We start from the raw sequence: 144179 nt of genomic DNA, 5'->3' as shown, positions 1-144179 counted from the left end.
TGTTCCATGAATCTCTTCAGAGGTCTCGTGGCCCGTCCAACGTATTTTAATCCACACCCACAAGAAATTAAGTAGATAATATACGGTGATTAACAATTAATGAAATGTTCAATAACATGTTGAAATTTGTTTGAAGTTGATTCCACCATAGTAGTTTTTCTGGGAATAAAAGTGCACCTGTCCTTTCCACATTTGTAAAATCCTGGTGGTCTAATTGGTAACCATAGATCTCCTAAAGAATTATGGGGAATATCTCGATCTTTTTGAGAGGTTTTAAATGGCTAGGGGAAAGAATATTCCTAAGGGATTTGTTTTTCTTAAATACAATCAATGGTTTGGCAGGAATTAAATCCCTTAAAATATTATCCTGTCTTAGAATATTGTAGTTCCTTGAAATAATTTCCTTAACAGTTCCATGGTGTGTGTTATATTTACAGATAAAGGCTAGATTTCTATCCTCATCCATTTTCCTATTGTCATTGTCACAATTCTGGGTCTTATATTGAAGGAGACTAGATCGATCTATGGTTAGAACTTCTGTTAAGGTTTTCAGTAGTAAGGTCTCAGGATAACTTCTGCGTCTAAAGGCTTCAATCATATCATTAGCTTGATGTTTGAATATTTCCTCCTCAGAGCAATTCCTACGTAGGCGCATCAGCTGGCCCTTTGGAATATTAAGTTTTCAAGGCTTATAATGTGCACTATGAAAATGTAAATAAGATTGAGTGCTGACTGGTTTAATGAAGTTAGAGGTGGCAATTCTGGAATCAGAGGCCTCTAGGGTCATATCCAGGAAATCAATGCATCTCTTATATGAAAAAGTGAAGGCTAAATTAAATTGATTATCATTAAGTGAAGAAACAAAGTGTTGTGCAGAAGAAAGATCCCCATCCCAAATTATAAAAAGATAGTCTATGTAGCGGCCATAGAAAACCAGAGACGCACTGAAGCCGCCCCCCCACACATGGAGGTTCTCAAACTCCCCCATGTATAGGTTGGCGTAGCTCGGCGCAAATCTGGTCCCCATGGCCGTACCCATGACTTGAAGATAGTGTCAAGGAAAATAAAATAATTGTGAGATAAAATGAACAAAATACAAGAGAAGAAAATCTTTCTGTTCCTGCGCCGTCTATCTCTCGATAAACATTTTGATATACTAGTTAAACCCAGTGAGAGTGAGGAAGGCATAAGTGTCCTTCCACACAATGGTTTCTATTTTCTGTAAGATTTGAGTGGTATCTCCGAGATGAGACACGCGAGCGCAGGAACACGAGATTGCAAAAAAGAATCAACGTAAAAGGACAGATTGGAAGTTAAAGAATACCAGAAATGATAGGTCGCCCGTGAGGTGAAGTAAGGGATTTGTGAATCTTAGGGAAAAGGGGTGAAAAGAAACCGCCAAGTATCTTTGTTTCTTTAATAAGCATTTTACATGTTACAGTTCACAAAAACAAAAGCATTTTATTAGAAATTTTACCTTTGAGTAAAGAACAGATTTAAAATAGATTGCAGTCAAAAAGCTTGTTTTTATATACAAGTAGATGCGATTTACAAATAAAAACAAAAATATAATATTAGCACGAAACATCACAATTAAAATTTCTTGGTGCCAGCCCAAGTTTAAAGTACAAAACTTAAATTTCTTTTGGAGCTTTGCCGTTTAAGATTACAAACAAAATAGGAAGATGCCAATTAAGTATACAATTAGCTAAATGTATAGATTGCATGACAATTGCTTAAATATGTAAGAATTCATAGAAACATTCATTTTATCCCAATTCTAACCAAGTCTTAAAAAGAAAGTAATATATAGGTTGTAAAAGCCATAGAGAACATTTCTGTGCAATCTGCAGTTTTGTTTACAGGTGATAGAATATTTAGTGTTGACATACACAATCTAGTAGTTATAAACACTCAGCCTGCTCTCTGCTGCCTTCCCTCCAACCAATACTTACCCTCCTCTATCCCGGGGGTCTTCACTCCCGGTGCTATATTATAGACATTTGGCTCAATGTGATTATCTCTGTAGTGTTACCAAATCACTCTGGAATAAACCTGTCCACTTGTACAGTGCTGCACAATTAATTGTGCAAGAAGTGATTGACGCAACATGCAACAGACATTTAATTGCACCAATGAACTAATTTAAAACATGTATATACATACATACATACATACACACACACACACACTCATATATACAAACCTAGATATCAAACATTTTAGGCAATGTAAGAATGTCAGTATGTTGGTTGCCATTCAGACATTTTAACCATTCAGCTGAAGATAAATTCTACCAGTCTGCCCATATGCAAAGACTGATTTACTCTATGTAAATCAGATATATTTTAGTACTGCACATAAGGAAAGGTTTCCCATGAATTTGTAATTCTTGTAGCTACCTTTTTTTCGTTTCTAAGTATCTGCATTAGTTGAATGGCTTAAAAAAATATATATATGTTTGATCTAGTTAAAAGTGCACATTGAAGTCATGGAACGCTCACATCATGGCTGCATGTCAAGTTTTATGTATTCTAAAAGTCTAGTTTTATGTACAATGTAATAGAGATAGACAGAGAAAAGTGTACACAAATAGGGAAAGTTGGTTCTTGAGGGGGAAACAATTAAAAAAATAAACAAAAAACAACATCACATCCCGCTAGCATCCTTCTGGTCCTTAACATTCTCAAACCTATATTTACAGATCATGCATTTTAATGTTCTAGACCGTTGGTTCCCAAGCTTTTTTGAATCACAGCGCCCTAGTGTATCAGCATTGTTTCACAGCACCACTAAGCCAAAAGTTTGTTATTGAGAAATTCAGAAAAATTAAATGTAGTAAATTGTGCTTACTTGTCATCCGTAGGTTTGGTTATATAGTGGTGGACAGGTTTGTGCACATATTTACATTGACCATAAATAATTTGATTTGGAGCTGGACCACCAACCTGAGGCACCTCTGCAAGTGTCCCGAGGCACCCCAGGGTGCTGCAGCACACAGTTTGGGATCCACTGTTCTAGACTAAAATGTTCCATATTTTGCTGAAGAAACCAGTGAATTTTCTGTAAAATAAAAAGCTTATGCAAAAACTATGTGCAAGCTGCAACAAAGAATCATTCAGCATTCAACTGAATGCACTCAATGCCAGTCTTATATTGGCAATACTTTGTACCAGAGACAAAAAGGAGAGAGAATACCATTACTGCCACTCCAGTGGTCACCTGATCTACAGCTGCTAACACCACTAAGTATCTTATGCAAACAAAGTTCCAATGAGCATTAGTGAGGTTATACTACATACTATACTTCCCCAAACCATTTTTAATTTCACAATTAAGGTCAAAGACTGTAAAACTAGGGGGATATCTGAAAAAATAATGAAATCTTGATTATTTTTTAAATGATCTAAGAACACAAATTAACTAGCATCCACATGGCAAGAACAGGCCAGCTGTTCTATAGAAGAATCTTGCTAACTGTGAGCAAGATCAATGGGCAATGCAAAAGAAAACTAAACAGATGGATTAAAAGAAATGTGCACAATTCTGAAGAATTGGCCTTACTATTAATTCCACCTTAAAACTCCACTAAATTCAACAAAGAACATTTTGCGGCGCTTGTTTGTACTAATGGACATTCAATTGAGTTAAATGATAATAATTTTTTTTTTAATAAAAAGTGCTACAAGCACTAAACCATATATCTAATGTATGCAACAGATGCACATTAAAAGTGGTTAAATAGATCACTTAAAGTACATGCACAAGAAGAATTAATATTTTCCTTTAGGAGGTAAATGAATATAAAGAACAAAGAAATAATATTATTTCTAAGATCTCTACTGAATGACCATTTAGGGCTCAAATTAAAGTGTTTCTATGCTCAGTGAAGGCAGCTATCTCAATTATCTAAGAACTAACATAATCACTGGTTCATGGGCCACTCTCACAATTAATAATGAATTCAAAGGCTAAAGTGTGCCTGCCTCTATAGTGTGTAGGGTTTGGGAACATATAACTGATCAGTAGCACAGTGCACTATATTAAAAAGGGCAAGGCTCGGCTGGAAAAATGGCACACAAAGCATGAAATGAGTTAGCCACTGGATTACCACGATGAGCCAGGGAATGGAATCTAACAAATCCCTAATTATACAACAATTTTCAAAAATAGAAGTTTGAAGGTGAAGGACAGGAACTGCATAATGTGTAAAAAAAAATAATGTAAATTGACAAGTCCTTTCAACAGTGACCAAATAAGACACTTAATATGCCACTGCAGTTGCCCAAATGAAAGTCACACTAGGAAATAAAAAGACTTTCCACATCTGGACTTTACCAATTTGTTCAGAACACATGCAGTCTGCAGCCCTGAAATACACATTCCTGTAAAGATACATTGTACCGAATATTTTGTGAAAGTTTTTTTTTTTAGGACAATGTGAAACTGTACATTAGGCCAGTGTTTCCCAAACTGGGTACCCCAGGATACTTGCAGAGGTGCCTCGGTTGGTGGTCCAGTACCAAATAAAATTAGTTTTAGTCAGTGTGATTGGCAGTCATTAGCACTGGTTTTGCCTATCAAAAAATGTGTGGACAAAAAAAAAAAAAAAGTGCAGCCCTGTCAACCACCACATAACTGTACCGAAGGGTGACATAAGCACAATATACTTAGTTTCTTATTGAGAAATTCAGAAATAATAATTTGCCTATGGGTGCCGTGGAAAAAATGCTGATACTCTAGAGCAGGGGTTCCCAACCACAGTCCAGGTTTTAGGGATAGCCATACTTGAGCATAGGTGACTTAATTAGTGCCTCAGTTATTTTGATTAAACCATCTGTGCACAATCATGGATATCACTAAAACCAAGACTGTTAGTGTGCCTTGAGGACCGAGGTTGGGAATCACTGCTCTAGAGCGCAGTGATTTGAAAAAGTTTGGGAACCACTGCATTAGGCAATAAATTAGCAAATCTAAAAACTATCATACCACATTAGCAGATCTATAGTTTTGCAGCTGCATTGTCAAGTGGGTGGCAGGGTATAATGGAACCTGCAGTGCCACAGCAGCTAAATAGCCAATTTGGCTAAGCTAGGTATAAATAGATTTTTCTTCTTTAGAACACAAACATGCAGATTGCACTTGTTCTACCATAGGCCTGACCTATTCCAGGAAATTATGAAATAAGCATAGAGCAGAGGTGCCCAAACTCTGTCCTCAAGGCACCCCTTACAGTGCAGGTTTCAAGGCTAGCCATGCTTAACTTCAAGTGACTTTAGTACCTCAGTCAATTTGATTTAACCACCTGTGCTCAACCATGGCTATCGAAAACTTCACATGTTTGGGTGCCTTGAGGACAGCCTTTGGGAACCTCTGGCATAGACTGTAGTTAGGAAAAATAAATTTAAAAAAAGTTTGTAAAAAGTACATCCTGATCATGCCAATACCTTTCTAGATGGCAAGACTCATCCCCGCAGCGCACTCCAACAACAGGGAGAGTAATTAAATGTCATGCCAGGCCATGGGTCGTGAGAAAGACTCCTACAATTCCAGAGTATACTATTAACAGCAATGAAATAATGAGCATCTCTTATATAATGTTAATTAACTCTAATCTAATGTTTATGGTATGAATAAGTCTGAGGATCAGATTGGCCACTGGAAAGTCAGAGCTTCCCGTGCTGCCTGGCCTCAACGTCCTCCTAGAGGACAGACACAGAAATAATGGGTTGTACTGTGTTAACAGAAGACAAAATTATTTTACAAGTGGTTGAAAACTTAGATTTTGCCTACACCTATGAGTTATCTAGAATTTAAAAAAAAAAGTGGTAAAAATTAGATGGACGGTCTATATATACAACTTTTTCCCTTTAGAGGACATATAGTATGTGCAAAGTTTGTGGCTTGGGAAGTGTACACACTGGGGCTGAGGCAGAGTTGAACATAAGCCAGTTTGGGTGGTTTATCTTTCATGAATTTGAACTGAGCATGCTCTGAATATGAGCAAACTCAACTATGAGACTGCAGAGTCAAATGCATTCTGATCACATCTACACTCACGTCAAGGGAGGCAAAATGGGTATGTGAAGGGGTGTGCTCACAAAGAGAACGTTCAGTAAAGATGTGATCATGCAAATGTGGCCCATGCAGACCAACACATAAGCGTATATACACCGGTTAGAAGACATGTGTTTTGAACCTAGTATAGCGCAGGTGTAAACAAACATGATTGATGATGACTTGTAGTGTAGCAGACACATATGCTGCCGATGTGCACACATATCATAATGCTTATAGCTTTGCATATGACCAACAATATGCTATATTTACAATCCTGTTTCTCGTTAGTAATGTACGCCCACTTCCAACTCTGCATTGGCCCCACTGTGTGCATAGCGGAGTAAGACTGTTTGGAGGCTTGATTGCCATATAGTTCTGCTAAAAGTTTATATCCATCTGGTCAACAGCATCTGTGCTCAGCCTCTGATGACTGTCTTCGAAGCTTGAATCCCTTTCCAGAAGTGGCGCTGGCATTGGCCGAAGGTATTCTTCTACCTAAAGAGACAGAACATAGTATTCATTGTTGTTGCACCAAACAGGTAAAAAAGAAAAAAAAAAAGTCCCAGTGCGCTGGTGGCAGATTAGTGAAATAATGTAATTATTCTCTTAGAAATTAGACATTATATACCTCGGTTTCTTTTGTAAGAATGATATTATATTTAATCTATATTAAATGTCACTAAACTGACACCAGCAGAGGGACTCTGTCCCCAGTTTTTTACCATATTAGCAAACACTAGCAGGTGTTTGCTCCATTTGCTGCAGGTGCTATTTAAAGATAATCAGGGCCGGGAAGTAAATTCCTTACCCAAGTGCAGAAATTATTTCTGTTTATTATCCCACACATTGAAATACTTAAATCTTAAGGCCCCCATACATCTGCGTTGTATTGGGGCAATTCACCAATCCCCAGACGCTGGAGCATAGTGAAATCCAACATGTTGGATTTCGCCGATTTGTCAATCCTGACCAAATATGATCAGGATCAGCAGATCTGGGATTTTTAGCATGAAGAATTTCACATATTTTCCGACGATGTGGCGATCATCGATTGCCGCCGATTGACATTTCCGACCGGCAGATGTATGGGGGCCTTTAGTCTATCAAATGTTTAAAAAACAGCTTCATCTCCCAGCATTCTACAAAAGCATAAGTAACTTATAAATAATTATTACAGAACTAGCGGCTGCAGTAAATGATTTTAAAAATACACATTGTATTTTTCTAAGCACATCTGATCTGTTACTTTCAATATATTTCACATTTCATAGAGATTCCCATAAAATTGTGTTTTAATATACAGTATATATACCAATAAAGCTTTATCAATTTAACATACAGTGAAAAACAATATAATATATGAACGGTCTCAATAGTGCACTACAATATAGAACTCTTCTTTCCTCTATATGTTGTACATATGTTTGACTACTTACTAATTTCTAAGAATAGCTCATTAATGTTGACGGCATTCTTGGCACTTGTCTCCACAAACACAGCGTTGATGGAGTCAGCATAGTCCTTGGCATCTGATTCCAGCACCTCTCTAAAGTATTTAGAAATCTGGTTATTTATTACAGATCACAAACTAAGGAACATCACTGCCTATTATACAAATAGATTATATGCTTCTACAATTGCTGAAAACTGGTTCAAGTATGGCTATGCAACATCAACTTTAAATTGTGTGCACTACATGGACTACAGATTTATTCACCATTAAAATGGACTTCATTTGTCAATTTAACTGGTACATTTATATCCTGTAGTCACCCTTGTAATGCAATAAGACTGAACACCTCAGGTACCTTACTAGCTGCTTGAGGGAAACTTATGAAAACTGGTGCAAGAGGGGAAAAAGTAGGCGTAGCACCTAGAAACCAATCCGCATCGGTCATTATTGTTTTGCAACTTAAAAAACATCTCCAAGCATTTGGTTGGTTGAAAAAGGCAAACACCAGCTATTTCCGTAGTACCAGTTTTCATAAAGGCTTCCTTGGGAAATTATTAGGAAATGTATAAATAGAGTTCACTCAGCTACACTTACAAAGAAGATTTGAATAGTTCCTCCCTATACCAATTAATTACATCACACAAACTGCCCTTAGTACAGATGGTCTCAGATTATTAGCTTGAAGGAGAAATATATATGGTTAGGGCAGGCTCTCATTGCCACACAAGGTAATAAGTGGTTTGGGAAATTGTCCCATCATTCCCAGTGGGTCATTTTACATGCAACTAATAACAGAAATTGGACTACTTTTAGAAACACATGTTGCAAGTTGAGCACATGATTTACACTCAGCACTACTAAAATAACCCGAAGGCATAAAGTCTCAGATAATTAATGGTTTATTTTGTTACTATTAATCCAAGTGTGAATTAGAGGTACCTGACATCATTAAGGTCACATTTGTTCCCAGCTATGGCCACCACTATGTTGGGAGGTCCATGCTGACTCAGCTCTTTCACCCAGTTTTTTAGCGTTGCAAAAGTTTCCTGCAAAAAAGAACAAGTGACAAATAAATTTTTTCACATCAATGTACGATCACTGAGGTCAGGTTTGCACAAGCTTTTATCTTTTATTTCCAAACAATGTTACTTCTATATAATTGCATCAAAATAAAATTGAGTCACACATTATAATGCCATTGTGTGCAGCAAGAGGTATATAACAATTTTACAAAGACTTACATAACAAACATTTCAATCAGCTTATATGTTTTCACTCTGGTGTGAAAAGGAGCATATTATCAATTCATGTAGCGATATCTACAGTATATGCTCGTATTGCATTTATTGTCACTCACACGAGTGGATGTTCAAATTGTAAAAGGTTTGGCAAGCATTAGACCAAAAACTTGTGCAACTAGGGAGAGGTGTGGATGAACCAGCCTGGCATGTTGAACACAAAATACAAAATCTCACCTCTTTCGTGATGTCATAAACTATGATAGCTGCCGTAGATCCTCTGTAGTACATTGGAGCTAGGGCACGGAACTATAATAAGAGAAAAAAACACTATTAATACCATAACATTTAAAATAATCTTGGTTTTCTCAAGCATCAATAACACCTAACACACAACATGGCCTCTATCAATGAAAGCAATGATTCTCATTTTAAAAACAGGTAAGTAGCACTGCTAATTGATTGAGGCAGGGCTATCCTATTAGTCGCGAAGTGCCACCCGATGCTGGCACTAATCGTGGATATTTTTTGGGACCTAATGTGTCCCGGAAAATAATCCACGATATGTGCCGATTTGTCACTACCTAAATGGCGAAAACACAATGGACACACGATAGGTCCGCGAGCTTATGTTTTTTTCCGGGAGAATTATCCTATTATTTCGACCAAAATAATAAGATAAGGTGGAAAAAAAAAAAAAGTCGAAAAACGGGGATAATCCCCATTATTCGCTGATCGCGGCTATCCATTATCGCCCAAACTATGTTCAGGGCTAATTGGATACAGCCCTAGGTTAGAGGCCTTTTCAGTGTCAAAGCTTCAAATGACTAAACCAAAAGAAGAAAATATTATTTCTACACTAGCTGAGTTGGTTTTAAATTGAAATACACATGAAGGAGATTAAATCTCGAGGTGTTTCTCGGTGTATTGCCTCTTTAATGTGTTGGAGTTGTTTACCCTTTAAGATTGAGAATGTTAGCTGTGGTTTTCTCTTGTCCCATAGGATTGTTAGGGGAGAAGTTTGTGGAGCCTTAGCTTATGCTAGGCAGATTTAGTACCTCTCTCTCTGATCCACCCTCCCTATTTCTCTGTTGTGTGTGAATGTACTGTACTGGTTCAGCCCACTCAAAAAAGGTCATTCAATATCAGATCACCCCAAAAAAATAAAAATGTAATGTCCACCACCCATCTCAGATTAAGATTTATTTATTTTTATTTTTTTTGGGATAAGAGGATGTCAAAAAAATTATTTCTGACAAATATCTCGACTGCCTGTTGGTTTACAAAATATTGTTTTTTCAATTTATTAAACAATTTACTAAAATTGTAGCTTATTGCTCAGTTTATTTGAAGTATCACGTGTGTTTATTAAGGAATCACCATGACATTTTCCTCCCGCATCCAAAAATCCATCCCAATTTTTGAACAGAATTAAAAAAAAAGCTAGGTTAAAATTAACATTAGATATCCCAATTTTTTTTTATTTTTTTTTAGGTGCTTAACAAAAAGGTATACATGACTACCACATCACTCGAATTTACCCCAGAAAGTAAACAAATGTTCAGGTTGTGTTGATTTACAAATATAGAACAAATAGGTGCACTAATATACAGTTGCAAGTATATACACAGGACAGCTTCTGACAACTGAGAGATTCTGCCTATACCCTCAAACATGAAATTAATATTTGTTTAACAAATGGTTATTTTAAAAACAGCTTTTAGGAATTTTTAATTGTTTATACTAGCGCAGACACCTTTTTTTCCATATGTCACGATTTACAGTCTGATATATGACATAAAGCAAAAGTTGAAGAGGTGCCACGTAAAAAAAGTTACTAAAAGTAGTAATAAAAATATTAACAAGCACCAAACCAAATCAACAAATTTGTTATTCTGGCATTCAAGAGATAAGTGTTTTGTTCCTTTTAATCATGTCCTCTGTGTAACTGAAGTGCATACTATCCAATGAAGTACTTGAAGACAATACACTGCTTGCTGACACTTTAAGGAAAATTACAGACCGTTACAACAGGTTCCAAACAAGGGGAACATAATGTTATTGTTGACTCAACTTCAGTTATCTTCAAGTTTTTGCATTTCTTGTTTGGTTTCTTGTGTAAATTATGTATGCGGTACAACAGTAAACTACCGTCAACTTCATTATTTTTTTTCTCCACTACGAAGAGTACCATGCCGATTTGTTTTGTGGTAGTAATGTATACCTTTGTTAAACACCTAAAAAAATTTGGGATATCTAATGTTGACTAATGGTGCATACACACGTTCAGATTTTCTTCAGATATGAACGATTTTTAAAATTGTTATCGTTCAGATCTGAAGGAAAATCTGACATGTTTGTCAGACGAACGATGCGCGTTCCCGCTTGTCAGATAACGATATCTGACATCTAATGTGTTTGCAGTCAGATTTGGACGATTCCATTCATTTTAATGCAGTCAAAAATCATTCGTAGTTCAAATAGTTCATATCGTTGGTCAAATAGTTCATGAAATCGTTCATCTGACAAATCTGACCGTGTGTATGCACCTTTAACCTTGTGTTTAATTCGGTTCCAAAATCTTGCTGTAGCTCAAAACATAAGGCAGATAAAGTCATTTGGTTTGGATTTGGTAGGAAAAGTTACCTTAGGGGTCCAAACTTCATGTTGATTCCTTAATAAACACCAGAGATACTTTAAATAAACTGAATAAATAAGCCGGGATTAGAAAATAGCTTACTAAATAGAAAAAACAATATTTGGAAACTAAAAGGTCAGACAGTCGAGATATTTGGCAGAAAGTGCTTTTTGACATCCTTAAGTGAAAAAAAAATAAAAAATTTGTAAAAATCTGAGATGGGTGGTGGACACACCTGGTTGAAATTACATGGAATGACCCTCAAATGAAGAACACAAGCAACAAAAATGTGGAATACCAGGAGGATTCCCTTATAATATGCTTATGATAGTGCCTGTAGTAGCAACAGCATAATAAAAAAAAAATAATAACAATTTTTTTAAACTAATATAATTTTTAAAATAATTTTTGCTTATAGACTTGGTTTTTTTTATACTTTTTTTTTTTTTTTTTTTACTGTTTCTTATATAGCCTCATGCAAGATGAGCCACATTCACTTGAAAAGTTTTATATTATATAAGCTCCTTTTATCTCAATTTTCAGATTATACTAATAGCAATAGCATTTTATTTTTACTTTTAGAAAATGTTCTTGCTTGAGCTAATTGATTATTTCAAGCACTGTATTTAAAGAAGGTGTATACAGAATATAGAAGGAATGAAACTTGTAACCTTTTACACTAGTGCTAGGAATGTCCTAGTTTTAAGGGGCCCATACAGCAACAATTAATTGCCACAATAACTTATTTGGCCGATGATTTTGTGTATACAAAAAAAAATGCAATGTATGGGGTTCACCAATCGCTAATTCAGACCAAAGACTAATCGGAATCAACAAACAATAATTTCTAACATGCTGGATTTTGTCAATTTGTTTTTTTACAAAATAAATCAGCAAAAACGTAGAATTGTAGCCCATACATCAATCGGCTCAATACTCAAGGACAAAATAAGTGTGCATGTGTAGTATTTGCTACTTTCAGCTGGTAGGTTATTTTGTAATGTTTGCTGGTATCAATTAGCTAAAAAGAGTAAAAGGCTACAGCAGCATCAATTATCACACAAAAAAAAAAAAAAAAAAAGTATTTGCTTACAAGAATTAGCAAATTTACAGCAGACTACTTACGTCTCAACATATAATTTAAATCAAACAATACCTCCTTAATAGAAAAATAGGCAAATACATAAAAATATAATAAATGGATAAAAAGGTAATTTTAAGCAGAATCATTAAAATAAGATAAAATGCACTTTTCTCCAGAGCAGCAATTCCATGTGTTTGAACCAGGTTAGTGGTAGGAGCGTGGAACGTTGGAGCCGTAAATGCAACTGTCAGATTTGCGTAACCCTTTACCTAAAGAAAGTAACTTTTCGTTTTATCCTACCTTATTGAACTTGGCCAAAAGTTATATTACGAATGTTGACTGGAATTTTTATTTAAAGAATAGTTCTCATTCAAGCTTGAATATACAATTTTGAGAAGATTTCCTCAAGTAAAAGCCAGTCGACAAAGCGGACTTTGCCTGGATCCAGTGTTTAGGTTATCCATCATTTTCCCCTGACCTAAGAGCAAGCACACCACTTCTGGCTTCTGCTAAAAGTCTGAAAAAAGACCAAGCTGACAGATGCAAATAAAGTTGTCTATTTACGAAGCCTTGGATGGAGATAAAGTACAAACAAATCAGCTCCTAATGGTGGGTACACACTATAGCGATATATCTGCAGATCGAGTGATCTGCAGATGGTCGTTCATATACACTGAACGACCATCATCTGCATGCTGCAACGGGTCAGGCCAGCCTGGGGGCATGTCCCGTCCCACTCCCTGCGGCTGCCGCTGTGTGTGTACGGGTGATCGTCTGCAGACATATCTCTTCATCGGCTGTGCAGCACAGCCAATCCGATATGTCTGAACAGATCATCTGTACACACTGGCCGACGGGGGCACGATATATTAGCCAATCAATTGATCGGCCAATATATCGGACGATAAATTCCTCGGCCAATATATCGGCCAGTGTGTACCCAGCATAACTCACTTTACAGGCAGTGTTTGAAAGATGACAGGAGCTGACTGGTTAGTACTTTATCTCCATCCAAGGCTTAGTAAATAGACCCCAAAGTTTGATAGATGTCAAACCAATAATGACCATTGCTCTTGTTTAATAAAATGATTTAATCACACCAGACAGACAAGTAGGGGTCCCCTGCCAGATATAACCTATTTCTGTATTTTAAGAGCTATATACCAGTTGGCAAATTCAATTTATTGTGACCATCAGTAAAGCACAATGGACCTCATTCAGAGTCGGTCGTTGCGGCCGCACGGTCGTACGGGAAAAGTGGCCGGATATGCAAATGAAGCACTCGCATGTTGCGTCCCTAAGGTCAGATCGGTAGCTGGCCAACCAAGGGGAGGAAGCGGTCGGATGACAAAAAATACGCCCCCTTCTCGTACGCATCACACATCATCTCCGGCCATATAAGGATTAATCACGACCATCGGGAACCATCGGAACTGGTCGTAGAGCTTAAGGTTGACCATACCCTCTCTTAAGCTCTACGATCATGTCAGTGTAAAAACCTCCCATATCACGTGTGCCATGACACTACTTTGTTAATTATGCACTCCCATAAAACGCAGTTCGCATAATTAGGCACGCCTGCATTCGGATCTCCACTCCCCCGTTTTCAAGCACCTTCCCCTGTTACCACCCACAAACGCCTCAATCTGTCATTCAAACTACCGACCTGGCTGTGTTCAAGGAGAGAGAAATTTCTGATCGTAGCGGCTAGTTTGCGCACGCGCATTGCGAACTTTACGCATGCGCAGTTTAGCAAACATCGGTGGCGTACGACCGTGCGGCCGCAACGACAGACTCTAAATGAGGTCCAAAGTCCCAGAACATATAATGTTAGCAGTCGGTGACTGTCCGGTTGGGAAGGAAGATGGGTATGCAAGATTTCCTAGGGACTACATTTTCTGAGTGGCAACAGCTCTTTCAATGCATAAATACACAATAGCCAAAACATACATTTCCTCTTCAGGGTCCATAGGGCTCCACAGGTAGACAATGGGGTGTAGGTGGTACTTGGAGGACCGACACCAACAGCAAAGCTTTTTTCAATCCCAGGATGCTCCGGCCCTTCCCCCTATAGCCCGCCCACAGCCTGAAGGCAACGCAATTTCGTTGGTGTCCAGCAGGAGCTGGATCACAGTTAAAACAGTGGGGCATTTATAAGCAGACCAAGCTTTATCTTTACGATTTATTTTTATAATACTTTTTTTCATAATAGAGCAAGCAGCACTGTGACTCCAGTCCTCGGCTAGGTACTCTCGGCGGGGTTCCTGGGGGGACCTAGCTAGCAGGGTTCCTCAGACTGCAGCCGGAACTCAAGAGGAAAGGTAAGGCAGGTCCCCGCAAACGGGGACCCGCGTCTATGCGTAGTCTTACCTCCGGTCTCAGGAGACAGACAGGAGGCGCTGATGTGGACACCAGTTCGTCCGGGACTCAACTAGACCAACAGGGTAGAATATACGGACACAGCGGACAGAATATTAAGGTCAGGGACTCGGTCGTTGATGTCCATATAGGAGAGAAGGCCCTCTCCCTGCGGCCCCTCCCCCAGCTCAGGGCTGCTCCTCCCTCACTCCCCGCGACTCACGGCAGCCATTTTCTACATCAGGATCCGATCTCCTTGTACAACTCTCCCAGGAGCCAGATTATACAGCGCTATTTCCTACCAGCCACTGCGGTCTGTAGTTGAATTTAGTGCCCACTGCAGTTATATTGTATGCTCTGCATTGTATGTGACTTGTGCTAGCACTGCTGTCTGTTCATTTTTTCTACAACTGTCAGCTTACACCTTTCCCTTTCTTTCATTATAACCCTGGCATACTGAGGTATAGGGGGTTCATTGTACCTCACATCTACCTATATTTGTGAGGGCCATCACATACTGTAAATCTGTATTGTGCACTACACTGTGCCATATTGTACATATATCTGGGTTGCTCACTGCACTGTGCCAGATTGTGTGCTACAATTATCCTTGCAGCTACATCTAGTAAGGGCAAGAACAACAAGCAGCCTGCTCCTCCCACTCTGGTGTCCTGCAAGTCCTGTTCAGCAGGCTTAACTTCAGAGAATCTCATTCAAAAATGGTCTATGTGCAGCTTGTTATACGGCACCTGGCCCTTCAGCCCCTGCATCCTCTCATCAGGACCCTCCCTGGGCTTCTTTTCCACAGGTGTTGGCAAAAATTGTGGACCACTTAGCGGTCCCTGTGGTAGCTCCCCCTATGGGATGGCCACAGCAGGTAATCCCTGCGAATCCTTTGCCTCCCCCATGAATAGACACTTTCCTCAGTGCAGAGTTTGGCAGCTACCTCTACAGCCTTTCAACAAACGCTACAAAATGAGAGACCCTTACCTTGTAAACCTAAGCATGCTGTGTTTTCTTCCCAGTCCATCCAGCTGTCAGATTCTGAGTTATCATCTGGGGAGGCAGAAGACGCAGACCTCTCTCTCTGACTGCCCCTCGGAAAAGGAGGAGCCCAGCCTAAATTGAACATACCTGCACTTGAGAGCTGTAAAATCTATTCTTCAAATAGAAGAGGCAGAGCCCACTCCTAGGGCAATAGAGCCACTATTTAAGTGACAGAAGGTAGTTTTGCCAGAGTTTTCCTCACTCGGATCAGCTGTCTTACCATGCCTATTCATCTGTGAAGCATTGAATAGGCATGGTAAGAAGTTTCAACTGCCTAAACACTTGATTTCCTTTTACCCTCTTCCAGCTAATGATTGCCCTAAATGGGAAGTTCCCCCTGCAGTGGATTCCCACATGACACGTCTAGTTAAGAACGCTACTTTACCTATCCACACTGCAACATCCTTAACCACTTAACTAGCAAATTATGTATAATAGCTATATAAACTTGATTCAATATAAATTTAACAAATATTTTTCACATTTAAATAGCTATTAAATAATGTGATAACAACAGTCACCATATTTTAGGGAAGTTTTGAATAAAAAAAACAAAAAAAACTTTATACTGTATTTTTTATATAATCTGCTGGCTGGCTGAAAGAGAATATATATATATATATATATATATATATATATATATATATATATATATATATATATATATATATTCCACTGGAAAAAAAACACACTACCGGGCCTCAAACTTCAGCATATATATCACACACATTGTTCGCGTATTTTACCCCATAATGAGCAATGGGGACTTTTAAAAAGTAGCCGGGTCCCCGTGGACGCGCTGTGCTGTGGCCAATCTCTGACAGCTGGCTGCAGCACAGTGTGTCCCCCTGAGAAATACACAACGCTGTCGGTTATAGCAGCCAGTGAGAGACAGATACTCATTGGCTGCTGCTGTGGAAAGCCGTGCTGGGATCAAGTGTCTGATCCCAGCATCGGCACAGCATCCATGCCCGGCGCTGGGACAGTGTGTTTGTTCACAGTGCCGGGTAAGCCACTGCGGCGGGTACCTGGTGAAGGGACCGCCTGGTCCCATCCACCAGTGTCGGCGGTATGGTCGCGGCAGGAGAAGCTTGGCTCCGGGCGCAAGCTAAGCGGAGCTCGCTGCCCAGAAGTGAAGAAGCGGCGGTTTGGCACTGGCCGCGAGCCAAACACGGCTCGCGGTCCAGCAGCCAATAGAAGGCAGACGCGACGAGCCAATCTCGGCATCATAGCCCCGCCCACTCAGAGTCTTGAATTACACGCCGCTGAGCGGGAAACTTCAGTCCGGCGGTAGTGGGGAGTGAAGACCTCCCGAAGATGAGAGCAGCACGGCAACAGTTCCGGTGGCCGTGCAAGAGGCCAAAAGACGCCGTGATCAAGGAGGAAGAAAGGAAGAGGCGGCGCCACTGGCCAGGACGGGCCAGCGGCAGAAGAATGAAGCTAAGGACCGAAGAGGACTGCGGGGGTGGAAAGAAAAAGAGCTAATTAAGCTCCCCCCCGCAGCCTCTTCCACCATACGGGTAGGCGGCCTTGGGCCACCGTTATTTAACCCTCCAATAGACCACCAGACTTGTCGGGCACTAGGCCCGTGGGATAAATTCAGGCAATAGGCCTGTGGGTATATAGGTGGGCACAAGGCACGGGCTACATAGGGGGCATTATGCCCAATTGAAGGTGAGTGACCTGGGCATTAGGCCCAGGTCACTAAAGGGCACATAGGTGGGCCAATACTACTGGGGGCAATGCATAGGGGGACTAAAGGGCATTAATGTGCGGCATAATGTGTAAAGGGAATTAATGTGCAGCATAACATGTAAAGGCCGGGCATGGCTGTGGCATCATTTGTAAGGGGTATTACTGCATGGCATAATGTGTAAAGACCGGGCATTAATGTGCGGCATAATGTTTAAAAACCGGGCATGGCTGTGTGGCAAAATGTGTAAAGACCGGGCACTGCTGTGCGGCAAAATGTGTAAAGGGCATTAATGTGCGGCATAATGTGTAAAGGCCGGGCATGGCTGTGTGGCATCATTTGTAAGGGGTTAGGGGAGGTCTGAGAGGTATATGGGGAGCTCTAAAGCATAAATTATGAAGGGACTCAGAAATGGTCAGGTAGGAACCCATTATTTTTATTTATTTATTTATTTTTAAAGTGGAGGGTCCCTGGGACCCACATATTTTGTCACTCACGGCGATCACTGTTTATTTATATTGTCTGCACCCATGGCATGTGCCCTATCACTGCTGGCAACAGTGATCGGGCAGTGTCTACTGAGTACAGAGTCTGTGTGTATATATTACATACATACACACATACATACATACATACATACACACTGTACTCAGTAGACACTGCCCGATCACCGTTGCCAGCAGTGATTGAGCACATGCCATGGGTGTACACGGCAGAGGCGACGCTAATGTACCTGGCGTGCTGGTGAACCCGGCAGCACTGTGAACCCAGCGGAAGGGGAGGGAGGTCCCGGGGGCAGGAAACAGAGCAGCAGCTGCGGCGGATGTTAAAAGCTGGGCGCCGAGCAGGTGCCATCATTGAAAGCAGCCTCGCTGGAAGGAGGGTGCCGCCGGCTGGACATAATGCAGTAGCCGCGGCGCCTACAAGACGCCGCGGCTGCTGCCTCCTTTTAACAGGTAAGGAGGGGTGAAAGCAGCCGCGGTTATCGGGACACAGAAGCTTGCCTGAAGTCTATATACTCTCTTAGAGGAGCTATTACTCGTCCTGCCAGGGCTACGGCCTGGGTGGCAAAAGCAATTGAGAGTTGGGCAGAGGCCCAAGAAAATACATTTCCCTCTGATGCTTCGAGGGAACAGCTGTCCTACATATCTCACATTAGAGATGCGGCCTCCTACTTAGTAGAGGCGGTTTTGGGATACTGGTCTCCAAGCTTCCAAGGCATCTGCTACTTCCGTGGTAGCTCGCCGTTTTGTTTGGCTTCGCTCATGGAAAGCAGATTCAGACACTAAAAATGCTGTGGAGTCTCTGCCTTATTCTGAGGAGATCCTGTTTGGCCCAGAATTGGACAAGATTGTGACTACCTTGGCAGCTTCCAAGATGCCATTCTTACCCTCTGCATCTGCTACGAAGCCTAGGATGTCATCCTTTTGGTCCTTTCATTCCCAGGGAAAAGCTAAAAGTCAGTCCTTTCCATGGCAGTTGGCATCCACTAAAGGCCTCCAAGCCTAGGACCAAACATACCTGAGCTACAAGACGGCCACCTACCAAATATGAGGAAAAGCCTTCATCCTGACGGGACAGGCCTCTCCCTGTGGGCTCCCAGGGTGGGAGGCAGACTTCTTCAGTTAACCCAGTTCTGGCGTTAGACCACCTCAGACGCCTGGGTAAAAAAGAAGTGGTAACCCACGGATATGCCCTCTCATTCCTGAGGCGGCCCCCCAGCAGTTCTTTTGCACAGAACCTCCATCGGACCCAAGCAAAGCCCTGCTCCTCCAACAGGCCATTCAGTCCTTACTGCTCTCAGGGGGTAATAATTCTGGGCCCCTCATCGCAAAGAGGGAAGGGCTATTATTCTACCCTTCTCTTGGTTCAAAAGCCCAAAGGCTCTCATCGGCCTATCCTCAACCTCAAGTCTCTGAACAAGTTTATCAGGGTGCCCAGGTTTCGTATGGAAACCCTACGCTCTAATGTCCTGGCCATGGAGATTGGGTACTTTGTGTCTCTGGACATTCTGGACGCTTACCTACATGTACCTATAGCGCCATCTCAGCAGTATCTCTGATTTGCTGTCCTACAGCAACATTTCAAGAAATGCCTTTTGGGCTTTCTACAGCTCCTCAGGTCTTTACCAAGATCATGGCAGCCTCTCTTAGTCGTCAGGAGATCAGACTGCTCCCATACATGGATGATCTCTTGCTCTTAGCAAGCTCCCCAAAAATTCTTCACCAAAATCTACAAGTAACCATTGCCCTTCTACAAATGCACAGTTGACTGATCAACTGGATAAATTCTTCCCTGACCCCCTTTCAAAGGATGGTACATCTGGGAGCCTTCCGGAACTCTCAGGCTCAGAGAATCTTCCTGGCAGCAAACAAAATCTCTGTATTACAGCACAGAGTGCATAGATTACTCCACATTCGCGGTGTGTCAATTCACTCTGCAATGCAGACCTTGGGATCCATGGTGTCCACCTTCAACATAGGTGGAGTTCGCCCAGTTTCACTCCAGGTCCCTACAACACCTGATCCTCTCCAGGTTGAACAGGCTGCCTCATCTGCTCAGATCCCAGATGGGCATCTCTCCGGACGTTCATCTGTCCCTATCCTGTCCCTATACAGAGATCCCACTTAAAACAAGGGTCACCTCTTTTGGATCCTGGACTGGACACTCCTCACCACGGTCGCAAGCCTTCTCGGGTAGGGTGCAGTGACTGGCCAGCACTCCTTCCAAGGACGCTGGACTCCAGCCGAGGCAATCTTACCAATCAACATCCTGGAACCCCGAGCCATTTATAAAGCCCTCACTCTGGCTCAGGATATTCTTCAGGGCAAGCCAGTACAAGGACAGTCCGACAACGCCACAGCAGTGGCCTACCTCAATCACCAAGGAGGCACTCGAAGTCAGTCAGCAATGGCAGAAGTGTTCCGCATTCGCACATGGGCAGAACGCCATTTCCCAGCAATCTTCGCAGTGATCATCCCAGGAATTCTCAATTGGGAAGCGGATTTCCTCAGCAGTCACGACGTGCATGCAGGGGAGTGGTCTCTCAATCTCTCAATCCAGAAGTCTTTCAGCTCCTGGTTGACAAATGGGCCTATCGGATGTGGACCTCATGGCCTCAGGACACAACCACAAGCTTCCAGTGTACGGGGCCAGAACGAGCCTTTGTAGATGTATTATGTGTTAAGTGGACCTTCCATTTGGCGTACCTCTTTCCTCCAGTCTCCCTTCTGCATCGAGTTCTTCGGAAGTTCCATCAAGAAGGGGGTACAGTCCTATTGGTAGCTCCGGCTTAGCCCAGAACCATTGGTACTTCCTCTCCAACCAGACCTCTCGTCTCAGGGTCCCAAGTCTACATCCGGACCTGGCCAGTCTGTCTTTAACAGCTTGGCTCTTAAGAGATCCCTCCTAAGATCTAAAGGGTTTAGCTCTGTGGTCCAGACCATGCTCAGAGCGAGTAACCCGGCCTCTGCCAGGATTTATCACCAGGTGTGGCATATATATTTCCAGTGGTGTGCTATTAGAAACTATGACCCTCAGGTTTTTAGGGTTTCTAGAATCCTTGCCTTTCTTCAAGCTGGATCGGATCTCGGACTCCGCCTAGCCTCTCTGAAAGTGCACGTCTCTGCTCTTTCCATCTGGCTCCAGCACAGAATTGCTACTCTACCGGATGTTCACACCTTCCTGCAAAGTGTTCTACGAATACAACCTCCCTTTGTCCCTCCTGTGGCTCCGGGGGATTTGTCAGTAGTTCTCCACACACTTCAGGAACCTCCATTCAAACCCCTGGATTCAGTAGATGTCAAATGGCTCACTGTAAAGACTGTTTCTTCTGGCTATAGCATCTGCCCATAGGGTATCGGATTTAGTGGCGCTTTCCTGTCGCTCCCCACTTGTAACCTTTCATCCGGACAGGGCTGTTCTTCGAACAGGACCGGGCTTCCTCGCTAAAGTTGTTTCTCGCTTCCACCTCAAATCAGGAAATTGTGGTTCCGGCCATTCAAATCACCAGACCTCTCGGCAGGCGAGGCCTCTTTGGATGTGGTCCGCGCCTTGAGGATCTACTTGGACCGTACAAGTGTCATCAGGAAATCGGACTCTCTCTTTGTCCTATATGGATTCCACAAGAAGGGATTGCCAGCTAACAAAAACTCTGGCCAGATGGTTTCGCATGACTAGCTCACAGGCTTACACGCAGACTGGCCTTCCTGTGCCGGCTACAGTATCTGCTCATTCTACTGGCTCTGTGGGTCCCTTGTGGGCAGCTCGCCGTGGCACGTCTGCCGAACAACTATGCAAGGCGACCACGTGGTCTTCTGTCCACACCTTTCTTAGGTTATGCCTTTGATACATGGGTCTCCCAGGATGCTTCCTTCGGGCACCGGGTTCTCCTCTCAGCTCAGGAGCATCACTGCCTTTGAACAACTGCTTTGGGACATCTCCATTGTCTCCCCGTGGAGCCCTGTGAACCCTGAAGAAAAAAGAGAGTTATGGTAACACTTACCCTTGTTAACTCTTTCTTTGAAGTCCATAGGTTCCACAGGGAACCCGCCCTGACGCAATTGGCTTCTATGGGTTTCTTTTCTTGGTCACTTGTTTCCTTCTCTGTGTGAGTGCGACTCTTCAGTGTACCAGTCTTCAGTCTCTCCTCTCCTACTTTGGGCTTGTCAACAAAACTGAGTTGCCTTCAGGCTGTGGGCGGGGTATAGGGGGAAGGACCGGAGCATCCTGGAATTGAAAAAAAGCTTTGCTGTTCGTGTCCGGTCCTCCAAGTACCACCTACACCCCATTGTCTCCCTGCGGAGCCCTATGGACTTCAAAGAAAGTTAACAAGGGTAAGTTTTACCATAACTCCTTTTTAACAGACACATACAGTACCACATGGTCATAATTAAAAATTGTTGATTTTCAGGAGATCTTAAAATTTGTTAATTATGTCTGGTACACCACTTTCCTCACATCCATTAAGTTTTCTGCATATGATTTTTTTTAATGGTTTGACATTTAATCAAAGACTACTCGCTTCTCTCAATCTAGTCTCTCTTAAAGATGGGGACACAACAGATATTCTAATTCTAAAGTAAGCTTTGGAGACATACACTCCTCAAAATTTTTACATTTCTATTTTAAGTGGGCATTATTATTTAAATAAGAATTACATCCAACGCTCACAATGCAATCGTAGATGTAGTTCATTAAAGAGACAGAACAAAATAATAGTTGCCTTCAGTTAAGTGTGTGATCATGATAACACAATCTACTAAAATATGATAATAAAAATATCAAAATAGCCAGATGGTCTTCACACATTGTAACCATACACAGTTTAGTCACTCTCACATGAGGTATAGCACTAAAAGACCACAACTAGGCATGTACGGACTCAAAAACGCAACTAATCCTAGAGGAACATCTGATGTTGGCCAGGGCAGATGTTAAATTCAGTTGGATGCTGACTGTGCATTTGGTCACTGTCCAATTGTGACAAAGAGGTATTTTCAGATCTTCTATTCCAATACAGCAATCATAGGACAGGCTAAGGGCTAACACACACACACACACACACACAGTTTTGTCTGGACAGAAAAAAATGCATCAGGTTTTTTCCCCATAGAGTGTTTGAAAGCATGCATATATTTCCTTGTTTGACTACAGACAACATGAATACAGCCGTTAATAACCACTGACAAGGGCTGCTGCCGTCCACGGTCTTCAGTTTTACAGATGGAAAACACACAGCAATAACATTACACACAGCACAAAACAGTTGCCTGTGAAAGGGATTGATCCATAGGAAAAAAATCTGGCAGTTTTTTTTATGTTCGGACAAAAAAACCACTGTGTGTGCACTAGTCCTAACAGCAATACTGAAGACTAGTGTAAATACCCATAAGGATAAACTGTATAATACAGGCAGAGAGAGTGATAGCAAACTCAATAGGGTTGGAAGTGGTTACAATAAGAAGTCCCTAATTATTATCAATTACTGCCTGAGCCCAGCTGAGGTAATAGAACAAGAGATAAGATGAAACGGACTATTCTGCATTGCTCTTCTAGAGACATATTAATCCCAAATCAATAGCAAGAGAAACATTACCTTGCAATTTCTTCTGCTTTAACATTGACCACAAAGCATTAATCTATTAAATAAAATTGCAGTGGGCAAAATATAAAACAAAACACAAATAGACTTAAAATTACATACTTTTTTTTTTCTAAAGGGGATCTAGATAGTCTGCATACTAAAGCTGTCTAGGAGGGTTGGTATATATGTCCAAAGACACCATTACACAACAGGGGAAGATTAGGCAGACAGGGGCGTGACACAGACAGCGGCTGCGTCTAAAGACGCACAACAGCTCACACGGAAGACATGTTCAGATGGAGAGACAGCACTTGCCATAGGGCTGGTGCAAGTTTTGATGGTGCTTCTAAAGACGCAACGAGACGGATATCCACTGGAGCAGGTTCTGACGACATCGGCCGCAGCTTTAGCGTAAAGATGCAGCTGCGGCAAAAGACGTAGCCAAGTCTGCATGCGACTAAGAATCAGGCCCTAAGTCTCCAGGGCAACTGAAGGACAATGGACCCGATTCAGAGATGTACACAGCAGCACATGACATCTTCCACATGTGCAGTCCCCCAGCCGTAAGAGATGTACGCAAACCAATTTTATGAGACTCGCAATTTATGCAAAGGCTATTCATACCTAACATTCTATTGATCACGTTTTTGCATAGTATGAGCTCTCAAGGATGGATAAAAAAGTCTCATGTATGCATTTTTTGTGAAGTGTTTCATGTGCAAGATAAATACTTTACAGTTTATACATAATCAATACTTACCCGCTCTTGACCTGCAGTGTCCCAGATAAGAAACTTATGTAATTCATTCTGATATTGTACTGTCTTTGTCATAAAGGAGGCCCTGGAACATGAACCCGCAAATACAAATCATCAATATATTTATTGATTCGAAAAGTTTCTGAAAAATGCCACTAGGCATCATCATGGCTAATTCTTACCCTATAGTTGGATTGATATTGGGATCAAAGCTGTCTTCTACAAACCGCCAGACAATGCTTGATTTTCCAACACCTGTATCCTGCAGAAGAATATGTCAAGAGCATTAGATGGCGATTACAAGTAACTACATGGTTGTAATGTCTTTCATTGCCTCAAAGAGGATAAAAAAAAATTATATATCTAGCAGCAGTTGGTAGTTTATTTCTTTATTAATTTTACACCATTGCCTTTGCTGGAGAAACTGTAAACAAAATGTGAGAAAAAGCAATAGGTCTAACAGGGTAAGATTAAAGGTCATAATATAAAAGTATAAGTCTTGAGACCAGCAAGCCTCTAGAATGGGAAAAAAACAAAACACGACACTACTTTAATGGTCAACCCGAGAAGGCTGGTTGACCACTGTATTCATACAAGACTGACCAGATCAATTTTTCTTGATTCTTTATTATTTTAACCTACCCCAGTGCAATTTTATATTTTTCTGGAACACATAGGAAGATTAAGGTAGCAAGAAAAATTAGTTTTTATTCCATTACAATTAGCTAGGAAAAAAAAACCAACAAGTTTCCATCTTTTTTTTTTCTTGGATACATTTACAATTACAGAAAAATTACCATAAAATTTCCGTCTTTTTCTCCTGAGTCAATGGAAACTAAACGAATGCTATTTTAAATCAAAGAATTTGTGGGTTATAGGATAAAAACACTTTATTTTAGCTTTTCAATTTTTAACCAATCTTTTGACTTTTAGATATCAGAGACTTAAATAGATGTTCTTTATTTTTATTAGTAACTACAATAGCAATTACTGTCACTGAAAGCCGAGAGATGTCGATAGTCACATAGGAGATCAAAGCCCATTCTCTTCAGATATGCCTAGAAACATCAACCCGCAGTGACATTTCCGAAAGGCATTTCACATGATGGTGTTAAATATTACATCTTTTTAAACAGTATGAAATAAGATCTATCAGTATTTGCAATAGAGACTTTCAAATCCTAAAAGAAAAAAAAAAGAAGAGGATTATTCCCACCTGTAATTCAGATTCTTTAAAGTATTCCTTTGCAGCCTTTAGTATCGGATGTACTCCAGCAATTACATTGAGGTTTGAGTATTTTATTCTTTAACTTGTCTGAGTTATATGCAGCTTAAAGAAAAACTTCATTTTATCCCCCCTTCTATATCGGACTATACATAACCTAAGAGGCCTTAAAACGAAGACCATTGCCACGAGCGCATTTCTGTCGTTTAAAATAAATAGTCTCCACGGGATCCCTAAATGAGCTTCAATCTTCAAAAGGAATGGTATTTCTGGAAACTAAGCCAGCCACATCTGCATATAATTTAGGAACGGAGCACACGTTTAAATACATTTAAAAAAAAATAATAATAATCATAATTTCCTTATAAAGGTACATCAGTCCTAGACTGGCCAGTCCTTAATGACTAAATAATTCTTAAGCTTATAAATTGGAAACACTAAAGCTGGCCACACACTAGACCAATTTATATCCAACCAGCCAACTAGTTGATTGGTTGGAATGAAAATCTGGTAAGGTATGAAAGCAAATGACAATCAGCAATTCGCTCACAAACGTCGGAAAATGGACAAAAACTGTTGGCTGAACAAATTGTTTAGATCAAACATTTAACAAACTTGTCTGACGACCATTTTCATCTGTTTTCTGGCATTTAGGAGCAAATTGCTGATAATTTTACTCCCATACGTTACCAGATTTTCATTCCAACCAATCAACTAGTTGGCTGGTTGGACAGATAATCTTTAGATGTGTAACCAGCTTTAGAGGTATATTTACTACAGTGCAGGTTTTTAGAAGTGGGGGTGTTGCTCATAGCAACCAGATCTAGCTATTATTTTCTAGAAGGTGCCAAATAAGTGATATAGAATCTGATTTGCCTAGAAACCAGCCAGGCCATACACGGAGGAGAAGATAGTGTCACAGTGCAATGGGAGTAAACAAAACATGTCGTGAAGTGGAGTAACCGTATGGCAGTGTTCAAGGTCGAAAAGGAAAGGAGGGGAAACAGTGCCTACAAATATAGCCACTGAGCCGATATATGATTACATGTATCCATCCAAAGTATATACCGGATAGAACAATTAAGAGAGGAAGTGCTAGGGGGTACAGGCTGCTTCCAAGTTTTACCAATCAAGCACTTGGCTGCTGCCAAACTATGGGAGGCAAGTGTGTGGGTCAGCATCTGGGATTGGGTGGCAGTAGAAACATCCAGGGGACCTTCTGAACAGGGAATAGAAAGTGATGAAATAACCTAACTTTGTCCTAGAAGGGGGAGACCTGCATGCATGACCACCATAAAAGTTGAAAGGAACTCATTTGGCCAAAACCCCTCTAACACAAGGGGGAGACTAAGAAACATCCCGACAAGCCTGTCAGGTACCATTGATAAAATAATAAACTCTGTATACTTTCTCTTTAATAAGAGTGGAATTGCCACAGCAGTCCTGATGACATCCCTGGAATCTTTGCCTTGTTAAATCCCATTCCCTCTCATGCCTGCTTCGTGAGTCAAGAGTGCTATCAAGTAGAATAGAGTTCAGAGATCATACCCCTATATGCAAGGAAGCAGAGAGGTATAATTGCTCAAATTAGGATGTCACAAGTACTCCTGTAGGGAACCCATATGTATATCTGGCAATTAATGGGTTTTTTTATAGATTTTTTTAGCAGACTCTCCATCGGACCTAAATGAAACAATCTAAAGTTATCTTACTTCCTCTGTATCTTCATTAGACAAGTTGTCAAAATAAAATGACACAAATTTTTAAGTTACTGCCTTCTCTAAATCTAGGCTTGTTTGGTACCTGGAACTTTTAGTCCCCTGCAGCCAAAAACCCTTCTATCCATTCCATAAGTTCTAAAAATGTAATGCATGAGCAGCTTCTGGCTGGGCACAATCAACAGGAAAAACTTCCCTGGATAGCAAGGATAGTTTTGTCACAGGCTACAGAGACTTGTTCTCTTTGTAATGTACTTCCTTCCCAGTGGTTTTGGAGCAGCACAAATAAAAAAAATAAATAAATAAAAGAGCTAAAGAACAGAACCCATCTTGACTGCTAGTCACAGAAAAAAAAAAAAAAAAAAGAATGCCGCCAGTAGGTTGCTTACCTTGTAAGGGCAGCAGTCAGATGTTGGGGAGAAGGCACGGACTCTATTCTAACATTTTCACCAACAAAAATCACAGGAAAAGTTTGTAAGAAAGAGAGGTCAAGGGGCGTGGCCTGACCGCTAATGGAGGAAGCTGTGTCTCACCGGAGCTCCGGGCCAGCTTAGCATGAAACCTGCCTCTATAGCCCCATCCCGGCCAGCAGAGACCTCCAGACACCTACTTACCCCCCCCTCGCTTGCCTCCGGTCCAGCGGGTGAGAGCTGCGTAAGCGGGAAGCGCAATAGGCGCTTCCGCGGGTTGCAGTTGGCCTGCTGCCCTTTGAGCCGGGGACTGGAGTGCTCGGACTGGCGGCCGCGGACTTCCGGCGGCGACATCTCCATGGTGGGCGCCCGACGGAGTCCTCCCTGGTGCACTCCGCGTGACCTCTCTCCGGCCCTCTAGCTTCGGCTACCCCGCTGCTGTGTCAGGGCTGGTGTTCCTGCTCCTGGGGACTCCCAGGAGACAACTCTGGGCGGAAGCCCCAGCGTCCTGAAGCCTCCAGCTGCAATCTTTAAATCTGCCCACACGCTGCTGCTGCTGGTCATCTCAGCCGGGCTGTTAGCTGTGAGCCCTGCTTGCTGACAGGAACATCGGCTGCATGTGACTCCCTGGAGTAAGGGGGGGGGGTGAGTCCCTGAGGGGAGATTATACTGCATCTCCATATACCACTGCTTTCCCTGCTCCACTGTCACGTGACCTGTTGGCCCTTTTCTCTGTGTCTGGAATTCCTGTATAACGATCTGCACATACCCAGTTTTTCTTTCACTAGCCTAACAGGATTAACTTTTCCCAGCTACTTTGCTTACTCTTGCCCTGACATTTTTTACTTTTGTGCTGGTGGATATTTGCCATTTACTCAGCACTGGCACCCTCTTGTGGTCTTTTGTGATAATTGCATCAAGCATATAAGTATCTCCTAGATGGTGAATCTCTGGAGTTAAAGATGTTCACTTAATATTATCACCCAGCTTGCCTGGATTATTATTGTAGAGCCCTGTGTCTCACTTTTTATACTGTGGTTTTTTGTTTTTTTTCTCTCTATTTTTATCATTTCACTATGTCGCAGAGAGGTAAGAAACCTCCACCATCTTCTGCAAATTTCTTCGGATCTAAATCCAAGGGCTCTCAGAGTTCGTCATTACTCCCAGAATCCCCCCCCTCCCCTTGCTTATCTGAAGCTGGCATTGATCCCCAAATTCAAGCAGTTATGACTGGTTTGTTGGAGGGAGTTCAATCCGCATTCAAGCAAGAACTGTCAAAAGCTATAACAGAATTTAAATCAGAATTGACATCTCCCGGCAACAGAACGGACGCGCTGGAATCTAAATCGGACGACTTATGCCGTTCCCAAAATAGTCTCGATAAAGAACTCTCTAGACTTCATGACGAGGTGGAGGCACTCAAAGAAAGACAAGAGGACCAAGAGAATCGCTCTCGTCGCAACAACTTACGCATCCGTAATATAGCAGAATCAGTCCTTAGCGCCTCCTTACCGTCATTTCTAAAATACTTTTTTCAACACTTTGTTCCAGCTTTTACCAATGAAGATTGTTTATGTGATAGAGCCCATAGAGCACTCCGATCGAAGCCTTCTCCTACTCAACCTCCTAGGGACGTTATAGTTCGCCTGCACGATTTTCGTTCAAATCTTCCAGGACTTGGCCCCTTCTACTATTCAGAAACGGCGGGATCTTCAGCCAGTCACTAAGATTCTACGGCAGCATCAAATCCGATATCGCTGGGGATTCCCCTTTATGCTTCATGTTTCAGCAAACAACACTGTGCATAGTGTCAAGACTCTCACTCAAGGTCAAGATTTATTAGCCAAGCTTAATCTTCTTCCAACGCCGACTTCTGATCCGGTGACTGCTGCAGCCTCTCCCAAACCTCAACGCTCCCAACCTCCTTCACCGGACTGGACCAGGGTGTCCCGTCACCATGTTAAGGACGGTGACCCCACTTGAACTGTTCGGTCACTCCCTGATGTTTATTCTCTTTATAATAGGGTTTAAAGCTCCCTATAATGTTCTTTTTGAAGTTTGCTAGGAGGAACAGTCCCTCCCCTCTTGGTTCTTTGCGACATATATAGTTATTATTTTCATGAATATTATGATGTTTAGATAGTATTTCTCCCCCCTCCCTCCCCCCCCTTTTTGTTTCTTTTGTTTCTATATATTGACACAGGTTTAGCATCCCTGTACTACAGGGATTTTTGTTTGATTTGGTTATAGCCGATCTTGTATTTAAGGGTCCAGGCAGTCCTGATTCTATTGGACGGTCATTCCACTACCCCCCATGCTCCCTTTAATATATTTGAATAATGTTATGTTGATTGAGATTATTGCGGTCCTTGTTTGAGACCCAACTTACCAGGGTTGTTACCCAAATGGGTTCTCAGTTTCTTTCGTGTGCTTTTCTTTCTCTGTGGCTCTATTATGCTTTTCTTCCCCATTTCTTTCCTTTCTGTCCCCAAGGGTGGCTCTACTTGGGCCAAATTTTTGAATTATTATATTTGTGTGTTATGTCTGTAGTACTTCTCTATATATTTTTCCATGTCTCTTAAATTGTTATCCATTAATGTAAACGGTCTTAACTCTCCTAAGAAATGAAAGAAACTCATCTTACGGGCCCGCATTCCCAGCTTCGAGGTAGGTGGTTTGCCCAGACCTTCTTTGCTTCAGCGAATTGTAAAAAGCGTGGGGCAGCCATTTTAATTAGGCGTAATATCCCTTTTGTCCACATTAAAACTGTGACAGACCCAGAGGGTCGATTTCTTATAGTGATCGGTACCTTCCGTACTGAGATTTTCACTCTGGTGTCAGTGTACGCTCCTAATCAAGACCAGCCCCAATTTTTTGATTTTTTGTTCAGGCGTATCAGCAGAGTTGCGCAGGGCCATATTATTTTGTGTGGGGATTTCAACACCATTATTGACCCCCTGTTAGATAGATCTAATACACCTTCACACTCCTCCGGGATGTCTCTTCCTAGAGCTTCTCGTACTCTCCTGGCTTCCCTTAAACACTATGGCCTTTGTGATTCCTGGCGTCTTAAACATCCTCACATTAAGGACTTTACTCAATTTTCAGCTCCACACCAACATTATTCCAGGATAGATATGATCCACATTTCCTCCGCTATCACCTCTCTGGTTACGGAAGCAGGTATTTCCCCCTTTACATGGACAGATCATACAGGTGTCTATATTCTTTTAGATGTACAGCGTTCTCCTCGTGGGAAGCGTAACTGGCGTCTTGACTCCCTTTTACAACATCCCTCCGCTCTGCTAGAAATAAAATTGGCGGTGACCCGCTACTTTGAGGAGAATACCTCTCCTGATATCACCTCACCTCTGGTATCCTCTGGGAAGCCCATAAGGCTACAATACGGGGTTTTCTCATTTCCAAAACCTCAGCGGTTAGGAAAGCGGCTGCACAGCAAATCCATTCCCTTGAGTCACAAATTTCAGTGCTATTGATTCAACATAAGGCATCCCCTAGCGTCTCTGTGCTAACCCAAATTGAGAAACTACGAGGTCAGCTTAATGCCCTTCTGTCTTGCCGCGCTGCACTTATCTTGCAAAAACTTCGTCAACGCTTTTATGATAAATCTGATAAAATCAATTCTTTATCAGCCAATAAACTGCGTCGCTGACAAGCATCAGGTGCGATAGACAAATTACACTCTCCGTCCTCTGGTTCTCTTACCTATGACCCTGCAGTTATGGCTGAGGAATTTCAGACCTTTTATAGTTCCCTTTATAATTGATCAGACTCTTCCTACCCCACTTCTGCTGGAGCCGAGGGAGTGCGCTCATATTTGTCCTCTACTTCCCTACCCAGTCTCTCAATGACCGTATTTGATATGAATCCCAATTATCTACTCTCAATGACCGTATTTCAGATGAAGAGACAATAGCTGCTATTAGATCAATGGGTTCCTCTGCCGCCCCGGGCCCCGATGGGTTTACAGCCCAATATTATAAACTGTTTACAAAAGAACTTGCCCCACATCTTACATCTTTATTTAATGATATCTTGGAAGGCGCTTCTTTTGTTCCTGATACAACTCGGGCCGACATTGTGGTGATCCCTAAACCTAATCGTGATCCTACTCATTGTATTAACTATAGACCGATTTCATTATTAAATGTCGACCTGAAAATTTATGCTAAAATCCTAGCGACTCGGTTAGCTCCTTTGCTTTCTTATTTGATACATCCGGATCAGGTCGGGTTTATACCTGGACGTCAGGCATCGGACAACACCAGACGCACCATTGATCTGATACATTTTATTCATAAAAGGAAACTTCTTTCCCTGATTTTAGCTCTAGACGCGGAGAAAGCCTTCGACCGTATTTCCTGGCCCTTCATATTTGCTGTCCTAGACAAAATGGGATTTTCAGGCAAATTTTTAGATGGCGTTGTGGCACTTTACCGTTCCCCCACAGCACGGGTTTCGGTTAATGGTGTTTACTCCTCCAGTTTTGGGATCACTAACGGTACTCGGCAGGGTTGTCCCCTCTCCCCCTTAATATTTGCTCTTATTATGGAGCCCCTGGCGGCAAGGATCCGTTGTAATAGAGCTATCTCGGGAGTATCCACTGGCCCCTCTAAATATAAAATCGCATTATATGCCGACGATATTTTAGTTTCCCTCACTGATCCAGCCCAATCCCTAAATTCACTTTTAGAGGAAATAAATTCATATTCCCAACACTCGGGTTATAAAATTAATGTTACCAAGACTGAAGTTCTCGATTTCTATATCCCTGCTACCCTAAAGCAAACCCTAGAGACCATGCTCCCTTGTGCTTGGCATAAAAAAAAGATCAAATATCTTGGTGTTTTTTTAACTCGTCATCATCATCATCATCAGCTGTTTCAGGCAAATTTTCCCCGCCTTCTAGATTGTATTAGGTCTGATTTGCATGAATGGTCCAATTATTTTATTTCTTGGATAGGTAGAATACATTCAGTTAAGATGAGCGTTCTCCCTCGGCTCTTGTATCTATTTCAGACCGTTCCGATTTACATCCCTCCATACGTGTTCAAATTTCTTCAGTACCAAACCTCATTTCATATGGAACCGGAAACACCCGCGGATCAGACTAAAGTTGCTTCAGCGGCCCTCCAGGGGTGGGGGTTTGGATATTCCTGATTTTAAAAAATATTACTATGCTGCGCAGCTCTCTCATTGTGCTCAGTGGTGTAACTTCAATGCGGGGAAGGTCTGGGTTGCTATCGAGGCCGAGGAGCTGGGACTGGCTACTGTATCCCTCTTATGGTTACCTAAGATTCATCGCCCCCGGACAGTTTCTTCCCACCCTGTAATTTTCCGTTCATTAGCAATTTGGGATTTAACCAATAGATGTTTTAAATTAGCTCCAGCCCCGTCCCCTTTGATACCATTACTTCACAATCCATCTTTTCCTCCTGGTTTATGCAAATCATCTTTTACTGCCTGGGCATCGGGTAATATCTATTATGTAAATGATATAACTACAGATACTAATTTCCCACAATTTTCTGAAATCCGGGATAGAGTAGCAATTCCACCCAAAGATTTTTTCCGGTTCTTACAAATTAGACACTTCCACTACAAAATTAGCTAGATTCTGATTAGCAGACCTTTGACTTCTTTTGAGTCTATATGTTGGAGACGACCCTCCACTAAGGGTCTTATTTCTACTATTTATTCCTTACTAGGGGATGAAGTAAGCTCCAATCGGGATTCTCATGAGTTGGCGTGGGAACGAGATTTGGGGCACTCTATAGATGCTGAGGATTGGACGGAGATCTGGGACAACGCTGCCGCCAGTTCTATTTGCGTCAAAATCAAGGAAAATATCTATAAATTGCTATATAGATGGTACTATGTACCATCGCGGCTACAAGTAATGTTTCCCGATGCTTCAGATAGATGGTGGAGGGGTTGTGGTGGCGAGGGCAATTTTTTGCACATTTGGTGGACTTGTCCCAAACTGGCTAGTATATGGCAGGAGGTTTTCGACCTCCTCTCGCGCCTCTTTGAGATCACGATCCCCTCTGATCCTCAGCATTTTCTACTTCCCTTAAATTTACCCTCTCTATCCCGATTTCAGAATAAGCTATTCCGACATATAGGATCTGCTATGACCTGCCAAATTGCAGCGGACTGGAAAAACCCTCATCCCTCTCCAATGCAGGCAATATTATCACGTATTTGGTATATATACACAAGATGGAATACATGACCGCTTTAATACATAATACATCCAAAACTTTTGATAAAACATGGTCCCCTTGGCTGACATACCAAAATATATCCTCTCCATTCAACAATTAAATTTTCCATTTATGGTTTTTTTTTTTTTTCTACTATATCTAGATTAAAAGAGTGATCCTATATAGAGTCCACCCATTTTTCTCTCCTCTTATTCTCCTTTGTCTTTCTTAAAGTTTTTTCTTTTCCTTTTATCTCTTTATTCTTTTTTGTTTCTCTTCTATTTTTAAACGGATTGCCACACCGTTGCAGCAAGATACTTTTCTTGCTTCTATATTCTTTCTTTTACTATACTGAGAAAATCTACTATTATATTATATTATTGTTCTGAAATAGTACAGTTCCTATTATAAAAGTATGTTATGTGCTGTATTTTATTTTTGTTTTTTGGAATGTACTGTTATGTGATTTGCTCAATAAAAAGAGTTTATAAAAAAAAAAAAAAAAAAAGAAAGAGCTCAATTCCCGTTGCACAGCACCATTTTAAAGGACTTTGAATCGACATCGGCAGCAACCCAAACGCCGTCACTTAAGGAATTCCATAGACCGCATTTGACACTAGAATCGGTGTATGTAGAGGTTCCCACATATAGCAACCCCACCTGAAGCCTGCGGCTTGACACTTCAAAAGAGGTGCATCAGTGGTACAAGGCAAGTCCTGCACACAAAAATAACAAACATACAGCGGGTAAAATAAGTATTGAACGCATCCACATTTTTCTCAGTAAATATATTTGCAATGGGGCCATTGTAATGAAATTATCACCAAATGTCAGCAAGAACCTATGCAATCCACACATGAAAAGAAATCACATCATAGATGTCCATAAATTAAGTTATGTGTAATAATGTGAAACAACACAGGGAAAAAGTATTGAATACGCTTACGGAAATGTATTTAATACTTCGTACAAAGCCTTCATTGGCAATGACAGCTTCAAGACGCCTCCTGTATGGAGAAACTAGTCGCATGCGTTGCTCAGGTGTGATTTTGGCCCATTCTTCCACACAGTCTTTAAATCTTGAAGGTTCCGTGGGCCTCTTCTATGAAATCTGGGTCTCATTCAGACACGCTCGTGAGCGCAGGACGCTCGCAAGTGGGTCGATGGTACCCAAATGCACATGCGCACGACGGAGGCGCCTCCGTCGTGCGCATGCGCGAGACACGGCGAGCGATGGGGAAGCCGTCGCTCGGGGTCTCGCACCAAAGGGGGCGTGCTGTCGATGGTGATTGACAGCATGCCCCCTTTGGTGGCCGTGCCGGGGGCGTGGCTGCCCAGACAGAGGCGTTCCCATGGGAATGCCTACCGTCTGGGGCCGTCAGTGGGAGTGCTTTTGGCTCTGATAGAGCCAAAAGCACTCCAGGGCTTGCGGCAGTGAGACCCTACCGCAGGGTCTCGTCGCAAGCCCGATGGTCGCGATGGTCTTGACCATCGCGACCATCATCATGGACGCTCGCATAAGCTGTGGGTGGTAACCCACAGCTATGCGAGCGGCCAGGAGGCCGCACCAATTTTAGGTAGGCCGGCCCTGATTCAGAGCGAGCGCTCTGGTCAGAGCGTCTGGCTCTGAATCAGGCCCTCTGATCTTTAGTTCTTTCCATAGATTTTCAATTGAATTCAAGTCAGGTGATTGGCTGGGCCATTCTAGCAGCTTTATTTTCTCTTTGTCTGAAAGCAATTGAGAGTGTTCTTGGCTGTGTGTTTGGGATCATTGTCTTGCTGAAATGTCCAGCCTCATTTCATCTTCAGCATCCTGGTAGATTGCAGCAGATTTTTATCAAAAATTTCTCTGTACATTTTTCCATTCATCGTTCCTTCAATCGTATGAAGTGTGCCAGTACCGTATGCTGAAACAGCACCACACCATGATGTTCCCACTTCCAAACGTCACTGTTGGTATGGTGTTTTGGGGTGATGTGCAGTGCCATTTCTCCTACAAACATGGTATGTATTATGGCATCCAAAGAGTTACATTTTGGTCTCATCTGACCAGACTATATTCTCCCAATATTTCACAGGCTTGTCCAAATGTTGCGCAGCAGAAATATATATATATATATATATATATATATATATATATCACACACATATACATATACCACACACAGTCAGGTGCATAAATATTGGGACATTGACATAATTTTCATATTTCGGCCTCTATTCACCACCACTATGGCTTTGAAATGATACAAACAAGATGTGATTTAACTGCAGACTTTCAGATTTAATTTGAGGGTAATTACATCCAAATCAGGTGAACGGTGTAGGAATTACAACGGTTTCTATATGTGCCTCCCACTTTTTAAGGGGCCGAAAGTAATGGGACAAACTAAACAACAATCCTAAATCTAACTTTCACTTTTTAATACTTTGTTGCAAATCCTTTGCAGGCAATTACAGCCTGAAGTCTGGAACGCATAGACATCACCAGACGCTGGGTTTCATCCCTGGTGATGCTCTGCCAGGCCACTACTGCAAATGTCTTCAGTTCCTCCTTGTTCTTGGGGCATTTCCCTTCAGTTTTGTCTTCATCAAGTGAAATGCATGCTCAAATCGGATTCAGGTCAGGGGATTGACTTGGCCATTGCATAACATTCCACTTTTTAGCATAAAACTCTTTGGTTGTTTTTGCAGTATGCTTCGGGTCATTGTCCATCTGCACTGTGAAGCACCGTCCAATGAGTTCTGAAGCATTTGACTGAATATGAGCATATAATAATGCCCGAAACACTTCAGAATTCATTCTGCTGCTTTTGTCAGCAGTCACATCATCAATAAATACAAGGGAACCAGTTCCATTGGCAGCCATACATGCCCACGCCATGACACTACCACCTCCATGCTTCACTGGTGAGGTGGTAGGTTTTGGATCATGAGCAGTTCCTTTCCTTCTCCATACTCTTCTCTTCCCATCACTCTGGTACAAGTTGATCTTTGTCTCATCTGTCCATAGGATGTTGTTCCAGAATGGCTTTTTTAGATGTTGTTTGGCAAACTCTAATCTGGTCTTCCTGTTTTTGTGGCTCACCAATGGTTTACATCTTGTGGTGAACCCTCTATATTCACTCTTGTGAAGTCTTCTCTTGATTGTTGACTTTGACACATATACACTTACCTCCTGGAGAGTGTTCTTGATTTGGCCAACTGTTGAGAAGGAGTTTTTCTTCACCAGGGAAATAATTCTTCTGTCATCCACCACAGTTGTTTTCCATGATCTTCCGGGTCTTTTAGTATTGCTGAGCTCTCCGATGCGTTCTCTTTTTAAGAATGTTCCAAACAGTTGATTTGGCCACACCTAATGTTTTTGCTATCTCTCTGATGGGTTTGTTTTGATTTTTCAGCTTAATGATGGCTTGCTTCACTGATAGTGACAGCTCTTTGGATCTCATATTGAGAGTCGACAGCAACTGATTCCAAATGCAAATGTCACACCTAGAATCAACTCCAGACCTTTTACCTGCTTAATTGATAATGAAATAACGAGGGAATAGCCCACACCTGTCCATGAAATAGCTTTTGAGTTGATAGTCCCATTACTTTTGGCCCCTTAAAAAGTGGGAGGCACATATAGAAACCGTTGTAATTTCTACACCGTTCACCTGATTTGGATGTAATTACCCTCAAATGAAATCTGAAAGTCTGCAGTTAAAGCACATCTTGTTTGTTTCATTTCAAAGCCATTGTGGTGGTGAATAGAGGCCAAAATCTGAAAATTCTGTCAATGTCCCAATATTTATGCACCTGAGTGAGTGTGTTTGTGTGATATATATATATATATATATATATATATATATATAAGCTTCAACATGCTTTTTCTTCAGTAATGTAGTCTTGTGCGGTGAGCGTAGATACAAGCCATGGCGGTTGAGTGCATTACTTATTGTTTTTCTTTGAAACAATTGTACCTGCTATTCCAGGTCTTTCTGAAGCTCTCCACAAGTGGTCCCTGGCTCTTAGACAACTTCTGATAATTCTTTTCACTCCTGTGTCAGAAATCATGCGAGGAGCACCTGGGCGTGGCTGGTTTATTGTGAAATTATGTTCTTTTCACTTCCGGATTATTTCTCCCACAGTGCTCACTGGAACATTCAGAAGTTTAGAAACCCTTCTGTAACCAATGCCATTAGTATGTTTTGCAACCATAAGGTTGCAAAGGTCTTGTGAGAGTTCTTTTCTTTTACCCATCATGAGAGGTTTCCTGTGTGACACCTTAGTATTGAGACACCGTTTTATAGGCCATCAGTTGGGACTGAACCATCTTATATTAATTTGCACTGACAAGAGGCAGGATTGCTTTCTAATTACTGATAGATTTCAGCTGGTGTCTTGGCTTTCCATGCCTTTTTGCACCTCCCTTGCTTCATGTGTTCAATACTTCTGTTATGATTCCTGGAGGGAATTAATGGTATTAATGTAGAGCCAACTGATGACAGCCTTGAGGGCTGGAATGTATTGTACTAGTCGTGGCCAAGGGTTAAGTATTTGGTTGCAGCTGTTCGGCTGTCCGAGCAGTCTTGGGGGCTGGTTGTGGCCTTTATAGTCGTGGCCAAAGGACTAATGGTGTGAAGCAGCCTTTGGGCTGTTGGAGCAGCCTTGGGGGCTGGTTGTGGCCTTTATAGTCGTAGCCAAGGGACTAATGGTGTTAAGCAGCCTTTGGGCTGATGACACTCAGGTGAGGTATGCAGCAAGAACGCAGAGTTGCTACCAGTGCCGACGGGATGACACTGGCGACGGTGTGCTAATTTGCACACCTGGAACGCAGAGTTGCTACCAATGCGCCCCAGGATGACACTGGCGACGGTGTGCCAAGTTGCGCACCTGGAATGCAGAGCTGCTACCAGTGCCACCTGGATGACACCGGCCACCGGATGGTGACAGACGCTTCTGGGATAGGAAGCGTTCCATGCTGCCCAGATGGTAGCAGCACGTGTGGATGGGATGCAGGTGGAGCCGCATGGATGGAGTAAACGGCACACACGAAACACAGCTAGACTGACTCAGGAACTCGACTGACATGCAGGAGACAGGAACCGGAAGTACAAAAAAAGTCTATCACCGGCATGGAGTGATGGACTGGCTGGAATTTAATAGGAACAAGGCCCAAACAGAGCAAGTCTCCCTAAATGATAGACCAGTGTGCAGCTGTGCACAGACAGGAGAATTAATTAGCATGCACCTGACACTGCACACAGACAAGCAGTAATTAATGCAGTGCTTTAGGCCGGAAGATGCAGATCCTGACAACTTCTTCCCTGTGTGCTTTCACATTCTTACACAACTTAATTTAAGGACATCTATTGTTTGATTTTTTTTGCATGTGTGGATTGCATGGGTTGTTGCTAACATTACAAATGTATTTACTGAGAAAAATTTTAATGTGTTCAATACTTATTTTACCCGCCGTATACTGTAGTTTTTATCTGAGAGAGATATATTGGTACGTCTGGCTGTTTCTACAGGCAACCCAGCGTCCATCCATACATGGGCCACAGGAATCGCCGACAAGGACATCACAACTGGCCAGGCAAATTTAAATGCCAGTCCAGTTGTGATGACTGGCGAGACCTATCAATCGCCCCATTGGTAAGTGTGTATAGCTTACCAAATCAGTCAGTCAGTCGCTGGGTTGCTAAAGTGTGTACATGACAAGTAATGCCGTGTAATTAAAAGCTGACATGCATATATAGTGGTGACTACGGTATAAAAACATTTGTCTGCCGCTGGGCGAGAAGCCCCCTACTGATTGATCGATTCCCCCTACACAGACTGCAGTGCCAGAGGAGCCAATATGGCAAGCCCTGCCCCATATCCCTGTGCACTGCGGCACTACGGTGCGAGGCCTAATAATGCAAGGTGCCCGTCCCCATTAGCAACCTGCGGCATCAAAAATGTAAGTATGTGTACAGTTTTAGTGTGTACAGTATATAGGTGTACTGTTTTAGTGTGTGTGTTAATGTGTCAGTGATCACGCAGAGCGAATAAGAATAAGGCCCCTGGGGACCCCTCACTTAAAAAAATTGGGGCCCTACTCATCACAATTTATGCCTCACTGTCTGTAGCACGTAAAAACGCACTATAGGGCATATTTTGCACTGAGAATGATATGGGGAGAAGCAAACAGGGGCATAGGGGTGGGAGGGCAGAGTACACAGGAGAGCAGAAGGGGTACAGATATGGGGAAAGGGGAACAGAGGTGGGAGGGCAGAGTACACAGGAGAAGGGGGGGAGATGAGCAGGGGGCACAGGGGTGGGAGAGGATACTGCACAGGAGAGCAGAAGGAGTACAGACATGGGTAGAGGGGAATATGGGGCGCAGGAGTGGGAGGGCAGAGTACACAGGATCAGAAGGCGTACAGACATGGGGAGAGGGGGACAAGGGGCACAGATGGGAGGGCAGAGTACACAGGAGAGCAGAAGGGGTGCAGACATGGAGCACAATATATTTAATTTTTTTTTATTTAATTTTTTACAGCATTTGCTAATTAACGTGCTAGCTGTATAACAATACACCACAACCTGCCCCATCAGTATTATAACAGGATACCAGGTACTGTAATGGTGCTGTGAATCGGGGCACCTCACCTCCTCCCCCTCCGGCAGCAGTCGTCGTTCCGGTCTCTCCCCGAGCCTCTTCAGGCACCAGCACATGTCACTACTCTCCTCCATCTCAGCCGGCAGCTACCCAGGATAAGTACAGACAGGAGCTGGCCACTGGCGCCAACACCAGATCAGCCAGCCCAGACCAATCCAACACTGAGCGCTTTCTCAAACAGAGCCGATAGTACGCAGCAGAATGCTCCCCCAGCATCTCACCAACCAATGGATTGCGGCACGCACACAGCACATCATGTGGTACCCATCATTTTTAAAAATCGGGTCCCTCACCTCCTGTATAGCGTAAAAACGCGCTATAGCGCGTATTTTGCGATCATTGTGTGTATATACTGTAGATATTAAAGTGTTAGTGTGTATATATGTCTTAATGTGTATATACTGTATATGTGTATGCTATATATAATGAATATATGTGCATGCTTAATAAACATGCATTTCCCCCTGAACTAGTTCTGGTGATTCAGGGGCCCATTTATCAAAGTTAATTTGAGGTAAATTCCCCAAAAACACCTGTTTTCGGGGGTTTACCTCAAATACCAAGTATCCCCGGATGTATGAAGGAGGGACCGCAGCAGGTATCTCCGATACCTGCTGCGGTCCCTCCATTGCCGCCGGCAGCCGCCTCCCCCATAGGTTTCTATGGGGGATGCGATGCTGCCAAATGTATCAATATCGCATTCCCGATATTGGCCCCAGCAGCTAACGCCATCTGAAGATAGCGTTAGCCGCTGTAGTCTATGGGGACTTACTGCATTTCAGCCAGTGGAGGGATCTCCCAGATCCCTCCGCCGGCAATGGGCGCCGCTCATGTAGTCCGCAGGACTGCGCATGCGCAGCAGTCCCGCATGCACTCCGGCCACGTTGCAGGGACGTCTCCCTGCATGTGCCGGTACATACATTCAACCAGTATGATCGCATTTTGCAATGCGATCATAGGCGGTACTGGATGCCCTGATCGCATTGCAAAATGCGATCATCAATAAATGGGCCCCATAATCAGTTTAATGGTGCTCAATAACAGTGCATTGGCAACAGATACACCTCAAATAGGAGTAAAACACAAACGTCATGAACAGACGAAAAATCCTAATAGGAAGAGGTCATACGGTATATACAGTCTAGAAACAGAGAATGTGTCTATTTTATGCAAAAGAATGTTTCAGATTCTAGAACCTAAGCAGCTGAGATTTTTACGCAACTTCTTGCATTCCCATGTGAAATATGATGCATACTAAATAACTGACAGGGTTGTGTGATATCCAGCAGCACTGTGTATCACGTATATTAATTGCAAAAGACATGGAGTTGCACCCCACAGGGGTACAGTGCATATGACAAAAAAGGCTCTCAGTTTACCGCAGGTGGTTGGCATAATTTTGTCAGTGCAACTGCGATACTAATCTCATGTAGATACTTCTAAAGACTGCATTCTAATCTGTTTACTTTGAACAAATGGAACAATTATGATCTCACTCGCTCTCTCTCTCAAGAATGATATGATAGATGCTATAGGTATGATGTAATACATGATTATATAAGACGATCCAATAGTAGACCCAGGCATTTATTTGCATTCAGGTTAGGAACCAGTTAATTTGCCACACTCACCCCCAGCAGACAGACTTTCAGCTCCCTCAGAGCCATGGCAGCGGAAACCACCAATCTCTACCAGAAGCCCCGTGTATAACTGCAGATCTCCGGCCTGCGGCACCTCGGCCTCCCTGGGCCCTGTACCAACCGAGTCCCCCTCCCCATTCCGCCCATAGACCATCCTCCCCGAGCTGTGCAGGAGCCGAGCCCGCCTCCATTGTCCTCATTAGCACATAACCCCGCACTTTCCCCGCCTTCTTTATCGTCTACATCCCGGCCAGAGTTTCCCTTCCTGGGCGCTGCAGGATCTTGGCTCGCTCATTGATCGTAACTCTTAGCCGGGGCACATCCGTTCCGTCCTTTCTCCTCTCTTATAACCCATCCCGCCTCCTCCCCATCAGAACATCATCCCGTTTGCCCCCTTCTACCAGCATTACTGCAATTATAGCACGGCTTACTCTCTCAAACATTTTTTTCCCCCTAGGAATACTGAGGCTGTGTTATGCTAGCTACTGTCACTTTCTAAGTTCTTGTAACTATTATTGATGACATAAGCAGGAAATTTCTGTCATATGAAATGTAGCAGCTCGTATTTACTCCTTACTATAATTGTATCAGGGAGCATTTATTAATATACTCAGCAGAGCTGGATGACGACTTCAGAGAACCCGGGCCCTTAAAACAGGGTCCGTCTTATGGTCTAAAATCAAGAGCATAGTTTTTCCATGCATGAAAGATAGGGATGGACAGCAGAAGCCAATGGTTAGCAACCATCGATGTTTCCAATTCAATGGAAGTACTTTTTCAATCGAATACTGGAATTTGATGGTTGCCAGCCATTGGATATAGCTTTCCGATGCCCATCCGATGGCTGGCTGTGGGAGGGAGCACATAGAGCAGCGGGTGAGCAACAGGAGAATAGATGCCGTGCACATACACACGGCATCTATTCTCAGTGTAGGGGGAGCCTGGGGGCAGCCCAGTACCTCGAAGAGTGCTGAGTACGCCCCCACAGTAATGTAAACGGGAGGTGCAATGAGGCTCCACCCCTTTTCATCCACTAGTGTAACTATCGCAAAGCTGCATTTGATGTCGGAAGCCCGTCAACCATTTGATGCTAGGCTTCCGATGTCCATCCCTAATTAAATATATCTTTAAAAGCAGGTATTAAAGTGGTAGTAGGGATGGCCATCAATGGTTTGTCATCAAAGGTTTGCCATCGATTATGGAAATCTAATAGTTTGCCACCATCAATGGCACATAGGCAGTAGTTTCTTTTGTTTGCCCAGTGCGGAGGAGACAGAGTTTACTCCCGCCACTGAATTGACCTGCTGCCCGGATTGTCACAGAGCAAGGATGTCCCCTGACACATGACACCATCGAGGGTGTCCTGTTGATGGGTTCATGCCATCAATATTAAGCACCAATGGCACCAACAATGGAGACAATCAATGGTTAAGCCTTCAGTCCCTGAGTGGTAGTCTGACAAATTCCACCATAAAAGCCAAATATAGTTTTCCAAAAGCAATAATGCAAAAATATATATTTTTTAATATTGTATAAGAATGCACGCTACATGGACAAAAGTATGTGGATACACCTCAATAATTAGTGTTTGGCTGTTTCAGTCCCATCTATTGCTAACAGGTGTATAAAATAACTCAAGCATACTGTAACGTCATGCAATCTACTTAGTCAAACATTAGCTGTAGAATGGATTGTACTGAAAATCTCATTGACTTTCAACATGGAACTGCCCTATGCTTCCATCTTTCCAAATAGTTTGTGAAGTTTCTGCCCTATTAGAGCAGCTTTTGGTCAACTGTATATACTGTTATTGCTCAGCCGCATAGGCTGTGAACAGAACATTCAAGTTCTGAAGTGTGTCTGGATGCCAGAAAACTGCTTCCTGTCTGAATGCATTCTGCCACCTGTATAGTTTGATGGAGGAAGAATAATGGACTGGGGCTGTTTTTTATAGTTTGTCCTGTGCCCTTAAATTCCAGTGATGGGGAATTTGGATGTTATAGTATACAATGACATTCAATAGAATTGTGAGCAGCGGTGGCTCCTACTCTCTTAGAGGAGGGGGGCTGCCGAGAAGAAGAGGGGACTGAAGAGAAAACTCATGTACCACCTACTGGGCGGGTCCCGGCGCCTGCAAAATCGATCTGACAGGCACCGGTACCGGCGCATGCGCACTAGCAACGGGGAGCCGCACATGCGCATATCACTGGCTTCCAAAGGGCTGCATTGTCTGCAGCCACTAGGAGCCGGAGAGGGCTGGCTGAAAGCCAGAGTAGCAGCTCCGTACTGGAAGCCGCTCTCTACTAATAGCAGCCCAGACTGGCAGTCCCAGGGCTAGGTGTCTTCTACCCGAGACTGACTGTTGCGTATCTGACTGGCAGATAGCGCTTCCAATAGGAAGCCAATGCCAGTCACAGTGTAGCCAGTGCAGTGACGGACTGTACTGATTACAGAGAGTTCAGAGCAGCAGGTGTGCTGCTGCTGTTCTACATCTCAATCTGGACTCAAAATAAACCACTGCAATTGATCACAAGAACATACTGGTGGCCCAGTTTAAATAATTGTGGTAGATTTAATCAGCTTGTCCAATTTATGACTCGGAGAAGAATCCTTATTAAGCCTATGTTTGTCCTTTTCTTTCTCATGGGCTGATTTCTATAGACTTTGAGAATTTTCAAAAGTACAGATTTTTCAGCAGTTTTGCCAAATTTTTTATTAGCAAAACCAATATCTGTTTTAAATCCTGTGTCAAAATCGCGGAAAAATCTGTATTTTTGCAAACCTGGACTTTAATACATTCCCCCTTTGTTTCTCAGTTCACAGTATCGTGGGGTGCAGTAGATTGCTTCTAAAATATCTAGTTTCATTCCTTTTAGGGCAGTAACACTTAAATATTGTTCTGAATACCACCCCTATTTTAATGGACAGACAGGGTTAGTCAAGTCCCTCAACACTAGCTCCAGCAGACTTAAGTTCCTGCCCATCAAAATGACTAAGCAGTTGTGCTCTCCTGGGCAATTTGCCTATAGAAATAATTTTCACCAATGTAAATTTTTTTATATTGTATCTGGTACCTATCTTAATCTTCCTCTTATGACCACGAGATAATGTACTGCAGAAGATCAATGTACCTTCTCTCAAACTTGCTTCCCACTTTAATGAAGCATAATAGGTTTTGAAACATTAACCCTGTTTATATCCGGTTGAAGTTACCCCCTTGACTACGCATTACCAACATTTTTAATGTCTCGCTATTCAGATTTGTGGTACTGAATTACTTTTTCTTTAGTGACTATACACTTCTAGTTTAGCTTAAAACGAATTTTGGACTACAAAATTTCCCTTTAATTGTGCTATATCACATTGACACAAAGGGGTATGGACCAGAAGAAAGATCCTGTTTTATAGTCACTGACCTACATGTTCTTCCATCAGGGGTATTTCTGGTGATGAACAGTTATTAAGAGGTACATTTACTAAAGTGAGAGTTTTTAGAAGTGAGTTTTAGAAGAGACGTTGCCTACAGCGACCAATCAGATTCTACTTAACATTTAACTAGCACCTTCTAGAACAGGGCTGGGGAACCTTTTTTCTGCCGAAGGCCATTTTGATATATATAACATTATTTGCTGGCCCGGTGCAGGCCATGCCCCCTCTGCATGATGTCACACGGGAGCGTGGCCACAATCCTCGGTGATTACAGCAATGCACGGAGCATCCTGTGGATACTCCAGGTAGCTGTAAGGGCAGCGTTGTGACCATCTGAAGCGTCCTAACGACTCTCCAGGCGGCACTGCTGCATAGATTCTAGTTGCAGTGTGCCATTCTAGGCACACTGCTAGCCAGATGAGGCTAGCAGAAAAAAGCTCAGAGGGCCAGACCAAATTATTCCGAGGGCCTGATATGGCAGGAGGTGCCCCATCCCTGTTCTAGAAGATAATAGCTAGATGTGCAACATATCTTCTAAAACTCACTTCTAAAAACTCTCTCCTTAGTAAATTTACCCCTAAGACTCTAGGGCAGAGGTGGGCAATAAGCATCCCTCCAGCTGTTGTTGAACTACACATCCCAGCATGCCTTGCAACAGTTTTAGCATGGTCAAATAGCAAAACTGTGGCAGGGCATGCTGGGATGTGAATTCTACAACAGCTGGGGGCAGCTTATTGCCCACCCCTAATCTAGGGCAACTAATAGTGCCATATTGGGTCCAGTCCCACAGCCTGTGGATGTTATTCTCGCCAAAAAGTATGGCACCATCATCCAAACACATGTGCAGAGAGCGTAATATGCCAATTGGCATTGCATATGTTACGTAAAATCTCTGCGTAAAAATACAGAAAAGCAGGCACACACATACAGCATGTGCCTTTGTGAGATTTGAGAGTTCCCAGCCTATGCCTGGAGAGGCAGAAGAGTGACGGGGTAGTTCTAATATAAGTCAAGTACAATAAGGATGTGCTTATGAAACAGATACATGAATGCATGATAAAGCTATATAATTTGTGGATGGTCAAGAGCAGATGCAAATAGCGGATTATGCAAAACGCTGGTGATGGGCTTTCTGTGAATGCGCCACTGACAATGGTGCTTTTTACGTTGCTTGGACATATATTATGTTTGGGTTGGGTACGGTGGTCGGGAGGCTGGCGGTCAGAATACAGACAGCGGCATCCTGACAGAATCCCAGCACCAGAAAGTAGCCTAACCCACCTCCAACCCTAACCCACCTTTCCCACAGCCTAACCCTTCTGCAGCCTATCCATAACCCTTCCCACCCCCCCTGCAGCCTAATCCTAACCCTCCCTGTAGTGCCTGTCCCTCTCCCTAACCATAATACTTACCGTCGGGGTGCCAGGGGTTGGGATTCATGCGCCGGTATTTTTGTGAAAGCTAATTGTGCCTGCATTTTGGGGTTCTGCATCAACCAGAATGACTATGTATGAGAGGAGGAGCAGAACAATTTAAAAAATAGATCAATTTGTTAACTATGTTATTTTAAAAACAAAACACTTCTCAACAACCAATAATAGAGGAAACAACTGAAGGTCAACCACCAGCATGCCATTGGCTAATGTGCTTATACACCCATAAACCATAACATTAAAACATACCTGCCTAATATTGTGTAGGTCCTCTTTGTGCTGCCAAAACAGCTCTGACCCATTGAAGCATGGACTCCACAAGACCTTTGAAGGTGTCCTGTTGTATCTGTGACCAAGACGTTAATAGTAGATCCTTTGAGTCCTGTAAGTTGAAGGTGAGGCTTCCATGGCTCAGGCTTGTATTTCCATCACATCCCACAGATGCTCAATTGGATTGAGATCTAGGAAATTTGGAGGCCAAGTGAACACCTTTAACTCTTTGTCATGTTCCTCAAACCCTTCCTGAACAATTTTTGCAGTGTCGCAGGGTGCATTATACTGCTGAAAGAGGCAATTGCAATGTGGGGATTACTGTTGCCATGAAGGGGTGTACCTGATTTACAACAATGTTTAAGTTGGTGGTACATGTTAACGTAACATCCACACGAATGCTAGTACCCAAGGCTTCCCAGCAGAACATTGCCCAGAGCATCACACTGCCTCTGCCGCCTTGCCTTCTTTCTATAGGCAAGATTTTGTTCCTCAGGCGCATCAATGAGCCTTGGGAACACATAACCCTTTCACTGGTTCATTGGTTGTCCTTCCTTGGACCACTTTTGGTAAGTACTAATCACTACACAGAGTGAACACCCCACAAGAACTGCCATTTTGGAGATGTTCTGACCCAGTCTAACCATCACAATTTGGACCTTGTCAAAGTCACTCAGATCCTTACACTTGTCCATTTATCCTTCTTCCAACATATCAACTTCAACAACTGGTTGTTCAGTTGCTGCCTAATATATTTCAGCCCTTGACATCACCTGTTTTAATGTTATGAATGATAAGTGTATATAAAAATAAAAAAAGGGACAAAATGGGGTAAAATACATTTATTGCAATTAACATATTCCCCCTGAAATCCTTGGACAAACTTATCTTAAGGTTAGGGTGGAAAACCATTTGTGATTCGCTTAGCGGGTATTTCACTTCCCTATCAACTAAAAACAATGTAATTTCCCTACAGCTGCATAAGGAGCATTTATCATCATCATCTAACAAGCTGTTTTAGTTTTTCACCATTTCACTTTAGTCAATAATGATGCCCTTTGGACTAGTTCAGGACCAAATACCTTAAAGTGTAATAAAGTACTGAAAGTTCAGTTTGACGGTTATTTCATAAAATGCATTTTAATATGTCTGCCTCTTCATTTTCTATGATGAAACTATTGCAGAACTACATCCATGGACTAGACTGCTTATCGCTGCTGAGGTGCAGCTGGTTACAGGGGTCCTGTTTGTGCTGTGTGTGTTCTAACAGAGGATCTATTCTGGAGTGTCACAGCAAACATGTAACTGACTGACTCCAGTCAGTCAAGCCCATTCTACGAGTGACAGGGCTGAAATCGTGGGGCCTGCTACACTTGTCCTGGGTCCACAGCAAGTACAAACCAGTTGGTTTAAGAGTTTTCTTCCTTACCTATATGGTGATTTCTCTGAAACAGTAACCCTGAAAAATTAATCCTCCCTGCGCAGACAGTGACTTCAGCCGGTATTCCCTATTCATCTAGGACACATGTTCTCAAGCTCGGTCCTCAGGACCCCAAACAGTGCATATTTTCCATGTCTCCTCACAGAATCACAAGTGAAATAATGAACTCCAACTGTGGAACTTTTAAAATTTGTCAGTGAGTAACAAAAACACCTGTGCATCTGCTGGCTGACCTGGAAAATGTGACCTGTGTGGGGTCCTGAGGACTGAGTTTGAGAACCACTGATCTAGAATATCACATGATCTTGAAGACGCCTGTTTGCACCAGAATTTAACCAATGTTATCATCATATAACATAGGTTCAACCAAATAACACATAAGTAACAGACGTTTGGGGTAGGGAAAAATGTGAACTTCCCTGATCAAGCAATTTTATATTATTATATTGTATTTGCTAATTTGGTATACCATTTGTATCAGTAATATGCTCATCCCCCCTGTGCCTCTTTAGGTCCAGGTTCCCTGTGACTTGCCAGTTCCAGCCCCCGTGTCTTGCCAGCTCCAGTCACTTTGTCGCTTTCCAGCTACACCCTGAGTCTCTACAGCACCATCCCTCCTTTGTCTCTCCAGCACTCATTTCTCCAGCTGCCCTGTGCCTCTCCAGCCCCATGTCTCTACAACTCCCCATGTCTCTTCAACTCCAGCTCCCCTGTGTCTCTCCAATGAAGATTACTGTATAACACATTGGGGTCCAGGTTTCCATTACCAGGTCTGGCGGTGTCACTTTACTGCCATCTGTGTCCCCACTGGCGGCCTGTGGCATCCCTGAGACCTGTTCTGCATTATGGGCGCCACCAAATTGGACAGTATCACATGATCCGCCCTGACAATCCAGTTTCCAGCAACTCTGGTCACATGATGCAACCAATCAATTCTTAGGGAGTCCAATTTAAACTAGGAACTGCTGACAGCGCATTGCCAGTACAGCTTATCACCCTGAAGTCAAGTACCTTGGCTCATGGTTGTTTTGTATTCCTTTATTCTGTTACAGTTACCTGCTTCAGTATTTGTGACACAGCATTCTGCACCTGTTCCAGTTACCTTATTCAGTATTTGCGATGCAGCATTCTGCACGTTCCATTTGCCTTCAGTAATTGTTTCATAGCATTCTGCACCTGTTCCATTTACTTACTTCAGTATTTGTTTCATATTATTCTGCACGTTCCAATTACCTGCTCCAGTATTTGTTTCATAGCATTCTGCACCTATTCCAGTTACCTGCTTCAGTGTTTGCGACACAGCATTCTGCTCTAGCCTATTCCAGTTTCCAGCACCAGTATGACTTCCCAGCATTCAGTTTTGATACACTCCTGCAGCCTGACTCAATTGTGCTCCCAGCACATAGGTCTACAGTTCATTGTGCAGTAGCACCAAGTTCCAGTATCTCTAGCAACTTGCTTCAATTGTACTATCTTCTCCAGTGTATTATTGCAGTTTGTTCCAGAATAACCAATATACTGATAAAGAAACTGTATGAGGAATAGCCACCCAGCTTCTATACACTCCAGCCCATATATCTATCCCAAGATGCCCCAACCAGAATCAAAAAAACCCTAGTGCAGTGACACTGTTCCTAAGCCATTTTCTTCATATCATGCCAGTTGTGGATAATCTACAGCCACTTCCCCACAGTTCTCTTCAGCCTCATCCTGTTTCTCCAGCCTCATCCCCCCCTGTGCCTCTCCATTTCCAGTCCCCATGTGCCTCTCTAGAAATAGCCGTTTCTCCAGCTCCAACCCGTGTCTCCCCAACTCCAACCACCCTGTCTCTCCAACTTCAACCCCTTTGTCTCTCTATCTCCAGCCCCCATGTGTCTCTCCACTACCCTATAACATCTCTCCAGAACTATCTCATGTCTCTCCAGCCCCATTGTATCTCCCCAGCTAACCAGTCCCTCTGTGTCTCTCCAGCTCCCCTGCAGGGCAATTGAAACCTTCATAGGGCCTAAGTACTGAGGGGTGTGGCTTAATCTGGGAGACATGACTATACCCCCTCCCCAAAAAAATGTCAAATAATGTGTGGCACAATTTGTCCCCCTCAACAGCTAGCCCAAGCCCGCACTGGCCCCTCCAACAGGGACAGGTAATTAGTACCTGGCCCTTCCCTCATCGCCCTTGCCCCATGTCTCTCTCTCCAGCTCTAGTCCTCCTGTTTCTCTCTAGCACCCACCACACTGTGTCTCCCGAACCTTTCCCCGTGTTTCCCTGGTTCCAGCTCTACATCTCTCCAGCCCCAGCCCACACTTAACTTTTGTGCCTTCTGGCTACTCCTTCATAACTCCTCTACCCTTCATAGGCACGGTGCAACATGCACACTTCTCAACACAGAGATAGAGGGGAGCCGTGGGGAGGGCTGGATCAGCACAGAAGGCTGGCCAGTGATGCTCTCACAGTTACATCACCAGCACTGTGCCCTGCCTTCCATGGGCATTCCCTGCCTCCAGACAGCACTGCTGATTTTCAGACTGTCTGGAGGACTCTCAGAAGGGTGCAACCCCGTTAGATTGAACAATAAAACAAAATTACAATTTGCCAGAAATATTAATATGAAATGGTAAACACAGCCAGTGTAAAAAACAACATGAAGTATTCATTAGAGATATAGGTTAGCTGGAGACATTAACAGAAGCAAATCAAAAATAATGAAAAAGAAAAAGATGCGGAGAGTTGTGTGGTGGGACCCCACACCTAAGGACGAGGGGGACTGAAAAAATATTAGTCAATCCAGGAGAATTGGAGGGTCCTCAGATAATTGGCGGTAACCATATCACTGAGTATGCTAGAGTGAGTCACGGATTCTCAATTTAAAGTCTAGGGGAAATGTATTAACGTAACTTTATCCAACGTGGTTTTCAGCCAATCCATGTTAAATACATGGAACAATTTTTCTTTAAATACAGTCAGGGTAGAAGGGACTGTGCTAATGCAATATGACTTTTTGTGCAGCAGCACTAGCAATTTAGAGTAATTTTTTACATCCCCATACCCTCCAAGATTTCACAGCTAGAAAAAGGTACCCTTAAAAACCAGAAGAGGTGCGTCTTTGCCACCCAGGGACGTGTCAGCTAGAAGAGGCGTGTCTTACCCCACCCAAGGGTTGTGTATTACCCTACTCACAATTTCCACATTATCATAAAGTCATTACCTTTAATAATTGCTAAGAAGTTCAACAGGCTTAAATACATAAACATTTATTAAATACATTTACATTTAAGCAACTCAGTGTAAATGTAAAAAAAAATAGCACAAAAATATAACCTAATCATAAAGCATTTTCTGCTAGTGCATTGATATCATTATACAGAAGCTAGATATTACGAAAACAATGGGCTTATTAAATTAACAAAAACTGACAATTGTTAATTCAGGTATAGCCACAAAAAAAGCTAATGCAGAAACAGAAGACACTTTCTTGAATCTTAATTACAAACTTCTCTTTTTAATCTTAAACTCTTGTAAGTTGCGGACTTTGCCATTTGCAGCAGATCTCCTGAAGGTGACCACATTGTGCACGGTGTACTCTTAAATACATTAATTTTGGTGGGCAGAACAGTGCAGAGGTTGTTCCTGATGCCTGTAGAGTCTACATAGGCTCCATCTGAAGAGTGACTTTCCACCGACTTTCCAACAGAACTTCATACCTCAGTTGTGTTCACTTCTAACAATACTAAATATACCTTCACAGAAAGCATTGCTATGCGTAATGAGCAGAATATATTTAGCTAATTGTAAAAGCAATTTAAATTGAGGTAGCCCAGATGATGGTTCTGTCAACTCTGCTACATCATGCCAAAATGTATACATTTTCTTCAGAGAATATGGGTAGATCAAGGGAAGTTTGATAGGATGTAAATTCCACGAGAAGCTGGTCAGCCTTGTTTGAGGGAATAATATCTGGGAAATTTTCTATTAATATTTCAATCATTGAAGAAGTGGATGTCAATCTAACTTTGGAATCAAAAACAGCAATGATCCTGTTTGGACAGGATTATTGAGAAAGAACTTTTGTTTCAGGGAGTTCAGTGACTTCTCAAAAAATCCTCTCACCTCAGAATAAAATTTGATGACTTCTGAGGATCCAGCAAGATTTTCCTTTCTTATCAGCTGAGTTGCAGAGAAACCAATAAACAAATCAGGCTTTTGTAAATGTTCAGTGACAATAATATCAAGTGGGTTTCTGCTGTTTTCCACAATAACAGGTGGTTGCATCAAGAATCCAAGCAAATCTAGAAAAAGCTTCATCATAGCCGGGTGTAGCCGATGTATCATAGGATCTTCACGTTGAATCAGTGTGTTAAAGTTTTCAAATCTGGGTATATCTGCATGCAAAAACAAAATATATAATTTATAGCCAGGGTTCTTAAAAATCTTTACAGTCTTCTTTCCCTGGCCATAGGGAAACTTTTTTGTGTTCTGACCATCGCGACCATCTTCCTGGCCGCTCGCTATAGCTGTGGGTGGTCACCCACAGCTATGCGAGCGGCCAGGAGGCCGTTCTGAAAATAAAATAGCCCGGCCCTGATTCAGAGCGAGCGCTCTGTCAGAGCGTCCGGCTCTGAATCAGGGCCAGAATTCTAATTAGTGCATGCAGAGACTACACAAGACTATGCATACAACTAGTGACACAAAATACACATATTATTTAAATACCCATACTCCTGCTGTATTCTAACAACTTTCTCCTAGCCTTATCTATTTTCTAAGATGAAACTGGTAAAATCCCTTTGTCATGCAGACAGAGTGCATCTGCAGGTGTTTCTGTTGTAATGAGACCCTGATTTTTCTTTCTTTTTCCTACCTCTCCTCTCAGACTCTGGATCTGATTCAGAGCCGCTCGCAAGCGGCCGCTCGCTCGTATGTGGCCGATGTTATCAGACCACGCATGCGCGCACTTCATTGTGCGCATGTGCGTACGAGTCCTTGCGATTACATATTCCTTCGCTTGTACGGCCTGCGAGCAGGAAGTGACTCCCAACAGTTGATTGACAGGAAAGGTTGACGGGGGTGGTGGTCTAAAAACGCAGCCGTGCCCCAGCATTTGCACAGCGTTTTAGGGGCGTACATACATTACCTGCTGCGAGCGACATAGAAGTCTAGAAGTAGTAATACGTCACTCTGCGAGCAGGTTTCAGGTTGGGATGATCGTACAGCTCATACCCTACTGTACAGCGTACAGTAGGGTATGGGCTCCCACAAGCCCCATAGTAGATTCGATACTATCTAATGTAACTGATGTTAGGAATGATGTTTCTGTTTGTAACCACACAATGCAAGCACCTAATAATTGTCTAAGTTGTTGCTAATAACAGGAATAATTGGCTGACCAATTATTCCGGTGCGTTTGGATTTGTGAATTATCTTAATTATCCAAATTTCTATTGATGCCTTAGCAAACGTGTTTATATATAAATAGGTACGTTACTTTTGCATTTTATTTACAGCAGCTGTTTTTTTTTATAATCAAATGGCTTTTTCCTGTGTTTATTAACCCTGTATATTTGTCAATTATATTACAAATGAAAATTTTCAAAACTCCATATTTTTCTTTTTCAATGTATTTTATTTGTTTTTGTAACATAATTTTGAGACATTTAAATTCCTGGCTTGAAACATTTGTTTGCAAACAAAATGAAAACAATAACTTTAAATGAATAAACATTTTAAAATCACGAGAAAGGAGATGGAGGTATGAGTTACAAGAAATATGGGGACTGCACATGAATGGCTGAAGGTCGAGATAAGCAGTGCTATTTGCGGCGTTTTTTACCCCTCAGCTGAAGATTCAGCTCCGCAATAGTCGACTGTCATGGAACATGCCGACCGGCCTGGCCAGAGCTTGATGGTGTTGGCTCTGGCCTAGGCATAGGGCTCGCCATAGTTTGGGGGGTAGCTGATGGGCTGTCAAAGATGGTGGTCCTTGCTGGAATTTCCGGAAGGGAGGGTCGCTCCAACATGGCAAGTCTGTTTGCCTGCTCCTGGGCATCAGCCAACCAAATCTGGGCCGCAGCAGATGTCTCCAGGGACTCCGCAAACCCTCAGCAGACTGGCCTCCATCCTCAGGAGAACAGATGTATACTCCTGAGTCTGGTCGACCAACTCGATGAGGAGGGACAAGGCCTGGGCCGGTGGTGCCCCAGGAGTTTGCTCCACAGGGTCCCCAGATGGTGAAATTGGGTCATCCCCTGCAGAGCCTCCATATCTGCTGGCCCAGCCCTCACCTCAGGAGCAGGCTGCTCCTCCTCTGGTTCTGTAAAGAGGCAAAATTGCAAAAATCAGCTATGGTATTATTTTTTTTAAAATTTGGTTTGTGCTGGGTATTTAAAATCAAACAATTACCTTCTCTACCATGTGGAGCTGCAAAGTCGGGCATGTCCATATTGGACACACCGACTACCTCCTCTTCCTCAACACACCTCTGAGCCATCTATTCCAAAGATGTTAATGTGAGGGACTCAGGAGTGGAACCAACACCTGTCCACAAGGCATGGTCAGCCATATTTGCTAGCTTCCTCTTCAGCCGATAGTTGAAGTCCGTCCATCTGTCAATGTTTTTTCAAAAATTAGTTTTGAAATGACTATGTTAAATTTTACACTTCAAATAGAAAACCAGCAATACCATACCGTCTCTGAACATCCCCATTGGTTCGTTGCCTGGTCCCCGCCATATTGACAGCCCTGCCTATCTCGTCCCATAACCGTTCATTCTGTGCAGCCCCCATATTTTGGGGTGCATGGACAATATTGTCCATGCACATAGTAACCAACACCTTCAACTCCTTCCTCGTGGAAGGAGGCTGCCTCAGCCTCGCCCTTTGTTGGCTTGTGCCAGCCTCCTCCTCGGTTTCTTGTGCAGGTTGAGGGTCTACACCTACAAAATGTACATTTGTAGTTTACTTTGTGAAGCATGTGAAATTCATACTGTCATTCGTTTTAGTGTCAAGTGCAAACATTGGTAAAGAAACTTACTTAATTGAGCTGTTGTCTGGTTTTCATGCTCCTCAGAGTCCATGGTCTGAAATGTTGAAAGCATGAGTACTAGTGTCGGTTTGAGGCATATTTATAGATGCTTACGCATGATTGGTTGTGAACGCATCATTGCTTATGCGGCGAGGGCTGTGCGTACATTTTTTGAGGGGGTTTTATGTGATTTTTGAATTAACAAATCACCACCTTTAAATAAAATTAAAGAAAAAAAGGCAGGAGTTTGCACCCTATTTAAGGTTCAGGTGTTTGGCCCATTACTTGTGCGTTATTGATGGTTGTTGGCTGGTGTTGGCACAGTATCTTGTTGGCTTTACAGCCTGATAAGTACATCTGAGTACTGCATGCATCCATAGTTTTGTTTTTGCCATAACCTGACATGTTTTCCAATAAGTGCTTTTGGATAATACCAAATGGTTACTGTTTAATTTTGTTTCTTTTCTGTAGTTGTTTGGATTTATATTTGGCTACAGCTTTATCAAGCATCCTTATTTGTGGTCCCTGGTAAGTACAACCCGAGTACTGCATGTATCTGTAGTTTTGTTTTTGCCATAACCTGACATGTTTTCCAGTAAGTGCTTTTGATTTTTTCCTTTTTTTTGGGGGGTTGTTTAAAAAATTTTAAAAAAAGCACGCTTTGTTTTTGCCGTCTACTTCATTTTATGTATTACATTTATAGAAGCCATGGTTTTTTTTGCTTTGGTATGTTTCTTATTTTTTTTTTTTATTTAATGTCCAAACAAAAACATGTAGAAGGAAGCCAAGATGTCCCTTCCCAACCCTGTAAGAATCTGCATCATTCTGCTGAAGTTAAGTTTGTAGTTGTCTTTGTTCATTATCAGCCAACATTATTAATTTTCTCATACATTTCAGAGAGCCATGGGAGAATTGGTAGTCTCACTGCTCTCACACCCCTACCTGATCATCCTGCTAGGCGTAGGCATAGGAGGCGTGCAAGGCCCCAGATATATAGAACACGTGTCACCCTTTTTGGAATGCCAGATGATGTGTTAAGAACCTACCGCCTCCCACCCAGCATTATCCTAGACTCTCTCATTAATAGAGCGTGATCTAGAAAGTACAGCAATACCACCACTAACGCAGTTTATATCGGTGTTACATTTCTGCGCCTCAGGGTCCTTCCAGACCACTGTGGGTCTGGTGGGTGGCATTTCTCAGCCATCCTTTTCTAGGATCCTGAGGCGTGTCATATACTTTTTTTAAGCATATTGGCCATTTTATTAGTATGCCTTTGGATATGGAAGCCCTTGGTGTGGTAAAGCAGCAGTTTAGGGATATTGCATAGGGGTAGTGGATGGCACTCACATAGCCTTCAGCCTCCTGCATTCCTCGAGCATATATACAGGAACAGAAAGCATTACCATTCATTGAATGTGATGGTGCTATGTGATGCCTCCCTCCAGATCCTGTCCCTGAATTCCAAATTTTCTGGAAGTGCACATGATGCATTCGTAATACAGCATTCAGGGATTTGGCAAAAATTATCCACACTGCAAGCTAGTGACGCGTGGCTTCTGGGTAAGTAATATATGTGTTTGTGTTAGTCAAATGAAGTTCATGTAACTGTATTTTTCTGATATGTATTTGTCTGGATCTTTTGGTGCAGGAGACAGTGGATATCCTTGCACGCCCTGGCTTCTGACTCCTTATTTGGCCCCCACACCAGGGCCACAAACACGATATAATGCCGCATTTACTGCCACCAGGCAGGTGGTGGAGCGCTGTATTGGCCTTTTAAAGGGCCGATTCAGATGCCTCCACCGCTCTGGCGGCGAACTAATGTATTCGCCGGATATGGTTTCCAAGATCGTGGTCCTGTGTGGGATATTTCATAACATTTCCATAAGGAGTTGAGTCCCAATGCAGCCAGAGGATGCCTTGCCGGAGGGCGGCCCCATGAGGTATGTGGTTTGAGAGTGTCCAGGGGGGGCCATCCGCAATGCTGTGGTTGCTTAGTTTTTCAGGTATGTATTTCACATTGGAGCATTGTTTTTAATATTTAGTACCATATTTCGGACAGTTTTGTTTAGATGATTAACAATGGTTTACTTTTGAAGTTATGCCATGTATGTTACTAATTTTTATTTTTGTTTTTTTTGCTCTCCCTACCCCATTTTTACCTTCCCAAAAACATGCACAACACATTCTCAATACCATTGTATGTTGCATTTTGCCAAACAACACTTTGGATGGATTGGACCAAAATGTTATGATTCTTCATCTTCAACCAGTTCTTGATTGTTGATTTAGCAACCTTTGTTTTGTGTATATCCTTTTGTCCAAAAATATTGTTTGCACATTTTTGCGTGTTTGCCTGTAATTTTTGTTAATAAATGTCACATTTCCACATCACATACATTGTATCTTTGGAGTGTAAAGGGAAACAATATGAACACCCCTTTAAACATTTGTTTTCTAAATGTGTGTTTGATGTAATATGGATTGCACTTGTGTCACAAGTGGGTTTAAGCCTAGACAGGCTTTTTTGGCCAAATAAATACAACAAAACACTTAAGGGCCCCAGATTTACACAAGCTTTAGGAACATATGTTAGATATGGGTAGTAGGGGAAACCTGTTTTTTTTTTTTTTTTTATTATTTGCTGATCTTTTTTAAATGTTAAAATATGGCCAAATCCAAAATTTAGATAAAAACAATCATGCCTGTTTTGCAAAAAACAACCACAAATGTGCTGTTACAGTTAGCCATTGAATTATGAATGTATGTGTAAATATGAAATTTATAAAGTATGTGAATAACCAAGCAAAAAACACTTAAACATTTGGCCAACTTGATTATACACTTCAGTAACAATTAATATGGAGTCTGTGGTAGTAACAAAATAATAGTTAATTGTGGCACAAATATAATCAAAATGAAACAAACAAAACCAAATATAAAAAAATCAGGGCTGCTCCAAAGTCGAAAGTATTCTTTCGAAGCATCCATCCAGGTGGGACAAATATCGCCTGGCCAAACGGAGCTCCTGGATCAGGACAGCATGCACCATCTGTGGATCTGTAGATAATATAATAAAGTATTATTTTTAAAAAAATGGCTCCTTACACCAAAAACCTTGTAAAGCAAAAGAAAAAATCTGAAAAAAAGGGGGGGAGGGGGCAACAAAGCTGAGCTATAGCAGAAAAATAAGTACACATCCGAACATGCCTGGGCTAAGTTTTACAGACTTAAATGGTCTAAACAGGGGCAGGGGTTGTTGCACATTGTAGTAATGTTTTGTAACAAAAATGTCCAAAACCAAAATAAAATAATAAAAAAAAAAGTGTAAAAAATACATATCTATAGGCATTCCCATTATCTTGCCCCAAACCCCAAAAATTGAGGAAGCCTTGTTTACAATTTAAACCAAACCAAGTCCTACACATTATGCTGCCCATCCACTTAACGATGCGGGGGACGATGGCATGATTACAATGCCATCGTCTCCCACGGAGTGAACTGCATACACTGAACGTTCAGACGTTCAGTGTATGCAGATCAATCATCCCCGAACATGGCAACCTGATGGCGGTCGAAAACTACAGGCGGGCGCGCGCATCGCTGGTCGTTTTTAACCTTTTACTGCCCGATTTGCGGGTGATTACCAAGCGATGGAGCTATAACGACCTTCATTATCGCTCCATCGCTAGATTTAATCGCCTAGTGGATGGGCAGCTTAATACATTTATGCTAAGAAACACATTGTAAAAAATTTAAAAAAGGCTGAACAGGGTGCAAATCTGCTTTTGTGCCCTCCCATGAAATGTAAATAATAGCAGATACCAAAAAATTTACATGAGCTAAAGTGCCATGGCCTCAAGATAAAGGGCCAGGTAACAGAGGGTAGACCACTATATGTTGGTTATTAAATAACCAACAAGGGCAAATGTCTGAAACACTAACAGCTACACAAGGCCTGTGTTGGGCTGTGGCATGGCACAGATCACATAATTAAGACATTACAACTGGAGCTTAATGTTTATTTAGAAATACTGAATGTTTCTACAAACAGTGAAAAAAAACACAAGGTGTAATACTTATGTGTGTGTAAACTCACACCTTCAAACCATGTTTGAAGATTTTTGATGAAAATTATAATGCTGACCCTAAATTTTTAATTATGATTTCTCAACAACAATATGGAATAGTAGTGAGCATATGATGATGCTGGTCTAAATAGTGGTTAGTCAAACCAAAACAATTTGCTCTGGGTAAAGGCCTCACGGTTCCATTTTTTTATGGACGACTGTGGAGACATTTCAAATATTTGGCTTTTTCATGGGTAAAAATAACATAGAGAAACCTCAAGTATGCTTCAACATGCACCAAAGCCAAGGTTGCCTTCTCTTTGTATTGAATTGTTAACACATTGTAAAGAGTGTAGGCATATGACATTTTAAAAAGTCGATTACAAACCTGTAGCAACGTCCAATTATAATGATTATAGCATCAAGACACAGGCACAATATTATTGTGCACGTTCTTATTTCAGATAATTATCAATTGTGATTATGTAAACAAGGGCCTGTTTTATAAATATTATATGCTCAACCTTATCAACACTACCATGTAGACCTACACACATACATGCTAGTTACAATAAAGGACATATTGTTACATTATAAATAATTTCAAGTACACATTACCTGGAATGCTTGCCAAGGTCGGGGACGGTGCAGACTGCTCTTCCAAGAGGTATGGTGGAGTGAGGGGTAATTTGGTAGGAGTGGGCAGAGGAGGGAGGGGTAATTTGGGAGGATTGGTCCTGGTCGGGAGGGTTAATTTGGGATGAGTGGGCAGGGGAGGGAGGGGTACTTTGGTAGGAATGGGCAGGGGAGGGAGTTGTAATTTGGGAGGATTGGGCCTGGTCGGGAGGGGTAATTTGGGATGAGTGGGCAGGGGAGGGAGGGCTAAAGTGATAAGGTTGGGAAGGGGAGGGGTTTGGCGGAGTGTTGGCCTCATTTTCAGTGCGGCGTGCTCTTATATGCCCTCTCCGTCTCCGCTGTTGTCCTAAGTGAAGTTATATATTTGTTAAACATTTTTCTTTTTTTGGGATTTCAATTTTAGACAACAAAAATTTAGCATCCTACAACATTAAATAAGTAGTGTTTTAAAATATAAATGTCAAAACTAGCTTACATACTGAGAATAATATAAAGTACAGTAGGTCCATACTGTACAATAGCTGCAACATACATTACTTCTTATTAACATATTTTCACTACACTAAAAAAATATTTACTTTTAAAATAAAAAATATAAAAAAAAGTATGTGTAATCAGTTTTAAAAGCCATACTTACGCTGACATATACGCATCCGCAAATTCGCAAGAAGGGCAGGTAAGCGTCTCCGCAAATCTGACCACCTCCTTTCTAATTGTGCAATACTCCTCCTGAACCCCGCCATACGAAGGCGACGCCGCACGTCCGCGTACGCCTCTCTTTTTAGGGAATGGGGGATGGGGGGGCTAGAGTCGCCGGTCCATTATTTGGACCAAAATGTCCAGATCCCGGCGTGTGAAAGCCGCCGCTCTCATGATGGCAATGGCGTTTTTTTACAGTAAACACAAAATATACATGTGTTAAAAGTTAAATGATTGGCTAGTTAATTTTCGTAGTTGACATGCTAACTTCAATTGGATAATGCATTAATCATGTGACATAAATATTACATAATATTGCCATATCTGATTGGCTCAAGGCGTTTAGGTGCGATTGCAAAGTTAAGAGTCAAAATTTACCATACTTAAAAAAACATTTTCTTTAGAATATGCACTTAACATCAAAACATTCTCAAGAAATAAAGAAACCTTTAAAGAAAACCAAAATACAATGAAGGGTTTACAAAAAAAAAACCCTTTTAAAAATGTCATTTGAACAATAAAGTTTATGGACATATTGTAAATAGAAAAAAAACACAACATTTCAACACTTAAGCTCATTAATTAATAATTGACATCAAGCAATTAACAAATGCTGTTAAACAGATTGACCATGGAAACATGACATGTTTGCCACACCAAAAAAAACCTGCGAACGCAACCATCACAAACAAATAAACAAAAAACGGCTCGCTCCGTCGCTAGCTTCTATCGCTCGCTAGAGGAGGAGCATTGTACAGGAATGGGCATCAGATGGGTTGCGGGTGACGGCCGTACGAAGGCAACCATTATTTTTTTCTCTGCAAGAATAGAACTATAAAGATAGTAAATAGGGCGCTGTGGTGAGAAGTCTTCCCAGCAGCTGCAAAAAGGGGAGGTAGTCAGCCTCCTATATAACAATATAGAAAAGAGAATGTGCAGCGCTGATAATAGATGCAGTTTAATATAAATATAAAAACAATACAATCATGAAAATAAAAACATATCAAAATATAATTTGTATGTGGTAATATTGTGGATCCACTGCGATAGTAGATAGAGGTCCAAATAACAACCTCATAAAGCATGCATATTATCCTATAGGCACAATTGCTGCAGCAATATACTGGATGGGCACTGATGTAATGTCTCGCAAGGTAACTTGGGATATAGTTGTAAATCCAACAGTGGGAAAGATTTTACCAGCTTATGTCCAGATAAACAAGGGTCCCAAAATTAGCGATGGTATCACACCGGCGAACATCCAACGCACGGAAAGACCTCTAAAAGATTGATGCTGGAACCAGGAATGGCTTCCCAAGTTGAGAAAACTCCAATACAGTTCCTGAGTAGTGTCCAAAAGATGAGTGCCTGATAGGAAGAACCACCCTCTACCTCTATCTACTATCGCAGTGGATCCACAATATTACCACATACAAATTATATTTTGATGTTTTTATTTTCATGATTGTATTGTTTTTATATTTATATTAAACTGCATCTATTATCAGCGCTGCACATTCTCTTTTCTATATTATTTTTTTCTCGCTCGCTTGGTATACGAGTGAGCGGCCGCTTGCGAGCGGCTCTGAATCAGGTCCTCTGGTCACTGAACATGATTAATTTCAATTGCAGCAGTCACACGAAAAGTTACATTGTTTCTAAACAATGAATGAGTGCCTACGACCAAGCTGTGCTTTTTTCTCTTACCTGGTAGTGCTGCTGGCACGTAGTTGGACTCTTCCTTAAGATCCTTCTCTATGCTGGAGCTGGCTGGTTCATACTGTGTATATACACACACTCTCTCCACACTGGCTGGCGCCGACTGGGTTAAAACTTCACACTGTATACACTGGCGCTGGCGTCATAACATCATCACTTCAGCGACAGTGCAGACTGCAGAGAACCACTGAGGATAGAGCCACCTGTCACTCAGCAACGCTGTGGGAGTCTGTGTCCCCGCAGCACTGCTATAGAAATTGTGAGACTGTACTCACCCAGTACAAAACGGTACAGCCCGTTTGCCTGTACAGACCATTAAAAAAACACTACTATACCTGCTAAAACGGTATAGTTGGAGGGTATGCATGCCCTAGGTAGGTAGAATACCAAAGAGGGCCCATTCACTGGTAAATGGGAGGTAATTGATCAAATTATCCAAGACAAATTTCCTGACCTGAAGCCAGAAGAGTCGAATGAAGGGACAGCTCCAAAAGTAATGCAAAAGGTTCATCTGAGGGGCATGACAGTGAGAGCAGGAGAGAGAAGGGGACAGACTTGTTAAAATTGACTATCTAGTGTCGACCTACACTTTTCAAACATTTTGTACCTTTCAGTTGCACTTTTGCTTAATATAACTCAAGGCTTCAAATGCACAAAAATGGCAAGTATACAAGTCCTGATGCTTTTTAACGCTGAATGAATAAATTATGTTAAACCAAACAGTATTTAAAAGAAAATAATGAAAAGGCTGGTTCTAAAGCACTGAGATTGGCCTTTTATTGTGACGTTTACACTTTTGCAGTGACGCCTCCTGTGTGAGCAGCACCTTAATGTGCGCTGTGTGTACCTTTTGCTTTACGGTTCGCACTTTGCATCCAGTAAACTTTGTAACGGGGTTTATTGTGTTCAAAAGGAGTAAAAGCTCAAGCTGCACGTCTAGCTCCAACTTGATGATTGGGCCATACGGCCTGCGTGCCAAGTGAGGTAGTACACGCATGGTAGTTGGTCCCTAGGAGGAGAAGGGTGGGATGGTTGTTGCATGCCTACAAGGTTAGGCTGTGTATGCCCCCACCCACACGGTATGAACATGGGGCCAGATTCGTCACAGATCGCAATTGCAACAGCGTGCGCAGATTGGCCGATGGTTCACGATGTCGTAATCATGCCATCGCTCATTAATATTGCCTATTGGATGTGCCCCATAAGAATGTGCCATACTTCTGACTGGGTAGAGCTGTTATGGGGCACATCCACTAGGCGATATTAATGAGCAGCACGATTACGACATCATAATCGTGCAATTGCTCATTAATCATGCACACATCGTGCACCACAATGTAGGAAACAACCAGTGATGCGCGCTCCCGCTGGTCGTTTCCGACATAAATCATCGCCCGAACATGCCGGTCAATCTGCCGATAATGACAGATTGGCCATGTTTGGGATGATAGATGGCATACCCTCCAACTCTACCATTTTAGCTGGTACAGTACCGTTTTTTAATGGTCTGTACCGGCAAACGGGCTGTACCAATTGTAGCGGGTGGGTACAATCTCTTGATTTCTTAAGCAGCGCTGCTGAACACAGGACTCCCGCAGTGCTGCTTAGTGACAGCCGCCTCTGCTCTGTCCTCTGTGGTTCTCCACAATCTGTCTTGACGCTTGTGCCGGTAAACAGAACTTGCAGTATAATATTCACTTAAGGGGGGTATCCACTTATCGATCTTTATGAACGATTGAACGATAACGATCGTTTGATCGTTCACAAAAGTGTCTAAAACGACCAGCGATGCGCGTGCCCGCTGGTCGTTTAGACATCATCTTTCCAACATGCTGGTCGATATCGTCAGGTTCAGCATGTTTCCAGATGATTGATGACCCAGCACTGAACGACTGCTCGTTCAGTGCAGGCTCATCACACGACTGACAAACGACTGAACGATTACAATGTCGTAATCGTGCAGTCGCTTTCAGATCTTGTAGTGGATACCCGCCTTTATACTGCAAGTTTGAAACCTACCAGCGCCAGCTGCAAGACCCCCTGGACACGCCCCTTTATCTGTGACCACGCCCCTGTACCGAGTTTTTGCTGAAAAATGTTGGGAGGGTATGGGATGGTGCATACACTGAACGACTAATAGTTCAGTTTAGGCACTGCAGGGGATGGGGAACGACGGTACGATCACGATGTCATAATCGTACTGTCTTTCCTTAGTCGGCATGTGGATGTGCGCCATTAGTAACAAAAGAGCTCTATGGGGGTGACTTATCAATGCTTGGAGAGAGATAAAGTACAATCAACTCTTGTCATGTTTCAAATACAGCCTGTAAAGTTTAAAACGACAGTTAGAAGCTGATTGGTTGCTACTCCATCCCTCTCTCCAGGCTTTGCTAAATCTATATCTGGTACTGGTACACTGAAAGTACACATTCCTCCTTTGCTCTGTGTACAACTCGCCCATATAATAATAATCACCAGGTACGGCGCATGTGACGTCACCCGACGGAAATATTTACAGTTTACGCGTCCGTATCTCGGCGTCTGCGGCCCCAACCAGCGAGTGCACAGAGCTCACAGGCGCGCACGTCACATTAGTTACCCGCAGCGGGGACGCGCATGTGGCTCGGGGACGCGCATCCGTCCTCCCGGCTCAGCCCTCAAGATGGCCGGTAAGTATAGTGTTAGCTGCCCGTTTCACCCCGGGTCGTTGCTGATACATGTCATTAAATAATATTACATATGAGGCTGCGGCAATGCATAATGGGTGCTTGGTAAGGTAACGTGATACCTCATTGTGTGTAAGCTTGCACTATCTCATATATTTGGGATTGGTATAATGTGACATGAAGCCATTGTTGTACTAGTGAACTTTCAATGTAGGGTTGTTATTCTGCATGTGATTATACAATGTGCACACTGTGCATCCATCTGTATCCTGTCTCTATCTTACTGGCTAATCTTCAGATACATATCACTGTAACATGGAAATGCCTATAGTGCACTATTTATCATATATATCTATATATCTATATATATATATATATATATATATATATATATATATATATATATATAATCAGTGTTGTCTGTGTTTACTGGAATCGATACACAGTATAATATTTTTACTTTATTGTATCTCTTTGGTCCATGGTTTTATCCTATTATTGTAATCAGAACCAAAATATAATGTAGCCGTTTCGGAATGCAGCCAGATAGTATAGTATTTATTTATTTTTTTATCCATGTACCACAGCAAAGGCCTTGCGTTCAGGCAGATGTTGACTATATTTATTTTTTGTTTGTAGACGCTCCCTGATAAGTTGATTTATTAATACATCTGCTGAAAGCAGCAAATATTTAAGCTAGTTTTCAGCTAGCGTTCTTCCTAGTCCTGAGTTTCACCCTTTCACAAATAATTGAAGAATAATCATGTGAACATCTCCCTTTGGCTATATCCAGTTGTGATTTTGTGAAATGCTCAAACAAACCATTACAGAACAACATAGTGTGATCTACTGCATGAAAAATATGTACTATTTTTTATTTTTAATGCATGGAAATCACACATTCATCAGATGTAAACAAATGTTGTTTTCTTTCCACGTTTTAAAAACACTGATCCAGAGGTGGACAAAATCAGAGTTTAAGGCGGCAGTAGGAGATGGGAATACCTTGACATCCATATAAGTGATTCCCAAAACTTAGGAGCAAGCTGTTGTTATTTTATTTTTATTTTTTTAGAGTTGCTTTGGTTACCTGGTTCCCTTTTAATTGTCCAGTATTGCATGACTATCCCCACCACTCCTGCTGTGCTACAGCCACTATTTCCCTTTTGATTACATGTTCAGCTGGTTAGCCATACTAGCAAGCACTTGTACAGCTGAGAGACTGGAATGCACATTCTTTTCTGTACCAAAGAGGGGGCTGTGGGAAGCTGGACCGCCACTATGCAGGACTCTTTTTGCTGGAAAGCTTGAAGCTATCATAAAGAAAGTCCTCCTCTGGTATAGAGGGGCCAGATATGCCACACTATGCAGTTAAAGAAATCTATGAGCCAGCAGGCTATTTTAATGAGCCAGGGAAGTTGTTAATCCATTGAGATGTATAGAAAAATGACTGTAAATTATAAACAAATTTGAAACTAGCTGGCTTATTGGCTATTTGTCTCCTGTGAGTTGTACAGCCCTGTCATTTGCAATGATGAAAGCATGCACTTGGGTATTTTTTTGGCAAAATTTTTAAATCGAACTGTTTTGTGGTCCATTAATGTGCAGTGAAAAATTGATCCATTTTCATGCTAAGCATTCATGGTTAAATATCTGTGACCAGCACACCATTATTAAAGCATGACCCCCAGACCATCAGAGCCAAAGGGGAGAATTTATGAAGCAGCGGTTTCTGTAAGCTGCTACTTCCCGGCGGGTTGTCCTACTGAGTATTTTAAACTGCACTCTAAGTCAGTGTAAAACCCTTCGTGCTTTACACTGACTGCGAGTGCCGTTTTAAAGATGTACCTGCAACCTGCTGGGAAGTACCGGCTTACAGAAGCCGCTGCTTCGTAAATTCTCCCCAAAGTAAGGTTTTATTAGTCCAGTCTATTATGCAGCATTTATAATTTTTTCCATGGCATGTGCAGATAGTAAAAGTAGAGGGTTCTACTTGCTAAATATCTTCACATCTCAGGGGCCTATATATTATCAGTCTGCATCGCAACAGATATTTTAATTTTGAATGAAAATATCCACACTATGTACTAACTGTAGCTCGCAAAGACATCGTTGGTGCTAACCGCTGTCCCTGCAAGCTACTTTCCCATGCACTGTGTCAGATTTGGGAGCCAACCAGAGTTTTCCTCCATAGGTAAACTTTGGCTATGGGCCAAAGTTTGGTACATAGTGGTCAGACCATAATCCCCATTGATAATAATGGGGACTGTGGTCTGCAGCACTGTTAGCATATTAAAACAATTTATCAAATTATGTAGAAACGTCAGTTTCAACAATATTTTAATGAAAAAAATGCTTCAGATGGCGTAAACTTCTTTAAGGGCCGTATTCAATTAGAGGCAAAAAGTCAGAATCCGTGGAAAAGTACCACGGATGATGTCCTTTCCGCCAAGCGAAAACTTATCCCCGTATTCAATTCCAAAGACTTTTCACGTATGCGAAAAGTCAATGCAATGTAATCGGCGGAAAAGTTTTGCCAAGCAGGCGGGAAAAAGTGCAGAATTGCGGTTTTGGGGTGCAAACTTCGGGAAGCCCCCCTGCACCCTTGTGACAGTCCCCCAAAGATAAGCTGTGTCAAAATAAATGTAAAAAAGACTTTTAGGATACCCAAAATAGTACTTTCATTTTAGGGGTGAAAGTGCAAAGTTGGGGGACAAACTTAAAAACTAGCAAAATAGACTTCTAGGGGGTCCCCAAGTATGGGGCAGGTGTTTTTTTTTTATTGTAGGCTCTCTTTTTTTTTTTATTGCAGGTGCTTGTGGAAGGTGTTTTTTTTTTTTTTTTTTTACGTCATTTAAAACTTCACTTTAGCAACTTAGAAATATGCTAGCACCCATTTTCATGTAGCCCAAATTTGCTGGGAGTAGTTATTTTCTCAAAAAAATATTGCTTAATTCTATTCTTCGCCACTTGTGTTTAATGCGCTAATTGGCACCAATTGTCACAACGTAAGTACCCCAAATATCTTCATTAGGGCTAATCAGGGGCATCTATAGCGATCCCCAATGTTAGTGCATCTTTTGGGGGGATTCAAGCCGGTTTCCCCATTTCTGACAGCAATTTCCGCCTGTTCCAACATCGCGGCTTGCCGTTTTCACGTCCTTTGGAATTGAATAGGGCGAATAGCGGGGTTGTGCCTGATAAGTTTCCGCATCCAAAACACGCGATGTAGATGGAAACTAGATTCTGCAGTCAGCAGCGAAATTATACAGGCTAATTGAATACGGCCCTAAGCTTATGGAGGCACATTCACAGAAGAGGGAGCTTAAGATCCCTCTCCTGCAGCCTCCGGCCTGCTTCCGAGTCTGGCACTGTGCGCATGAACAGTGTCTGATTCTTAGGCATAGACTCCACAAATATGCCGGGGACATAAATGACAGGGGCAACGGTTATTGCTGACGCTGTCCCTGCGAGTTAGTTTGTACATAGCAGGGATAATCATGTAAAAAATTATTATCCCCACTGCGATGTACAATTTAAAAAAAAATTACGGCACTGCCGCAACTTTTAATATGTATGCCCCTTAGTCTAGATCTAGAATGATAGAATAATATCATAAAATGTTTAGATATGTGCCAAAACCCAGAGCAACTAGTTTGATCCTTGCTTTTCTTGGTCTTACTTCCTCTAACCTTGATTGATGTGAATTAACTTTTGTGGTTGAATGTTTTTTTAAAGATATTTTTACCATGTTCTATTTATTGTGCATTATTGTTACATTAAAATGTTTTGTTTTTTTTTCACTTCCTGCTGTGTTTCCTCTTAGGGATTCCACTGTACTTTGTGGACCTGCAAGACGACCTGGATGACTGTAAGTTCGTACTGCGGGGACAGCTTATGTAGAATGGTTGCCTGAGCTTCCTCCTTCATATCATTCTTGTGTCTCATAAGTTACATGGTGTGATGGAGTATAATTATATAAGAAAAAAATCATCATTATTGATAACTCAGAATGACAATTAGTGCAGTGTGATGCAGCAGCGAAGACGTATTCAGGTACTGAAAGATTTTTTTAATTTGAGACAGCTCTTCTTGGGTCCAATAAAGACCAGGGGGCTGATGTAAAGGTGAAGGTATTGGCATTTGCGGAGTGTATCTTGCTTAAATTTGTATTGCAACTTAACTTAATTTGCATATGCATTCAGGGGGGAGGAGCGGGTACAATTTGACCGGGCTTCCAGAGGGGCACGGCGGGGGCTCGGGTCTGTCTTCCTGCCTCCCTTGCAGCAGCGCTGTGTGCTGGGATGCAGTGGAAGATCGCTGTGGCTGCTGCTTAACAGCCGCGAGCAATGTCCTATGCCTGAGGGGTGGAGCGATAACACTGATCCGCACCCCCCAGCTTTACGCAACGCTGAGGGGCTCACAGTCCCTCCTCCCCGGCGCGCGTGCAGCAAAAGTGTTTTTTTTTTTTACCAAGCGGGTGTGGCCACGCCTCCCACGATTAGGCCACGCCCCCTCTTTACCGGGGCACGGCGGCACTCTCTACGCCCCTGTGTGCATTGTTTGTGACTATTTTCTAGCTGCTGTCTTAATACTGCCTTTTATTTCTGACTGTCAGTTATAACTATCACTGTGTCTCTCCTCATCCCTCTGTTGCAGGTGTGTGAGGTTTTCCTTTATACTTGAAGGTTGTCACTTACATTGCATTGTTGCCTTTATAATTGATATGTTAAAAGGTAAAGGGAATCAGGAGGGGGAGGCCCCTGTGCTGGTTTCATGTAAATCCTGTTTGGCGGGCTTGTCCTCTCTGGACTTTATAAAGGGTGGTTTATGTGCTGTCTGTTATAAAGAACCATCTCACCAGTCCAGTATAACAGTCACTGTACAAGCGCCATCTTGGCTGTCCTCCTTGTCTCAGTTTATGAAGTGGATTGTATGTATGTATTTATTTATTAACAGTTTCTTATATAGCGTAGCATATTCTGTTGCGCTTTACAATTTGAATCAACATTAATAGAACTAGGTTGTAAAAGACAGACCTAAAGGTAAGAGGGCCTTGCTCGCAAGCTTACAATCTATAGGGAATTAGGTGTTGGTACACAAGGATAGGTGCTACATATTGCAAATTGGTCTGGCCTGATTGCAGGGGTTCTTGGTGAGCTGTATGATCCAGTTACACTTGAAAGTTGGCCTGGGGTCAGGAGGATGTGAAATTGAGAAAATGTGATATGTGTAAACTATAAGAAGGGATTTAGATAGGGAAGCTATAAAGGTTATGGGGGCGATTCTGGAATCTGATAAGCTTGTCTGAAGAGGTGAGTTTTCAGAGAACGCTTGAATGTTTGGAGACTAGCGGAAAGTCTTATTGTGCATGGGTGAGTGCAGCCCGAAAAAAGTCCTGTAACCTTGCGTGGGAACAAGTAATGCGTAAGGAGGAGAGATGCAGATCTTGTGCAGAGCGAGATGTCGGGTTGGAAAATATTTTGAGATAAGTGAAGAGATGTATGTTGGTGTGGTTTGGTTAATAGCTTTATGGGTGAGTGTAAGTATTTTGTATTGAATACGGTAAAAGACCAGCAGCCAATGGAGGGACTGACAGAGTGGATCAGCAGACACTGAACGTTTGGCGAGAAATATCAGCCTGGCAGCTGCATTCAAGATGGATTATTGCAGCAACAGTCTGGTTTTAGGAAGACCAGTAAAGAGACTATTGCAGTAGTCAATGCGGGAAATAATGAGTGCATGTATTAGAGTTTTTGCAGTATCTTGTGTAAGATATGGTCGAATTTTGGTGGTTTTTTTTTTCTAGATGTATGAAACAGGATTTAGAGACATATTGAATGTGGGGAACAAAAGACAGTTCAGAGTCAAGGACGACACCTAGGCAGCGAGCTTGTAGGGTGGGGTTGATTGTCGAGTTGTCAACAGTAATAGAGAGATCAGGTTGGTAACTACTATTGGCCGGTGGAAATATAATTAATTCTATTTTGGAGGTTGCGAGATGCTATCCAAGATGAAATGGCAGAGAGACATTCAGTGACATGGGCCAGCACAGATGGTGACAAATCTGGGGAGGATAGGTAGATTTGAGTATCGTCCGCGTACAGATGATACTGAAAACCAAAAGAACTGATTAGTTTGCCAAGAGAGGTGGTATAGATGGAGTACCGCAAGGCTCAGTCTGCTTTTCTCAAACTGACAGAGGTAGAGAAGTGGAGGTAGAATCAGAAAAGTGAACTGTGAAAGAACGATTAGATAGGTAGGATGGGAACCAAGAAAGGGCCGTGTCTTGAAGACCTAGGTATTGTAGTGTTTGTGTGAGGAGAGAGTGATCAACAGGCAGCAAAAGGCAGCAGAGAGATCTAGAATAATTAGAAGTGAGTAATGGCCTTTAGCCTTGGCAGTGACAAGATCATTTACTATCTTAGTCAGTGCTGTCTCTGTGGAATGTTGGGAACGAAAGCCTGACTGAAGTGGGTCCAATAAGTTGAGGGTGTTAAGGAAGTGTGTGAGGCGAGTGTAGACAAGTCTCTCCAGTAGCTTGGAGGGGCAAGGGAGTTGGGAGAGAGGATGGTAATTTGAGAGAGAGTTAGGGTCACAATTTTGTTTTTTCAAAATGGAGTGATCACTGCATGAACAGTGATGGAAAGATACCAGTACAGAAAGAGAGATTACAGATGTTAGTTAAGTGTGGCTTCTCCCATACTGCCTCCTTGTATGGGGTATCCACAGCCGGGGGGGCAGGTACAATTAACCCGGGCTTCCTGAGGGGCCCGACGGGGGCTGGGTCTCCCCTCCCCCCCTCCTTTTCTCTCTCCCTCACAGTGACAGCAGCCCAGCTTGTGCTGAGCTGCAGTGGGAGACTGCTCGTGGCTGCTGAGCAGCAGCCACAGCAGTCTCCTATGCCTGTGGAGGGGGAGTGATCACACTGATCGCGCCCCCCCCCTGGCATTGCACCGGACTGAGAGGCTCACAGCACCCCCCTCCCCTGCGATTAGGCCATGCCTCCTCTGTACCTGGGCTCGGCAGAGCTCTCTACGCCTCTGTCAGCATATAGTTTCAGACGCATCATCAGGGGAATCAGATGATGCGCAGGGTTCTTCTCCAGGGTCTAGCTCGGGAGAGGAGGACCATCTGTCCACAGTGGATGTTCCTTCTGTGGTGAGGGCAGTTAAATCAATCCTAGATATTCAGGATGATGAACCAGCCCCTAGTAAGAAGGCTCCAGTGTTTACATACCGGAAGGTGGCTAAAACGGAGTTTCCTAAATCCGTGCAGCTCACTGAGCTTATGGAAGTATCATGGGGTAACCCGGATAGACTGTTTTATGTGAATAAGAGTTTAAGATCGTTGTATCCTTTCCCAGCTTCTGAATGTACGAAGTGGGAGGTACCTCCTACTATGGATGCTCACGTGACGCACTTAGTCAGAAATGCTACATTACCTATTCTGTGAGCATCTTCTCTTAAGGATTCTACAGATAGAAGAATTGAAACACGTCTTAAGGCAATATTTTCATCATCTGGAGCTGTTATTCGTCCAGCTATGGCTGGAGCCTGGGTAGCCAAAGCTGTTGAAGAATGGATGGATGCTAGAATGCAGGATCCTTTGGTTAATTTCTTGGAAAGCTGATACAGGATCAAAGAAGGCTCTGGAAACCTTACCTTTCTATGGAAATATACTTTTTGGAGCAGAGTTAGATAAGATAATAGCTACTCTGGCGGCTTCAAAGTCTGCAGGTCTGCCATCTACTGGTACAATAAAATCTAGGCAGTTTTCTTTTGTCCTCAGGGATGAGCAAAGGAACAATCTTCCTTCAGGCCGTCTAGTTTTTGCAGAACATATCCAGACGACAAACTAAGCAGTCTTGGCTGGCCAGACGTCCAGCCTCTAAGCCGGACAACAAACCCTCAGCCTGATGGGATGGGCCTCCTCCTGGGGGATCCCAGGGTGGGAGGCCGGCTTCTTCAGTTTGCACATTGCTGGCATCAAACAACAACAGATGCCTGGGTCTGAGAAGTGGGCTCTCAGGGGTATGCCATCACTTTCCGGAGGCATCCTCCCCAGAATTTTTTTTTCCTCCATAAGGTGCGGTCAAGGCTTTGGTCCTTCAGGAGGCCATTCACTCCCTGCTGCAGGCAGGGGTAATAATCCTTGTTCCTGTGTTGCAACAAGGAAGAGGTTATTATTCCAATCTATTTTTGGTTCGGAAACCAAATGGGTCTCATCGCCCTATTCTAAATCTAGAAACCCTAAACAGGTTTATTCATGTACCCATGTTCCGTATGAAAACTCTCCGGTCAATTATTTTGGCAATGGAGCCTTGGGATTTTATGGTTTCCCTGGACATTCAGGATGCGTATCTGCATATTCCTATAACGCCATCCCACCAACAATTCTACGGTTTGCTGTCCTACAACAACATTACCAATTTCAGGCATTGCACCTATCAACGCCCCCTGGGTATTTACCAAGATAATGGCAGTCATGACAGCCTATCTCAGGGAATCAGAATACTACCATATCTGTACAATCTTCTGATATTGGCACAAACTCCAGTGGTTTTACAACACCATCTTCATCTGACCATAGCCTGCCTACAAAAGCATGGCTTGATCATCAATTGGAAGAAATCCTCTCTTTCTCCAACACAGCAGATGATACATCTGGGAGCACTTCTGGATTCTCAGGTACAAAGGGTGTTTCAACCAGAGGACTAGATTGAAGCCCTATCATCGAGTATGTAAACTGCTACGCAAGCGAAGGGTATCCATTCTATCAGCGATGCAGGTCCTGGGATCAATGGTATCCACCTTTGACATGGTGGGGTATGCTCCGTTTCATTCCAAGCCTTGCCAAGATTGATTCTCTCCAGGTGGAATGGCAGGATCCGCTAATAAGGTCCCAGAGGATCCTTCTCAGTCAAGAGGTTCGTCTCTCCCTCCTGTGGTGGCTGATAAAGGATCATCTGGACAAAGGGCGCCCATTCTGCATTCCAAATTGGGTGCTTCTCACCTCAGATGCCAGTCTTCGTGTATGGGGGGCAGTGACAGGTCATCACACCTTTCAGGGAAGATGGACAAATCAGGAAAGTCATCTGCCAATAAACATTCTGGAACTTCGAGCAGTATACAAGCACGTAACATGGCACAGGACCTGCTCCAAGGCAAGCCTGTCCAGATCCAATCCGACAACGCGACTACAGTATCCTTTCTCAATCATCACGGAGGCATGCAAAGTCATGCAGCCATGACGGAGGTGACAACCTTTTTGATTTGGACAGAAAGTCATCTTCCAGCCATCTCGGCAATATTCATACCGGGAGTCCTCAATTGGGAAGCAGACTTCCAAAGTCATCAGGACATACACGCCGGAGAGTGGTCTCTCCACCCGGGAGTGTGCCAGCTCTTTGTGAACAAATGGGGTCTACAAACATAGACCTTATGGCATCACGTCACACCCACAAGTTCCCCAAATATGGGTCCAAGTCCAGAGACCCATCAGCAGCATTCGTGGACGCACTGGCTGTAAGATGGGACTTCAAGCTGGGATATCTCTTTCCTCCAATTTCCCTCCTCCCAAGAGTCCTCAGGAAATTCAAGCAGAAATGCGGAACAGTAATACTAGTGGCTCCGGCTTGGCCCAGACGTCATTGGTTAACCGACATACAGAATCTATCCATAGACAGTCTGTATCCTCTTCCTCTATGGCAGGATCTGTTAACGCAGGGTCCCTGCCTGCATCCGGATCTACCTCGTCTGGCTTTGACAGCGTGGCTCTTGAATCTTCCATCTTGAGAGCCAAAGGTTTCTCCAGCTCAGCTCTGTGATTCAAACAATGCTTATAGCACGGAAGCCTGCCTCTGCCCACATCTATTACAGGGTTTGGCGTTCTTTTGGTCAATGGTGTTCCCACAAGAAGTATGACCAGAAGGTGTTTATGGTTTCCCGGGTACTGTCTTTTCACCGGGCAGGTTTCTGCATTGACAGTCTGGTTCCAGAGAAAGATTGCTTCATTACCAGATGTTAGATGTTTTTTTCAGAGAGTTCTGCAAGTTCAGCCTCCCTTTGTCCCATCTGTAGCACCGTGGGATCTGTCTTTGGTTCTTAAGAGGCTACAAGCTCGCCCATTTGAACTTCTGTAGACTTGAAACTGTTGGCAGCAAATACACTTTTTTTTTTTCTAATCGCTATCTCTTCTGCATGCAGAGTCTCTGATTTGACAGCGCTTTCTTGTCGCTCCTCGTTTTTTTTTTTTTCACCAGGATAGAGCTGTTCTTCGTACAAGGGAGGGTTACCTTCCTAAGGTGTCCCATTTTCATGTGAATTAAGAAATTGTAGTTCCAGCTTTTCAGGCTTCAGACCTCTCTGTAGGTGAAGCCTCCCTGGATGTAGTTCGAGCTCTCCGTAGCTATGTGGAGCATAAAAACTCTATTAGAAAATCAGATGCTCTTTTTGTATTATATGGTTTTCACAAATGAGGATGGCCAACTAACAAGCAGACCTTGGTTAAATGGTTATGTATGACTATCTCTCAGATGTACACACAGGCTGATACCCTGTACCAAACACGGTGACTGCACATTCTACTGTCTGTAGGGCCATCATGGGCATTTAGTCACGGTGCCTCTGCTGAACAATTGCGCAAGGCAGCTACGTGGTCTTCTGTCCACGCTTTTCATAGGTTCTATGCCTATGATACTTTTGCCTCTCAGGAAGCTTCCTTTGGGCGACGAGTTTCCTTTCTGCTCAGGAGCGTCCCCCACCCTTAGGGGAACTGCTTTACGAAATCTCCATGGTATCTCTGTGGATCCCTATGGACCCTAAAGAAGAAAATTAGAGTTATGGTAGACTTACCATTGATAACTTTTTTTCTTCGAGGTCCATAGGGTCCACAGGGATACCATGGAGGTAATGTGGTTGGAGACCTCCAGGCACCACCCGCTTAAAGCTTTCAGCTCCCAGGATGCCTGAGGTCCTCCTCCAAATATATGCTACCCCAGCCACAGGCCTTCAGTGATGATTTTTCGTTTTAGTCTGTCTCCCTTGCTACTTTGGTGGAACTACTTTCCTGCTGTTCTTATTTGTCAGAAGCAGCATTTAACATAGGGGTGGGCAATAAGCGGCTCTCCAGCTGTCATTGAACTACAAAACCCAGCATGACTTGCAACAGTTTTAGCATGCCCAATTAGCAAAACTGTGACAGGGCATGCTGGGATGTGTAGTTCTACAACAGCTGGGGGGCCGCTTATTGGCCACCCCCAATTTAACATTATACATTAGCAGGAAGAGAATATGCTGACACAATTACTAAAATAAATTGTGTATGTGGTGAAAGTGCATCAACCATGATATTGTATCAACTCAACAGGACTTATGTCTGGGTCCACATATAAAAATAGGGTAAATGATCACCAGGAGATAATAACGTCACTTGAGTTCTCGCATATGCTGCGGAGGATGTCAGATGTTAGAGCAGTGATTTTCAACCTTTTTTAACTCGCAGCACACTACACAAGATTTTAAAATTTCCAAGGCACGCTATCCGGCAATGCGGTGTGCGCGGACTATGAAAAAGCACACTACATTAGTTCCCACAGGAACAAAACGCACTACATTGGCCCCCACAAGAATAAAAAACACACTACATTGGCCCCCACAAGAATAAAACAATCCCATTGGCTGGCCTAACAGAAAAAAAACCCCACATTTTTCCCCACAAAAAAAACAACCATACCACATTGCGCCCCACAGAATTGCTCCCCACAGAAAAAGAAACCTATGGCTGGCCCCACAGAAACAAAAAACAAAACACATTGTTCCCCACTAAATAGGCAAATATATGGCTGGATAACATATGGCTGGTTCTCACAAAAAAAAAATGACATGACTGGTTCCCACGAAAAAATAAACTATGGCTGGTACCCACGAAGAAGAAAAAAATGTCTGGTCCCCACAAAACCCACATTTCTGCAGAGCCTGCCTGGACAGAGCGTGGGCTGGCTGATTGGCGCAGGGCGTTGGCTGGCAGAGCGGGCTGGAGGGCAGTGGACAACGCGGCGTGCGTGACCTGTGATGTCACGCCGCCGCATCTTTGCAGGTCACTACCCGGTCGCGCCTGAGTCTCCCAGAGGAGCTCAGCGGCCCAGGATGCTGAAGTACAGTAAAATGTGCCCGGTGGCTCTGACAGCCCCGCGGCACACTTCACAACCGGCCATGGCACACTAGTGTGCCGCGGCACACCGGTTGAAAACCGCTGTGTTAGAGTAAAGCAGCAACTCCTGTCTACACAATAGGGAGAGTGGACTGTGCTTGGTTACTCTGCCACTGGAGGAAATATTATTTATTTTTATTTATTACATATTCAATTTCCACTGATGTTTACTCAGAAATTGCTTGCAACAAAAGTAAAGTGGTTTGTCTAAGCATTTGTCACAGGAATTGAACTATGGATCCTCCAGCAAGTCCTTGTAAGAATATGTACTCTCTGGGTTATTACAAAGCTATCTTTGGTGGTACGTTATTTGGAAGTATATGCAGAGTTAGAGGATATTGTAAAGCTCTGCAAAGACACTGAATGCATAATTTCGTATGCATTCATTGTTGATTCAGTGTTCTCGTGTTTCAACTCTTTTCAAGAGGAGGAGTGCAATGTATGGTAAAATTAGTAGGCTCTGTTACTAGGAAAGTCTTCAAATTGCCAAGCAAGCTCTTGTCTTGAAACTGGAGATGGCAATCAACATAGATAGATTGTCCAAAAGTATTGTACTCCCACCTTCAGACACTCCTTCTGTACCTGTCAGTGATACCAAAGAACCTGTTCTGTAAATAAAAGTTTAATAATACTAATCTCTAGAATTTATATAGCAATGGTATTTTATGCTGTACGCAACAAAACGAGAACACTGCATTGTAAGCAAAAATGGCAATAAACACTGATATAGTAAGTTAGAATGCCCCTGTCTGTAATGAAATTTGTATTAGTTTCAAGAAGGATCTAGCTAATACCCCTTTCACATGGCAATGCCGGTTCGTACCCAGCTGAGACCCCTTTCAGACTGATGGCCTGGGTTGTCGCTCTCTGCTCTGGTGCTTCTGCTCAGCTGATGTAACAAACTGCTAAGATACTGACCAGAGTGTGCTAAAAGCAACAGAGCAGCGAGCGACACCCCAGGCAGGAATGAGGAACTGCACAGGTTGTGACAGGTGCAGGGTGCTAGAATGAATACTAAAGCCGTGTTGAACCCATGTTCAACCCTGCTCGTTACCAGGGTTGGAATGCAGAGTCGCTCGACCCTGCTTATTTCAACCTGGCCCTTCACACTGCACAGTAACCAGGGTTGCTGCACGTTCATGTGTAATAACTCGGGTTATTGCTGCAAGTGCGAGAGAGGTACAACTATTGGCCTGCTTTAGAAGTGGGAATAGAGTAAGATAGAGCAAGTAACTGTATACCTGGACAAACGATGTTGCAGCGCAAGGGGTGCAAATTCAAACATTTTTTTTGGGCATGTGAAGTAAATACTGGCTGCTTTTGCCTGTAGCCTACAAATGCTAGACAGCTTTATTTTTACACTGCAATTCAGATTTCAGTTTAGACACACCCCTCTAAAATCTAAATCTCTCTGCACATTTTAAATCTGTCCCACCTGCATTACAGCATGGTTTTTTCCAAGATATTTGCTTTTTATTACTCTATTCCCAACTCTGAATCAGGCCCTATGTATTTGTGTCCGCACTTCCAGTCAGGCTTCCGGACTTTAGATAGACACCCGATGTTAGGCATTCAAAAATCTCGACACGGCCAAAATGTCGACTTGAAAATGGTCAACACGCAATTGGTCGACATGTGTTTTTTTTAGGGTTAGGCACTTAGGATTAGGGTTAGGCACTTACCCCGACAAGGTTGGGTGAAGGTTATGGTTAGAAAGAAAAAAAAAGTGTCGACCATTTGTACCTGTCAACCTTCTTGAAATGTCATCCTTTTGTCACTGTCGACCTATTGACTGTCTTATGCTGCATACACACCTAAAGATATCTGTCTAATCTGCCTGGTGGGATAGAAAATCTGGTAATGTATGGGACCAAACAACGGAAGACCGACAAGTTTTTCCTTTCCACCAGACAAATTGGACAGATATATTTTTAGGTGTGCATGTAGCCTAACATCTGGGGTTTGATTCAATTCAACACAAATTGAGTAGCGCCGGGAGGGAGCTACCGGAACGAATCAATTCAGCACGCTGTTTTGTCGGAGAGTGGCGGTTCTCACACGTTAAACATGGTGTTTAGTCGCGAGAACCGGCATTCCCCAACTAAACTGCCCGGCGCGATGCTGTTTCCGTGGCGCTAAGGGCAGAAAACAGCATCACGCCATGAGTATTGTCGGATTTCTGCTCACACCCCAGGAGGAATGTGAGAAGCAATCCTTAGCAGCGCACTGAATTGACTAGCTCTGGGAGCTTCCTCCCGCCGCTATTCAATTTGCGTTGAATTGAGCCCATGGTGTCTATCTAGGCACTGTTGACCTTTTTACTGTCTATATTTTATACCATAACCTTTCAGTAGGAGGGAACCTGTGAAGAATGAACAAGGTACCAAAAAGCATTTGTGTGCCCAAATAAATTACACAGTAGAGGCTCAGAATAGGGCAGTGTTTCGGAAACTTAGTCGTCAAGGCACCCAAACAGTCAATATTTTAAAAATATCCTTGCTCAGTTTAATTTATCCATCTGTGCTCAAGTATGGATAAAGATCATTAAAAATCTGGATTGTTAGGGTCTTTTAATGAGGGCATTTGGAAAACCCTGGAATAGGCTAATTTTAAGACCAAGCCAGAACATGTTAATTCACATGGATTTATTCTCGCAATATACCCAACCTAAGGAAGAGGACGGTTTATTGTAAATTATATTGTTTCACAGCCATGTAAGGATTCAATATTATTAAATAGTAAATATCATGTCTAAATAGAGATGCCCAGTTCTTCTTCTGAAAGGGACATAGGATTTTAATACAATTGTTCAAATATGTGTTCCATCTTAACTGCTTCTTTACATGTTGTCTTGGAAAGTAATGGATTTGTGAGATGAATTGTGTAGTGTGTATCCAGCTTTAAGAACAGGACAATGTGTGTGTGTGTATTATGGGTTTGGGAGTGTAATCCTCACACATGGATTTTAAAGTTATCTGGGCTTCACATAGGCCAAAAAGGGAGATTGCTGAGGACTTGGAACTCAGGCCCTGATTCAGAGCCTGACCACCCACAGCTATAGCGAACGGCCAAAAAGATGGTCGCGATGGCCAAGACCATCGCGACCATCGGGCTTGCGATGAGACCCTTGTGGTAGGGTCTCGTTGCCGCAAGCCCTGGAGTGCTTTCGGCTGTATCAGAGCCGAGAGCACTCCCACTGACATCACTTGTGATGTCAGTGGGGCCGTCCCCAGACGGTAGGTGTTCCCATGGGAACGCCTCCATCTGGGCAGGCACGCCCACCAAATGGGGCGTGCTGTCACTCACCATTGACAGCACGCCCCCTTTGTAGCGAGACCCATAGCGACGGCTTGGCCGTCGCTATCCGGGTCTTGCGCACGACGGAGCCGGCTCCCTCGCGTGCACTGGGCCAACATCGACCCGCTTGCGAGCGCTCAGCGCTCGCGATCGGGTCTGAATTAGGCCCTCAGTTTGGCCAGTTTATTCTAATGGGCTTTCAAAGGAGGACGTGACCTGTCCCAATATAGTAGTAAGTAGGGGGCTAGGCAACCTAGCCCCATTAGTAGAAGCTAGCAGTTTCAGAGAAATTTAATCTGTTACAGATTTGCTGAATACTGTTGTGATGGATTTATCTTCTAGCTAAATTGCTAGAATTCTATATATGCCTTAAGGATGGGCAACCCTTTTGGGAAGGCTAAAGTTGCTTTTGGCAGGAACTTACTAGAAACTCCTTTGAGTTTTATATAGAGCACCAGCATAGTAATGGTGTGGACGTGAATGCCACAATAGAGTAAAGAGGTTGTGGGGGAGGGAATAGGCGTCGAGGATGCCAACCCGGGGCGCCCTTAGCGTTAGCCACACAGGGGAGGGAGGGTTAGGATTAAGGAACCTAGCAGGGTTAGGTTTTGGAAGGAGATTACGTCTAGGCACCACTAGAGGGGAGGGTTAGGGTACATACCTGCCCCAGTCGGGACCTTCATCCGCCGGGCATCTGCTGTCAAGATTTGAACCGGCGGCTAAACAACCGCCAGTATTTCAATCCCTTTCCGTGGGAGAGATGTATCAAACCTTCTAAAGAGGACATGTAGAAAAGTTGCCCATAGCAATCAATCAGCTTCTAGCTATAATTAATAAATTAATAGGTAGAAGTTTGTTTGCTATAGGCTACTTCTCTACCTGTTCTCATTTGTTATCTGTGCCTGCTAAGTATGTTTCTAGATACTCAAAACACCCCCGCTCCCCCCATATGCTGAAGTTGTAAGGGCCCTCCTCTGTGTGGGAGCCCCGGGACATCCGCTCCTGAAACACACACCCCCCCCCCCCTTAATTTGGCCCTGGCACTTCATAACATTGTATGGCTCATGACCCTAGAAGTATCAGAGTGATTCCAATTTTTTTTAGCAATTGGTGATTTTGTAGTGTAGAGTTGATTTGAATAAATGCCAAATCCACCCAATCTTATGAGTTTAGTCTGTAAACGGCTATTGGGGATTTGGGATTATCAGAGGCCGTTTACATGTGTTTTAGACTGTGCTGTATAATTTTTGTACTTTTAAAGGTGAGCATATAATTTTAGAGCTTTCAGCAGATCCTCATCTTGTAGTCTGGTTTTTCTTTTTATGATCTGTACTTTTATGTGATAGAAGTTGATCCTAACTGGCAGAGGGTCCTAAACACCACCATTACAGTCCACGTTTTAAGAATATCCATGCTTGAGCACAGGTGACTTATTTAGTGTTTCAGTCAATTTGATATAACCGTCTGGACTCGAGCATGGATATCCTTAAATCCTTACTGTTTGGAAACCTCTGGGATATGGACAGGGCTTTTTCATGGCTCTTTTTAGGGTTAGGAAGTCTATGAATCCAGTATATCTTTAAATCAAGCTCTGAAACCTTGTATAGGAGGGTCTTGATAAGGAAATTAAGGGATATATTTTCCAGATACATTAGAGCTTGGCTCCCTCATACTTAACTTTTTAGATCAGTGCAGGGGTCAGCTTTAAATGCTGCATAAAGGTTTAGAATAACACTGCGTAAGCTATTGGTGACCCCTAGTGTTGCCTCTGGGTTTGGCTCTGGGATGTTTTTAGACACTGTAAAGAATAGTAATATAAGGAACTAGGAGTAACTACCGTTTCTGCTTTGTGTTGGGAGTAGAAGCATCAAAAGAAGTGTAAAGAACAAGTGTGACGGAACCTTTCAACATAGACTCTGTGCTCTGCATGCTGTCCCAATTGTTGTTGGAGCCTTCCCCAGTGATCAGCGGTTCCTACTAGCGGGCTCCCTCCTGTTAGCTGCTGTGGACCGTTGCCATCCTGCAGCTGTCTCCCTGCTGGTCCCCTGTGACAACCTCAATTCGGGAAGCTGGTCTTCGCTGCTGTGTGGGTCCTATTGTTCTTTAGGGACTGCTACTCCTCTTGTCTTCCCCTCCAGGAACCTGGTTTTGCTGGTGGTAAAGTACTTGACTGATACCTTCCTTGATGCTGTAGTTTCTAGTTCAGTGTTGCCCTCTGGACTTTTGCTTTCTTGCTGGACTTTGGTTCTGTTGGATTGTTCTGGATAGAATATATTGTGCTTGTTCCTCTTTCTGTTTACCATTTAGACCACTAGGGGGGGGGGTTAGGTTTAGGCATCGGGAGAGGGAGGATTAGGATAACTACAGACAGGTGTCGGTATCCTAACCCTGTCGGGCTGCCGGCGTTGGGATTCTGACCGCTGGTATCCCGAGTGCAAGCCTTCTGTAACTGTTGTGTATTTTGGATTTCTTGCATTTATTTTTTTTCTTTATATTTTCCTGTCTTTATATGTGCTGGTGAACTCAGGGCAGTAACTAGGGGTGTGCGAGCGGTGCCGTCGCACAGCACACTGTGGGCAGCACTGGCGCTATTCCACGGTTCCTGCATCTGGCTAGAATGATTTCTGGAATAGCACCCTGCAGCCAGTGTCACTGGTGCAGCGTTAGACACTCCAAAGATGCAGTCTGCTGCCTGTCAGCACCCTGGGATATCCTGAGGATGCTCTGACTGTGCTGCTTTCCTTACTGGCACTGGCAGCCCTCTTGGTATGACGTCATGCGGTGGCGGTGGATGGCCGGCACAGGGCGCCGTGAAGCCCTGTTACGGTTCTGGGTGAACTATATTATTTTACGTATTGATATGCATTTGTCATCTGGGTTTCAAAACTTGTCAATAAACACAATTTAAAAAAAAAAAAAAGTCCCCTTATATTTTTTATTCTGCAATGTATGCATTATATATGTCTGGATACATGAAACACAGACCCTTGTTTACAAGAACTCGCATTGGACCTGTGCAAGTTTGGCCCTCTGTAATGGGGAGATAATGAATCTTCTTTTTTTTTTTTTTTTTTCCTACCAGTTGGCTTTGAGGATTATGGACCAGACTGTGAGAGCATGAGGATAAGCGCTTTCCTGGACATTCCCGGACAGGACAACCTGACACCTCTTGCCCGACTGGAAAAATATGCTTTTAGTGATAATATATTTAACAGGTAAATGTTTATTGATTTAAGTGTTTCAAGCACATTAAGAGTATGTAGAAATGGATCAAAACTGTATACAGCTTGAAGAATTATGTATTGCAAGGGTGATTAACTGCATACTGGAACAAATTACTAAAGAAAAATAATTGTGTGTGTGTGGTCGGTGCGGAGGGGTGGATTTCTTGCACATTTACACCTTCCGTGCCAGAAACTAGCTTTGTAATGCAGGGGCAAAGACTAAGGGGTCTATTCATGAAGCAGGGAAGAGCCCTGTTTAGCAGAAATCAGGACTCTTCTCTGTTTCGTGCATTTCATGGAGCAAGTTACCGTGGAGAAGTGAATTACTTCTCCAACGGCTCCATGCCTGCATCGTATCACCATACTTCTGTATGGTGAGTGCGATTCATAGAAGAATGGAAAGCTCTGTTTTGCGTTCCTCTGCTGCGTACAGATTCACCGAGGATACCGCAAGCTGAACAGAGCAGGGAAGTTGCATACTTCCTGCTGTCTGCCTGACACCCAGTGTTGGCTCCGTCCCCTTTTTCCAGCATCCATTGCAGCAGGTCTGACTTGACCTGTTGCTGTCGGACTCCGGCACCTACGCAGAGAGTATTCTCACTTCATCTAGGGATCGCGGAGGGGCCGGACTGCGCATGAAGACGTCGGAGAGGTAAGTATACATGAATGGCTTCTAAACATCAATATATTTTGCATGGATGTGATGTGATATATAGTGATGTTTATCGTGAGCCACTTCATGTTCTACATGAATAGACCCCTAAGCCTGGTGTAATTTCACTGTGGGAAACTGTATTGAACTCCCTACATAGTACTTGTTTATACATGTCATTGTTAGGTGAGATTACTAGGTTTTCAAAAATTTTGTAAAGAGTTAAACTGCTTTGTGCATTATAAAATGTTTTAAATATCTTGATTTTCTACAAAATGATGTAAGCTTGTACCTAATTGCCTGCAAATGTGACAAACTGCAATTTTATAAAATAGCAATGTATCCATGTATTATGTGTAGGTAAAAAAGTCTATTCATATGTTAAATTATTGACCGTTAACATTTGTGCCCAATTTCATATCAGATTTTCTTGCCTTTTTAAAGCAGCAATCCCAAATTATTCTTTTTTTTTTTTCTTTTTTTTTTGGTCCTTTTGAATAGTAGGTTAAGTATTTTGTTTAGACCGGCATCTGAAAGTCCTTTTCTTTAGGTGTATAAATATAATCTTTTTCAAAATCTCTCTGAAGGAAAAACAAGTGCGACTACCAGATCAACCCGCTACGGGCACATACACTCAGATTCAGGATGTCATGTTATTGCCCAGTGGCGATAAGGAGTGGGAGGGTGTTACCATACAGATGGAGCTCACAGAGGCATTCCAGAGTCTCTCTATTCTCTACATCATGTGTCAAGTGACTGTGGTTGCTATAGTAGCCACATGATACTGTGGAATATCTGCTGAGTTGTGAATAAGTTCTAGAAGTCTGAAGAAGCAAACCATGGGAACAAGTTAATCAAGCTATCTTATAGTCTGCCATATTTCTTTTTGGGATCGCTGCTTTTAAGAGGGAGTTGACCGAAAATTAAATATTAAAATGCCCGTGGAAAGTAAGTGTTAATAATGGTATGACACTTCAGCCGCCCCCTATATCTGTTCGTATATCAGCATCTCTCTCCATTCCTATTGTCTATGTATTCGTTCCATTTTGCTGTGCAGAAACAAGTGGAGACCATTTGATATACTGACTGTCTACAGCTCCAATCCATGAATAGAGGGGAAGGAGGAGAGGGTAATGGAGGTGGTATACTATTTACTATGTACTTTTTCACACCAGTATATAGTAAAGTGAAGTTGTTGGGGTTTGTTTTTTGTTTTGTTTTAAAGTAATACCTTTCTATTACAGGCAAATTATTGCACGTGGGTTGCTAGATGTACTGAGAGATTTTAGCAGTACTGAAGATGACTTTCTGACTGTCATGGAAATTGTTGTTCGTCTGTCAGAAGATGCAGGTAAGAGCGTTACATACACTCCTCACAATATTTGTAGTGGTTAATTACCTTGAGGCCTAGACCTTAACGGATTGTGCGCTGGGGAATGAGCAGAGACTGAAACTTATATAAAAGATACTCATACTCATCCTGGATTCACACCTCTGTGTCTTTATTGCAGCTGAACCTTTTACAAGAGTGAAGCTATGTACACACTGTGCAATATTCTGGCTGAACATCAGATTTTTGTCTGCTTGGTCCGTCCGATTATTGCACAGTGTACACAGCACCCAGGCAATTATTATTTAAAAATAATTCGGTACACAGGAAATTAGTTGTTATCAAGATCATTTCATCTCTTATAAAATTGTAAATACTGTCAGATTGTGAGTACAGTCTCTCAGGTGTGTACCTATCTTGAGACTTGTACAGGTTCTAATCTGAAGAAATCTGTTTAGTTTATATAGTTAAAGGCAGTATAGTTGATAGATATAGATTTGTTTTCTTTGTGGGGGTTATATTTTATATTAATATTATAGTCTAATATTATTCCACATAAGAAATATTGGTGCATGTCTTTAGTGTCATTCTTGTTGGTTTTTTTATTTTATTTTCTCATGTCAGGCAGAATTGTAATTAGAAGAAATGTTACATCTGCATATACTATGAACATATTTAAAGGCTAGCACACACCCTAAGCTGCTTATACTGTTAGAGGATAATCACGCATCATTTGAGCCCAGTTTGGACATATTATATCTATCCATATTTATATTAATTTAACACAACATAGGAATTGATTCCTTGTGCTGAAAACAGATGGTCATGCTACACAGGTTTTTAATATAGACAGTATGCACTGATGACGTTATTTATCCTTCTAGCTTTTTCTCGACAGAAAAAAAAAAAAACCAGTACAGGTATAAAAAGTTATCCAGTCAGTGTTTTATAATATATATAGTAAGTTTAAACTGATTCTTAACAGCAGCTCTTTATAATATAGCTCCAGCAAAAGTTTGCTGGAGCTATATTAAGGTCAATGTACTGCCTAGCGTACACCAACGGGAGGTGCGACTGGGAACCTAACCCTCTAAAACCTGGCCAGGATCCAACAGGACCACCTCTCGTTGGTTTCGTCCCAATCTGTGCAGGAGTGTCCGAATGCACAAACTGACAAACAAACAGATCGATTAATTTTTTTATATAAGATGTAGAAATAATTAAGTACCTCTCCTCTCTCTGTTCCTATTTTCCCTAATAAAACAGAACTTTTATAAAGGAATAGAACGTGGTGTTATTAGTAGGGTTTAGTCCTAGACAAATGCAGTGCTTTCTCATTGCACAATGTGATTACTGAATACGCTGAGATATACGACAGGTAATTTTTGTATTGCGGCTGGTGTTAAAGGATGGTTAGTACTGTCGCCGGAAAAGGCTTTTTGACAAAAATGTTTGAGTTAAAAAAACTCATTATACCATATATTCTTATATTTGGAGATTAACTCCATTAGTCAGTGCTGTCGCTGTCCTCCAAGCTGTTGCTTATGGATTAGACTTTTTCAAGCAATTCCTGTGTTGATATATTTTTTGCATTTTACAGTGTGATTTTTCTTTGCACACTTGCAGAACCCACTGTAAGGACAGAACTGATGGAGCAGATTCCTCAGATAACCATCTTTCTGCAGGAGAGCCGGCCTCAGTTTCCCCGAGCATTCACTGAATACCTACTGCCCATCCTCATCCGTTATCTCACAGACCCCAATAACCAGGTGAGTCAGGTCACTATATAAAATGTAAGTGTTCTATGTACATTTACTACCTACTGCACAAATTTACTATGGAGGTGCCTAATTATGAAGGTCTCTGGGGTAAAAGTTATTCCCAAATATATAACATTTAACACCAATATATAGTTGATCTGACATTAATTAAAAAGTGTGTTAAGTTTTCCATGGTTATACTGGCAGCACTGTTATCTTTTTATTTTATCTGTTTCATTAGTGTACAAGATATTATTTGAACAAAAATGTTGCAGTGATTTTATTACGTTTTTCTCTGTCCAATGGTCCCTTTGCCTCCTGCCACAAAAGCTTTTCTCAGTCTGATTTGTGTCCCTTAATCCCCTCATAATGTCTTCTGTGGTGGGAGGAGTGTCATGGCCTAGTCCTGTAAGGTGAATAATACCCCTTTCACACAGAAAAGCAAATTCTCGCGTCAAGTATTTCTACCCGGTAATTTGCGGATCAACACTGGTCCTTTTTCTGTGTGAAAGGATCAACCCGGGTTGAAACTCCCGGAACTTCGACCCTGATTTTGAAACAAAAATAAACTGTGAATGAAATGCCAGGGCTTTTTTATGTGTGAAAGAGGTATCTCACATAGAGCAAAAATCTGGGTTTTAGCACGTGAAAACGCATCAACCCAGGTTTTTGCATAGTGTGAATGCAAACTCCACAACCCTACTCTTTAACACTGTCGGACTGAGACCCAGGAATTTGCAGGGTTGATGGACCTGGCAATTTCCTGGATTTTAAGTCTAAAAGGGGTAAAAATGCTTGAGTCGCAGTAATGAGAGATGAAACTCCCTGAGTTTGCTTATAAGCTTGCACAGAGACATTACATAAAACTATGTATAGCACTTGCTTTTGTTTAATAGACACTATTTAATAAAAAGGCGTGCCTTTCTACATAGTTTAAATATTTCTGATTCAGACGTACATAGCATAGTTGTTAAATATCATATTTGTTCCAGAAAATATTTACTTGTTTAGGTTTTTTCCTTCATTGTCTGCCTTTTGCTAGCTGTGAAGCTTCATTGTGTAAATAAGAGGGATTAAATGCATTAGACCTCTCTGCTTTGGTGAGACAAGTAAACATTTAATTTCTGTGGTTATTTTCTGTATATGCTATGAGTTTATTATTATTTGTTGCTGCCTTAGTGACTGAGAATGCATGTGCCCTAAATGATCAATTATACAAGCCACATACTCATGGTACTCTGGGCCTGATTCAGAGCCGGACGATCTTTGAGAGCGCTCGCTCTGAATCAGGGCGTCCCTGTTTTTTTTTTTTTTTGAAGACTGCCTCCTGGCCGCTCGCTAAGCTGTGGGTGACCACCCACAGGTTTAGAGAGCGGCCAGGTGATGGTCACGACCATCGGGGCTTGCGACGAGACCCTTGTGGTAGGGTCTCTTTCCCGCAAGCCCCAGTGAGCTTTCGGCTCTAATAGAGCCGGAAGCTCACCCACTGACATCACGAGTGATGTCAGTGGGGCTGCCCTCAAACGGCCTCCGTTTGGCCAGCCACCCCCCCCCCCCCCCCCCTGCCCACTTCCAAAACAGGGCAAGCTATCAATCACAATCAACAGCTACCCTGCTTTGGTGCGAAACCCGTAGCGACGGAGCGTCTGATGCTGGCCGGGTCTCGCGCACGCCAGCTCCGGTGTGCGCATGCGTAGTGGGGGACCATCGACCTGCTTGTGAGCACTGTGCGCTCGTGAGCGGGTCTGAATCAGGCTCTTTGTCCAATACTCCTCCATCCACTGGTACAGATACCTGGAAATTTCAAAACGAACTGATAAAATAAATAAAATCACACATAACATTATTGCCTTAAACCTGTGCCTGTATGGTAGTTAAGTCGTGTCAGTTGTGCAAACATTATTTTGATATGTTAAAGACACCAGTGTGTGTTTTTATGTAAGGGTTAGAGATCCACTGTATTCCCTGCCTGTCATCCACATATGCTGAGGTATTTAACACATGAAATTATAATTTTTTAGCTCAGAGTTTGCCATCCGTTCAAGTACCTACAATAGGTCATACACTGGTGATTTAATTTAGCTGATGCTTTAATTACTGTATATTTTGTCACAGAAGGTAAACAATACATAAATCTTCTAGTGCAGGCTTGGCAAACCTGTGGCTCTCTCAGCTGTTGTGAAACTACGAGTCCCTGCGGCTTTACTAGCTGATTGGTGGGAGGGTATGCTGGGACTTGTAGTCTCACAACAGCTGGACAGCCACAGTTTGATCAGTCTGCTCTAGTGACGGAAGAATCTTGTTTTATTTTTAAAATTTAATTATAATGCTTGGGAAAGAGCATACTGTATGCAAATATGGGTACTCTGCATGAGAGACAGCCTACATATTGCAGTGTACTTCCTCCTGGGTGCTGCCACCTTATGCACAGCACCATTAGGCCTTGACCTGCAGTCAGTTTAGAGCAGAACTCGGGTCACATTTCCAGCTGGATCCCCATATTTGCATATAGGCCGCAAGTCTTTTCCATGCTCTCTTGGGACAATTGTGATGTTACATCACCTTGATTTTACCATTACTTCACCTTGACATCACCTTGGACCCCCATAGGGTTGCACAAGAAAATATGTGAAGTTGGGGTGATGTAACATCACCTGGAGTTGAATTGCCCCCATAGAATGTAGTAGATTAGGCAAAGTAACATATGATGGGCTCTGTTTCCTCCAAGCAATACAAGAAGTTGACCTGCACAAAAGAACTAGTGATCTCATTCATAAACACAGTATATATGTAAAACTATCAGTATCTTATTAGAAATTAAGATATTTGTGATAAAGGTAATAATCTCATTTAAGGGTGCATACAGCTCATCTGTTTATCTGAAAAGACTGATAATGGAGAATAATACCCTGATTTCAGCTGTAAATTCAGTAAACTATTGAGTTTTTCATATCTGGACTGTTGTATTAGGGTTTTGTGGTCCTTTACTTCCTGGTAACATTGTAACCAGACCATAATAAATTCCATAACAAATTGTATCTGTGTACTTTGCCCTCGAGGCTTTCCATATTCGATCATTGTTGTTTTGGCTTGTACATGGATTCCTGCTTTTGCTATATTCATATGAATATCTGGTTTCCTTCTCATACATTTATATAATTTGATGTTGTTTTTGCCCTACATTACTACAAAGCACCACTGTTCTCTCTGCCGTGTATACAGTTGTATTCAGAGACCAGCGTTTTCATTGCACACTGGAGTGATGTCGGGCCAATTTTCAGTTCCGCTCAGTGTGTATCGGCGATTGCGTTGCCCTTGTGGTAGGTAGCGATGGTCGCTAGGTTTCATGTGCTGCACATCAAACCTAGCGATATCGCTAGCGACATGTAGTAGTAAGTTAATGAAGGACAGAACAGTGATCGTTCCATCGTTCATTAACTCGTTCAAGTGTGGATGCGCAATCCCCATTCAAGGGCATTCCTTCCGATGTCGGAACGAATGCCCATTGCTCCAGTGTGTCCCCAGCTTTAGTTCCTAACTGATATATAAAATACATTTCTGAAAAGCATCTACTGTACCAACATTCGCAGTACTTTTTTTTTTTTTTTTTTTTTTTTTTTTAATATCCATTAAATTAATTTGAAAGTCAAATCCCCCTGTAGGCATATACAAACGAGGCTAGATTTTTCCTTTACAGAGAGGCTTGGTATATGTGTACTGTGAGGAATGTTAGTGCAGTACGCCAGTGCAGTGATCTGGGAACCGGTTTGCCTGTGGACTTGTTCTACATGATTTATAGCTGATGTGACACTTTAAAGGGCAACTCCTAAATTATTTCATGCCTCAGGTGCAGTTTTCGCTGGAATAAGATAATTTGCCTGTCTCTACAAGCATTGCCAACATTTCCACTTTAAAGGATCTGGAAAGAACATCCTTTTATTTGTTAATAACATGCAATGACCATGGACAGGCGGCAGGCCTGAAAGTGAACATCCTTTTGTTACATGAAGAACACATGTGGAATCTAATTCTAGATATTAGGAGAAAAACTAGCCACATCCTACTTCCTTATTGGGTTCTGCTGCACACAGCCTCTTAGGGGGGAATTCAATTCAACGCAAATTGAATAGCGCCGGGAGCGTGCTCCCGGAGTTATTCAATTCAGTGCGCTGTGTGGTCGGGGAATGCCGGTGCTCGCGCCTTAACAAGGGTGTTAAGGCGCGGTAACCGGCATTCTCTGACCAAAGTGCCGGGCGCGTGGTCGTTAGCGCCGCGCTATGCAGACAAACAGCTGCTCGCCCGGCACTTTGGTCAGATTTCTTCTCGCATCCCCAGGGGGATGCGAGAAGAAATCCTTAGCGCGCCCAAACAGCGCGTTGTATTGAGTAGCTTCGGGAGCTCCCTCCCGTCGCTATTCAACATCACGCTTAATTGAATTCTCCCCTTAGTGACATATTATCACTACACTAGTGATCTCAACATATCCTTTGTGCCTCGGTGATGTCACTAGTTCTTAATTTATTAATGGTTTGAATGTTCATGATATTCATTCAGCACACACAGGTTCTTATCAGAGTTGGTAGCATAAAATTAAAATAGTGCACACATATATTGCACCTCCTAACAGGTGTATATGAGTAGAATAAGATGCATTTGCATGAACATACCCTTACTGACCTTTGCCTATTTGAGAATGTCCCTTCCCACTGCAATTCCTACTTCATGGTCACAAGGCTCAATGGGGGAAATTCAATTGTTTCAGAGAATTGGCTTCTGTCTTAAGTAGCCTGAGAGTACTTTTTTTTTTTTTTTTTTTTTGTGCAACCAGCCTCGCAACAACTGTATTCTTGCACCCTATAGCACGGAGTCAGCTCCATTAAGAGGCTTCTCCCGCTAACTGGTGGTCGCTCTGCAGTTAAGGAACGCCCGGCACTCACGACCAGCCTCAAAGTCCTAGTTTACGCAAATTTCTGCTCGCACCTTCGAGGGCTACGAGCAGAAAATACGATTAGTGCAGACTTGGGGCTTGTCTTCCAAAACAATTGAAATGGCTCCACCCACTTTAGACGGGAGCCAATTCTCTCAAACAATGAATTCTCCCCCAATGTGTCCATAAAGTGTCATGCTGTGCAATTGCACATTTGGATGGGTTGTTTTCTGGGCATGTGTAGTGTGAACATACGCAACACCAACTAGCTCAGTGCTCACTCTGCATCAGCCCCAAAATGATTGATGGCCTCATTACGAAGTAATTTAAATGGATTTCCCAATTCAAATATGAATTTTTACTAAATCCTTTCTTACCAGTAATATTTATTTTGGAGTCGTCCCTCAGTATAATTAAACTTGTATAGCTGGATCCTGAGCCACTCTCCTTGGGTGCTGCTCAGTTCTCTCAGTAGATGGAGGTCTAGCACAGGGGTTACAATGCTTTTCAGCTAGAGCCAGTAAAATGCAAGGAATTTTGTGTTTGGGTGTAAACCACTTTAATTAGGAAGGGATGAGGTCATACAGAATCAAAAAATAAACTATGAACACATATACACCCACAAAAGAGTAAATGGATAGAGTTAATACAGGATTTAAAAAAATATATATATTTTTGTAAAGGACTTTTTTTGATGGGATACATATAGGTTAGTTACAGTTTGATGTATTACATTTTTATTGTGTGTGTTTTCAGAGATTGCTGCTAGATGAAAAGTCTCATGACTCATTGGTGTTACTAAGTTTTATATAATTGATGGTATGCAAGCCCATGAATAATAGCCCACAAAATGTCTGTTTCCAATGTGACTATATGGCAACATTACAGTTTGAAAAACATACACATTAATGTGTTTCTTACAAGCAGAAATCTGTGAATGACTAAAATCAGTCTATTTTACCATTGTCACACATGGTAAGACGGGTACGCAGAGATGATAAATGTACATTTTAGAAAGGTGGTTGTGGACCTCATTACAGACATGACCTCAGTAACTGCTATAGTTCTGCCACACAGGCCTGATCTATGGCAGAACATACTTTATCATCTCCTGCATCAATCTGCGATGCTAGGGCTGCCGTGTGCACTTCACTGGTATCTCTACATAGAGGGAGTTCAACGATACCTAATTTAGCTGTCCCTTGTGCTCACATGTAACAAACAGGAATGGTGATAAATAATCATGTACCCAAAGCATTACTCTAGTTGACTTTCGGTCTCCATAATACAGGTGAGAAAAGCAAGCCAGGAGGCTCTACTGATACTGCTAGAGCAAGACCTTATTGATCAGAATGATTTAGAGAACAAGGTTTGCCCTATACTGCTCGACCTCTCCGCTCCTGAAAATGATGATGAATACAAAGTGGAAGCTGTAAATGTGAGTAAGAGGACAAGAATTAGAAAACTCTTTTGTTGCATGTGTGCACAAGCAAACTACATTCTTCATATTTCTGTTGCAGTGCAGAGTCTTTCACATTCTTAGCATGACCTGCATGACTCAATATCGACGTCATGGCTCCTTCTGTTATTTTATTTACACCTGAATAACTTTTCTTTCCTCAGATTATCTGTAAAATGATTTCCATGCTTGGCAAACAGACTGTAGAACAAATGTTACTGCCACGATTCTGTGATCTCTGCAGTGATAGCAAACTGTTTCAAGTCCGCAAGGTACAGCGTTTTGTATTGATATCTCCATGTGCAGCCAGAAGTTGTCTAAACTGACATCAGTTAAGATGTTTCCAACATTTGTGTTAACCTATCCACTTGGCACCTGGGTTCTCTTAAAGTGAAGCAAGAATCCTAGAACTTCACCCTATCTCAGGCAAATTTATCTATATCATCCTCACTCCATTCTGTTATCTATTTTATGATTTGAGAAGAGTTACTCTAAACAAAACAGAAATTACTAAATCCCAAAATAACGTATTTTAGCTTGTCGCTGCATAGACTTCCGTTAGTGGTTATAGTATTAACTTTTACTTGGGAGGGGGGTTCTCTGTAAAATGAACACTATTAAGGGGTGGAGACATATTGTGAAAATATTGCACAGGGTAAATGTTGTTGTAATTAGATAATTTTTGTTTTTTAATTGATTACAGCAAAACGAGTCCCATTTGCGATCCATTACATGAACCTGTATACACATTTGCATATAGTTTTGTGCCTTAATTCAAAATTTGGAAAAATAGTTTTTATAGTACTTGTTGGTCATTATCAAGTTTTGATTTTAAAGGTTATGGAAGACTAAAGAAAAACATGTATTTTAAGTTGACAAGCTTATCTTGTGACCTATCCCTGACCCAGATGTGTGTCCCTTATTTATAAAAAGTCACACAGCAGAATAGTGAAGAGGTAAATGAAGTATACTATAATGCCTGTTTTTTTTATCAAATGTTACTGTTCCTTGCTAATGGAGGCATTTGTCCATGTTCCAAAAATTATTGGTTACTGGGTGGAAAAAAAGAAGGATGAACTGTACGTCACTGATACTTTTATTTATTTTTCTTAAACCCCATCCCACTATCTTGGAGTGTCTGAATGTTTTCATCCTGGAACCTACTTAAGTTACGCCCCTAATATAGTCAAGGATAGTTTGTGTGGAGAAAGAAGTTGTAAATATTTCGCTACATCTTTTTACAAGACCCTTTTCTACATTTTATCTATCGTTTTGGGCATTTGGGGTTACCCTGGTGTTTAAATAGGCATGCTTACATCCAGTGAAGTGCCACTGTCTATTCCCTCCATTTCTTTTTGTTAAGGAATGTGAACAGCCTGAAGTGCAAGCATCCTTTATTCCGTTCCTAGTCAATGTATGTCAGTGGACGGCTATTTCCTATTGCAGGGTTGTGGTGATCTCACATGATCCCCAGAGAATAACTTCTCAGAAAATCATCATTTGAAAGTGTCTGTGTGCTCCAACAACAGGGGGTCATGATTGTTTTTCTGTGTATGAACGGTAGCTTTGGAAATGCCCGATCCAGTGAGTTGGTGGTTCTCTATTCCCAGTTTATTATGTGGTTCTTGATTTGCATAGCTGGCTGTAAAGAACAGGTCCATATTGTCGCTGACACCATCAACCTCCATGGTGTTTTTTGGCCTCTATTTCAACACAGTCCTTAAGAGTGTGTTATCCCTTGCAGACAAAATATATACCGTCTTTCAGCCATCCAATCCTGGTGGTACTGATATCATGACACTGCCATATGTACATTTACACATGAGCTGCATTCGAAATACACTTCCACAGTCATTAAACAGGTCCCTCTTTCATTCTGATCCCATGTGCCTATCTCAGGGGGGTGGAGGTGCGCTTCTTCTTGAGGTTTATAGATAGCTCCCATATGATGACAGGGAGTCCTAAATCTTTGCCAGTGTGACATATGGTCAGTATGGATGCTAATTTCCTGGATAGGGGACTGGTGTTTTTTTTTTGTTTTTTTTTTCTTTCTTTTCCCCATATCTATGTCCAACTTGCTCTTGAATCTGGTCCAATTGGTGTTTTGAAACTATCCTATAAGTATACTATAAGTAGCAATGTCCCATTTGGACATTGCTGCTTAAGGACCAAGCAGTCGGGCCACAGACTTTTCTTGTCACTACTAGGCTTGTTAACGGAGGAGGAGTAGAGGATTTATAGCAAGTCTGTATCCGGTCATTATATCTACATTGTCTAGATAGACAATGTTTGGGTAGACAATGGAAGATAGACAGGCAATAGGTAGACAGGGACTGAAGGTCGACTAGTAACAAGTTCGACAGGTACTGAAGGTCAACAGGCAGTAGGTCGACAGGGACTGAAGGTCTACAGGGTCAGAAGGTCGACGCACTAAAGGTCGACTGGTAACAAGGTCTACTGGATCAGTAGGTCAACACACTGAAGGTTGACTGGTAACAAGGTCAACACTCATATGGTCGACATGCAAATGGTCGACACATGGTTTGTTTTGTTTTTTAGTCCTAATCTTTACCCTAACCCTCCTTTTGGTGCCTAACCCTTCTGCTGCCTAACCCTAACCGTCGGGGTAAGTGCCTAACCCTAACCGTCGGGGTAAGTGCCTGACCCTAACCCTAAAAAGAAAGTGTCGACCTACTGCCTGTCGACCTTGTTCCTAGTCGACCCATTGGAGTAAGTCCCTGGCACTAACCCTAAAAAAAAATTTTTTTTAAATCGACTGAGTGTCGACCTACACAGCTGTCGACCTTGTTACTAGTTTACCCGTCGGAGTAAGTGCCTAACCCTGACACTAACCCTAAAAAGGAAAATGTGTGGACCATTTGACTGAGTGTTGAACCTTCAGGCCCTGTCGAACCTTCAGGCCCTGTCGAACCTTCAGGCCCTGTCGAACCTTCAGGCCCTGTCGAACCTTCAGGCCCTGTCGAACCTTCAGGCCCTGTCGAACCTTCAGGCCCTGTCGAACCTTCAGGCCCTGTCGAACCTTCAGGCCCTGTCGAACCTTCAGGCCCTGTCGAACCTTCAGGCCCTGTCGAACCTTCAGGCCCTGTCGAACCTTCAGGCCCTGTCGAACCTTCAGGCCCTGTCGAACCTTCAGGCCCTGTCGAACCTTCAGGCCCTGTCGAACCTTCAGACAAAGTCGACTTATTGCCTGTCTATCTTCCATTGTCTACCCAAACATTGTAGACCTAATGTTCCACACCCTTTTCACTCATGAACAATAAAGGCATATACTGTATCATTTCAGGGTCATAGCTACACCACTGCATGAGAAACAGTGGATGATCCATAAGTAAAGACAGCATTTTTAGCATATTTGGGAAAAGGGCAGGCTTTAAAAATGTGACTGTGTTAGAGACATAAGTTATAGGGGACCTTAAACAAAAATCATCTATTGGCATAAAAAATATTTACAATAAAATAACTAAATTCTTTCTTTTGGGGCAATATATGGTAATAGTAGTAGTAGTAGTAGTAGTAGTAGTACTCATTTTCTATTAACATTTTCAGTGTATTGTTCCACAGGTATGTGCAGCAAATTTTGGTGATGTATGCAATGCTGTTGGCCAGGAAGCGACTGAGAAATTTTTGGTAAGATTCATTTTTATTCTATTACTTTTAATAGACCCGTCAGAACCTATTAAAAGGGACAACATTTCTCCTCAAATCTTAATCTTATTCCACCTTCAATAAAAAGATATATATAAGAAAAAATACCATATCTAATAACGTAAAGTGTATTCATTATTTACACGTGATTAAGAGGGCTAATCTGTGCTCTGGATATTGAATAATTGAACTATTCCTGCTGACTCCACATAAAAAATGGCTAGGTTATATTCTTCAGTAATTCTGCTTGTGGATGTCATAACTCTCTCTCTGATGTCTGTTCTGTAGGATAAAGAACCTCAATAGTTGCAAAAATTGCCTACCTAGCTACTAAATTGGACCCTTGTACATGAGGGATTCCTTGTGAAATTACAGGCCACACAATGGTTGCCACTAATGTGTATAGGTGTGCAGCCCACTTTTAGGGCAGATTCAATTTGCCACTGGTTGAGTTGAGCTGTCTGTTCCCACAGTTAAAATGGCCGGAAGCTATTTATTTACAGATCAGCAATGAATCCGCGAGCATCCATGAGGCAGCAGCTGACACTCATTTCTGCTTACAACTCTACAGCTAGTTGAATCTGCCACTTAGGGGGGGATTCAGCACCTGGTAAAGTGTCAAGTAGCGCCCCGCGGTGAGCCCGTAACTAGCCCTGAGTCTGTACTTAATGCAGATTTCTACTTCAGGGTCCATAAGGTATCCACAGGATACCTTGGGGTATAGGTGTGACGTCAGTCATCGGGCACCATAGAGTTAAGCTTTCAGCCTCCCAGGATGCACTAGGGTCCCCCTCCTATACCCCGCCCCCGAGCCAAGGCATCTGTTTAGTTCGGTGCCCGGCCGGAGTCGGAGGCACCTGTTAGAGGGGGGCCATGAAGAGCCCCTGAAGTTTTCGTTTTGCAGCTGTGGCTGCACATCTGGAAGTACAGCATGGACAGTCAGTTATGATGTCCATGCTGTCTTCCCTACACCCCCGCCGGTACCGATCCGGGGATGCTGGTGACCCCAGATGTTTAGGACCATGGCCGGATTCAAGGGGGGCAGCAAGGTAAGCAGCGGGGTCCCGCGGTGGGTCCCCGCTGATACATGGTCCAAAAGTCCCCAGGCAGGGGGCTCCCTGGGGACTGGCTGCAGCGTGGAGCCAGGTACTAACCTGCGCTTCCACTACCCCCCTGGGACTGCAGGACCGCGGCAGAGCGGCAGCGCTGCGGCGTCCCAGGGGTTAAATGCATGCCAGGGGAGCGCGCCTTCTCTGTCTCACAGCCGGCGCCTCCCCCGCTGCACACAGCCCTCTCTGCAACACGCCAACTGGCCCTGTGGCAGCGCTCCTCCCCCAGGCCAGCCTCCTCTCTGCTCCTCGGCGGCCATCTTCAAGAACGCATGGTGAACGCTGCTGGAAGTCTGGACGGAGGCATCGTGGTCTGGGTCCCCCCGCATACCTCTCCTCCGCTGTGGTCAGGTCTGTGTATGCAGACTCTGTGTCTGTGTAGTTGATTTATCAGCGCTGTTAGTGCAGGAATTGAGTTTCTTTGCATTGTATGTGACTGTGCTAGCGCTGCTGCCTGTACTTCCCATTTCTGACTGTCAGCCTTATTACTGTCCCTGTTCTTTCTGCTAAAGCCCTTGCGGTGCGGTGCTGCAGGGTGGTCTCTCGCCTTTTTAAAAAAATTGGTGAGAGTGGTCACATACTTTCTACCATCATGTCTGAAAGTGACTTTCCTCTCCGGCTGCAGTGTACTACGTGTAAAGTACCTTTAGCGGAGGGGGAGGGTAGCGCGGAGGGCCTCTGCCGGCAGTGTTTGTCGTTGGCGTGGCCTATTATGGTTACAGCACCGGTACAGGAGCCGCCCTGGGCTTGTTTCGCTCAGGCGCTTACAACCTTAGTGGGCCAGTTAGCTCCGCAGCCCGCGTTTACGCAGATGGGTTTGTCCCAGCAATCAGTGGTGTCGTCACCCATGCAGGGTTTCCCAAGACAATTGGTGGTACCCCGCAGTCTCCCTATTTCCCCTCTCCCGGTTTCTCAGGAGCCGGCGTGGGTTAACTCCCTGACGAGTTCTGTACAGCACTTGTCGGATGTGTTGCAAGGAGAGTCTGTGATGCGGCCACATAAACGGCCGGTGGCATCTCTGTCGGCTTCTTATGAGGATGACGAAGGGACGTCTGATGATGGGGAGATTCTAGATCCTTACGATCAGGAACCTCTCCGTACTCAGGAAGCGGACGCTAGGTCCAAGGTGTATATTCCTGGACTTATTCGAGCAGTCCGCACAGCCTTGGTGATTGAGGACGAAGTTCCCCCAGCTGCTAAATCCAAGTATGCCTTTTTTAAGGATGTGAAGGGTGATGCCACAGTCTTTCCTCTTTCGGGTCAGTTGGTGGACCATTTAGAGGAGGCGTGGAAACAGCCTGGCAAGCGATACCAGCCGCAGAGGCGTCTGGCGGTGGCTTATCCGTTCGCAGATAATTATTTTGCTAAGTGGGAATCCCCTCCACAGGTGGATTCTCATGTGACATGTCTTGTCCGTAGTGCCACATTACCAATGCCATCCATGTCCTCCCTTAAGGATGCTACGGACCGCAAGGTGGAGATCTGCCTGAAGTCCGCTTATTCACTTGCGGGGGGGCAGCACGGCCGGCTATGGCCATTTCCTGGGTTGCCAGAGCTATGGAGCGCTGGGCGGATACGTTGGAGGCGTCCTTCGATTCCGGCTGAGCAGGCGGAGTTGATTGGTAATCTCCGTGATTCGGCCACTTATATCAACGAGGCGGCCTTAGACATTAGTACCCTGGTGTCTCGAATTTCTTCGGCAGCGGTGGCTGCTCGTCGCACCTTGTGGTTGCGATCCTGGAAGGCGGACGCTGATTCCAAAAAGGGTTTGGAGGCGTTGCCCTTTAATGGAGAAGTTCTCTTCGGTCCAGATCTGGACAAGATTGTAGCCACACTGGCGGCAGCTAAATCGGCATGTCTCCCGTCGGCTGCTGTCCCTTCAGGTCCAGGACCATCGTTCTTTCGGTCTTATAGGGCCCAGGGCAGGCCCAAACCACAGTCTTTTCCCCGACAGGCTGGCCCCAAGAAATCGGCCAAGCCCCGGAAGCAGGCCTGGAGTACCAGACGTCCGGCCCCTAAGCCAGATGACAAGCCTGCGGCCTGACGGTCCGGGCCTCCCTTTGGGGGATCCCAAGGTGGGAGGCCGCCTGCTGCAGTTCGCCCGGTGTTGGTCGGTAACCACGACAGGCACTTGGGTTCTCGAGGTGGTCTCCCACGGGTATGCCCTCTCCTTCCGGCACAGACCCCTGGCTCGATTTTTCACCACGGGTGTACCATCAGACCGGAACAAGGCCACGGAGCTGCGGAAGGTCTTGCACACTATGCTCCCGGCTGGAGTTATAGTGCCTGTTCCATTCTCCCAGAGGGGCCAGGGTTTCTATTCCAATCTCTTTTTGGTGCAGAAACCCAATGGGTCGTATCGTCCGATTCTCAACCTCAAAGCACTCAACAAGTCTTTGCGGGTGCCGAAGTTTCGGATGGAGACCCTACGGTCCATCATTCTGGCGCTGGAACCTGGGTACTACATGGTGTCATTGGACATACAGGACGCTTACCTGCATGTCCCTATTCTTTTGCGCCATCAACAGTTCCTCGGGTTTGCAATCCGCAGCGACCACTTTAAGTTTCGGGCGTTACCTTTTGGTCTGGCGACAGCAAAGCGCGTGTTCACCAAGGTGATGGCGGTTATAGCGGCTTCTCTGCGGCTGCAGGGAGTCCGCATGTTGCCGTACTTGGACGACCTTCTCTTAGTGGCAGTATCGCCGGAGCTCCTTCTGCGTCACCTGGACCTGACCATTGCCTTACTGCACAGGCATGGCTGGTTGATAAACTGGCAGAAGTCCACTCTAAACCCGTCTCAGCGGATTCTGCACCTCGGAGCCTTATTGGACTCGGGACAGCAAAGGATCTTTGTTACGGGGGAAATGATCTCTGCCTTACAGTCGAGGGTGCGCAGTTGTCTGCACAGCCGCCGGGTGTCTCTGCACTCGGCAATGAGGTTACTGGGCTCCATGGTGTCGGTGTTCGACATGGTGGAATATGCCCAGTTTCACTCCAGACCTCTGCAGCACCTAATCCTGTCCAAATGGAACGGACTGCCTCAGTCTTTAAAATCCCAGACGATAGTGTTCACACTGGAGGTTCGTCTGTCCCTTGCCTGGAGGTTGCAGACGACCCATCTCAACAAGGGTCGTCCGTTCTGGGTACCGAATTGGGTCCTGTTGACAACGGACGCCAGTCTTCGGGGCTGGGGAGCAGTTTCGGGTCCACACTTGTTCCAGGGCAGGTGGACTCCGACAGAAGCAGAGCTTCCAATAAATATCTTGGAACTCCGAGCGGTCTTCAATGCTCTCCAGCAGGCACATCGGGTTCTCCAGGGTCGCCCAGTGCAGGTCCAGTCGGACAACGCTACCACCGTGGCATACATAAACCGGCAAGGAGGAACCCGAAGTCGGGCGGCTCTCGTAGAGGTGTCTCGGATACTGGTATGGGCGGAGCGCAATCTTCCGGCCATATCAGCTGTCTTCATCCCGGGAGTGCTAAATTGGGAGGCGGACTTTCTCAGTCACCAGGACGTTCATCTGGGGGAATGGTCCCTGCACCTGGACGTTTTTCAACTGCTGGTGGACAAGTGGGGTCTTCCAGAGATCGACCTCATGGCGTCCCGGCACAACAACAAGTTGCCGGTGTACGGGTCTCGCACAAGAGACGAAAAGGTGTCTCTGGTGGATGCTCTGTCCGTCTGGTGGACGTTCCGGTTCGCTTACCTGTTTCCTCCGGTTTCCCTTCTTCCACGGGTAATCCGGAAATTCAAACAGGAAGGAGGGACGCTCCTGTTGGTAGCTCCCGCGTGGCCCAGACGGCACTGGTTCTCAGACCTTCAGGGTCTGTCCGTGGACAGTCCTCTGCGGTTGCCGCTACGACCGGACCTTCTGTCGCAGGGTCCTTGTCTTCACCTGGACCTGACTCGGCTGTCTTTGACGGCGTGGCTGTTGAGACAGCCATGTTAAGGTCCAGGGGGTTTTCCAGCTCTGTAGTGCGTACCATGTTATGAGCTCGGAAACCGTCTTCCGCGAGGATATACCATCGCGTGTGGCATACATTCTTCCAGTGGTGTCGACCGAGAGGTTATGCACCGCGGGAGTTTCGTCTGTCTCGTATACTCTCCTTCCTACAAGCGGGACTAGAACATGGGCTTCGCCTTGCTTCTTTGAAGGTACAGGTTTCGGCCCTGTCTGTCTGGTTTCACCGTAGGATTGCTACAATCCCGGATGTGCGCACCTTTATGCAAGGTGTTCTACGCATTCAGCCACCCTTTGTTCCACCTGTGGCGCCTTGGGATTTGGCTGTGGTCCTGAGGGCTCTCCAGGGACCGCCGTTTGAACCACTGGGCTCAGTGGATCTTAAATGGCTAACAGCTAAGACTGTTTTCCTTCTGGCCATAGCTTCGGTCAGACGTGTTTCTGATTTAGAGGCTCTTTCTTGTAGACCCCCTTTCTTGATTTTTCATGGGAACAGGGCAGTGCTACGCACTCGTCCTGAATTTCTTCCCAAAGTTGTTTCCCAGTTTCATGTTAACGAGGAAATAGTTGTTCCGGCCTTTAACTCACCTGGCCTTTCAGTGGGTGAGGCCACTTTGGATGTTGTGATGGCCTTAAGGACTTATGTTGACCGCACTTCTTCGTTTAGGAAGTCGGACGCCTTGTTTGTCCTCTATGGCTTCCGTAAAAAGGGTTGGCCTGCTTCAAAGCAAACTTTGGCAGCCTGGATCCGTATGGCTATTTCTGAAGCTTATCTTCATGAAGGTCTGCCGGTTCCTCCTTCTCTGAAGGCTCATTCCACTAGGTCTGTGGGTCCTTCGTGGGCAGCTCGACGTGGTGCCTCTGCAGTCCAGATCTGCAAGGCTGCTACGTGGTCCTCTGTCCATACCTTCGGGAGGTATTACAGGTTTGACACCTTCGCCTCTCAGGATGCTTCCTTCGGGCGGCGGATTCTCCTTTCAGAACAGGAGCGTCCCCACCCTTAAAGGATACTGCTTTGGGACATCCCCAAGGTATCCTGTGGATACCCTATGGACCCTGAAGTAGAAAATATGAGATATGGTAATAACTTACCTTTGTTATCTGTATTTCTACGAAGTCCATAGGGTTCCACAGGACTCCCGCCCTGTCGCACCTGTGCTGCAGATGGGTTTTACTCTGGTCACCGGTTTTTCCATCTCCCTCTGGTGAGAATGTGATTCTTGTGTGTATCCAGATCTTTTTTCTCTCTCTTCCTTCTCCTCCGGCCTATGGCTTGGTACAAAACTGAGATGCCTTGGCTCGGGGGCGGGGTATAGGAGGGGGACCCTAGTGCATCCTGGGAGGCTGAAAGCTTAACTCTATGGTGCCCGATGACTGACGTCACACCTATACCCCAAGGTATCCTGTGGAACCCTATGGACTTCGTAGAAATAGAGATAACAAAGGTAAGTTCTTACCATATCTCATATTTTCTGCATGCTTCCTCCTAAGGATGTGCTCTTCTTGAGCCATATGAATTATTAGGAGGTAAGGTAGATAAATTATATGCAAATAGATCGATTGACATGCTTTGTTTTACAGTGTCCCATCTCAAACTGTTATAAAACAAACTGTTTTGACTAACTTTTATTGTGGTCATGTAAATTTACATAATAACACATTGTTTCTTCGTAGATTCCAAAATTTCTCGAGCTGTGTTCTGACAGTGCTTGGGGGATGCGTAAGGTGTGTGCAGAGTGCTTTATGGCAGTGTCCTACACAACATCTAGTGAGATAAGAAGAACAAAGCTCTCCCCTTTGTTTATAAATCTGATCAGTGACCCTTGCCGCTGGGTGAGTTCTTTATTTCATTGCTTTTCAACACCACATCTTTTAATGGCCCACTTTGTGTATGGAGTAGAGTTCTTTTATTATGCTTACTGATGGATGTATATCCTGAGCGGTGATAATGATCACATATTACAGTAATGTAAACATTGAATAAGCTGTCAACAGCTGCAATGGGAAATTAGGGTTGGTGATTGTGAGTCCAAATCACAGGCCAATCAATTGATAAGACTTCTAACCTTGCTTTTCAAATTTGTTAACAGATCAAAGGTACTGACCACATTTACTAAAGAAAAATATGTACACATACAAGCATAATCAAACTTCTTGTATACAATACAACTGTAGTGCAGCCCAGCCGTCCAGCCACCTTTTGCATCCCCCCAAAAATAGAAAAAAACACAGGGTGCTTAATTGCACATGAAAATGTGTGTTCTAGTCCACCTTCCAGTTGCACGCCGTTGCTTTTGGATATATTTTATTTGTTATAGCCATATAATAGTTGTGTGCTGTGTATATCATATTTTGTAAGTGTTGAAGTACTGTATATCAATAGCTAAAATGTTTTAATAATAAACTATCACTTACCCTGTTGATACAGTTAGAATTGGGATGCATTCAGGGCTGATGTATCAGAGGGTCTCTTATCTCCTAATGGACCGATAGTGGCCATGGCTACAGCTCCTGCACAGAGCTAGCTGCCAAACTTCAGTTCAGACTGTTAAGGTGCGTACACACTTGCCGATATTCTGGACGACTGAACGATAACAATATCGTTATCGTTCAGTCTTTCACTATATCGGCCAATTTGTATGCAAAAACGAACGATAACTACCAACGATGCGCGCTCCCGCAGGTTGTTGGTCTTTGTCATTCATCATCCGAACATGCAGGCCAACCTGACAATATTGTCAAGCTGTTGCATGTTTGGGAATGAGGAAGAGAGCCCGGCACTGAACGATATCGTTGATGTTATCGTTCAGTGTGTGTGCTCAATGTCGTAAATGACATTGAGCACACCCCTGCCGGGGATACACTAAACGATGTCGCTTATGGAGTGAATAGTCTAGTGTGTATACCTCTAGTCTCAGAGTAATTTGGTTCCTGAGTTCAGGAAATTAATTGCCCCCTCTCAGTCCCTCCTCCCGACAGAGTGGTAAAAGTAAGCCCATCCTGTTGCATAATGTAACTGTTAATCCTACAAGGTCTGACAGTTGCTCAAGTGTTTGATTGTGGAATATAGAAATGGTTTGATATTCCAGAGCAGGACACCAAGCTAAGAGGGTGGAAACTGTAAGTGGCTGGCTCAATGTGTGTGTATAGGCTGCAACTCTGTTTATGGTTCGACTGGCACCAGGAGGTATGAGCAACACTGCATGTGTAGCAGTGGAGCACCTTCGTCATGCCACAAACAGGGACATACCCAAAATGCCAACTGCAAAGATTTCAAGACATACAAGATTTGTTTAGTAGCGCAATTCAGGGGCGAGTTCCAGGCACCTCCTGTTTGCTTGGTTAATGGAAATAAAGGGCAGCAATTGGTGGTATGGGAACATCACTTGCAGATTCCCAGGATCTCTGAGCAAGATTTACATTTGATACCATATTGGAGCTGGCCTTTGACTTTGCAGGAGTCCAATATTTCATCTAATGTATTTTAGAGTCCCTCTAACAGTTGGCGTAGCTTTTCAAGATCTTGGAGAAAGATGTGCAGGTTTCGTTTAAGATACATTATTTATTTCTCCATCATCAGGGCTGGGGGATACGGGACCATGGGGTTGTAGATGGCACTGCAATGAGCTGGCACTTAACAAAACTCTGTAACTTTTTACCCAAGCTCCTCCCCTCTGCAACCCCATGACTGCAGTGTAGTTTAAGTGCCTGAGGAGTAAGGCCCTTTTCTAGGTATCCAGTCTATAGATCTACAGTAAAAAGGTAGACAATGTCTAGATAGACACCAGATGTTAGACAGACAATATGTCGACACACTAAAGGTAGACATGTAAGAAGGTCGACGGGTACAAATGGTCGACAGGGTCAAAAGGTTGACATGAAAATTGTTGACATGATATTTTTTTGTTTTTTTAGGGTTATGCACTTGCCGGAGGGTTAGGGTTAGGCACTAGAAGGCACGGTTAGGGTCAGGCACCTACCCCGACGATTAGGGTTAGGCACCAGGAGGGAGGGTTAGGCACCAAGTAGAGGGTTAGGGTGAAGATTAAGGTTAGAAAACAAAAAAATGTCGACCATTTTCATGTCTACCTTTTTGACCCTGTCGACCATTTGTACCGATTGACCATCTTGCATGTCTACCTTTAGTGTGTCGACCTTTTGGCCTTGTCGACCTATTGCCTGTCTATCTAGACATTGTCTACCTTTTACTGTAGATCTATCAATCCATATCCCTTTTCTAGCATAGGGCTGCTTTTATTTTATTTGTAATTTTATTTATTTTTTTTAACTTAGGTTTTGTGTGCTGCTTACAGCAGCTACACAAGTGGAGTGCAGCTGCTGCGGGAGACGCGGTGGGGGAAGGGGTGCGCTAACCAGCGGCATCCCTTTTAGCACTCCGGTCTCTGGGCCTGGGGACAGTGCGCATCCACACCCTGGTAGAGGGTGCAGGGGGTCAGCGCTGTCCTGGATGGCGCCACCATCCTGCTGGGCTGTGTAAGGGCGGCTCCTGTGGGGAGAGTGCCGGATACAGGCTGCCTGCTTCCAGGGCAGACCAAGTGTTCTCCCCACAGAGTAGAGTAACACTTGGAAGGAGGAGGCTGTAGCGATCGCCGCATAGTGGGGGGCGGAGCCTACTAATGGTAGATCCCCCCCACCCCCCGCGCTCCACGGCCGCAGTTGGAAGGCTCCAGAGAAGCAATTTCTCTCTGTGCGGCAGCTGCTGGTCCCTGAAGCAGCAATTGCATATGCCACTGTGGGAGGACAGGGACAATAGCCACAAGCTCCTCTCCTCTGCTGGGTTTAGCCCCCAAAGGAGGCTAAGTATTAGTTTATTGTTATTGCCTATCTGGGAGTTTGGCAGTGCTCAGTGACCTGCATTTTTATTTTTTTTTGTGGTCGGACTACCTACGTCCGCAGGCTAGCGCAACCTCGTGGCAGATATGACAGACAAATCAAAACCCGCCAAGGTCCAAACCCCTACTATGGTGATATTTTTTACGTGTGCCCAGTGTCATGTAAAATTGCCATGTAGACAGTTAGACTCCGGGGCGCTGTGCATGGACCATCAGACGGGGCGTAGTTGTATGCAGGTGATGCCACATCTGCCTCTGATGAATTGGCGTGGGCTCGGACTATGGATTGGTTGCTCTCCGACTTGGTGAAACTTATGGTTCGTCAGAGAGAAGAACAGGCTCAGGTGACTGCCGCGCCTGTCCCTATCATGCAGTTGCCACCCACAGCCAGGGTGGTCACCCACCCGGGGTCCGATCCATTTTGCTTCGTACCATGGAGCACACATCGGCGGAATTCTAGAAGGTTTCCTCTTATATGGAACTGTTCTTTGAGGATCCTAAGCTCCACACTGCGCATAAGCGCCTTCCTTCGTCCAGGGGATGTTTTGGATTCCGAGGAGGAGGGGGAACTTCCAGAGGAGAAGGTTCTTCCTAAAGAGGAGGGTCCAGAGCCCCCTTTGGGACCAAGTGTGGAGGACCTCATTAGTGCGATGAGATAATCTCTGGACTGCCTGGACTTGGATACCCAAGCAGCAGCGGTGGGACCATTCAAGCGTAGGCGTAAGAGGATTGTTTGTTTCCCAGCTTCCTCGGACCCCTCGGATCTCGCTGAGGACGCATGGAAGGATAAGAAGTTTTCCATCCCTCGCAAGTTTGTGGCCCTTAACCCGCTCCCGCCAGACCAGGTCGCCAAGTGGGAACAGCCTCCCAAGCTTGATTCGGCAGTTGGACGTTTGGCCAAGCAAACTGCGCTTCCGGCGTCCTTCAAGGATCTGCTGGATAAAAAATTGGAAGGTTGCCTTTGGTCCATTTTTATTGGCTTGGGGTCGTTATTTGCCCTTTGCTGGCCTCCGCTTGGGTCACTCGGGCCATGGATACATGTGCCGACAGGCTAGTTGCTGGACTTCAGAGTGACTAATCCAGAGATGCTTTACTGGATTTGGCTGAACAGCTTCATGTGGTAGCAGAATATGTGTGTGAGGTCGTTCAGGATGGTGCTCAGGTGTCCTCCAGGGTTTCGGCTATGGCGGGCTCGGAGAGCACTCTGGCTCTGCGCCTGGGAGGCTGATACTAAATCCAAGCGTTCTTTAGAATCTCCCTTTTTGCAGTGGGTTCTGTTTGGCTCTGAATTGGATACCATCATTGCCCAAGCAGCCGGAGGGAAAAGCGCCTTCCTCCCCGTAGTGGCCCAAAAACAGCGGCGATGTCGAATCTTTGTCTTCAGGGTTTTTGGTCGTCATCAGAAACTGTTCTACCGATAAATGTGCTGGAGCTTCGTGCCATCTATCTGGCTCTGTTGGGAGCCTAGTCCATCCTGACCTGCCGCCCAGTGAGGATTCAGTCGGACAACGCCACAGCTGTGGCGTATGTTAACCATCAGGGTGGCACAAAGAGTGCGGCTGCCATGGCAGAGGCAAGCCACAATCTAGCTTGGGCAGAGGTTTTTGTTTCCAGCACTCTCGGCGGTGTTCATTCCGGGCGTGGAAAATTGGGAGGCGGACTTCCTCAGCAGGACCACCTTCCTGCCAGGGGAGTGGTCTCTCCATCCTGATGTCTTCCAGCAGTTGGTATGGAAGTGGAGCCTTCCGGAGGTGGACATGATAGCGTTTTGGCACAACTGCAAGGTCCCCTGATTTTGTGTGAGATCCTGGTACCCAATGGCCTTTGCAGTGGATGCCATGACCATTCCCTAGAACTTCCTTCTGGCATATATTTTTTTCCTCCGATTCCCATGTTAACTCGGGTACTCCGGCGGGTCAGGGAGCAACAGGTTCCGGTGATCCTCGTGGCTCCGAACTGGCCACGCAGGTCGTAGTTCGCAGCGGTCCTCAAGTTGGCCGTAGGTCCTGGTTGGCGCCTTCCGCAGCGACCAGATCTGCTTCTGCAGGGTCCGTTCCAGCATGAGGACCTTCCTCGATTTGGCTTTAACAGCCTGGTTGTTGAGACCGAGCTCTTAACAACTAAGGGGTTTTCCCCTTCTGTTGTCCATACTATGTTGCGGGCTCGGAAACCGGTTTCATTGCGCAACTGTCACAGGGTCTGGAAGACCCACATCTTGTGGTGTGAACGGAGCGATGTTCATACGTCCCAGTTTCGCCTTCCGAGACTGTTAGCTTTCCTTCAGGGAGGTCTGCAAGCTGGCTTGCGGCTTCGTTCATTGAAAGTACAGATTTTCGGCTCGTCGATTTTATTTTCAGTGATGTCTGACCCTCCTGCCAGAGGTTCAGACTTTTTTTGCAGAGAGTGGTGCGGGTTCAACCTGTTTCAGCCGCCAGTGGCTCCGTAGGATCTGATCTTGGTCCTCTCTGCTCTCAAGCAGGCTCCATTTGAGCCTTTGCAATCTGTGAACCTTAGATTTGTCACATGGAAATTGGTCTTCCTTATGACTATTGCCTTTGCTGGGGCCTTTGTTGAGGGCCTTGTCTTGAAAACCACCATTCCTCATTTTCCATGACTATCATCGGGCTGTTCTCTGACCAGTTCCTTTGTTCCAACTGAAGGTTGTTTCGGCTTTCCACTTAAACCAGAAAATTGTCTTCCCTGTGTTTTCCCCACCAGAGTCTTCCCGGGATCGGGACGATCTGACACGGTTGGACGTCCGGGCCCTGCGGATCTACTTGGATGGAATTTCTGACCTACATCGTATGGTCTCCCAACTGATTCTCTACAACGCTCAGAAACGGGGTTGGCTGTCCACGAAGCAGACCATTGCAAGATGGATCCGCTCTGTCATCTCTCGGGCTTCTTCTGATGCTGGGCGACCTGCACCTGCCAAGGTGTCTGCTCATTCTACTCGGAGGTGGCGACCTCCTGGTTGGCGCGCCATGGGGCCTCAGCTGAACAGGTCTGTCTGTTAGCTACCTGGTCCTCTGTCCACAAGTTTGCATGCCTTTTACAGGTTTCATGTTTTTGCCTCCGGCGTTCCCTCCCCTGGGGGCGGCTATTGAATGGTCCAGTGTCCCCCAGCCTTGATGAAGGAGGTAAGGGGAGTTTTGGTTGCTTACCGTTGAATCCTTTTCTCTGAATCAGGCTGGGGGACACTGCATTCCCTCCCTCATGCTCAGTCGTGTTGCGTAGTATTTTTGATACCGTTGGTCACTGCGGTACTTGTTTCAACAGTTTCACTGAGTTACTGCTTCTCCTTACCAGGCACTTTTTAAGTTGTACTGCAGTCATGAGGTTGCAGAGGGGAGGAGCTTAGGTAAGAAGTTAGTGTTTTGTTAGGTGCCAGCTCCTTGCAGTCCCATCTACAACCCCATGGTCCATTGTCGGCCAGCCTAATTCAAAGAAAAGTAACCAAAAATCCCCTTATCTGTTGCATGACTCAACAACCTATTTTGCGAGGGTATGCTTGGAAAATGTGGAAAAATGCCTGCTAATTAAAGGCTACTTAAAACGATATTGCTTTTGAAAAACACCAAATGTTTGTTGCGTCTAAAAAAAGCTTTTCGGTTTTCTCCTACCTCTTTACCCTATAGGCTAGAGATGAGCGATTCGGTTTTGGCTCTGTTATGTTCAGATCTGAAGAACGAATCTTATTTGTTTCTGGTTCTCACGTGTTTTTTATAGCCAATATGTTAAATTCGAACTTGCGCTAATTTTGGCAAAAAGAACAGAGTAAAACCGAACAACTCATCACTACTATAATCATTGGTGAAAGATGACTTGTACTCCCAATTTATGTCTCTAAGCTTGCCTTAATTACGCAATCGGTGACTTCCACAAAGATTGTGGATAAGTCATCTCCTTGAAGTTTGAGCCAATTTCTGACAAAAAAAAATTTTGACGACTATTTTTGAGGGGGAAGCAGCTGATTCTCAGATTTTCAATTTTAAATAAGAAAATGCAAGTGTAATCTTGTTTTACAAGATGGGATTTTATTGTATTATTAGGCTCATACTAAACAGACAGACTTACAAACACTTACAGGGAAACGTGGGGAGGGAGGGGGAGGGCAGTGAAGGACGGTGTGTGCAAAAGGGAAGAAAAAATATATATATAAATATATGAAAAAATGAGGGCTAAAACCGGCCGTGTAAAAAATTTAAAATGCTTCAAAATAAACAAATGTCGGTTCCAAAAGTGTAAATTCTATTTAAGTCCCAGTAAGTGGATGAATAAAGTTCCTATGGTTAATATGTTGGTTTAATGTGGGACAGTGGGCCTGATTCAGAGCCGGACGCTCTGACAAGAGCACTCGCTCTGAATCAGGGCCCTCCTACCTAAAATTGGAGCGGCCAAAAAGATGGTCGCGATGGTAAAGACCATCGCGACCATCGGGCTTGCGACGAGACCCAGTGGTAGGGTCTCGCTGCCGCAAGCCCAGGAGTGCTTTTGGCTCTATCAGAGCCAAAAGCACTCCCACTGACATCACTAGTGATGTCAATGGGGCCGGACCCAGACGGTAGGCGTTCCCATGGGAACGCCTCCGTCTGGGCAGCAACGCCCCCGGCACGCCCACCAAAGGGGGCGTGCTGTCACTCACCATCGACAGCACGCCCCCTTTGGTGCGAGACCCATAGCGACGGCTGGCCGTCGCTATGCGAGTCTCGCGCATGCGCACGACTGAGCTCCCTCCGTCGTGCGCATGCGCACTAGGGCACCATCGACCCGCTTGCGAGCGGGTCTGAATCAGGCCCAGTGTCCCCATTAACAATGATCCTGCTGTATGTAGAATTTCCTTTTGGGGATCCAGAGTTATACTGCGGATGGAACTCACAGCCTCGCCTGGCAGTGAAGGGGTGGTGAGGTAAGTCTTATCGGATGGCAGTTTCATATACTGCCACACAGTAGTGTCTGTGTAGCGTCTCCTTGGTGGTTCGGAGGTGGAGTTCCTGGTATTATCGGGGGTGTTCGGGTGGTCAGCACATGCAGCGGGTGTACCGCTAGCAAGCGCTATACCGCCGAAGTGCCCCGACTAACAGGGTTCCCATATGTCCCGACCACTTCTTACCTGCGATGGCGGCTTTGCCTTCCCCTCCACGTAGTCCGGTGTTCCCTGGTGTGTAGTTTAAGGGTGTGGGTCCAACGCGTTTCAGCCAACTCCGGAAAAAGGCCACTGTACATTGTAATTGGTAACCATTAACAGAACCTTACAGTTGGAAAGACAATATGGCATCCTATGCCTAGGTATGATTTACAAAAAGCCCTAAAAGTTGCATTCAAACAGAAAAAAAAACAACTTTCCCATGAAAGCGTGCAGTAGTTTTTGCCCTCTGTGTGTATATACTACAACACTAATATTTGTGCCTCCAAATGAAAATTGTGTGTGTGTGTGTATATATAATATGTATTTTTTTTATTATGACCAGGGTCTTATAAGATTGCCTTGTAGACGACAGTGGTTTTGACATGGCGTGCAAAAGGGCCACGAAGAATTGTCCATAAGAAAAACTGTCTCCACTTAGGTCATCTCCAGCTTCTTTTGGTGTCTGTCCCTGTGCTTTATTTATTGTCATGCCAAAGCAGGCCCTTACCGGGAATTGGACTCGTTACAAATTCATTTTCACATAAATTAAATAGGAGTGGTAAAAAAAAAAAGGGAAAAGTTACATTTTGTATCAGTAAACAGGGCTTACATCAATATTTCTGGAGAAACCTGATAATACGTATCCATCTTTGCATAGTATAAAATAAAGTCCATCTATGTGATGTCAGTTAAGCACAACTGTTATCAGTTTATTTTTCTTTATACTATTATATGCTTATTCTTGATATATTATTTCAAACAATTGGTTATTTCAATTTTTTTAAGCATTGCTCCCACATACAAAGTTTTCTAGTTTTACGCTTACAGAGTATGTCATTAATTTGTTACATATAAACTTATGTCACTTTCCCATAGCCTCGATTGGGGCATGAAGGGTCCTTCAGGGAAACCAATGACTTGATAGCATGTGCAGCATCTTATTGGTGGCCCACAGCTGAGGGTGCTGTATTCAGCCAGTGGAGGATGCTTGATCAACCATGCAATATGAAATATACATCATGTTCAACAATATACACTAATTTTATATAGACTAGACATAGAATTACCTTGAACTTTTTTCCACCACATCCAATTTATTGAAATCAGTAAATATTATTAAACCTAGTTAAATGTCCTTACCATGACAGTCTTTGCCTTTAATGACCCAACATGATATAACAGCCACTGACATAGCATGCTGGGACATGTTCCACAGCAGCTGGTTTATATATACTGAATATAGATTAATTTGGATGCATGGTGGACACCAAACTCCTGATTCCACCATGCATTCATAGTTACTAGTAATTCTATATACCAGAGAATTCTGGGGTAATGTATGGATTTATTTGTATCGTGTATATAAGATTTGTGCTTTGGTTTCCCCCTTATGTTTAACTGGGGCAGAATAGTGAGGAAACTTATTTAACAAATAAAGTACAGTTACGGATCTGTAATGGGAGCAGGGTGTGCGACCCACACAGCCTGCACCCTTATATTATACTCCCCTCTCAGTGCCAGAGTTTACTGACAACTGAACTGAGAGAGGAGGGTTACCTCACAGAGACTGCACACTGGCCCCCTCCTCTCTTATACCGTTCCTGGGATTGTGGGTGGTCCTAATTCCATGCCTGGCTACTTTTTATATGCTTGTCTAGGAAGTGGTGGGTAACTGATCTATGAATCACATGAAGATTAATATGCTTGGAGACACATATATTGTTTTACATTACAGGTACGACAAACTGCTTTTCAGTCATTGGGTCCATTTATTTCCACCTTTGCTAACCCTTCCACTGCTGGTCTGTATGTAAAGGAAGATGGGACCCTGAGCATTAGACCACCTACAGATGACACTGTGTCAGGTTCCAGTGCTCGGGACAGTACCGATTGCTGCTCTAGGTGAGGTGTAGTAACTCTTTTTTTTTTTTTTTTTAATTTATATTTATATGTGGAAGGAAAAACACTACAAACAATTCTTTGACATATGTACGTAAAAGTGCAGCATTACACAGCTGTCATATATAATAAGTACATTAGACAATCAAAGCACAGCAAATGTCCAAAGATGTCATTAGCATTACAGAAACATAATTTTCAAAATCTGACATAGATTTATAAACATAGATTTATAATTTATAATAAAATACAATGTATATCAATAAATGAAGAACAGCCATGATAAATAGAAATAAAAGAAGAAGAAAAAAAAGGGGGGGGGGAGGTCTGGCACTCTCCCGCTGGGCAACACTATGGGAGAATCTCCCAAAAGAATTTGGGTCTCATACCACTGAGTAAGGCACATACTATGGTGGATCTGGGATTGTGTCGAAACTGGTAGAGTAGGTATAAGGCTTTCCAAGGTGTAAACTTTTATTACATGGGGTGGGTACAGGGTAAGTTTAGAATAAGGAGAAGGAATAATGGTAAAGGGTACAACAAGCATATGTTAACATTAGTGGCTTCTTATTTCTAATAATAAATCTAACCAAAACAACAAGATAAGTTTCAATCTCTGAAATGCCATCTAGTTTTGTGTAAGTTTGTACTTTGAAGGGTGTTAAATATTTATTAAGATTTATTTTTTGTTATTTTATTGGTCCAACTCTGTGACTTGACATAGTTGTAACATCTAACCTGTCTACTCTTGAAATCCTATTGCTAATTACTAAACTAGGGGAAAGTCCATGGAGTTGACTAGAGTGAACAGTTTAGAGAAAAACTGATATATAAAGAATATAAATATGAATGTGTAGATGGTTATTCTGATATTCAAGGAGACGCAAATCATAAATCCACCCTTCTTCACAACATATAAAAATATTTTTGTCCACCGGCCATCAAAAGGCATATACTAACTAATACATTCTCTAAATATGCACATGCACTACCAAATGTTATCACAACCATAAGTATGTTCTGTTTTTCTTCTCACCCCCTTGACTAGCATTTTTGATTGTTACTATGTGACCAGTTTGTTTGCCAAATAATTTATATTTTTCTTCTTCATTCCTTTTTCACTGACAAGGAATGCAAATGTAGTGGTGTAGACAGATTTGACAGGCCTTTTAGCGCTGTAACAGTAAATATAGTTACTGGAGCTTAAGAGAGAAGAATGATGAAAGGAAGAATAGGAGCTATTATATAAAATTCTGATTTGTCCATAATTTGGAGTGCTATGACTAAAATATACCAAATTCCATTTAAACTTTGACAAACACTAAACCTTTCACCTCATATTAAATTCTTTAGTGGAGCTCCTCAAGGTGATTGTAGTAGAACAAAAATGAGTGATCATGACAGTATGTAGTCAGGAAGCCGGCGGTCAAAATGCCGACCACCGGCTTCCCGACAGTGAAATCCCGGCATGGGACTAATGATAGGCATCTAAATACCAACGCCTATCATTAGCCCCACACCGAAATCCCAACGCCCGGCATACCAATAGTAGGTAAGCCAGGCGTCTGGATCGGATAGCCGCGGGGGTTAGGAGGGTTAGGTTTAGGGCCTCCCGGGGGAATTAGGGTTAGGCACCCCCCTGGGAAGGTTAGGTTTAGGGTGCGGGGAGGGGGGGTTAAGTTTAGGCACCCTTGGGGGGAGGTTAGGGTTAAGCACTGGGGGGATGGTTAGGGTTAGGCACCCCTAAAGGAGGTTTAGGGGGGGGGGGTAGAGGGTTAGGGATAGCCTACTTACCTCCCCTGTCGGGATATTCATCTGCCGGTCTTCCGGCATCGCTATTTCATCCGCCGGGCTGACGTCCGGCGGTATAATGATTCCGATCATGACTGTGTATAACGTTCCTTTCCTCATTACCTCACAGTGACTTTAGGAGGAGCAGGAGATTGGTGATCAGTTTTGACATAATCATAGAACAGCAGCAGTCATTTTCTTTTTTAATTTCTAGTTTGTGTATCAGCACTTTTCAGTGTGACACATTCCACTCTTTGTTACAGTGAATAGCAGTGCTCCACAGGAGTTGGTAATTATCTCTGGTAATTATCACATTCTAGCTGCAATTATTTATCTTTTTCATTTTCTAACTTCTGTAACTCTCTGAATAATGGATTTCCAGATAATATATTGTTTTACCTTGGGCTAATATTTACATTTGTAATGATCCATTGGGTGTGACTATCCTATTCATTTCTAGCCATGGTAAGTGTGACATTACAGCTCACAGCCAGTCCAGCAGCAGGGAAGACCCAAAAGAATCTCCCAAGAGAAATAGTGGAGAGATTACAGGTCACCCCGTGGATGAAGATGAAGGGAACCACAGCAAGAGATCACCCACCAACTGCCTGTACACAGAGGGACGGCCTGCCGATGTGTTTAACTCCTTCCTGTTTTGGAGAAGCCCACTCCCTGACATAAGTGAAGAGCTGGAATTGCTGCCTGTAGCGGAGGCAAATAAAGATTCTGGGGTAGAATCAGGACCTAGACCACTCTGCAAAACATACATGGCCAGCAGTGACATAGAGAAAGTCCTTCAGAGTTTGCAGGGACACATGGATGATCCTGATGTTCAAGGTAATGGTCTAATATTAATAAATCCAAACATTGTATATGGGATTTTATAATGGCTAAGATAAATATAGCCATTTCAATAAATATCACTTTTGCATCAGGGGGGGAGGTCACATACTGTACATCAACCTTACTCACAAGATGTAGAAAACTTCTACTCATTACACTCCTGCTGCCAGACATGGTGTCTCTTCTTTTGTTTTTACATTTTGTATGTTACTACAGAGTTTCTGTTCACCCAAGATTTTTGTTGATGGTTTTACAACAGCAGCGGTGGTTTTTTAAATAGTGCTATAAGTTAATGACAGCGCAGGTTCCTTCCTCCCTAATATTAGATATATAGAGAATAGTGATGTCTACTTTTCTAATGTAACTGACATAAGCACACTATTCCTTTCTCTGCAGCAATCTAATGTCCTTATTCTGCTTTGGAGACGAAGAATGTGTTTACAGAATATATATGTATAGGCCGTGCATAAATTAGTCTTTACATATTTTCTTTGTAGTTCATTTACCCATATATCCTATGTATCCATCTCCTACATGTTGCATTATGCATTGGCATGTTTTATTCAAAGACATTTCATTACTCTTTTGTGGCACTCGCTTATAAACTCTCTGCAGCTCATACAATAGTCACTTGTATGCTCGTTACAGCTTATGCTATAGTCCGTTCTGCACTCCAGGCAGAATCCATAAGAATTTAGCTTGTCCTGTGTTTCAGCCCAGGTCCAGGTTCTATCTGCTGCTCTACGAGCTGCAGAGCTGGACTCTGTAACCCAGGAAGAGACAGCGAGCACACAAGAGAGCAGCCACCTGCCTGAGGAGCCACCAACCAATGTCTGCACTCAGTGTCCAAGCCCTACAAATCAAGAGGAAGCAGAATCTGATCTCCCCACTCAAAGCCCAGTGAGTGTTTCCTCCAACCAGTGTATTGTTATGAAGGTACTGTGCAATTTGGCTTTCATTTAATACACCCCATAACTTTCGTTACTGTTTTGCAATATTTTATTCATTTATGCATTTTTATAGTTAGATAACTTTTGAAACTACAAAATAAAAGTGTAACTGTGTATGAAAATGTGATACTGAAGTCAAATGAACAATAAGAACACCCAGGGTATACACAAATATTTCTGTGTTTTCTCTCTTACAGACATCAGACAGTGAACTTCAGTTTCCAATTGTTACTTACCAAGAAGAGGAAATCAGTGACTGCCTGGAGGAGAAGTGTAGGATTCAAGTAGGTGTTTTTTATGTAATCTAGAAATGCCTTCCATTTTGTACATTTGATCAAAGCTTCATCCACCAATCTTTAGTAATTTTTTATTTCCTTTTTGCTCACAATTTGTTTCAATAATTGTTGGCACCTCTGACCAAGAACTACCTTCCATTTGTATTCTCAGGATGTTGTTCCACAGCCATTGTTAGACCAATATCTGTCCATGACTGACCCGGTCCGCGCCCAGACGGTGGATACAGAAATTACTAAGCATTGTGCATACAGTCTTCCAGGAGTGGCTCTTACACTGGGACGGCAAAATTGGCATTTTCTTAAAGACACTTATGAGACCTTGGCTGCTGATGTCCAGGTATGGGATGAAAGTAGATTGCCTGCTTTATATCAAACATGTATTTTGTAATATACATAGCACCATATACAAACTATTACACGTTTTTTTCCGTCTGCTTTACATAATCAAAAGTTGTGGGGAAAACCCCTGTAAGAGCTTGTAGAAGTCTTATATTTGAAATGGTACTCCAGCTGTTGATGGATTACTTCCTCTTTTGTAGACTACTTGCCTTTCCACCTACTACACCTCTCTCCCTTGCCAAGCAAACGTGTCAAATCTCTAACCTCTGTACTGTCCACTTTTTCCACCATCAACCTGCACTTTTGCCCTAATCCCTCTTACTTAGCCTCTTAAAGGCAAAATTTACACCATCATTTGAGAAATTTCCATTTGACTAACCCAATTCCATCACAATTACCTCATCTTCCATTCATCTTGTTTCTTTCAGCTCCATTCTCTCCTGTAACAGATTCTGAGAACCTCACTCTTACCTTTCTACCTCAGCCTGCCCCCTCAGCCCTGTGCTCACAGCTGCTCCATTCCTTGGTCATCACAGCCTGCTGTCCCTTAGCTCACCTCTTCAACAGTTCCCTCTCCACTGGCAGCTTCCTTTCTGCCTTCCAACATGGTCTTATCTTTCAATAAAGATACCCTTCCATTCTCTCCTCCACTTAATTTCCAAACTCCTAAAACTATTTGTCTAAAACCACCTGACCCACTAACTCTTAATTTGACTCTCTAAAACCCTGCTTACGCTCTTTCCACTCCACCGTAACTAAAGTAAGCAATGATCTACTTTTTAGCCAAGTCAAAGAGCCGTTTCTCTCTACTCCTAATCCTTGACCTTTCTTTCGACACTGTTGATTACCCTCATCTCCATAACACCCTCCACTCTCTTGTCCTTCACAACACTCCTGGTTTGCCTCCTGCCTTACTAATTACTCATTCAATATCTTTATCTCTGATTCCTGTTCCCTTCTTCCTCTATCTGTTGGAGTTAGTCAAGACTCTCTTCTCAGCCCCCTCTTCTCTCTTCACCTCTTCTCTCAGTAAACTCATCCACTCCTTCAGCTTGTGCACTGATGACACCCAAATTTAACATTTATCTCCTTCTCTTTGCCTTTCTAACTGGATGTCTAAATGCTACTCAGCATGTCCATATACCAAGCTCCTCAATTTTCCCTCTTATAACATCGCTATTCCTCATGACCACTGCTTCAGTGTGTCTTTGACTAACATCCACATTTCCAAACTATCTATAGACACCTATTGAGCAACATTGCCAAGTTACGAGAGTGTATTTCTCAGTCAGTGTATTATCAAAACCTTGATCCACTCTCTCATCATCTTGCTTGTACTACTGCAATTTCCTCCTAGCTAGCCATCCCCACTCCCACCTTTTTCCTCTTTAGTTTGTCCTGAAAACTGCGTCAATGTTTATCTTCCTCTCCATTCTGCAATTCTTTTATTTGGCTCCCAATTCTCTCCAGGTTTCAATACAAGCTGCTCTCCCCCACCAACTCTTCCCCTTCATGCATGTTTGACATTTTCACAAAATATACCACAGCTCGACGCATCTGCTCCACTTCTGACCTATGCTCTCTTCCTTTCTAATCATTGCTTCCAATACTTTGATCCCTATAATTTTGTTTGTTTGGGATTTTTTTTTTGTTTTTTACACATCATTAGTGATTTTAGTGTATTTTTTTTTTCTTGTCTAATTCACAAAACATGTCAGATCATGGTTTGCAGTTGTTTCTTCTGTATGACTAGCTGTTATAATGACATCACTACTTAGTCATATGCAAAGCATCCTGTGCATGATGAATGAAATTGTAAATAAAATTATCTGCTGTGCAGAACAAATGTAATGGTTTAGACTAGAGCATTAGAGTGGATGCAAATTACAGTCAAATCTATTATATTATATGAGCGTGCAATGTTTCTCTGCTTAGTGGAAGGTGCGACGGACACTAGCCTTTTCCATCCATGAACTGGCCGTCATTCTTGGGGATAAGCTGACAGCGGATGATCTTGTTCCCATTTTTAATGGATTCCTGAAAGATCTGGATGAAGTCCGCATTGGCGTTCTGAAGCATCTGTATGATTTTCTCAAGGTAATGTTAATGACGTAGTTTATATATTTCTCATTGAGTTTTGATTGTGTAGGTTAAATCTAAGACCATACTTTACTGTGGTGTCTTATCCATGTCCAACTTTTGCTAATTTACTCACAGGTGGGCGAAACACCAGACCATTGTCATTTTCCTGTAATAGACAATACCCATGTATAACAAACTCCTATACCTGACAAAAAAATATACCTATTTGAACGTGAATTTAATCTTGTTCCGTACAGCAATGTATGTAGCAAAGGACAAATGATTCCTTTTGCAACCATTTAAGGCACCGAAATGGTCCCAGCTGTATTCTTGAGTATTTGCTCAAGAAGTCATGCTTGATCTAAAAAAACATTGCTCCTGCACCCCATTCTGACAGCCTTACCTCAAATATCCAGCAGTCTCATGTCTACTAGCTGCTTTTTAAAAGCCATCCTATGACCCTTCCCGTAAAAAGAAAGGTGTTGCTATACTATTCTCTAGACGAGTCTCCTTTACTCCCTCCTTGGTTGTTCGGGATCCAGAGGGGCGATACCTTATCTTGGTTTGGGAACTGGATGGTACCCTTTTCACGTTTGTTAATATTTACGCCCCCAACTCTGCACAACCGCGCTTTTTCCGTACCTTGAGTTTGCTGCTGTCCCAACATAGAAGAGGTAGAGTGGTCGTGGCAGGTGATTTTAATACTACCTTAGATTCACAGCTTGATAGATCTAAGCTTCCCCCACGATCGTCGGCTAGCTCGGTTCGTGCTAATTCTGATGCATTACAACAGTTTCTCTCCCAACACCTCCTATTTGACTCTTGGTGCGTTAAAGAACCTACTGCTAAAGATTTTACCTTTTTTCACGTGTCCATGATGTTCATACAAGGCTGGATATGATCTTTCTTGGAATTGACCCCGCACAACTAATTCTAGACGCCAGTATTCACCCCAGCACCTGGTCAGACCACTCCCCATTCTCAGTTGATATTGATTCTCCCTTTCCTCGTAATAATTCTCATATTTGGCGCCTTAATGATAGGCTCCTTATGAATCCTACCCTGTGGTCACAACTAGCCTCTGAGATTACAGAATATTTATCTCTAAATTCTAACCCTACAATCTCTCCCCAGCTTCTCTGGGATGCCCACAAAGCTGTGATCCAAGGGTCTTTGATTAAGTCTGCGGCTCATGCCAAGAGGGCCTGAAGCAAGAGGCTTCTTGAGCTTATGGATCTCATTGCTCGTCTGGACAAAATTCACAAAGCATCAGGACTGGCGGAGGATTATCGCGTTCTTGTAGCCGCCAGAGGTGAACTTGGTCTTCTCCTTACAGCAAAAGCTGAGACCTCTCTTAAATGGCTTAATCAAACATTTTACGAAAAGGGGGATAAAGCTGACAGAATACTGGCGTCTAGACTACGTTCCAAACTTTCGCAGAACAATGTTTTGACAATTAAATCTAGCTCAGGAATTTTGTAAATTTTATACTAATTTATATAACCTCTCGTCCTCCGCAGGCACTGTATTACCTGCTGTGGACTCAGTACAAAACATTTTAGCCAGCTGTCATATACCTAAATTATCCTCTTCAGTTCTTGAATCTTTAAACGTTGCAATTGAGTCGCAGGAGATCACAGAGGTGATAGGAAACCTTAACGCAAATAAGGCCCCTGGCCCTGACTGCTTTACAGCTACTTACTATAAATCCTTTGCCCCCCTACTCTCTCCCCATCTTGCCACGGTGTTCAATGGTGTGATGTCTGGTGGTTCTTTCTCCAAAGAGGCCCTTGAGGCCAGGATTATTGTTATTCCCAAAGAAGGTAACTACCACTCCAATTGTGCCCATTACAGACCCATATCACTGTTGAACACTGATGTCAAGATTTATGCAAAGATACTCGCTAACCGCCTGAATTTAGTGCTGCCTGACTTGGTCCATAATGATCAGGTTGGCTTTATACCAGGGAGGCAAGCAAGAGACAACACTAGGCGAGTTGTTAGTCTCATTCATTCTATTAATTCTACTCGAACCCCAGCCCTGGTGCTCTCCCTGGACGCTGAGAAGGCCTTTGACCGGATCTGCTAGCCCTTCATGTTTCAAACTTTGAGGGCCTTCGGCTTGGGCGGTAATTTTCTCCAGGGCATCCTGGCCCTATACTCTACCCCTTCAGCTAGGGTCTCCGTCAATGGTCTTCTCTCGTCCCCTTTTCATATAACTAATGGCACTAGACAGGGGTGCCCTTTGTTGCCTCTGATCTTTGCCCTTGTCATTGAACCCCTTGCAGCACAAATATGCCTTGACTCGGATATTAGGGGTGCGTCACTTGGAAAATCTGAATACAAAATATCTCTTTTCGCTGATGACATACTCCTAACCCTAACCTCTCCTCATACATCTCTCCCGAAACTTTTTCAAGTATTGACTGACTACGGCTCACTTTCGGGTTCTAAGGTAAATTTTTCTAAAACTGAGTCTCTTGCACTTAATATGACACATAGGGCCTTGGATCTCCTGCGTCACAATTATAACTTCTCCTGGCACCCCTCTAAAATGAAATATTTAGGAGTCTACATAACAAACAGTTACGACACTTTATACTCTGCAAATTTCCCCCCTATGCGCAAAAAAATTAAACTGGACCTTCTTTGATGGCGTGATCTAATAATTTCCTGGTTAGGCAGGATAGCAGCAATCAAGATGAACCTTATGCCTAGATTACTCTACCTCTTTCAGACCCTCCCTGTTGCTGTTCCCAAATCAACCTTATTGCAAATTCACAGGTGGTTTGTCCAATTCGTATGGAAATCCAAACCTCCCCGCATTGGTTTCCTGACCCTTTGTCGTCCTACCACTAATGGGGGAAACAGATTTCCCGATTATTAACCTTTACTACTATGCTTCCCATTTAAGTCAGGCAATATCCTGGTTTACATTATCTCAAACACCCCGCTGGGTGGAAATTGAAACTAAGATTGCTGTGAGGCAGGCACCTACATTCACATTTGGTGGTCATGTCCTAAGATAGCCAAATTTTGGGATGAGGTTGCTGTCGTCCTTTCGGACATACTAAAAATACCACTGACTAAATCTCCCTGGTCCTTCCTCCTTGGCTGTCCACTTGAGGGCCTCAATCCACATGCTAATAAGCTTTCCTCACATATCCTAAACGCAGCGTGATGTTTAGTTGCAAAGCATTGGAAAGATATCAACCCTCCTCCTCGCCAACAACTCATAAATAAAATCTGGCATGTGGCGGCCATGGAGAAGATTTCAGCTAATCTCCATAACACCTCCCATAAGTTTCTTATAGTTTGGGGTGACTGCTTTCTCTATAATATCACCACACCACATGGATCTCTACCCTCAGGCTTTTCGAACCTTCTACTTTAATGATTATATTTCACCTATTATTTGTTGAATTCCGGACTCGGTCTCCTCTTTAATTCCCATGTCCCCTCCAACATATTTTTCCCCTCCTTTCTCTTCTTTCCTTCTCTTTCTTTTTCTTTTCATCTCTCTATCCCCAACGTAGTCCTGCTTTCCATGTATATTTTTCCAATATTTTGTATTGCTCTATATGTTTATTCTAATCAGATTGGATTGTTGATATATGTGCTAACATGATATCATATTGCTTTTGTCGATCTGATTATTTCATATACCTCTTTATTGAATTATGTATTGTTGTATTATTTTACTTCTGTAAAATCTACAAATAAACTCTTTAAAAAAAAAAAAAGAGTTTCATCTGCTTGCCTCCATTAAGTTAAATTAAAGGAAGAATAACGAGAGTTTTGTCAGTTTTCAATATGTCACTAATTAATTTCAATGATTTCTGATGTATTTCTCTTTGTCTCTGTAGCTTCTCCATGCAGACATGCGTCATGAGTATCTCTACCAGCTACAGGAGTTCCTCACCACAGATAATATCAGGAACTGGAGGTTCCGATATGAATTAGCAGAGTGAGTGTGAGATATGCTGTCTCCTCTTTTCTAGCCTTACATTATATACAAGCCAACAAGAGGTCCTTGGTCTGTTGTAGACATCAGGAAGTAAAATGTGCTTGTATGCTTAAATAGGAAGTTTAATGGCTCACTTTCTTCACCAGGATGTAAAAACCTTTTTAAAAATCTTTCCATTACGTGTTAAACGTTATACTTTGTCCTCCTTGGTGATAACACTGAACGAGGTATGCCGGAATGCTGGTCTGTTTTACAGCCGATTTAATTGATCTTTTGTTTAAGAACAGTTCTAATAATATATCATAACTGTCTTACGAAACATACCAGATATATAATATTAATTCCACTGAACATGGCATGAGTTTTTTATGCATATATGAGAATGCAAAATATGATTACATTAGATTGATTGCTAGGAGAGATACATAAGTTCCATAGGTTCCTTAGGGGCATGTATATATCATTGATCTGTTATGTGGTTACAGATTTATAGATCGTTCTTATCAAATACGGATTATAGATCGTATTGCTTTGATCCATTATTTTTCCTATAAAGATTATACACTGAACTTGGAGTGACCCGAAATGAAATTTTAGACCAGCTTTTCCTTGGTACTCTTACTAAAAAAAAAAAATAAATAAATAAAAAAATAATAGTTAATGCATCAAACCATTGTTTGATAATCCATATTGATTGCTGAATAATATTCTGTTGTAAGTAATTTTGGATATTAGAATAGATCATGTTTTTTTTATAATTGTCATGATTAGGTTCTAATCATGACACAGGTTCATTTGGCTAACATTATTTTTCAAGTCGCTGGCATCATAGTGTATTTCTGATAATAGCCCAGTGTACAGGGCCATGATCCCCCAGCATGCTCTGACAGCCATATGCTGGGAATAGTAGTTCCATAGAAGCTTCAGAGACATAGGCTTCTTTATTAGATTACTAGCTGGAGTACCCAGCGTTGCCCAGGATTTTAAGAATGTTTGTTTACACATCATCCTCCAACAAACCTCTCCTTAGACAGGCCTCACGAAAAGTGTGACAAACTTCCCCATCAACAGTCCTAAGGTCTTCGAAGGAAGTAGGACCTGTAACGGTGTAAAGCAAACTTCGGAGATAGAAGCATTCAAAATTTGTCGGATGTACAGTGTAAACACAGCCAAGAGCTTCTGTTGCTCTGATACCAGGATGACCATCTACAGCGACTCCCTGTTTTCTTTGCATAAAAACTTTTCGAGAAGCATTCCATGTGTAATATGTTGGCAGCTCACCGTACAGCAGGGTCCTTGCAAAGTCATAATTTTGACCCAGTTTGAAGAAAGAAGTCAATGTTGTTGCGTAATTTGGTATAGTCGGAGAGCTGAGAATGCTGGGAAAGCCTGCTAAAGCGCTCTTCGATAACAAACATTAAAATCATGACAAAACATGACAATACAAAACGCAGGCTCCGAGGCCCTACCCATATGCCGTGAGGCCCCACAATGAGCGTACAGCAAAAATGTTGTTTTTTAATTAATTAAAAATTAACAGTAATTTAAATTTAACATTTTTTTAGTTGCCCCTGCTGTGTTTTAATACGCTCGTATTATACCCAATACATCATATTGCACACTGAAGGTTGAATTTGTCAACTGGGGTATATATGCTGGTTAAACGTCTATTGAAGAAGATAGAGAATCATTTAACCATCTAACATCCATATATCAGCAATTGGATATTTGTTCTGAGACCCCTACCCAAGAAAGTATTTTGGAGCCTGATCAGATCTCAGCACTGGATTATATATTTTTATTTATATTTATTTGTTTTGATTGTTTGATATATTGCTAGCTTGTGATTAAGTACATTGTTTTTATCATTGTTTGGTTTTTTAAACCAGCACTCCACATCCATCTTCTCTGACTTTTTTAGCAGGTAGCAGATCCTGCTGTGTCAGCTGCCAGTTTTTTAAACCTAATATAACGACTGATTGAGGAGCACACTTATATATCTTATCCAGTAATTAATTTAAATTTAAAAAATTTTTAGTTGCCTCGGCCGTGTTTTAACACGCTCGTATGTAAAATTTCACGATCTTGGCTTGTAAACTGTGGATTTGTATAGAAGGACAGAAGGACAAATTTTCACTTTTATATAGTAAAAATAGTACAGATAAGAAAGTTCTTACATATCATCACTGGAGGCAGCAGACAGCAGTACTGAGTGCAAGGCCCCCACAATGAGCGTACAGCAAAAAATGTGGTTTTTGATTAATTAAAAATTTAACAGTAATTCATTTCAATGTAAAAAAAATTTAGTTGCCTCGGCCGTGTTTTAATACGCTCATATGTAAAATTTCACGATCTTGGTTTGTAAACTGTGGATTTCTATAGAAAGACAGGACAAATTTTCGCTTTTATATAATAGATGTTGTTTTAACATATTTATGGTCATAATTTTGCTTTGTAATGGTGTGCCCTCTATCTCTGATTATAGCAATGAATGTGGTTTTATAATCCATACTAAACACCTTATATAATTTTTAGGGGATATTACAGTGTACCCATAAAATTTGTCAGTGTTTCCCAATATATCAAATAATTTTGTGAAGTGTAACGGATACAAAATTGGAATCCCAGCAGTCTAAATATGAGATTCCCATATTATACAGGCCATCTATACTGATCTTTTCTGTGGCTACTTAGTTACACTGGTTCCACAATCTGCCTTTAATTGCTAGAAGCAGTAATGTTGAATTATCTCAATGGGAGATGCTACAATTCACTTACAGAAATCTTTGCATACCTTTTGTTGCAGGCAGCTGACTCTAATCCTAGAACTGTACAGTCCCAAAGACATATATGATTATTTGCGAGTAATTGCACTGACACTCTGCTCAGACAAAGTGTCAGAGGTCCGGTGGATTTCTTTTAAATTGGTAAGTACATTCCTTTTCTGTTCTGCAAATCATTTTGTAATGCAATTTGCCTTTTATTTGTGTCCTTGTGCTATAGTAACACAGTTTGTTGATTCTTAGTAAGTTTCTTTTCTCATTCCTCAGTTGTGTTCCTGTCAGTAAGTTCTATCTGAAATAAGCACTAATAATGGCTAGTGACAAGCAGGTAGAATCCATGCTGAACCTGCAGAAAGCAAGTGTGTATACCAACCTCTATATACATTCACATTCAGTGTGTAAGTGCACCAGGGCTAAGAGTTTGTCATTGACAAAGTCAGGGCATATACTTCCGATGTACAAGCTATTGCTTTTGCTATGTTTAAAGCATTATCATGGTATCGGCATCATAGCTTTAGACATTATTATAAAGCATTATCATGCTGACACCATTACAATGGTTTAAATAACATTACAATAGATGTCGGCATTGCTTTCATTATCATATTGACTGTCGTCTGCAAGAACATCGACAAAGTGACTAATTCCCAGTCAAGAAAATTATTATCAGAATAGATGAAGAATTTTATTATGGCTTTTCCCTAAATGTGACTACATATATCAAATATCTCTCAAATTTTTTATCTTTTTATTCAAGCGTTTATTTTTGCATACGTTTAAAATAATACATTTTTATGTAGTAGGTCTTAAAAACGTAACACATGCTATTGTATTCGTCTAGGGACTGAGCACCGACAAGTATTAAATACCAGATGTGCATTATCATTTGCTCCCTATTACATAAGGAGGTAATTTGTATATCCCAAACACTGATATTTTAATATATAAATTCTGCTTGAATGGGGGGGAATTAAATTAACTGCGGTAATTTATCGCAGGCTAAGTGATCCCCCGGGGCTATTCAGTTACTTAATGGGATTTTTTTTCAGGTCTAATCAGAATCAAAAAGAAATCCCTGTTAAAGGGCATGTTAACGGGTTCCGCAACCCTGTTAACACTTAGAATCCATGATAATTTCACAGACCTATGTGTTAATGCCTGTTCACATATTAATTTAACTGGGGTGAAAAAGGGTCTGCAATTGAATAGCCCCAGATGATCAGGCCAGAGGCTACCACCCTTTCTCACCCCTGTTAAGTTACCGGGGCTAATTGAATTCTGCTCTTAATCTCTTGTGCACATCTGTATTGCTGACCAGTATTCCCCAGTCTGGGGCCTTATACACAGGGCTGCCATCAGCCTGGGATTGACAAAATAGGAAGCGCCCCTGGGGGCCGGAGCTGTGGATAATGTGGGTGGAACTATAGCAGGGGTGGGGATCAATTGGTGCTGAAACTAGTTTGGGTTGTGGGTGTGGGTGTTGTTATAACCTGTATATCTATCATATAAATGATATGGTACCCTAACCCTGTCTCAGTCATATCCATGTGATACCTGAATACCCTCATGGCAGCTCCACCTCATTCACATACAAACACACCTATATATCCCAATCACCTCCCTCTCACACACATACCCAGCCATCTCCCACTCAAACATATTCTCCAGCCCTGCCCCATCAACCTCCCTCTCACACATATATAGACCCTGCCCCAGCCACCTACCTCTCACAGATATATCTTAGCCCTGCCTCACCGCTGTTAACCGGAGTTTCCCAGTGTGCTTGTTAGCTAATCCTGCAGACATAATGTTGCCTTCTCTCTGTCAAGTATTAAATGTGATGATTCCTTGTGTTCTATGTATTTGTTACTCCATATTGTCGGTTGTTTTGTCTCCTCTATGGTGGCGCCCATTTTGTTGAGGACATTTCTATACATTTATACCCTCTTCTACAGCTGCAGAGAGGGGCTCCTTCATTGTCTGGGACAAGAGTCCCGTCAGTCTCCCCCTTATGAAAACCCTGCTTCTACAGCTGTCCAAAGTCTCTCTGGGTTCCTTTTTCACAACATTAACAGATTCAATATATATAGCTAGGTTATTTTTACTCTCCTCATCTTTTAGGCTTAATCCAGTTAAACTTATCTCAAGAGACTACAAAGGAACAGAGACTCTAGTTTTAATAATAATAAAGCATATAAAATCTTGCCAAATGTTCAGTAATCTAGGAATGTCCCAATGTACAGAACATTTGGCAAGATTGGCGCCTTCACTTCAACATACTTAGGGCAGTCCCAACGCCGATAATGCCGTTTGTGCGAGTACCAATAAAATAATCGCTGATATTGATGTTCTGTGATGAGCGCTAACTTCGGAAAAGCAGTGAAAGGGTTATGGCACTTTAATGAAGCAATTGTTATAAAGGGATGTAGTTTTAATCCTGGCTGTCGAGATGCTGGCGCTCAGAATGCCGCCACCGTAAACCTGACACCAGTCAGAATCCCGGCGCCGGCATCCCAACTTTTAGTAGTGGGGTTAGGGGGAGGATTAAGGGTTAGGGCTAATCACTAAAGGGGAAGTTAGGTTTGGGCTGTGGGGGGAGGTTAGATTTAGGCACATGGGAGGGAGGGTTAGGTTTATGCTGTGAGGAGTGTTAGGGGTAGAGTTAGGATACTTACCGACAGATGTAGGTATTCTAACCCTATCGTGATGCCTGATTTAATGATTAGTGGGGCCTATGCTAGCATATTCTGCATAATTAAAAATGGGGGCAAGCACCTTCAGTAGTCCCAAGTTTTTTTTTTTGTTTTTTTTTTTCTTTATAACGTATTTGAATGGTTTAAAATATAATCACATATTTAGCACCTGAAACACATCTATAGTACAATATAAACATGACTCAGTGGTTATATATATATATATATATTAGCCTTGTTTAGTATTCATCACTTCTTTACTTATGTGATAAACTAAAGGTAGAATTTCAGGTGTTAAAAGTTGATTCTCCAATACCAGTTATTCTGGTGGAACCGGATGTGTCCAATGTGGGGCTTCTGTTGAATGGTACACAAGAATAGGGCTGGATAATGTTGCCACCATTTCAATGTGCGGCTGCTAATTGGTTCTTTCTGTTGGGGAATAAGAGTGCAGATATCTTATGGCAAAATAATTCTACTTTCTGAGCAGCGTTGTTTTAATGTATTTCCAGTTTCTGTATGGCAATCTAGTTTTGGTGCTTTTCTGCCTGGGTCATATGTCAGACAGTAGAAGGTGTATGTGAATTTCTAGCTACTTTGCACTACCCTTGACTTCACTTGTGCTTGTTGTATTCATGTGCTTCTTATTAAAAGCTTTGGACATTTTAGATCAAATGGTGTTTGTTTGGGTACCATATCTGGAATCCACCAGTCACAAGAATTCTATTGTAAATGTTAATGACTAATAACTTTATTTCTTTTGTATCAAGATATGTGCAGATTGAAATTATTGTTATATTTTATCTTTCATAGATTGTGGCAATATTACAAAAGTTCTATGCAAATGGTGAAAACGAGCTGGGCATTAACTTCATTAATGAGCTCATTCTGCAGTTCAGACACTCTCCCAAGTGGGTTGGACGCCAGGCATTTGCCTTCATCTGTCAGGTATTTGTCTCTATGTATTTATTTATCTGTTAATGATCACTCTTAAGGGGCTTATCCATTTGCCGACTTTCTGCACGATGCGGCCAAAACCAGGAGGTTTTGGTCGGAACGTGCAGAAAGTCTGCTAGTGGATAGCCGGCAAGGACCAGGGATGCGCGTGCACGCTGGGTCCATGCCGACCCCGACTATATCTCCAACATGCCGGTCAACCTGACGACAGTTGTCAGGTTCGGCATGTTAGCAGATAGGAAGCCGGACGTGCAGCAGCGGCAGCACTGAAAAGACGTTCAGTGAACGTCTTTCAGTAACGCTCAGCACCCGGCTACTCGAAGGTCTGAACGCTAGTCGTTCAGACCTTCAACTCTATAAATGGATAGGCCCCTTTACATCGCTGTCTTTTTTTTTTTTTTTTTTTTATTTTTTTATTATTGAATTAAATTTGTATAATTGTACTATATAGACAAACCTAGTCAAGCATTAGAATTTAAAACAGTGCTGTCAATCCAATTACATGCGATGTACTCGCAGGTGCGAGTCATCGCAACAATGGACGCACTTGACTGTAGTTCCGAATTCACATACAAGTGCGCTCAGCCCCATAGGGAGCAGGCCGCAAGGTGTGCGAGATGCAGTGCCATTGCCTGCTTTTTAATGCCGTTGCAACGGCAACTCGCAGCCTTCAAATAGAATTGGATTGACCGCAGTGTTTAGTTTTTCCTATTATTATTATTAACCATTACTTGTATAGCACAGCATATTCAGTTGCACTTTACAATTGGGAACAAACCGCAATAAAACAAGACTAGTTAATAACAGACAGACATAGAGGTAAGAGGGCCCTGCTCGCAAGCTTACAATCTATAGGGAAATAGGTAGGGCCGTAACTAGGGTAGTGCGACCTGTGCCATGGTCGCACTACCTGTGCCACCGCAGGGGGGCACTGTTTGGGCCATGACTATTTTCCTTTTTGTTATCATTCTCACTTGTTGCATCTCCTGGCCTCTCCTATCTCTTCCCTGGCCCTTCCCCATGAGGCCATGGCCCTTTTTCAGGTGCACTATCTTATGTTCTTATTTTAAAAAATAGGGGGGGGCGCCAATGCTCTCTCTGGCACGGAGCACCAAAAGTCTAGTTACGGCTCTGGAAATAGGCATTGATACACAAGGATAGGTGCTACCTATTGCTTAATGGTCCAGTCAGATAGCAGAGGTTCTTGGTGGGCTGTATGACCCAGTCATACAGAGGATGTGAAAGTGAAGAAAGAGAAAATATGTAGTATGTAGTTTTATGTGTGGACTGTATAGTGGGAATGAGATTGGGTAGGCTAGTTTATGAAGGTGGGTGGTTCTGGAATTCAATAAGCTTGTCTGCGTTTTCAGGGGGTGTGGTATAAAAGATCAACGGTACTAAGGTCGACAGTCAATTGGTTGACACCATACGGTCGACAGGGTTAAAAGGTTGACATGTTCAAATGGTCAACGCACATGGTTTTTTTAAATTTAACCTTAACCGTCCCCCTAGTGCTTAACACTAACCTTCCCCTCAGGCAGTCTAACCCTAACCCTCTCCCAAGTGCCTAACCTTAACTTTGAAAATGTTGAAAAAAAACATGTCGACCATTTGTGGCTGTCGAATTATTGACTGTCAATCTTTCATCCTGATACGGTTTTCAGGGAATGCTTGAAGGTTTGGAGACTAGAGGAAAGTCTCTTTGTGCGTGGGAGGGTAATCTACAGAGTGGATGCAGTTTCGAAAAAAGTCCTGTAAAAGTCCTGTAACCGTGAATGGGAGCAAGTAATGGTGTGGATGAGAGACGCAGACCTCGAGCAGAAAGGTTGAGTTGGCAGATATTTTGAGATAAGTGAAGAGATGTATGTTGGTGTAGTTTGGTTAATAGCCTTATGTGTAAGTAAAAGTATTTTATATTGAATATGGTAGAAAACAGGTAACCAATGGAGGTTGTGACACAGTGGAGCAGCAGACGATTAAGGTTTAGCAAGGAAGGTTACAATTACAGCTGCATTCAAAATGGATTGTAGTGGTGAGAGACTGTTTTGGGAAAGACCAGTAAGGAGACTATTGCAATAATCAATGCGGAAGATAATAAGTGCAGTGTTGCATATGCTCCTATTCTGGATATGTTTTTTTTTTAGATCTATGTAACATTATTTGGAGACATATTCAATGTGGGGAACAAAGGACAGCTCAGAGTCAAGAATGACACCTAGGCCACTAGTTTGTGGGGTGGGTTTGATTTGTCGAGTTATCAACGTTGCTAGATATGTCAGGTTGGTAACTACTATTGGCCGGTGGAAATATTTTTAATTCTGTATTGGAAATGTTTACATTTTCGTATATAGGTTACTTTGACAATAATAGGGCAAAGCCATTATTGTATATAAAGTGGCTCTAGTACTAACTGGCAAGTGAGCTATAAGTTAATTCCAATATCTCTTGTGGGTTGGGTTTGCTTTGCCGACCTGGTCAACCCAGTGCCCCTAACCCTCCCCTACCTAACCTTAACTCTCCCCTCCCGCAGCTTAACCCTAATGTCTGCTTTGTGCAGAATGTGGACATGCTGCAGATGTCGACATTCTTCATATCGCCGACTTAACTGCATTATACCTAAAGCTATTAGTCTGATTCAGACCTCATCTGCCAGCTTGTTTTATGCACCAATTCTATATTTCGAACCCATGGAAATCCATTATCTAAAATATCATTCTGATGTGCATCTGAAACAATTAGATGTATACTTGTGAATGTTATGGCTCCTGTTCATAAATCTATTGGAATCTCGGATTTAGTGGTCCTTTTATAGAAGAGAATGCAGAGATGATGTTTTGTTGATGATTATTCCCCGGCAGGCGGTGGTGAATGAGGAATGTATGCCTGCAGAGCAGTTTGTTACACACATGCTACCCAACCTGCTAAGTCTCGCGTCTGATCCTGTACCCAATGTACGAGTCCTGCTTGCTAAGGCATTGAAGCAGACACTCCTGGAAAAACGTAAGTGTATTTTCACAGAATTGTTACATAAATGTATGTCATTCTGTCTATGAAAAAAACTATGCTTTATTAAGAATGAGTTGGAACATGTGTCCTATTTCATCGAGATGATCTGTAGACTTCAAGCGAAAATCTTATCTAGTTATTACATCGAAAATTGTCTAGTTCTTTATATATTTAAGGGAAACAAACCTCAGAAAAGTTTGTTTGTACCAGTCACGGAAATATATTTGCTAGACACCGTTTTGTTATACCTGATTATATATATATATATATATATACTGATTACAAGCGAGTTTTATCTTCTTCTTCTCTGTTCTCATATTTTTTTACTTTTTCAAACCTGGCTACACTACCCACTGTTGTCCTACACAGTGACGTATCAAATCCTATTTTATTATTTGACACACTAAGCTATTGTGTTGTTGGATTATTCTCGCACCTCAGTTAGATTGACGGGTGAGTTTTGGGAAAAGATAATGGTATTCTGGGGAAGGAGAAAGCAAACAATGGAACTGTACTTTATATGAGCTCTGCAAGCTAACACGATCATAGAAATAACTCTGCAAGCAGACATATTGTACTCGTGCAATCATAGATATTAAAGTTCTATAATAAATATTTGTATATATTATTATTATTAATATTATATTACTCTAATACAAAGGGAAACTTAAACCACATTCAAACTTAGTTTTCTTTTAAAGCAGGGATGCAGAGCCTTTTTTGCCCTACAGGGGACATTGAGAGAATGCACCCATTTGAAAGGACTGAAATAAAAGTGGCTTAAAACTAAATTATGAAAACTGTAGAATTTACTACTGTAGGAAACTTGCAGAGCATGCGAGAAGTAAGAGATGGAGATATATGGGTGGGCGAAATGGGAGAAGGTCCTGCTTGTGAGAGCTTAATAAGTCTATCTGGGCTTGCTGAGTGTGTCCATATCCCTCACCTCTACAACATCTGTCCCTCCCCTTACCTAAAACATTTCTTACCCCCACCCATCTCTCCTTTAATACATGTCATACCGCTGACAATCTCTCGTGTAACTTGTCATACCCCCGCCCATCTCTTGTGTAACATGTCATACCTCATCCCCTCTCTCATGTAATACATGTTGTACCCCCGCCCATCTCTTGTGTAACATGTCATACCTCAGCCCCTCTCTCATGTAATACATGTTGTACCCCCGCCCATCTCTTGTGTAACATGTCATACCTCATCCCCTCTCTCATGTAATACATGTTGTACCCCCGCCCATCTCTTGTGTAACATGTCATACCTCAGCCCCTCTCTCATGTAATACATGTTGTACCCCCGCCCATCTCTTGTGTAACATGTCATACCTCAGCCCCTCTCTCATGTAATACATGTTGTACCCCCGCCCATCTCTTGTGTAACACGTCATACCTCAGCCCCTCTCTCATGTACTACATGTTGTACCCCCACTCATCTCTCGGTTAACACATTATACCCCCGCCCCTCTCATGTAATACATGATATACCCCTGCCTATCTCTCCTGTAACATGTCATACTCCCGCCCATCTCTCGTGTAGCACGTCATACCCCCACCCATCTCTCGTGTAATACGTCATACCTCTGCCCCTCTCTACACCACCTGTAACACATTTGTTATGCAACCACATGTAGCACATTGATCTTTACATATACTTTATTAAAGCATTAGACATACAAAGAAACATACATATAAGCACATTATAACAATCATTAACATGACAAAAATAAGTAGCCTTCACAAATGACCATTTACGGATGAAAGGGTGGGTGCAGGCGAATGCAGCTCCAGATGGGTATAGTGGATTCATCTGAGAGGAGAGTTAATTTAAAGAGTGGCAACTACGGGCCCCATATTTTATAAAATAATCTTAATAGTTCTTAATAATACTTGTCATATACTACATCTGGTGGATGTACCAGACCCTTTTAATAACAAATTGAGTTTAGGTGTTAGGATTTTTACTTTCTATCACCAGCTGGCAAGCAGCTGCAGAGAGTATATGTGCAATTAGCTTGTTAAGGTGATGGGATGACGTTGGAAGAAGAAAGAACTTGCTAGCTTTGTATATGACAATTTGAAAAAAAGAGTGAAAAAATAAAATTGTTAATATGCTGCTGGAAAAGGGAGAGCTGTGGGCAGCTTAAGATGTGGAGAAACATGCCCTATGAGAGGCAGCCTCTTCAACATTTACCTGGAGAGTCTGCCTAGTCAGCAGATAATACCATCACTATGGCAAGATTAAAGAAAAGGTTGTTAAATTTGTTGCTAGAATAAAGATTCTCTATCATTTCTGGCCAGTCCTCATTTGCAAGGCTCTCACCCAGTTTGGTCACCCAGGCTCTGTAACACATTTCTTAGCCACACCTCCTTCTGTAATACATTTTCTCAAAGCTTGTAACAGATTTGTCTCACCTCCTTTACATTTGTAAGACATTTGTCACACGCACCCACTATTCTGGCAACAGAACCCTTTTCCCTACGCCTCGCCTGTAGCGCACACTGCCTACACGTTACTTATCTGCACTGTACTAAGGGCGAGATGGTAAGAAATCAGCAACTTCGTTATAATCTATAATAATAATATTAGTCATAATGTGACATTGACCATGTGAGACTCTAATCACAATTACTGTGTAGCAGCATTTCATTCTGTTTTAGCTCACGGTCTGATATCCCTGATGAATGGCTGGGTCACAAGGTGGTTGACCCTCCACAGTGAGACCGGTGCAATACGGTACAGGACAGATGACGGGAGACTGGGCTGCTACTGGTATACGCCAGGAGTCCTGGTTCCCCTGTATTTGTTCTGTATCCTGTAAAAAAAAATATGGCCTTGCTAGTTTTGTATCTTTGTTTTAAATCAGTAATTGCAATAATTGTTGGATAAATCTAGCACAAGATATAATATATAGTGAGTGCAAAAAGAAGCACACAGTGATTGGCCTGTGTGTTTACCATGCTCTGTTTTACACATCCACTGTGGGTGAGCTTTTTTAAACCTTCTAAAGAGGGCAAGGGTAATGTACTAGTTAAATGATAGCAAGAATCTGATTGGTTCTACACCTCCACTTGTCCTCTTTAGAAAATGTTATAAATCTCCCCAATAAGAGAAATGACATGTAGAGGAGCTGGAGAAGCAACATATGGCAAGGTTCTCCCATTCTCATGGTATAACACTCTTGGAAGTTCATATTCTGACCGTTAAGGGATGGGGGTGGCTTTTGGGGGTAAAGAAACATCCACATAAAGTAATTAGATTTTTTTTACTAACCATTTCAATTATAGTAGTGCCCTTTAAATGGCATCTAAGAGTAATGTGCAATGTAATTACTGATTGTTCAACATTCTTCCAGCATACTTTACCAGCGTGGGTAACCCACACCTGGAGGCTGTGGAGAAGACTGTGCAGGCCATGCAATTGGACAGAGACCAAGATGTGCGATTCTTTTCTGCAGCAGAGCCAAAGCGACACCTGAGCACCACCCCGCTGGAACAATCTGTCGACTGATTCCATATCAACTTATGTGCATGGAGTTCAAATCCTTCCGATGGGTCAGCCAAGTCTCCTTTGTAAAATATCGCTGACCTCTTCCCTGACCACCACTTCAAAAAAAACAAGAAAAGAATCTAAACTTGTAATGGCATGAAGCGTATTTTATCCCTTTTTTTTTTTAAACTATATATTTAAAGTTGCTTTATTTAAAAGAAATGCAAACAAATGCATGCAGCTGCGATGGTGTCTGAGCACTTGTCTCATTGACACATATTTTAACCCCATCCATTATAAATCTAGTCCAAGAACCAAGGGCTTTACCTGTGATTGTAAAACACAAAAAAAGCCAATGTTCCTGTGTTTGTGTATATAACTGTGTAAGATGGAAAGCTGTACACTATCTTCTTCTGTAATATGTTTTTGAATATATTTTCTATATTTTTTTAACAAAAAAAAAAAAAAGAAAAACAAAAACCCTGTGGTCGCATAAAGATAGGGGGAGGTGGGATATATGAATAATTGTGAAATTGTTCAACAAAATTTAAAACCTGGGTCATGTAGGCTGGAGTGCCCACCCTGACAGAGGTAGGGATTACTGTACAAATATCAAGTTCAAGGCCGTGTAACATTCCAAGATGTGGTTTTTCAGCACTGTACGTATGATCATTTATCTCCTTCCTAGTGGTGTGAGTGATAGGAACTTGTTAGGCCAGCAAAAGGCAAGATGGGAACAATTGTTTAAAACCCAAAAGCCATTTCAGTATATTAGATGTTTTGTAAATTAGACTTATTAATGGTCGTCCCTTTACTCTGGAAAGGAAGCTGTGCGCAGAGATTTTGGATTAGGATTTAACACACAGAGAACATTTATAAAAACTAGTTTAAAAGCAAAGCTGTAGTGTTCTCTTCTGTAGCTACCAATTAACTGTTCGTTTCATTTTCTAAAGCACACTACTAAAATAGCTAGAAGCTTATTGGTTACTATGGGAAAGACTGCACTAGCTTTCAGAAATGTCCCAGATATTGCATTTTAAAGGAGGACTGCATTCCCCACTTTCCAATCTAGTATAAATATTTTGGTCCTTGCCCTGGAAATCCCACTGATGGCAGGGTTACTCTGTTACAGCACCCCCCTATCCCATCTCCAGACTGGAGAAATTTAAAACTGGACATGTGCAAGTTGTTAAGATGCTGCTAATTGCTTGAGTCATTTCAGACGGTCGACACAACCTGTATAAAGCTGGGTACACACTATAAGATCTATCGTCCAATATATTTCTCCAGCGTGAATCAGAACGATAAATGGTACACATCTTATAGTGTGTATGCCCAAATGGTCGTTCCCTGGCTGTCCATCGCATTGTCCCTCTGCTGTGCTGCACGTTGAATGGTACGATGCGATGAATGATGTAGTGCAAATCGTGTGTTGTGTACAGAAACAACAATTGGATACAATCCCTGGACGCAATATATTGTGCCAACGTTTGCAAGATTGCTTAGTGTGTATACTATATATCATGTTTGGGTTGACCGTTGCATCATTTGTACATATAGTGTGTACCCAGCTTATGACCTGCTCATTTTTAAATTGTTTTTAAAGTATTAAAACTTCCTAACTAATGGGTGATTAACTATCCAATTGTGTTTGGGAAGGGACTCTGTTGTAAAGCTAAGCAATAGCTTAGGGTACCTGATTCAGTAGCTTACTTAAACCTTGGTTCCCTTTCTGTGGTGTTTCATTTTTACAAGCAACTAATGCTGAGTGCCAGCCACTGGCAGCATAGAAAGAAGGAGGTTTTTGCCTGAGAGGAAAGGGCAACCCAGGTATTGCTGCAGGTATTGGTTGTTTGTTTGGGGCTTGTTGCAAAATATAATAAGCTTAGAGTTTTCTACAATTCATATGTCCCAATATCATCTTAATAAGCACACAATCAAACTCTTACATTATGGCAAAGCTGTTACAACAGAATTCAGAAAACTGGTGACTCCACTTGTAGGAGTTGTTCAGTATGATATGTTCATTTTAGGAGAGTGTATATATTACAAAATTGTAATAATACATTCCATGTACATAGTGCAGCAAGCAGTGTGTGTGGGTAGGTAGGGAATCCAGTCCTGAGCCAGTTTTGAAATCCAGGATTACCAGGACCCAATCTTTGGATCCTGGTTGTGATTAAAGGTAAAATATTAGGTAGTACCCACTCGGTGATGATGACCCAAGTTGCAGTCAATTAGAGCACAATCCTGTAGGCAGGAGGGAGGATTCTGCAGGCTGTCAGAAGTCACTGAGTAAGCTGTAGCTGTCACAACTCACAAGAGTCAGTGAAAGTATGTAAGTGCCCCAGGCTTCTCCGTTACTATTACTGGCAGGCAGCGGCGGTAGCCATTTACTTGCATAACTTAGATCACATATTATGATAAATGGGTTTAAAATTATTTTTGCAAAGCTTTATTTGAAAAATAAGCGTTTATTTTTACTTGTTGTTTTGTGATGGACAAGCAGCATTTATGTTGACACCATAACTGAACCTTTACCAGTGTTAGAGTCTCTGTGACATGTCCTCTTCTGTATAGTATGGGCTATTCATAGCATATATAACACAAATTAAAAATCCCCTCACTTCTCCTGGTGTGTCTGGGAAAGCAACCGCTAAAGCTCATTAATTTTGCTGTCCTCCCTTTGTTGAATTTTGGTACTTTTCTATGGTGTATAGTGTGAAGCAGAGAGATGGCACTGGCTGTAATTGGTTTGATTAGTGTGAATATTATCCTATAAGGGGATGAGACTTGACCCTCTGGTCTAGCGCTGATCCCTGGAACCTGCACAATGAAACCATTTTTTTTCCTGGTGCTGCAGTATTACGGAGCTAAATATACTGCCAGGTCACAGTGACATTACTCCTGCCTCTGTACAGAATTCTGTAGCACCTGGTATTTAATGTTTAGAATCCTGAGTATTTTCGGGTCAAATTGACCACGATTGGAATCCCTAAGTGTCACCTAATCAGATGGCAGATTTGATTTTTGCTTGTCACATATGGATTGAAAGCTTACCAACTACATGTGTCTAAATGATCAAATCGCGTTTTGACATTTTGTAAGCGTAGTACTTAAATTAAGTTTTCCAGGCACACCAAAGTTTGAGACAGATTAGCTAGGTAGAATAAAAAAATTGTCACTCTACAGCAAATGTTTGGAAATGGGAAGTATTTCTATATAAAATTCTTGCTGGGTATGCTAGGAGAAAGAGGCCATCCTACTCATGTCTTGCATCTATAGTGGCTCTCTTAGAGAACACCATGATCCAACACCAGATCCTTTTTGTTATGACAAACTAGCAGATGTACACACAAAGCCGTAACTAGAATTTTTGGTGCCCCCCCACCCCAATTTTTCAAATTGGGACACCCGAAAAAGGTGCGTGACCTCGTGGGGAAGAGCCATGACAAATCTGATTTGTACCATATGATGATGAAGGGGTAATGATCCCATTGTACCACTGTTATCCAGGTGTAACTGCCAAATACAGCATGTATCCAATGGCTGCAATGATGATGCACAATAATTATGCACTATAACTCATCAGCTGTGGATGTAGGAGAGCGTTGGTGAAGCTGCACTAGCAGCAGGATTTGGCCTCAGAACAGCTGTGCACAAGCCTGGAGCCAGCAGTGTAGATCACCGACTAAAGGTATAGAAGTATAGAAAGAGCGCTGCTTGTAGTGTATATGCAGCAATATCAGTGGCGGGGAGATCTGTGTATGTACCCTCTGCCAACTACTAAACTCACTGGCAAAGGTGCTGGAAGGTGTGCTGGAAACACCTGGGTCGTGAATCAGTGGCTGTGTTCAGGGCTGCCATCAGAATTTGTGGAGCAGATAGCTGTGTATGTTAAATAAAAGGATGTGACTGAAGGTGCTTGGAGAGGTGGCCAGATGGCGGGGGAGTCTGTCAGGAAGCAGATAGGGGCGGCCAGGAGATGCCAGGGGGTAAAGGAAGAGGAAGCTACAAATGGGAATAAATGAATAAAAACAAAAAATTGACAGTCCCAAACGGCGCCCCTTGCTCTGTGGTGCCCTGTGCTGTGGCACCACCCTAGTTATGGCACTTTGTACACAACATGTGTCTGGCAAGGCTTTAGCTTTCTCAGGTATCCGGGATGATGGAACAGTTATGAGGCAACAAACTTGTCCCTGGCATCACTATATGGTATAGCGTTGCAAAATATTGTCTTAATTGATTTCATTACAGTGTATCTTCTAGACCAGGGGTAGCCAACCTTGGTCCTCAAGGTCACACAGCAGGTGCACAGGTGTAGTTATTACTCACTGACACATTTTGAAAAGATATCCCAGAAAACAATATTTGAGGTGAACTTAAAGGATTCCTTAATTATAACATCAAAAGATATGAAGAAATGTTATGGGAATATTAGTTGGAAATAACATGTATGCTTTAACACGTATTATAATTATGACATGTATGAATGGTTGCAATGGCTTACAGAACACTTTTGCTGTTATCCCATGTTAGATATGTCTTGTTGAACACACTTAAGCAGGGCTGTAACTAGGGTGGTGTGACCAGTGCCATGGTGCAGGGCAGGGGGCACTGTTTGGGCCTGCTAATTTTCCTGTTTATGATCATTCTCACTTGTAGCTTCCTGATCTTTTATCCCCAGCATCTCCAGACCTCTCCTATCTCTTCCCTGGCCCTTCCCCGTGAAATAGTGGCCCTTTTTCAAGTGCACTATCTTATGTCCCTTTTTAAAAAATGGGAGGGGGTTGCCAATGGTATCTCTGGCACAGGGCACCAAAAAGTCTAGTTACGACTCTGCTCTTAAGCATTTGCAGTTTTCTGACTTGTAGTAATATTTTAGTGCTGAATTTCTGAGTAAGTTATCACCACACAAAACTAATGTCTATAGTAATTATCTCCACAGATAGGAATTATTCATCCTGTCACTGGCCACCATCCCCAGATCCAGGACCTGTATGTTTGTTTTTTTTGTTCACTTTTTTTTACTTTAATATTTTCACTTTTTTTTTAATTGGGAGAGGGGAGGGTTGTTTCATGATCATTTCTTATATTTACAATACAAAAGTTAGCAAATCGGCAGCTACCAGTTGATAACTGTGTTGTAATATCAGTAGTGCACAATGTATGGAACTAAATCACCTCAGTCATTGTTAAGGTACAACGTGTTCAGTGTTAAACCTCTGCACACTCCTGTATAGCGTCTTATTTTCAATGCATCTTTTACGTATTATAAAGTCAGCACTTAACTACACTTCCATGGATTGGAAACAGACTGTTCCAGCAGCCATATGAGCTGCTTCTTTATGATGGACACTTTAGATGATCTGCACTGTACTGTAACAGCATTGTATTATACATAGTGTTCTGGAAACCAGTTTCTATTAATCTCAATAAAACTGTAGATTTCTATTTATGAAATGTATGTTGTGATTTTGTTTATGCTCTTAAAAGTTCTTACATATTGTCACTACTCAATTTAGGTCTTCTAGGGTAGGGTGTGTTTGAGGGTTCAATTGATGTAGATAGCTACAGTGTATTTTATTTATTGCAACATTAATCTTTTTAGTATAACTGTACAATCCACATACTAATATAATCAATTGTCCCTTCACAGAGCCCTTTATCAAACACATTTTAGCCTTTAAACCATGGGCAGGGAACCTTTTTTCTGCCGAGGGCCATTTTGATATAACATTTGTGAGCCTGGTGCAGGCCGCGCCCCCACCATGCGACATCACACGGGGTGGGCCACAATCGCCGGTGATTACAGCAATGCCCG

General features: G+C 42.8%; 2 protein-coding genes across 3 annotated transcripts; one reads left to right on the top strand and one right to left on the bottom strand.

Annotated features, from left to right (window-relative positions):
- Positions 1–1403: 1403 nt before the first annotated feature.
- RAB22A (RAB22A, member RAS oncogene family) lies at positions 1404–42560 on the bottom strand. The gene is made up of 7 exons (XM_088476745.1): positions 42277–42560; positions 24596–24675; positions 24417–24498; positions 8989–9060; positions 8453–8559; positions 7497–7606; positions 1404–6555 (listed from the first exon to the last, which is right to left on the bottom strand). The coding sequence occupies exons 1-7, from the start codon at positions 42310–42312 to the stop codon at positions 6461–6463; spliced, it is 582 nt and encodes a 193-aa protein (XP_088332871.1). The 5' UTR covers positions 42313–42560; the 3' UTR covers positions 1404–6460.
- Positions 42561–65572: 23012 nt separating this feature from the next.
- LOC148519001 (serine/threonine-protein phosphatase 4 regulatory subunit 1-like) lies at positions 65573–143769 on the top strand. 2 transcript variants are annotated; one of them, XM_088476744.1, is made up of 20 exons: positions 65573–65671; positions 69495–69539; positions 84261–84393; positions 86299–86405; positions 88011–88153; positions 94363–94509; positions 94695–94802; positions 98113–98178; positions 104942–105100; positions 114984–115150; positions 117399–117775; positions 118497–118681; positions 118929–119015; positions 119179–119364; positions 121302–121463; positions 125315–125415; positions 128222–128342; positions 131705–131839; positions 134707–134848; positions 138222–143769. In XM_088476744.1, the coding sequence occupies exons 1-20, from the start codon at positions 65665–65667 to the stop codon at positions 138374–138376; spliced, it is 2733 nt and encodes a 910-aa protein (XP_088332870.1). In that variant the 5' UTR covers positions 65573–65664; the 3' UTR covers positions 138377–143769. The 2 variants fall into 2 exon arrangements, with proteins under 2 accessions (XP_088332870.1, XP_088332869.1); XM_088476743.1 differs by having other exon boundaries at positions 118497–118717.
- Positions 143770–144179: the final 410 nt, after the last annotated feature.

This window comes from Taudactylus pleione, unplaced genomic scaffold (assembly GCF_031769625.1).
Source record: "Taudactylus pleione unplaced genomic scaffold, aTauple2 ptg000192l, whole genome shotgun sequence".
Classification (NCBI taxonomy): Eukaryota; Metazoa; Chordata; class Amphibia; order Anura; family Myobatrachidae; genus Taudactylus; species Taudactylus pleione.
This window is presented reverse-complemented; position numbering and strand designations above follow the sequence as displayed.

Bases quoted from the DNA above. Each gene is read 5' to 3' on its own strand.
- RAB22A (XM_088476745.1), bottom strand. From the start codon at position 42,312: ATGGCTCTGAGGGAGCTGAAAGTCTGTCTGCTGGGG. The intron at 8,560-8,988 runs GTGAGATTTTGT...TCTTTTTTGCAG, and splicing joins TTTATGACATCACGAAAGAG to GAAACTTTTGCAACGCTAAA. The intron at 7,607-8,452 runs GTACCTCTAATT...TAAATACTTTAG, and splicing joins TGTGACCTTAATGATGTCAG to AGAGGTGCTGGAATCAGATG.
- LOC148519001 (XM_088476743.1), top strand. The intron at 119,016-119,178 runs GTAGGTGTTTTT...TTGTATTCTCAG, and splicing joins AGGAGAAGTGTAGGATTCAA to GATGTTGTTCCACAGCCATT. The intron at 128,343-131,704 runs GTAAGTACATTC...TATCTTTCATAG, and splicing joins GGTGGATTTCTTTTAAATTG to ATTGTGGCAATATTACAAAA.